The sequence below is a fragment of the Trachypithecus francoisi genome, unplaced genomic scaffold (genome assembly GCF_009764315.1).
Source record: "Trachypithecus francoisi isolate TF-2019V2 unplaced genomic scaffold, Tfra_2.0 Lachesis_group8, whole genome shotgun sequence".
NCBI classification, from domain to species: domain Eukaryota; kingdom Metazoa; phylum Chordata; class Mammalia; order Primates; family Cercopithecidae; genus Trachypithecus; species Trachypithecus francoisi.
This window is the reverse complement of record NW_022681473.1, coordinates 31,652,977-31,797,155: the sequence shown is the minus strand read 5'-3', so window position 1 is coordinate 31,797,155 and position 144,179 is coordinate 31,652,977. Positions and strand designations below refer to the sequence as shown.

The following is a 144,179-nucleotide window of genomic DNA, read 5'->3' as shown; positions in this document are numbered from 1 at the left end:
TCTCAGCTCACTGCAACCTCTGTCTCCCAGCTTCAAGCAATTCTCTGTCTCAGCCTCCTGAGTAGCTGGAATTACAGGTGCCTGACACCATGCCTGGCCAATTTTTGTATTTTTAGTAGAGAGGACGTTTCACTATCCTCGGCAGGCTGTAAAGGAGTTTTAATAATGTCCTTCAGGAGCTTATCTTATGCTTTCATCATCTTACACATTCTATTTTGCCTAAAAAAGTAGGAAGATAATTTCAAGTAGCAATTTCTTTAATTATAATTTCTTTTCCTTACCATTGTACTCATGCATATGCTTTTCCTTTTTAGAGTATCTTAAAGGAAGTAATAACTTCAACCTCTCCACCAAAATATCGTAAAAATAAAGGAAGTAACATACTTAACATAAATGGGGCTTAAATTAGGACTGCTGAGTTTTCAGAGAATCACTAAAAAGTGTAACACGTTAAAGGGGAGGGAGAGAAGAACTCTTTATGAAAGGAAAAAAGGGAGAGAGCCAGCCAGCCACCAAGTGGGTGATTTGCTACAATCCATTCCATCAGTTTTCTTTTTTTTTTTTTTTTTTTTTTTTTGAGGCGGAGTCTCGCTCTGTCACCCAGGCTCGAGTGCAGTGGCCGGATCTCAGCTCACTGCAAGCTCCGCCTCCCGGGTTCACGCCATTCTCCTGCCTCAGCCTCCCGAGTAGCTGGGACTACAGGCGCCCGCCATCTCGCCCGGCTAGTTTTTTGTATTTTTAGTAGAGACGGGGTTTCACTGTGTTAGCCAGGATGGTCTCGATCTCCTGACCTCGTGATCCGCCCGTCTCGGCCTCCCAAAGTGCTGGGATTACAGGCTTGAGCCACCGCGCCCGGCCTCCATCAGTTTTCAAAAGCCCAAGACCTGATTTCTTTCCTATTGATTTCCAAATATCTGCTAATTACAATGAGGAAAAAGATAGGATATTTTTGAAAGTTTGTTTTTCTCCTTTTGTGTTTGGCAAAAATCTTGCTTTACTTCTGTGCATACTGTCTTTGTAATAGGTCATAAGCTCCTATAGGGTAGGAACCAAATTGTTATTTTACCCTGCATACAAAGTGTTTAACTCATAAGCCTGCATCATAGGAGGCTTTAAAAATATTAGTTTATTCCTGCAATGATTTTGTGTGTGTGTGTGTGTGTGTGTGTGTGTACACAGTCATGCATAGTGTAATGATGGGGATATGTACTGAGAAATGTATTGTCAGGTGATTTCATTGTTGTGCAAACATCATAGAGTGTAGTTCCACAAACCTTGATGGTATAGCCTGCTACACACCTAGGCTATGTGGGATAGCCTGTTGCTCCTAGGCCACAAACATGCAGAGCTGTACTGAATGCTGTAAGCAATTGTAACACAATGATAAGTACTTGTGTATCTAAACATAGAAAAGGTACAGCAAGAGCTAGGAATAGGGATTTTTAAGTTCCATTGTAATTGTATAGGACTACTGTTATATGTGGTCCATTGTTGACAGAAATGTTGTTTTGTGGTGCATGACTGTGTGTGTGTGTGTGTGTGTGTGTATGACTCCTAAGTACTTTAAAGTCATATAAAACATGAGCCAAGTCCCAGTACTACCTCTTTCAATATAATATCTGGAAGTGCTACGTAACCTCTGTGACTCTGTTTTCCATCTCTCAAATGGAAACGATACCTACCTCATAGGTTGCTATTGAAGATTAGATAATTTACATAAGGCATGTAATAGAATTCTTATACATAACTGGTAACTGCCACAAGGTCCTACTTGATGTGTCCTCCTAACTCCCAGTCTCAAATGCCAGCCCCTCTCCCTCCTTGATCTAACTTCCTGTTCTTCTCTCCCTCCCCACACCACCCTGGATGTGCTGACCTCCCTCCTATCCTCCCAGAGCACACTCCCACCTCAGGTATGTGCTCTTTCCCCAGATGTCTGCACAGCTTGCTTCTTGGTTTTACTTGAGTTTCCGCTCAGGTATAACCTTATCACACAGGTCTTTCCTGACATCCCATTTAAAGTAGCATTCCTTATCTTATCCAGCTTTATTTTTCTTCTCAGCACTGATCTAACACATATGGATTGTCTTCCTACAAAGTCTTAAGTTCCTGGGAACAGGGATCTTATTTTGCTTACTGTTGTATCTTAGCATATAGAACAGTATTTGGCATATAATAAGTACCATATTTTTTAATGAATTGCTATTAAAGCAGTATTTCAATAAGCTACCCTCATAGTTGCTCCTTATCAATAACTTTGGAAATTACCACATTTTTGCCTAAGGATTGCTTAGACCTTATTACAAATGAACAAGGTACCAAATCCCAGTTTCTCTATGATTTTTCTCCTAGGTTTCAGTGTAGCTCAGAAGCCATTTGGAGCCACGTATGTATGGAGCAGCATCATAAACACTCTTCAAACACAAGTGGAAGTGAAAAAACGAAGGCACCGTTTAAAACGGCACAACGACTGCTTTGTTGGTTCAGAAGCTGTGGATGTCATTTTTTCTCACCTAATTCAGAATAAGTATTTTGGTGATGTAGATATTCCTCGGGCCAAAGTGGTGAGAGTGTGTCAAGCACTTATGGACTACAAAGTATTTGAAGCAATTCCAACCAAAGTCTTTGGAAAAGACAAAAAACCTACATTTGAAGATAGTAGTTGCAGCCTTTATAGATTCACCACAATACCTAACCAAGACAGTCAGTTAGGCAAAGAGAACAAACTATGTTCACCTTCCAGGTTGGTATACAATATTAGATTATCACGGGGATATTCACAGGATTTTGTCTACCTTTTTATGAGATGCCAACTGGCTTTATGTTACCTTTTTGGCAGTAAATGTGGCTAAAATATGGGTCTGTGGGTAAATTTGATAAAGTGCGATGAAGTTTTGTTAACTTTATTGGGTATCTCCTAGTCATATTTTATATTTAGCAGAAGCAGTCAACAACACTTTGATTTTCCTGCTTCAGGTTATAGTTACAGTGTAAAAAATGTTTTCATACCACTTGGTATGAGAACATAGCGAAGGCAGGCAGAGAGAAACCCAGATTGAGGTGGGAGAGAAGAAGGAATCATTTAAAGGGAAACTGGGGAGACAGAATTGTGGAATCCAGTGATTGAAATGGATGTGGGTGATAATGCATAATAAACTTATAGCTATTTGTCATGAAGTAAGCCAACTTTACCTTTTCCACTTTGTTACCCTCAGCTAAACTGTGCAGTGGTGACACAGAGGTATAATTGAAGCTCTTATAATTCAGATCTGACGAGGCAGGGTCTTACTCTGTCACCCAGACTGGAGTGCAGTGGTGTGATCTCAGCTCACTGCATCGTCTGCCTCTTGGGCTCAAGCAACCCTCCCACCCTGGCCTCCCAGTAGCTGGGACTACAGGCATACACCACCATGCCCAGCTAATTCTTTTTCTTTTCTTTTTCTGTGGAGACAGAATCCCATTATGGTTCGAGACCAGGCTAGTCTGAAACTCCTGGGCTCAAGTGATCCTCCCATCTTGGCCTCCTAAAGTGTTGGAATAATTAGAAGCATAAGCCACTGCGCCTGGCCCATTTTTACATGTTTTAACCCAATCTAAAACATGATAAAATGTACCTCTTTGTGTAGAAAGGAAATATGAGGATAAAGTAAGGCACAGTCAGCACTTTCAGATGCAGGTCCACACACTTTATCTGAAATCTTTGGGACTGGATTTATTTAGGAATTTGGAACTTTGGAGCATTCAGAAAAGTTATGTTGTACATATATATGGTTCAACATCCCTAGAGGCATCTGGAACAGCATCTGGTAATCAAGCATTATGATATTTCTGTGGTAAACAAAAGAATATACTACCGGGAGAAATTAAAGCTATTATAGTCTCGGGACAGGTTTTGTCACTATATGAGCTCTAAATAAACCTTTGATTTTCAAAGCTTTTTGGGTTTTAGAATTGCAGGTAAAGGGCTGTGGATCTGTATTTAGAAATTCTTTGGTAGAGAGAGTAAGCACTCTCTCTACCAAAGAATGCCCCACAAAGAGATAACTGATAAAACCAGTACGCATAATGAAGTTCAGTTATGTGTGATTGCATTATTAAACTGGCGACTAAGATTTTAGTCATTGAATCACTTAAATCTAAGAAAATGTTCAAAGGAGAACAGAATATGCTTGAGAAAGAAGGTGGGTGTTGTTATAATTTATTCTACTCTTAGAATTTGGAGTTGTGTTTTTGCTCTGAAATGCATAACTCTGTAGAAAACTCTTAGCTCTCAAATACTAAAATATTTCTGTGGGCTTAGTAAATGTTCATTTCTGAAATAAATTCATTTTAGGTATGCAGATGCATTATTTAAGTCATCCGATATCAAATCAGCCAGTTTAGAGGACCTGTGGGAAAATCTGAGTTTAAAGCCTGCCAACTCCCCTCATGTAAATATCTCTGCAACCTTGTCTCCACAAGGTAAGCTAAAGATGAAGCAAAGTAAGAAGTAGAAGACTAACTTCAAAGTTATTTAAAATTTTTAGATCTTAACCTTTATTAGATTTTACATATTCAAAGTACAGAGAAAGAGTGCACTATGTATTAAAGCTGTTTATGTTAAATTTTAACAGAAGTCTATTATCTTTAACAAATAGATCAGTGTTAGAACTCTTGAACACTGACTTTTGTCCGATCAGCTGGCAAAGGTTCAGTTCTGAGATGTTTTGCATGCAGATTTGTATTGAAAATATGCTCTCAGATATTTCTTTTCCTAAGATTTTATTAGGCCAAATAAAATTTGAAAACTACATTAAAACATTAACAGAATTCTTCGGTTCTTCCGTGTCTGTGGCAATGGAATATAGTTTAATGACTTTAATTTCCACCTTTCCCCCATTCCAGTCGTGGAAACCCTGAGTGGAATAATCTGCAGCCAATAGTTTCAAACAAGTTTTTAGCTTGAATGAATCATTCTTTCTTCTAAAGTCCTTATTAACATGTTACATGACTTGATCTCTTATCTCTGACAGATTGCTTTTTACAGTACAAAGAATGAAAAGAATTTCTGTTGTCCAAAGCCTATTCTCCTACACTCTAAACAAATCTTGGATTGTTTTACTTTGTTATAAGAAAGCACTTCGTAAGGTTGACTTTTTCTTTCTTTTTGGCCACAAATTTACTAGCTTAGACCTGCTTAGAAAAATATTATGGTGAGCATATAGTAACTGTTAATTGTTACTTTTCACCTTGTCGTTTTTCCTGTGTAGTTATTAATGAAGTGTGGCAAGAAGAAACAATTGGGCGTCTACTACAACTTGTAGATCTTCCACTTCTTGACTCCTTATTGAAACAGCAAGAGGCTACTGTACCTAAAGTTCCTCAATCTAAGAGGCAGTCCGACATGATCAACAGCAGTAACTATCTGGATCGAGGGATTCTCAAGGCTTATAGTGACTCTCAGTATGTGGAAATACATATAATAATTTGAGTGTGTTTGTAGGTAGATTGAGATAATGGTTTTAAGATAATCTGTTCTATTCTTTTTTCTATAGGATTAGATATGCACTGTTAGTTAATATTATCAGTATTTGAGAATGTGAAGAACAAAATGACATTAGTCAAAATTAGAAAAAGATTGGTTTTATTTTTCATATTCATTTTTGTTTCACATGTAACTTGTACATTAAGTGAAAAAAATGATTATGCTTTAGCTTCTTATCTTTGTTAAAATGTAGAGCTGTCTGAACTCTATCAAAGGGACCTGGTAAAAACAGATTTGACAGATTCTTGAGATCCTTTGATCACGTATCTAGAATGTCTGTTACATATGTATTTAGTTAACTAGTTGTATTAAAGAAATACAATAAGGTGGGGTGCGGTGGCCCACGCCTGTAATCCCAGCACTTTGGGAGGCCGAGGTGGTTGAATCACTTGAGGTCAGGAGTTCGAGACCAGCCTGGCCAACATGGTAAAACCCCGACTCTACTAAAAATACAAAAATTAGCCAGGCATGGTGGCACATAATCCCAGCTACTTGGGAGGCTGAGGCAGGAAAATAACTTGAACTTGGGAGGTGAAGGTTGCAGTGAGCCGAGATCATGCTGCTGCATTCCAGCCTGGGTGACACAGTGAGACTCTGTCTCAGAAAAAACAAAACAATGAAAGTAACTCTCTCATTCCGGCCGGGCGCGGTGGCTCAAGCCTGTAATCCCAGCACTTTGGGAGGCCGAGACGGGCGGATCACGAGGTCAGGAGATCGAGACCATCCTGGCTAATACGGTGAAACCCCGTTTCTACTAAAAAATACAAAAAACTAGCCGGGCGACGAGGCGGGCGCCTGTAGTCCCAGCTACTCGGGAGGCTGAGACAGGAGAATGGCGTGAACCCGGGAGGCGGAGCTTGCAGTGAGCTGAGAGCCGGCTACTGCACTCCAGCCTGGGCGGCAGAGCAAGACTCCGTCTCAAAAAAAAAACAAAAAACAAAAAAAAACAATAGATAGATAGATAGATAGATAGATATAAAAAATGGAATATTAAAAGTTTGCTACTTTATTTCTTCAAATTAACATTTTTCTGAAGTTACCCAGCAGGATTTTACTGTAGATGATAATTGATATTTAATTACTTGTTGGTTTGTTTTTTGAGATGAGGTCTCGCTCTGTTGCCCAGGCTGGAGTGCAGTGGCACAATCTTGGCTCACTGCAGCCTCTGCCTTCTGGGTTCAAACAATTCTCCCACCTCAGCCTCCCGAGTGTCTTGGAATGACAGGGGCACACCACCACACCCAGCTAATTTTTGCATTTTTAGTAGAGACGGGATTTCATCATGTTGGCCCAGCTCGTCTCGAACTCCTGACTTCATGTGATCCACCTGGCTCGGCCTCCCAGAGTGCTGGGATTACAGGCGTGAGCCACCGTGCCAGGCCTGATGTGTAATCATTTTGAAACGTTTCTTCCTCTTTTCTGTCCTAGCTAAAGGGAGAGCTAATAGATCATAGACAGAGCTCTGAAGTAAGCAACACTGTGTTGGAGAAATACTGGCCCAGAACTCAGATCTGGGATCTAGTCCTGCCTGAGGCCTGAGCAAGTAACATGGAGTTTCTGGGTCTCCATTGTAAATGTGAAGAGCAAGAGCAGAGTTTGAATTTGTATGCTCTTTTCACCTCTGTATTGTGGTGGAGAGTTTGTCTTCGTGAAAAAGGAAAAAATAAAGGGAAAACATTAAACTGAACTTGTAAATGTGATACATGATCTAGCTATATATTAAAAAGAGCTATACATATCTTTTAAGCTCATGTAGAAATTTATCCTGATGGCATGAAATAGATAGTGAGTTAGGTACCATGTGTATATTTGTTATTCTTTGCCTTTTAAATAATCTTCCCCTCTCCCATATAGGGAAGATGAGTGGCTCTCTGCAGCAATTGACTGTTTGGAATACCTTCCAGACCAGATGGTGGTGGAAATAAGCAGAAGCTTTCCTGAGCAACCAGACCGAACAGACTTAGTGAAAGAACTTCTGTTTGATGCCATTGGCAGATATTACAGTAGTAGGGAACCTCTGTTAAATCATTTATCTGACGTTCATAATGGAATTGCAGAACTCTTAGGTAAGTAAGATCTAATTGGATACTAGCATTTATCTTTTGGAGGAAACAAGAAAAAGTTAGTTCTCAAACTGAACCAAAATAGTACTACTACAAGCTGGGAGTGGATCTGGATTAATTCATGGAAAGTATGTTTGTTCAAAAACTTCTAGGGGTCATTTGGAAAGAGGCTTTAACAAGCTCTAAAGTTATGCAGAAACTTCTGGCTACCCAGGAGCATAATGCTGCTCTCATTCACCGGAAGCTTAAGCATAAAGCAGCAATTCTCTTCTTTTAGAAGAGTTACCAGCACCACCATTACTCCCCGTTCAGTCTCTTCAAAATGGCAGACTCTCTGCTTTGTCTCTCTACCAATGAGCCGCATAATTTGTTGGAAACAAATTGGAGGTTTCAGAAAATTCCCCCTATTTTTCTCAAGTAAAGTTGGATACATGAGTTTTGTACACATGGTATACTCCCAAATGTACTGAATTAATGAAAATCAGAATGGGATTTTATCCACAAAGCTAAGAGTTAGATTTAATGCCCGAAGATATTATATGACAGGGACTTAGGGTGTGTGTTGCCAATTTGAGAACAAGCTGCCTTTATGGTATCCACCATTCATTGTTAATTCCTACTCTTGCTTTTGCTTTTGGAAATAATTTTGAATAAGTGCACTTTTTAACTCAAACTATAACTTGAGTTTTGTTCCCTTTAATATACTCATATTTGGTCAATTAAAAGCAGTTTTTTCTTTTGGCTAAAGTGAATGGGAAGACGGAAATAGCTTTAGAAGCTACCCAGCTCCTTCTAAAGCTTTTAGATTTCCAAAATAGAGAAGAATTTAGAAGACTGCTGTATTTCATGGCTGTTGCAGCAAATCCTTCTGAGTTTAAATTACAGAAAGAAGTAAGTCTTTCGTTTAACTGTTAGTTGTATTTAATATCCTTAATACTTATAGATTAAGTATTAGATTATTCCATCATCAGCATCAAGTATGCTGAAATGGATAATAGCTATTAATATTTGATATTCCCTTTTATATTAAACTTGTCTCTTAAATATATACATTTGGATATATTTGTTTTATTTTTATAGAGTGACAACCGAATGGTTGTGAAAAGGATATTCTCGAAAGCTATTGTTGACAATAAAAATTTATCCAAAGGCAAAACAGATCTTCTGGTACTCTTTTTAATGGATCATCAGAAAGATGTTTTTAAGGTAAAATTGTGAAAGTAGTTAAATTGAGCTTATGTAATAGATTACTAGATTAAAATGCATTTGGATAATGTCCCATGCCCCTTCTTTTTCTTAAGATTCCTGGAACTCTACATAAAATTGTAAGTGTTAAGCTTATGGCCATACAGAACGGAAGAGATCCAAATAGAGATGCAGGTAATCTGAGAAATATTGTTTTCATGATCTTCCAAAGACAAATTTCAGGTGTTTTTTGAAAATGTTTTGCTATAAGTAGTTGGACTTTAATTTCAACCAAATTTAAAACATTCTCCTCAGAGTAATTCAGACTAAGCAACTTGACAAGGGTTAGAAAGTCAGCAGTGCTTACCATCTTCAGTGCATATTACAAAATGGGGAAGAAAAACATAAAGACAAGAATATCTTGATTTTTTTGGTTAAATACGAGGAATTGAGTCATTAACTGAACTTTTTACTTTTAAACTTTAAGGATATATTTACTGCCAGAGAATTGATCAACGTGACTATTCCAACAATACGCAGAAGACAACCAGAGATGAGCTGTTGAATTTACTAAAAACTATTGATGAAGATTCAAAACTTTCTGCCAAAGAGAAGAAAAAATTGCTAGGTCAGTTCTATAAGTGTCACCCAGACATCTTTATTGAGCATTTTGGAGACTGAGTTTTTAATGTCTGTATATAAGTTGTGTATTTTAAGAATAAATTATGTATCCTAAATATCCAATCACATTTGTAATCTTGGAAGCTCTAAATATGAACCTGTACTTAATAAAATTTTTTTTGTATAACTTTGTGTGTCAGAAGCTGAGTATTAATCATATGGTGTATCACTGTTAAGTACTTAAGTGAGTTGATTTATAATTACTGTGCTCAGTGCTTTATAGAACATAATATTTAGATGTTATGACATTGCAGTGTTTGTATAAGAAAGCATTAAACGGTAAAGAAAACGATAATTACATGTTGATAGGAATGGGGTTTGTGTTTTGTTTTGAAAGGTACTCCCTAAAGATGCAAGATAGAAACTTAGACTATGATAAAAAGAATTTGCTAATTACCTTAAGTTGTAGACAAATCAGAAATCAGACTATCCTAATGCTTCAAAAACAAAATTTTTAAAGCTTATTGTGGAAAATTTCAAACATATAAAAGTGGAGAAAATAGAGTAACGAACTCTTGCTTGTACCCATTAACTAATAGTGACAACTGCCAACTCATGGACAGTCTGGTTTAATCTATACCCTGACTCATTCCTCACTCACCCCAGCAAATTTCAGATATCATATTTCAGCTATAAAATGTTAGTGTGTATGACAAAAAGGACATTAAAAAAACAACCATGATACCATTGTCATTCACATAAACCTACAACTCCTTAATATCAGGTTTGCAGTTAGTGTTGAAATCTTATGATGATCTCAAATGATTTTGACAGTTTATTCAAATGGAGATTCAAATGTCCATAAATTGCACCTGGTTGATGTGTTTAAGTTTCTCTTTAAAAATCTGTAAGTTCTGGGCCGGGCGCAGTGGCTTAAGCCTGTAATCCCAGCACGTTGGGAGTCCGAGGCAGGCGAGTCACGAGGTCAGGAGATCGAGACCATCCTGGCTAACATGGTGAAACCCCGTCTCTACTAAAAAAGAAAAATACAAAAAATTAGCCAAGCATGGTGGCGGGCGCCTGTAGTCCCAGCTACCTGGAAACCTGAGACAGGAGAGTGGCATGAACCCGGGAGGCAGAGCTTGTAGTGAGCCGAGATCATGCCACTGCACTCCAGCCTGGGCGATAGAGCGAGACTCTGTTTCAAAAAACAAAAAATCTGTAAATTCTGTAATCCCAGCACTTTGGGAGGCTGAGGCGGGTGGATCACGAGGTCAGGAGATCGAGACCATCCTGGCTAACATGGTGAAACCCTGTCTTTACTAAAAAAAAAAAAATACAAAAAAAATTAGCTGGGTATGGTGGCAGGCACCTGTAGTCCCAGCTACTTGGGAGGCTGAGGCAGGAGAATGTTGTAAACCTGGGAAGCGGAGCTTGCAGTGAGCTGAGATGCAGCACTGCACTCCATCCTGGATGATAGAGTCAGACTCCGTCTCAAAAAAAAAAAAAAAAAAAAACCTGTAAGTTCGGCCACTCGCAGTGGCTCACGCCTGTAATCCTAGCACTTTGGGAGGCTGAGATGGATGGATCACGAGGTCAAGAGATGGAAACCATCCTCGCCAACATGGTGAAAGGCCGTCTCTCCTAAAAATACAAAAATTAGTCGGGCATGGGGGCACGCACCTGTAGTCCCAGCTACTCGGGAGGCTGAGGCAAGAGAATCCCTTGAACCCAGGAGACAGAGGTTGCAGTGAGCCGATATTGCACCACTGCACTCCAGCCTGGTGACAGAGCAAGACTCTGTCTCAAAAAAAAAAGTAAGTTCTCCTTTCTCCTTCCACCCTTCTCATCTCTTTGTCTTTTTGTCTGTCTGTGTGTCTGTCTCTGTTGTTAAATAAACTTGGTCAGTTGTTCTTGTGTTTTCCTCAGTCTGAATTTTTCTGATGACAAGTCTGGGCTGTCCTTTATCATGTTCCTTTGTATCCTATAGTTCTCGTAAATTGGGCATTAGAGCTAAAGTTTTTAATACCTTTTTAACCAAGTTAATGATTATGTGGCATGAGTGCACTGTGAAGATATGCAGGTGACCTTTCAACACCAGAAGTTTGAACTGTGCAGGTCCACTTATACTTGGAATTTTTTTTTTTTTTTTTTTTTTTTTTTTTTTTTGAGGCGTAGTGTCTCTCTGTCGCCCAGGCTGGAGTGCAGTGGCGCGATCTCGGCTCACTGCAAGCTCCGCCTCCCGGGTTCACGCCATTCTCCTGCCTCAGCCTCCCGAGTAGCTGGGACTACAGGCGCCTGCCACCACGCCCGGCTAATTTTTTGTATTTTTAGTAGAGATGGGATTTCACCGTGTTAGCCAGGATGGTCTCAATCTCCTGACCTCGTGATCTGCCCGCCTCGGCCTCCCAAAGTGCTGGGATTACAAGCGTGAGCCACCGCGACCGGCCTAACTTGGATTTTTAAAAACAAAAGTTATACAAAGTGTGCCTGCCTCTCCTGCTTCCCCTTCCACCTCCTCCACCTCTGTGATCCCTCAGACAGCAAGACCAGCCTTCCTCCTCCTCTACCTATTCCATGCGAAGATGACAAGGATGAAGACCTTTAGGGTGATACACTTTCACTTTGAATAGTATATATTCTCTTCTTTGTGATTTTCTTACTAACATTTTCTTTTCTCTAGCTTACTTTACGGTAGGAATACAGTATTTAGAATGGACACGGTGGCTCATGACTGTAATCCCAGCACTTTGAGAAGCCGAGAGGATTGCTTGAGACCAGCCTGGGCAATGTAGAGAGAACCTGTCTCTTAACACCCCACCCAAAAAAAGAAATTAGCCAGGCATGGTAGCATGCACCTGTGGTACAGCTACTTGGGAGGTTGAGGTGGGAGGATCCATTTGAGTCCAGGAAGTTGAGACTGTATTGAACCATGATTACGCCATTGCACTTCAGCCTGGGTGAAAGAGCGAGACCCTGTCTCAAAAACCAGAAAACAAAAACAAAAAAACCACGCTATATAATGTAACATACAAAATGTATGTTAATTTACTGTTATTGGTAAGACTTTTGGCTAAGAGTAGGCTAATAAGTTTTAGGGGAGTCAAAACTTTTTTTTTTTTTTTTTTTTTTTTTTTTTTTGAGGCGGAGTCTCGCTCTGTCGCCCGGACTGGAGTGCAGTGGCCGGATCTCAGCTCACTGCAAGCTCCGTCTCCCAGGTTTACGCCATTCTCCTGCCTCAGCCTCCTGAGTAGCTGGGACTACAGGCGCCCGCCACCTCGCCCGGCTAGTTTTTGTATTTTTAGTAGAGACGGGGTTTCACCGTGTTAGCCAGGATGGTCTCGATCTCCTGACCTCGTGATCCGCCCGTCTCGGCCTCCCAAAGTGCTGGGATTACAGGCTTGAGCCACCACGCCCGGCCAAGTCAAAACTTATACGTAGAATTTTGATTGTGCAGGGGTATTGATGCCCATAACCCCCACATTGTTCAAGGGTCAACTGTATTTGATAAATAGACAAGTAATATACAGTTTGAAATTGTTCATCCTTACAATAATAAAACCAAAAGATTAAATACTGAATTTTGTCTATTTTAACTGACTTTTAATGAGAGGTGGGGAGAACTTAAATGATGCACCAATAGCTTAGCGTGTCAGTAATGGTTTTTCCCCCCCTTAGGTATAACTGATAGTGGCTAGTCGAAGTGGATAAAGGTTGAGGACTAACATCTATAAAGTACCTATGATACCAGTTCTAATAACGCAGGGAATAACTCAGTTTTTTTGGATAGGTAAGAAGGGAAGGGCTGGGCATGGTGGCTCATGCCTGTAATCCCAGCACTTTCGGAGGCCGAGGCGGGTGGATCATCTGAGGTCAGGAGTTTGAGACCAGCCTGACCAATGTGGTGAAACCCCATCTCTACTAAAAATACAAAAATTAGCTGGGTGTGGTAGCAGGTGCCTGTAATGCCAGCTGCTTGGGAGGCTGAGGCAGGAGAATAGCTTGAACCTAGGCGGCGGAGGTTGCAGTGAGCTGAGATCATGCCATTGCACTCCAGCCTGAGTGTCAGAGCAAGACTCCCTCTCAAAAAAAAAAAAAAAAAAAAAAAAAAGAAGGCAGCTCTCTTTACAGTGAGGGGAAAGAGAAGTTAAGTTTATGATTTAAATGTGAGAGGAAGTTTTCAGAAACAAGCTACTGGAACTGTGGTAAGATCAGCATGGTGGGCAGAGCAACTGTGTGCTATCTGATTTGCAACCTTTATTTTGCACATAATTGAATAGCATATTTATTTGACAACCAAAAGTAACCTTCAGGGGAAGGCAGAACTGCTTAGTTACATTCATGCTTCTAGAAGAAGCAACATTCTAGTAGAATGATAATTTCAGGGAAAATATACTAGTAAAATAAATTTACTTTAGGCCTTATAAGCAGAAAAAAAGAAGAATCGATCATGGTTACTGCAACCATTGTCAAGGTTTTAAACTACAGGTCCAGTGCTACCTTGAAAGCCTTGGGCAACCCTCCTCAGTCACTAGAATTGTTGATTATCTTTTGCTGTGTGCTCTCATTCATTCACCCATGACGCCTTCTTGGGGACCCATCCCCACATAGACATCTAATGCCTAATTGACCATAAGTCTTGCCATCATCCTAGCAGAGTAGACCAAGGTTGAGCACCTGATCCAAGGGCAGCTTCCCTGGAGGCTAATGAGACTAACTTGGCACAAAAATCAGTTTGGCCAATCAAATTCTATATATGTAAATTTAAATTATGAGGAGCATCAATTAAGAAAGTACAGAGACCATCCTGTAGCATAAAGAGTGGAATGGACTACAGTAAGCAGAGATGTCACAAGAGGGATCCGGTGTGTCCAGGAGCAGTAGCTGACCTCTAGAGTGGCTACCACCTTTCTCCCTCCAAGTCCTATGTCCTTGCAGTGAACTCCCTTTACCTTAAGGTAATTTGAATTTCCAGTCCTTGCAGCCAAAGATCAAAATGTAATGTGTCTATATATATTTTTTGAATATTGAAACAGTACATAACATTACAAGATTATAAGTGAAATATCCCAAATTAAATCAGTGATTTTGGTACTGTTGCAGTATCCTCTCCAGGTGAAACTTGAGTGTATTCATTCACTTGCTCCTAACCAAGTGAAAATTGGTTATATTAATTTTTTTTTTTTTTTGAGATGTAGTCTCACTCTGTCACCCAGGCTGGAGTGTAGGGGTGCAATCTCTGCTCATTGCAACCTCCACTTCCCGGGTTCAAGTGATTCTCCTGCCTCAGCCTCCCCAGGAGCTGGGATTACAGGTGCTTGCCACCATGCCCAGCTAATTTTTGTATTTTTAGTAGAGACGGGGTTTTGCCATGTTGGCCAGGCTGGTCTTGAACCCCTGACCTCAGGTGATCCGCCCACCTCGACATCCCTAAGTGTCAGGATTACAGGTGTGAGCCATTAAGCCCGGCCGTATTAATCTTTTAAGGAAGGTAAGGGAGGTGGTTCTAGCCTGCTTTCCCAGAGAAGCTTTTAAAACTTGTCTGGCATCACCCCCCAGAGTTTTGGATAATAGTTTTCCAACCCCTGCCCCTGAGATTGCAAATTGTAGTCACGGCTGAAAAACACTGGAGACTTTGTTATGAGTCTAGACTCAGAAGAAATGCATGTTTTCTTTGCAGGTCTTAACAGTTCCATTTAGTTGAGTATCTTAAGGGTTTTTGGTGTTTTTTCCTCCAAAAAAGAGTCTTCACCCGAGAACTGTTTTTGTCTTTTTCTTTTTTAAAGCAAAAAGACTTTAATATGCAAGTCAGTAAATGGTTTGAGGGTCTGGTATTGCACTCGGCCCTCAATACGTTAGCAATAACTACCCACATGTGATCTATTTATCAGTGTTTGAAAACAGCAATTTCACTCCATCTGCTTTGCTGTTTTTTTTTTTTTTGAGACGGAGTCTTGGTCTGTCTCCAGGATGGAGTGCAGTGGCGCGATCTCAGCTCACTGTATCCTCCGTCTCCTGGATTCAAGCGACTCTCCTGCCTCAGCCTCCCGACTAGCTGGGACTACAAGCGCGCGCCACTACGTCCAGCTAATTTTCGTATTTTTGGTAGAGACAGGGTTTCACCATGTTGGCCAGGATGGTCTCGATTTCTTAACCTCATGATCCGCCCGCTTCGGCCTCTCAAAGTGCTGGGATTACAGGCGTGAGCCGCTGCGCCCGGACCAACTTTTTTAAAAACAGCCAAAATGAGAGAAGGGGAATAAACTTTGTGTAGCTACAAAGAGGATGGCATAATTAAATTTCAAAGAACGGGCGGGGAAGGTTTCCGATGCGGTTGCTTCTTATTCCTTCTTTTGACTGACGCGCGCCTTCTCCGCCCCCCTTTCTCCTCACGTCACCCACCCCAGAGACTGGGATATGGCCGCGCCCTCCGCCTTTCCGTATGGAAACATGGCGCCTCCCTGCGTGGACCGGGCTATCCCCAGTTTCGAGCCACAGCCCGCTGAGACTCATCGACCGGCACTCGGCCGCTCCTCTTACGTTTCCGTACGGAAAAATGGCGCCTCGCTGCGTTGGGCGGGCCACTCTTGGCTCGGAGCCACTGCCCACGGAGCCCCCTCAGCGGTCATCGGCCACGCTTTCCACCGCTCCCTGAGGAAACATGGCGCCGCCCAGCTGCGAGTCACCGCTTACTAAACCCCTTCGGCAAGCAGGGGAAAGAACCGCCTGCCTTTCCGTACGAAGACATGGCGCTGCCCTATATTGGCGCCTCCCGGCCAAGAGCAGTCTCCTCCTTCCTGATGCTGAGAAGCGGCCGCTCTGACCGCTGCCCACCCGAGTCGGGCTGGGAGGACCGCCCGCCGCGTGGCGAGGGATGCGGCCTCGGAGGGGCAGAGGCTGAACCGTCCCAGCCTGCCGCGCATCCCTCCGGCTTCCGCCGCGGCGCCAGCCCGCGCCTGATTCGCGCGGCGGGAGCGGCAGGAGGAAGAACGCCGACTCCGCGGCAGGTGAGGAGAGCGGGAGCTGGGGCGGAGGCTGGCGAGGCCCGCCCGGGAGGCGCGCGGTCCAAGTCGCAGGCATCTCTTCGCCTCTTCCCGTCGGATCCCGTCTCGGGATGTCGGGGGCAGGCGAGGAAGAGGCGGGGTCCGCGGGCGGGTGGGGCTCACCCCTCAAGGCCGCCCTCTCGGCGCGCCCGCGTCCTCCCTGCTCCCGGCCCTGCCACTCCCTCGCTGGCCGGAACAGCTGTTTACAACGGAATCCGGACGCCGGGCGCGAGTGGAGCTCAGTGCCAGAGGAGGTGATTCCCGGCGCCGGGGACAGAGTCCCTTTCTTTTGCTGAAAGACCCTTTCTGCTGGGGAGCCTCTTGTGTCCAGCCTAGGCCCGCGTGCAGCCCCGACGGATGACCGTCTTCTTGGCAAGTGCGAGGATCCTCCTCCCCTCGGCTCTCTTTTTAGACACAGTGGGGGTTGAATGGATGCGCGCGATATAAGCAAATTAAATGGTTCCTGGCCACATCCTAGAGCCCTTTAATTAGAGTTACCATTTGTAGAAGGCCTGCCGTGTGCCAGCCTCTGCCGTGCACGATCCCTCGTTTCATCTCCCCCCAAAACCAAGCAGCTAGGTAGCTGTATTTTACAGAGGAGGAAACTGAAGGTACACAGCTAGTAAAGAGCCAGAATTGGGGCCCAGGTATGTCTGAAACCAACGCCCACCCCTCCCACATACAGTGACATCACAGAGATGACATAGGGATTCATCTCTATCAACAGATACTTGTGGGTGTCTATTTGGGGGATATACGGATGGAGCATAAGTGGGGAATATGACTTTTCTTGGCTCGTAAGAAGTTCGAAATCTAGGTGGAGAATTTTAAAATAAAAACTAGTACTTTTACCATCTGGTCCCAACGCATCTTTCCATTATCACTAGCCACTTCCTTTTCTGATTTTCTTGTGCCTTGGCTTCTGTCCTCTGAGTGAAATGCCCTTCTTTTCACCTCCTCTCCCCCTCCAGACATGTTTTAACTAGGTGAAATCCTACTCTTAAAGATCAGTGTAAATGTCATCTTTTCTGGGAAGGTTTTCTCAATCTCCTTCCAGGCGGAGTTAGTTTCTTCCTCTGCTATATTCCCTGGGCAATTTCATAATGCCACTAAGGCTTAAGTTTCATTATGTCTCCTTGTAAGCCTGTCTGCCTCCCCCTCTAGACTATGTATTTGCATCTTTCTATTTAAATAAGCACACTTTGAATTGAATTTAAGGCAGTTGACAAATGCTAAATGTCGATTAGCCAGCCCTGCAGGAGTTGAGAAAGGTGCAATCACTGGTGCAGTCCGGGAAGTGTCCTGGGAAGAGATAGGACCTGAACTCAATCATAAAAGGATGGGGTTAGTTTACTAAGCTGATTAGAGACCTAGAAATCCTGCCTTTCCTCCTCACCGCACAGAATGAATTACTTCATCCCTCCTGGGCTCCTTCTCAGCATGTGAAGAGGATAAAATTAGAAGCGTTTTGTTTGTCCTTTCTCATAGAATATGCTGGTGATGTTATCCTTTGGATCTTGAAGCATTTCCTGACTCTAATAGGATTTAGGATACAGAGGAGATGGGTGTCTCCAGTGGGGTGTTGGAAGCTAAAATGAGACTAGAAAGGGGAAATACATGAAAACAACCTTCATATTAATACAGGCCTGGGTCAGGCACAATGGCTCACACCTATAATCCCAGCATTTTGGGAGGCTGAGTCAGGCGGATCACTAGAGGTCGGGAGTTAGACACGAGCCTGGCCAACATAGTGAAACCCCATCTCTACTAAAAATACAAAAATTAGCAAGACGTATGGCGGGTTCCTGTAATCCCAGCTACTGGGGAGGCTGAGGCAGAAGAATCCCTTGAACCCAGGAGGCAGAGGTTGCAGTGAGCTGAGTGGAGATGGCGCCACTGCACTTCAATCTGGGCAGCAGTGCAAGATTCTGTCTCAAAAAAAAAAAATGCAGGCCTGAATATTTCAATTCCAGTAACTTCATTCTGTTTAATGGAGTTCTCTGAAATTTCACATAATTCTATCAGGTGATTCTTCACCTCTCTGATATGCAGAACACAGTCTGCCAAACTCCCTAAATCAGTTGACATTTCTTTTGATCACTTGATTATGTTCCCTGTGTGTAAGAAAGTCTAATTAGTGCTTATGAAAATGTTTTGTGATCTTCAAGTGCTGATGTTACAAATGTTGATTATTTTCAGCAAATGCAGAAACATTGTGTCTTTCTTCTCTCCCAGAAACACCCTAGGAAAAGGGAGAGGAGAGGAATTGACTAAAACTTTTACTGTAATTAAAACAGGCCTTTTTTTTGTTTTTTGTTTTTTTGGAGACAGAGTCTTGCTCTGTCGCCCAGGCTGGAGTGCAAAACAAAACAAAACAAAAAATTAGCTGGGCGTGGTGACACACACCAGTAATCTCAGCTACTTGGGAGGCTGAGGCAGGAGAATTGCTTAAACCCAACAGGCGGAGGTTGCAGTGAGCCGAGATTGCTCAGTTGCACTCCAGCCTGGGCAACGAGAGCAAAACTCCATCTCAAAAAAAATAAAATAAAATAAAATAAAATTCTAGTTTCTATCATCTCTAGGTATCTTATTCACATGATAATATCAAGGAATCAACCCTTTAGCCCAGTGTATTCACTTGTACGCCCGATTAAAAGCATTATTTCCAAAGAGTTTACCAATCTGCTCTTAGGAATGAAAGTAAAGAATTTAAGATTGAATCACTGATTAAAATAGTAGCAGCAGGCAGTTTAGAGTTTGTCTTCTAATAGTTTAAGGCCCTGTATTCCTGTAACATGCTACTCAGGAGTAGGACGAAAATATTCCAACTAACTGCTACCTGAGATCCAGAAATCTGATAAATTACAAATGTCATTTTACAAGTATCTGTTTAGTCATTGAAGTGGAGTATTATAGCTGGATAAGATCTTAGCAAGCTCATTTATTCTACAAACAAAACTGAAACCCAAAGAGATTAAATGATTTGCCCTGAGTCACATTGCTAGTTGGTGACAGAGCTAGAATACTTTTAGTTCTTTTTTTTGTGTTTTTTTTTCCTTAGGAAAGTGGATAAACTTAATTGAGAATGTCTGAAAACCTTGACAAGTCCAATGTAAATGAAGCAGGAAAATCAAAATCCAATGATTCAGAGCAAGGCCTCGAAGATGCTGTGGAAGGTGCCGATGAAGCCTTACAGAAAGCAATAAAGTCAGACTCCTCCAGCCCCCAAAGAGTGCAAAGACCTCACTGTAAGCAAATTTGACTTTGATTAGATGCAATATTGTCATTGTTTTCAGGTGACAGTTTCATGAGGCCCCCTTGTGCATGTGGCCATGAGCTAGGCTCTAATAATATAACGTTGCCAGTGTAGCATTTAGGAATAATAGCAATTCCTCAGCTGGCAGCCTAGCTACGTGTGGATTTTCAATTGCATGGGAAATTAACATTTTAGAATAATGTCCAGAATCTGCCTGTGTTTCTCCAGCCTCAGTGACACTCCAGTCTCTGAAGTGCTCTAAGAAATAGGAGGGTGGAGTACAAATTGCAGCTTTTATTGAAAGGGTGTTTGAAAAGTCTGAGGCTAATTCCTGCCAGGACTGTGCTTGTGCAGGTTAAAAAAAAATGTAAGTTCACCGCACCCTAATTCTCTGCCTGAAGGCTTAGTTCCCACAAGCTTGAGGGAATTCAGTTTGCTGAATGTGTGTGGTGAAGTCACTTCAGATCCCTGGCAAGGAGCAAGCCTCTTAAATGAAAGGGTGGTAGTATTTTCAGGCATTCCCAGTGGTTGCCTCAACTCACGTCTTTTATGAAGAGTACCTTAAGCATTTTGAAGTGAGTCCAAAAATGCAAGTTTTTAAGAGGGAACGTCATAGTCTAGCAATGTCGGTATTGATGTTATCCCTTTAAATTGTAGATGATCAGTAGTTGTACATATTTGGAAAAAGTACAGACATTTTTGGGTTTTGGGGTGTGTTTCTTCTAAAATGATCAAAGCCCTTCCCAGGCAATTTATTAGTCAACATGGTATTCTTCTGGCAAACATTAATGGACCTTATTTTATTCTGATTTATTATCACATAGATTTTAATAAATCAACTATTAGGTCAAATTGTGTCCAAGGAAACATGTTGTTACTAGCACAGTCTATCGTGCATTTGGTAGGCCTGTCTCCAATATGTGTAGTCAGAAAACTTCTGTTTTCCTGTCTTTAAAATGAGGAAAATACAATATTTCTTAGGGTAGCGGTAAAGATTAAATGAATTCCTGTAAAGCAGTTAGAACAGTGCTTTGCAGGTAATAAATGCTTAATAAACATTAGTTATTGTTACTATTATTGCTACTAACATGTCATCTATTGCATTTAAAGATGCCAGGATTAGCCAGGCATAGTGGCTCATACCTGTAATACCAGCACTTTGGGAGGCTGAGGCAGGAGGATCACTTGAGTCCAGGAGTTCAAGACCAGCCTGGGCAACGTAGTGAGACCTCATCTCTACAAAAAATAAAAATTAGCTAGGCATGGTGGCACATGCCTATAGTCCCAGCTACTTGTGGGGCTGAGGCAGGAGGATCCCTTGAACCTGAGAGGTGGAGGCTGCAGTGAGCTGAGATTGTGCCACTGCACTCCAGTCTGGGTGACAAAGTGAGACCTTGTCTTAAAAAAAAAAAAAAAATTAGCTGAGCATGGTGGTACATGGCTGTAGTCGCAGCTACTTGGGAAACTGGGACAGGAGGATCACTTGAGCTGGGGAGGTCAAGGCTGCAGTGAGCCGTGATCATGTCACCACACTCCAGCCTGGATGAGAGAGTAAGACAAACCTCTCTCAAAAAAATAAAAATAAAAAAAATAAAGAGACCAGGATTGATTGCTGTAGTGTAGATGTATATGGCTAACATGATAGCTTTACAACCTATAGTTTCTGCTAAAGAACTTTTGGTTTAGGTCTTCAGTCACTCTTTATTGGTTTGTTGGTTGTTGGGACGGCCAGACCTAATGTAGCGGTGACGAAGTCCAGTGGAGTCAAAGGAATGAGAAAAGACAAGTTTAAGAGTGCATAAAGTGGGTCTAGGGGGCTGATGCTAGTATGGAGGCTGCTAAGGCCCCAAGCTCTAGAAGCCCACACTATTTATTGGTAATCAAACGAAGAAGCGGGTGGTGAGGATGTGGGGGTTGAAAGAAAGCAGTGTATCAAGCGTATGATCTACAGCTGTGACAGTTTGGCATTTTCTTTGAAGCATATGGAACATGTTCCGCTACTTGAGATAATGGGAAACATGTTCTTCTAGTTTAAGATACAATCGCTATATGAGCCTAGGAGTGCTAGAAGCAAGAAGCCAGCAAGTCTAGACGCATTTCAGAGGCCACGAGGGATTTTGTGCCCTGAGCCCTGGATTCCATTCAAGCCACGAGGGTTTTTATGCCCTGGGCTTAGATTATGGTGCGGCAGGGCAGCCTTCCACCCTTTAGCACAGAGCTTGGTGTTCCCAAGGCCACGAGGGGTTTTAGACCCTGGACCTCGGACATGTTCCAAGACTCTTTTACATTATGTCAGACATGCAAGCCCTGCCTCAGTTTCTCCCAACAGTTGGTTGATTGGTTTTAATTTTTTTAAACAATTTTAACTTTTATAGGTTCAGCCATTCTTTGGTTGATGGCTTCACCTTTGGCATCCTGTCAGTCTGATGGCATGATTCCAAATTAATGTCAAACCAGTACTAAGCTACATTATCTGAAATTGTGTGTAGTTATGCCCTTAAGGCAAGAATACTCATCCTGGGACCTATGATCAAGATTTAGGGGATCTAGTAATAGCTAAAAAAGTACATCAACATTTGTTTTTATATGCGTGTTTTTAGAAATAAGGTCATGGAAGCTTTCACTAACTTCTCTTAGTGGTCTGTACCAAAATAAGGTTAAAATCAATGCCCTAAGATATTCCTTTTGTCTGACTTCCTATTTCTCCTGTAGTACTAGGTAGGTACAGGGCTATAAACCCAAAAGATAAAGCTAAGGCCCCATTATTTGGGGATCAGGTAAGGAAGCATTATTGAACACATGGAGCATAAATAAGGATTTACAAACTGTGGAATTAATAGTTTGCAGACATTTCCCCCAAACTCTGTAAATGTGTAGCTACTGAGTTTAACTCTAAAATCACATTTGGAATTCTACAAATTAAAATGTAAGTAGCAAAAAGAGAACATTTATTATTTTAAATTATAACACAGAGTAGTACTTTAAGAGTGGAATTGCTAGGCCAGGCACGGTGGCTCACGTCTATAAGCACTTTGGGAGGCTGAGACGGGTGAGTCACCTGAGGTCAGGAGTTCAAGACCAGCCTGGCCAACATGGCGAAACCCTGTTTCTACTAAAAATACAAAAATTAGCCAGGAGTGGTGGTGCGTGCCTGTAATCCCAGCTACTTGGTAGGCTGAGGCAGGAGAATTACTTGAACCTGGGAAGCAGAGGTTGCTGTGAACTGAGATTGTGCCATTGCATTCCAGCCTGGGTGACAAGAGGGAAACTTTATCTCAAGAAAAAAAAAAAAAAAAAAGTGGAATTGCTGATGTAACTGATGCAGAACATTGAAAAAGGAAAAATGGCTGGCTTGTAAAAAATTGATTGGTACTGATTTGAGGTGGTGATTTGATGGTAAAAGATTATCTGTTCTTTATTTATTATTTTGTTTTATTTTTTTTGAGACAGAGTCTCACTCTGTCCCTGGGGCTGGAGTGCAGTGGCCAGATCACAGCTCACTGCAAGCTCCGCCTCCCAGGTTCACGCCATTCTCCTGCCTCAGCCTCCCGAGTAGCTGGGACTACAGGCGCCCGCCACCTCGCCCGGCTAGTTTTTTGTATTTTTTAGTAGAGACGGGGTTTCACCGTGTTAGCCAGGATGGTCTCGATCTCCTGACCTCGTGATCCGCCCGTGTCGGCCTCCCAAAGTGCTGGGATTACAGGCTTGAGCCACTGCGCCCGGCCAGATTATCTGTTCTTTAAACAGAGATCCTTTAAACAGAGTAAGGATCAGTCAACTGTAACTTAATAATGTTTTCTCTAAGATCTTCTACTATTTATACTTTAACGCTCTTCTCACAAAATACCCTCTGTTCTAACGTTTAATCACCTAGTTGACCAGTAAAAGATGCTATATTCAGATGACAAACATCAATTGTTATTCCAGTTAATATCTCACTTAGGACCTTCGTTTATGAAATCGGGTCCTTGTGAATTTAATTAGTGGATCCCAGTCATCTTTAGATGAATAGGTGACATGAGAACTTACATTTCTAAAGCTCATGACTAGCCTTTGAATTATGGTGTCTCCATATTCAATCAGGCAAATATTTGTTGAGTGCATACTGTATGTCAGGGATCCAGCAGTGAACCAGGCACATATTATCTCTGTCCTCATGGAGCTTGCAGGCTAGCGAGGAAGACAAATTAACAAGCAGTTTCCATCAACATAATAAGTACTATGGGTAACCTTTACCCTGGCTTTACTGTACTCATTATATAGTAGCTGTTTGAGTGACAGTTGCCATCTTGCCCTCCATAAATATCCATCCACTTATGTGACTAACAGCATCTTTTCAGAGTGTAGAGACATCTCAGGATACCTTTGTAAAGAAAGAGAGTTACAACCATTCTAAATTAGAACTTCATTTTATTTTGGAATCTGTCTGCTAGCCTCTCAAAAGTCATGTTTAAACTAACATGGTTTTCAGTTTCTCTAAAGGGGCATCAGTGGGCAAATGCTGTAACAAAATAACAGAATTTAGCAACAACTTTAGCTTTGTGTCATATAAAATAAACTCCCAGGTAAGTTACATGTAACCTTACTTTTTTTTTAGACCAGATTGCTCTATGTTGTCCGGGCTGGCCTTGAACTCCTGGGCTCAAGTGATTCACCCACCTCAGCCTCCCTAGTAGCTGAGACTACAAGTGTGCACCACCGTGTCTGAGTTGACCTTACCATTTTTTCATGGCTCTTACTGCAACTCAGGTTCTCTTCACAAATTGAGGTGAAGACGTGTTGTCCACCAAATTGCATCTTTATGCAATTTTATGCAATCTTTACCAAGTTTTCATTTATGAAATTGGTAAATTTGAGAACTCTCACAAAACAGAATCCCCACAACCCTATAATTTGTATGCAATGAATAATTCTTATATATGTACATGGGTAATATGTCCTGATCATATCTTAGAACTGTAGCTTTTATCTTTCATGGTCAGATACCTGTCACTGATAAGTTTGATTTTAAGTAGTCTCTAACCTGGACAGTTCCTGAAAATTTTCTTCTTCCTGGATGGTGAGGTTCTTAGTACTTGGTGCAAGCTGTTTTGTTCCAAGTATGCCCAAAACACTGAGAACGCACTTGTTTAAAATTTGGAGGATTCTTATATTTTATAGCACACCCTTAAGTCTCTTCTTTTCGCATATGGAGAAACACAGACCCTGCAAGATTTAAGTGACTTGTTCAAGGTCATACTCAACAGAGTCTAGAGGAAGAGAAATTTCTTACTGATTTGCCCCAACCACTGTGTTTCATGACTAGGCAGCAAAGTAATGGTGCCTATTATTACCCAGATGACTAAAATTATTGGGAAATAACAAATCTGGCCAGGCATGGTGGCTCATGCCTGTAATCCCAGCACTTTGGGAGGCCAAGGCAGGTGGATCACAAGGTCAAGAGATTGAGACCATACTGGCCAACGTGGTGAAACCCTGTCTCTACTAGAAATACAAAAATTAGCTGGGTGTGGTGGCACGCACCTGTAGTCCCAGCTACTTGGGAGGCTGAGGCAGGAGAGTCACTTGAACCTGGAAAGTGAAGGTTGCAGTGAGCCGAGATCGTGCCACTGCTCTCCAGCCTGGGTGACAGAGCAAGACTCCGTCTCAAAAAAAAAAAAAAAAAATTGACTGAGAGGACTTGATGTGTTTCTGTTAGTTTCATAAATTTCAGATGATAAGACATTGATTATTTTTTGCAAAAGCAAAGTTAAACAACTTGGAAGTCCTAATAATAATCTGAGTTTCTTCTTAAGGGGTAAGAACTTGGTGGAGTTTAGTAACACTTGATGCTTGATAATAACACCTGATGCTTGATAATAACACCTGATGCTTGATATTGACGTACCCACAGTGGAAGTTTCATTTTCTGATAACTGGTAACAGAAATAATTTTAAAATAAGCATATATTTATACATATGTATACATACAGCAAATCCCTACTGAGCCAGGCGTGCACCTATAGTCCCAGCTATTTGGGAGGTTGAGGCCACAGTGAGCTATGATCACTCTCGAGTTTGGGCAACAGAATAAGACCCTGTTTCAAAAAACAAACACCAAAAAAAACCTTTTTATTTTCTTAATAGAGTCTGTCATGGAGTATACACTTTAAATTTTGATAAAATCCAAATTATCCATTTTTTATTTTATAGGTTGAGCTTTTTGTATCCTATCTAAGAAATCTTTACCTAATCCAAGATCACAAAGATTTTTGTCTGTGATTCTTTTTTTTTTTCTTTTTGAGACAAGGTCTCTATCTGTCACCTAAGCTGGAGTGCTGTGGCGGGATCATGGCTCACTGTAACTTCCGCCTCCTGGGCTTAAGCCGTCTTCCCGCCTCAGCCTCCTGAGTAGCTGAGACTATAGGCGCATGCCACCATACCTGGCTAATTTTTGTATTTTTTGTAGAGATGGGGTTTCGCCACGTTGCCCAGGCTGTTCTCAAACTCCTGGCCTCAAGCAATTTTTGCGCCTTGGCCTCCCAAAGGGCTGGGATTACAGGCGTGAGTCACCTTGCCCGGCTCTGCAATCCATTTTGAGTTCCTTTTTGTTTACCATGTGAGAGAAGGATCTAAAGTAATTAATTTTTTTTTTCTTTTTGAGATGGAGTCTTGCTTGGATATTTATTATACTTAGCAATATCCACAAAGCCAGATGGAGTGCAATGGTGTGATCTCAGCTCGCTGCAAGCTTGGCCTCCTGGGTTCACACCATTCTCCTGCCTCAGCCTCCCGAGTAGCTGGGACTACAGATGCCCGCCACCATGCCTGGCTAATTTTTTGTATTTTTAGTAGAGACAGGGTTTCATCATGTTAGCCAGGATGGTCTCGATCTCCTGACCTCGTGATCTGCCTGCCTCGGCCTCTCAAAGTGCTGGGATTACAGGCGTGATAGAGTAATTCTTTTACATATAGATGCTTAATTGTTGTAGCACCATTTGATTAAAAAAAAAAAAAAAAACTTTGCCTTTTTTTTTTTTCTTTTTTTGAGACAGAGTATTGCTCTGTCACTCAGACTGGAGGGCAATGGCACAATCTTGACTCACTGCAACCTCTGTCTCCTGGGCTTAAATGATTTTTAGTAGAAACAGGGTTTCACCATGTTGTTCAGGCTGGTCTTGAACTCCTGGCCTCAAGCAATCAACCTGCTTAAGCCTCCCAAAGTGCATGAGCCACCATGCCCAGCCTATCTTTGTCTGTTGAACACATATATACATGTGTGTGTGTATATATCAGTCTATTTCTGGATATTCTGCCCTGAATTTCTATATATCCTTATGCTAAAAATACACTGTCTTGATTATTATAGTTTTATAGTAAGTCTTGAAATCAGTGTCAGTCTTCTAACTTTATTTTTCTTTTTCAAAATAGTTTTGGCTTTTCGAGGTCTTTTGTGTTTCCATATAAATTTTAGAATTAGTTTGTCAGTTTCAACAAAAAAGCCTTCTGATTGGGATTGCATTTAACCAATAGATTGATTTGGGGAAAATTGACATCTTAATAATATACACATAGAGGGGAACAACAGACACTGGTGTCTACTGGAGAGTGGGGGAAGGGAGAGGATCTAGAAAAATAATGAGGACTAGACTTAATAACTGGGTGACAAAATAATCTCCATAACAAGCCCCTGTGACACGAGATTACCTGTATAACAAATTTGCACATGTACCCCTGAACTTAAAAGTTAAAAAAAATATTTTTTAATTGAAAAGATATATTGGGCTTTGATTTTGAATATTTATTATGTTTTAGCAATATCCACAAAACCAGATTTATTTATTCTGTATTCTTATTCATATTCTCTGGAAATGCTGAGCATGTTGTGAGGAAGAATTTTGAGTTTTCCCAACTTCTCCTTGTGACCAAATAAAGATTTTTACCAGACAGGGTATGACCAGCTCTTTCATTTGGTTCCTTTTTTTTTTTTTTTTCCCTTTCTTTGGTGAGCAAAATAAAAAAGAAGGAAAATAACTTTTCACCAGCCTAAGAAGATCTTTTATAACAAACCTGGGCAAACCAGTGACATTACTTATCTAATTTTAAGGCCAGATGTTATCACTATCACATAAAATTAATATATTCATCTTCTAGGCAAGTACTTCTCAAAACTGTGGTGTCTCAAAACTGTGGTGTTTGGAGCCATCAGCATCAACTGGAGACTTGTTGGAAACACAGATTCTAGGCCGGGTGCTGTGGCTCATGCCTGTAATCCCAGCACTTTGGGAGGCCGAGGCAGGTGGATCACTTACTTAAGCTCAGGAGTTTGAGACCAGCCTGGGCAACATGGCGAAACTTGTCTCTAAAAAAATACAAAAAATAACCAGACGTGCCTGTAGTCCCACCTACTCGGGAGGATGAGGTGGGAAGATGGCTTGAGCATGAGAGGTTGAGGCTGGGGTGAGCCATGATTGTGTGACTGCATTCCTGCTGGTGACACAGTAAGACCCTGTATCTCAAAAAAAATAGAAAGATAAAAAAATGCAGATTCTTTGGCCCTGCTCCAGACCTGCTAAATCAGAAACCCTGAGAGGTGGGCCCAGCATTCTGTTTTCACAGGTCCTCCCTCTGACTCCATTATAGGCTAAAGGTTGAGAATTGCTATCAGAGACTTTTTTTATTTTTATTTATTTTATTTTTTTGAAACAGAGTCTTGCTCTGTCACCTAAGCTGGAGTGCAGTGGTGTAATCTCCACCCACTGCAACCTCTACCTTCCAGGTTCAAGCAATCCTTTCGCCTCAGCCTCCCAAAGAGCTGGGATTACAGGTGCGCACCACCATGCCCCGCTAATTTTTGTATTTTTAGTAGAGATGATGTTTCACCGTGTTGGCCAGTTGGGTCTCGAACTCCAGACCTCAGGTGGTCCACCTGCCTTGACCTCCCAACGTGCTGGGATTATAGGCATGAGCCTGGCCTTATCATAGGCTTTTAAGAGTAAGAATTCCGCTTTGTTCCTTGGTTTAGAACCTTCTTTCTGAACGATCAGTCTCAAGCTTTATCAAAAGACAGAAGATGGACACAAATTTTGAGGCCGTTGCAGCAGTCAATACAGAAGTAAAATCTACAGGACTTGGATAAAAGAGCAGGGGAAAGAGAGAAATCAGAGATGGCTCTTTTTCAAAGTTTTTGATTCACTGGATCAGCATTCTAGAAAATTATTGTGTCACACCTCTTTTGATCTGTCCATTGACCACTGCAGAGCTGTCATATTCTGTCACAGTATCCTGTACAAGATAGTGGTTTTAGCATTGTTTAAACAGCACCATCGGCACCCTAAAGGACTTGATGCTATTTTAATTTTTTACAACTTTTTATTTTTATTTTTTTTTGAGACAGAGTCTTGCTCTGTTGCCCAGGCTTGAGTGCAGTGACATGTTCATAGCTCACTGCAGGTTCAAGTGATCCTCCAGCCTCAGCTTCCTGAGTAGCTGGGACTACAGGCATGCACCACCATGCCTGGTTAGTTTTACATTTTTTTTGTAGAGACAAGGTCTCACTATGGTGCCCAGGCTGGTCTCCAACTCCTGGCCTCAATTGATCCTCTTGCCTCAGCCTCCCAAAGTGCTAGCATTACAGGTGTGAACCACTGTGCCTAGCCTTGATGCTATGTTAATTTGGGGAGATTCATTTGTGGCAGTGTTAGTGGTAGTGTGCAAAAGTAAACTGCTAATGGGAGCAAAAGAGAAGATCTTAAATCTGGTGTCTTTTTTTTTTTTTCTTTTAGGGTAGACAGGAGGCAGAAAGATTAGAAAATAAATCCTCAGCTTATGGGACAGATGATCATCTGTAACTTAAGTTTTCCTAAGTTTCAATTTACTGTAATTATTCTCATTTGACCAGTCTTAGTGAAAAACAGATGTTTTGAGTATTAATAGATGATCTCTGCTTTTAGAATTCAAGGGTTAAAAAATGAATATGAAGTAGCATTCTGTTGCTGTTTGAAAATGCCAGAACAACAAACGTTTTAATAGAGGCAATAACTGAAATTATTGTTCAGTACCAGAACCACTGTCTTCTTATTTTAATAGAAATTCAAATCTAGAGAAGCAAATCTCTTACAGTGAGTTTCTGTTACAGCTAGTCCTCCTCGCTTTGTGACAGTAGAAGAACTTCTAGAGACAGCGAGAGGCGTCACCAACATGGCTCTAGCCCATGAAATTGTAGTAAATGGAGACTTTCAGATTAAGCCAGTTGAATTACCGGAAAACAGGTAAGGTGGTTGCTAAATTAGTTGCTTAGTAGAGCACTGCCATTTCCCAGTTTTGGAAATGTTTCCTTCAGTTGATACCGGTATATTCAGACATATTTTTCCTTTTGTACATTCCTAACAAGGAACAAAAAGTATTCCTAAACAAGGAACACCAGTTCTTCAAAACTCAAATACGAGGTCTAAAAATCTTTTGTGAAAGTCGGCCTACTCAGTAGGATCTAGCTGCCTCATCTTGTGTTTTCACTGCCTTGTTTCATTCACTCTTCTTTGAAACTGTCACACTGCACTAGAGTCGTTGGTTTTGTTGCAAAGGCGAAGACTGTGGGTTATTCTCTGTGTCCCTAGTGCCTGGCACTTAACTATTTTTTTATTGAATCAAAAACTCTATTGATTATAAGGTGCCCCTTTTAAAAATGTGCTGTCATGAGAAAGAGGAAACACTGCCCATTATAATTATAAAAATGCCATTGATTTAAAGAAAGATCCAAGTTTCTGAGAGATTAAAATATTGGGGGAGGGGAGTTTGTTTTAGAATCAAGGAAATATGCGTGCAAGTGCCCTTCTGTCAGCAGCTCCCTGAAGTCAGGGTTCTGGATGGTGCCTGAGAGTCTCTTGGCCTGTCCTCCTGGTTGCAGGATGAATGCTGCAGCTCCAAGCATCCCATCATACATCAGCCTTCTGGGCAAGAGGGAAAAGGCTGGGAGGACTAGGGCTCTCCTTTTGTTAGGAACATCTTCCCCTGGAGTCGTGAAAGGAACATCTGCTGATACTTTGTTAATCAGAATTTAGTAACATGCTACCCTTGCTATAAGTGAACCTGGAAAGCTTAAGTCGGGTAAAAGGGAATGAACTGCTGTGATAGGCTTGTTAGATCAGTCATGATTTATTGTCACAGGCAGAGTATATTGTTGCCCTGAAAAACAGTGGGATTCTGTTAACAAAAGAAGGAGGAATGGCTGCTGTGCTGGCAAATGTCTTCCGTAGGAAGCTTCTAAATTTGACTTCACAGATATTTCTTATATCTGCAAAGATAGTACTTTTTTGCATTTAATAATGAAGAATTCCTTGTTTTGTGCTCAAGACAGAAAGACATTTTTTGTTGTTGTTGTTTTTGTTTTTTGAGATGGAGTCTCACTCTGTTGCCCAGGCTGGAGTGCAGTGGCATGATCTTGGCTCACTGCAACCTCCGCCTCCCAGGTTCAAGCGATTCTCCTACCTTAGCCTCCTGAGTAGCTGGCATTACAGGCATGTACCACCATGCCCAGCTAATTTTTGTATTTTTAGTAGAGACGGGGTTTCACCGTGTTGATCAGGTTGGTCTCAAACTCCTGACCTCGTGATCCACCTGCCTCAGCCTCCCAAAGTGCTGGGACTACAGGCATGAGCCACTGCACTGGCCATTGTTGTTGTTTTTTGAGACGGAGTCTTGCTCTGTTGCCCAGGCTGGAGTGCAGTGGTGCAGTCTCAGCTCACTGCAGCCTCCACCTCCCGGGTTCAAACAATTCTCCTGCCTCAGCCTCCTGAGTAGTTGGGACTATAAAGCACACACCACCACGCCTGGCTAATTTTTGTATTTTTAGTAGAGGTAGTATTTCACCATGTTGGCCAGGCTGGTCTTGAACTCCTGACCTCAGGTGATCCTCCTGCCTTGGCCTCCCAAAATGCTGGGATTACAGGCGTGGGCCACCATGCCTGGCCAATACTGGTTTTAATGAAATGTTATGATGTATATATAAGTTGTTACAGTTTGGTACCTAGTTAAGCAATTGTCCCATATATCACATGGGAATATGATATTTTTAGGAAATAAAGTCCTTCAACCTACTACATACTGAATTGTTATTATTATTATTTTATTTTTTTGAGACAGAGTCTCGCTCTGTTGTCCAGGCTGGAGTGTAGTGGCACTATCTCGGCTCACTGCAACCTCTGGCCAGGCTGATCTCGAACTCCTCACCTCAGGTGATCTGCCTGCCTCGGCCTCCCAAAGTGCTGGGATTACAGGCGTAAGTCACAACGCCCAGCCTAAATTGTTATCTTAGACTACCTAATTATAAACATCTTAAGAAACTTGCTAGTAACAGGGAACTAAAATTAACAGCTTTGGACTTCTCAATATTCTTATTATATGGCACTGTCATATGCTGTTACTTGGATTAGTGTTGGCTGTCCAGTTAGTTGAGAGCGATTCTTCCCATTAGATGCTTATTGCCAAAAATCACTAACTTTTAAAATAAAGTATGCCATCGGTTGAAGTATGCCTGGGAAATCTTTCCTTGATCCAAATCACTGGGATTGATCTTACCCTAAACCCATATTATTTGTGCTTTTGAAAATGATTTGAAACTCAAATATTTTGGTTTTTGCCCTTTGTTTGTTTGTTTTTTTCACTGCCCCAGCTTGAAGAAGAGAGTAAAGGAGATTGTACATAAAGCGTTTTGGGATTGCTTGAGTGCGCAGCTAAGTGAAGACCCCCCAGCATATGACCATGCTATCAAACTTGTAGGAGAAATCAAAGAGGTGAGGCAAAGAGTGAATTGTGATGCTTTTTGGTGTGTTAGGAGTGTGTATTCAACTTCTTGTGTCACCACCAGAAGTCTTTAAATAAATTGAAGGATCAAGAAGTTAAATTACTTGCCAGAAGCTGGATCAAGAGTGTTTTTGGTTTATTGCCCTTTTTAAAAAAAGTTTTAAGCAAACCATGATAACCTGAAGGCATTAAAGACAACAAAGTTATTTCACAAAATCTAGATTATTTATAAGTTTTAATAGATGTGGACACATTCCATTTATAATGGCCAAAAAGTGACTCAGCCTTTGGGATCGAGAAAGCTTTAGGTGGAGGGACTGTTTTTGCAGTGCCTTTAGCAATAGCATCAAAGAAGAAATGTATGCATGGAAATTGTCATCTATGGTTGGCTCATAGGCTCACATTAATAAACATGCTTTTCTTTTTTCACCATTAACAGTTTTTTTCTCTTCATTTAATTGCTACCTAGAGCTTAAATGAAAGCTTGAGTAGCTATTGTAAATGATTTGTAAACATGTTTTTCTGTAGGTTTGTTGAATAAGAAGTAAAATATGTGCAATATTACATAGCAATTGGTGAGCCCTTATTTGGATAGTTATAAATTACATATAATTAGAAATGATGTCTAAGGAATTTTGATTAAATGTAGCTGTGTTCTCTTGTAGACTCTCTTATCTTTCTTGCTGCCTGGTCATACTAGACTGAGAAACCAGATAACAGAAGTCTTGGATCTGGATCTGATAAAGCAGGAAGCAGAGAATGGGGCACTAGACATTTCCAAACTGGCAGAATTCATTATTGGCATGATGGGGACACTGTGTGCACCTGCTCGAGATGAGGAAGTTAAGAAACTAAAGGACATTAAGGAAATAGTGCCCCTTTTCAGGTATGGGAATATGTTAATCATTCTCCGGCAACTACAATTCAGAGACATTTTCTTTTTTCTTTTTTTTTTTTTTTTTTTTTGGAGATAGAGTCTTACTCTGTTGCCTAGGCTGGAGTGCAATGGCATGATCTTGGCTCACTGCAACCTCCACCTTCCGGGTTCAAGCAATTCTCACGCCTCAGCCTCCTGAGTAGCTGGGATCACAGGCACGCACCACCATGCCCGGCTAATTTTTGGTAGAGATGGTGTTTCACTATGTTGGCCAGGCTGGTCTCGAACTCCTGACCTCAAGTGATTGGCCACCTTGGCCTCCCAAAGTGCTGGGATTATAGGCGTGAGCCACTGCGTCCAGACCAGAGCTATTTTCAACTTAAACTTCCTGAAGTCTTGGTACTCAGGGATTAAAAAAAAAAAAAAAAAAAAAACATTTTCTTTTGAAAAATTCCAAACCTACAGAAAAGTTACAAAAACAGTACAATCAACACTCACAGACCCTTCATGTGGATCCATCAGTTTTTATCATGTTGTCACATTTGCTGTGCTGCCCAGGCTGGTCTGGAACTCCTGGGCTCAAGCAGTCCCACCGCCTTGGACTCCCAAAGTGTTGGGGTTACAAGCGTGAGCCATGCGTCTGGTCCTCTTCTCCTTTAATACTATGTTTACTTTACAAGTGTTTGGTTCTAAATCCTTTTTTCTTTCAGAGAAATTTTTTCTGTGTTGGACCTAATGAAAGTGGACATGGCCAACTTTGCTATCAGTAGCATCAGGCCTCATCTCATGCAGCAGTCAGTTGAATACGAAAGGAAGAAGTTTCAAGAGATTTTGGAGAGGCAACCAAGTATGTTTAATATTTTGTGGTACTTTTTTTGTTGTTGGTGGTGGTTTTTCATTTTAGCTGCCATAGCTTGTTGCATAATATTATTTTCAGAACAAAACTAAAATTTAGTATGAGAATAGTCTAATTTGAAGAAGGAAAAGCACAAAATGTTAGGACTACATCTAGAGTTGTTAAGCATTGAAAAGAAAACATGACAAGCAAAAGGAATGTGAGTAGGCTATGAGAATAGAAATTAAAAGCAATGAAGTCCTAAATTATAAATTTTTTTTAATGAAAACACCAGTTTGAAATAAAATACATTCTTGGTCTTGATTTTTGAAAACATGACAGAGGTCCTGTGAATGTTAATTTACTTTTCTTCTCCCTGTGTGGCATAGCGGGAAATTTAACTTTGCTTTTGTTCTGGATGCATAAATCTTCTTGTTTCATACCCAGGAAGAGTCTCATTTTTATGAACCTCTCCAATGACTGCAGAAAACAGACGACTATCAGAATGTAAAACTGTATTGTATTTCTAGGGTGCTTTTTATGGTCTCTGCATTGCTAGCTGACATTCTGGGTAAATTTCAGTCTTCAGATTCAATGTATGATGAATTCCGTTTGGCTTCTAATTTTGCTGACGAGGAGATGAAAACAGCAGTCTCTGGGTTGGTTCAGTTGCCGGACCAGATTGGTTAAGTGAATGCCCCACGCAGTTGATTCATCCAGCCCCAGGCAGAGAAGTCTGAGGTGGTGCTGGGGCTAGGGGAAGTTGGGAAAGGGCAGGGTAGAGGTAGAAGTAGAAGAGGTTTGGTAATGTTTACTGAGTGCCAGGCTTGTGCCAAGGGCTGGATGTGCATGATCATATGTAATCCTCACACAGTAAGCTGATGAGCCAGGCACCTTTTTTTTAAACCCCATTTTACAGATGTTGGAAACAGGTTTTGAGAGATTTTTGACCAGAATGGATTGACCACAAGCTCACACTCTCACCAGTGTTGTGAGAGTATTGGGAAGATATATATGTATATATTTTTTGAGATGGAGTCTCCTCGCTCTGTCACCCGGGCTGGAGTGCAGTGGTGTGATCTCTGCTCACTGCAACCTCCGCTGGGCAGAGTTTTGTAGACTGAAGAGCCTTAATATTAAGGCCTGGCCTTGGAAGCTGGGGTGCAGTGGAGGACTCACTGGTAGGGTGGAAGCAGCTACAGTGCCTGCGTCTAGCACTTAACTCACAACTTTCATGAAAGCCCAGGTTTCCCAAAGCTTGCGGGTTATAGAGAATGCTGTCTGCAGAAGAGAGGGTGAAGCCAGATGGCCCAGCAGTCAGGACCAAGAGCTCAGGGCAAACTGGAGCTACATCCCCCTGCCCCAGTGAAGAGCAGACCACCGCTGTGACCTCGGCCGTCCACTTGGTTTTAAGGAAGCAGGAAGCCTCCACTGACAGAGCTGCCGCACCTCCTGGGACCTGACAGGCAGTTTTTATTAGATGATGTGCAAGATCCTCCAGCTCTCTCTGTCCCTCAGAGTGCCCGCTGCATTACTTAGCTTAGAAAAGCAGGGGTGCACTAGGGCTGCTGAAAGCCAGAAGGGGCTTCCCTGACAGAGACAGAGTTCACTTTCCCCCAGGTGGAAGGGAAGCCAGACTGATACGAGGTTAAGATAAACAAGGAAAAGCCTCATCGTCAGTGTAGAGGATACTTTACACAGCGAAACTCTAGCCGGTGTCTCATCCCATCTGTCTCTAGAGCTGGAGTCGCCAGGGCTTTGGGGCCTATCTTATGCAGTGGTCAGGACGGGAGAGAAAGGAAGGAAGGTTTGTTAAATACCGGGTGAGTGGCAAGGCCTGGCTAGGTGTCATATATTCGTTATTATTATTATTATTATTATTATTATTATTACTTTAGACAGGGTCTAGCTCTGTCACCCAGGCTGGAGTGTAGTGGTGTAATCTTACCACTCACTGCAACTTCAACCTCCGGGGTTCAAGTGATTCTCCTGCCTCAGCCTTCCAACTAGCTGGGGCTACAGGCACGTGCCACCATGCCCGGCTAACTTTGGTATTTTTTGTAGAGACAGGGCCTTGCCACATTGCCTAGGCTGGTCTTGAACTCCTGGGCTCGAGCAGTCTAACTACCTCAGCCCCCCAAAGTGCTGGGATTACAGGCATGAGCCACCATACATGGCTCATTCATTATCTTGTTTAATCCTCACAACAGCCTGTGAGGTGGGTGTTGTGAATTTCCCTATATCAGGCATCTGAAACTCAAGACACATGGTAACTTGCCTGAGATCCCTCAGTTAGTCATTGGCACTACTATGATTTGGTCCAAGTTTTATTTGATTCTGAAGTTCATACTTTCTACTTGATCACTCTGCCAGGACTTCGATTGTCCCTTAAGTAATTCCGGGAAGCATGCCTTCTCAGTGTCAAGGTAATGTATGCAGCTTTGTTTTTCACAGATTCCCTGGACTTTGTCACCCAGTGGCTGGAAGAAGCCTCAGAGGACCTTATGACTCAGAAGTATAAACACGCCCTGCCAGCTGGGGGAGCAGCTGCTGGCTCTGGGGACATGCCCAGGCTGAGCCCTGTTGCTGTCCAGAATTACGCTTATCTGAAGCTTCTGAAGTGGGACCACCTCCAGAGGCCGTTCCCCGAAGTAGGTCTCCTGAGCCATCTCACTACTCATATTTGTTTTTGTGCTGCTGAACTTTTTAAAAAGAATAGCTTTGGCCGGGCACGGTGGCTCACTCCTGTAATCCCAGCACTTTGGGAGGCAGAGGCAGGCAGATTGCTTGAGGTCAGGAGTTTGAGACCTGCCTGGGCAACATGGTGACACCCTCTCTGTACTAAAAATACAAAAAATTAGCTGGGCGTGGTGGCAGGGCCTATAGCCCCAGCTACTTGGGAGGCTGAGGCAGAGAATTCCTTAAACCTGGGAGGTGGAGGTTGTGGTGAGCCGAGATTGTGCCCCTGCACTCCAGCCTGGGCGACAGAGTGAGACTGTCTCAAAAAATAAAAATAAATAAATAAGTAAATAAATAAAATAAAAGATAAAGCTTTATTCTGGTATAATTCATGTACCAGAAAATTCTCCCTTTTAAAGTGTACAACTCAGTGTTTTTTAGTATAGTCATGGAGTTATGCATCCATTACGACTGTTTAATTAAGAACATTTTCATCACCTCCAATAGAAACACTGTACCCATTAGCAGTCACTGCCCTTTCTCCCTCCCTCCAACCCCTGAAGCCACAAATCTGCTTTCTGTCTCTATGGATTTGCCTATCCTGGACATTTTATTTAAATGAAATCATACACTATCAGCCTTTTGTGCCTGGCTTCTTTCCCCAATGTTTTTTCATGTTGTAGCATATGTAACAGTACTTTAGTCCTCTTTTCCACTGTGTTTTTTCTTTGTTGTGGTAAAATACACATAACATAAAATTTACCATTTTAACCATTTCTAGTTTTCCAGTTCAGTGGCATTAAGTGCATTCACATTGTTGTGCAACCATTGCCACCAGCCGTCTCCAGAACATTTTCATTTTTCCTTCTGTGAAACTGTCTTCCCACCAAACACACCAAACAGTAATTCCCATTGCCCCCGCCCTCTGGCCCCTGGCAGCCACCATTCTATTTTGAGTCTCTATGAATTGGACTAATCCGGATACCTCATATGAGTGGAATTATACAATCTTTGCCCTTTTGGGTCTGGCTTATTTTACTTAGCATAATGTCTTCAAGGTTCATTTATGTTGTAGTATATGTCAGTGTTCCCTTTCTGAGTTTTACATTTTTTAAACATTTTAGAGACAGGGTCTCATTGTATTGCTCAGGCTAGGTAGTACAATAGCTCACTGTAACTTTGAATTTCGGGGCTCAGGTGATCCTCCTGCCTCAGCCTCCTGGGTAGCTAGGACTATAAGAGTGTACCACCACACCCAGCTAATTTTTAAATGTGTTTTTTGTAGAGACAGGGGTCTCGCTATGTTACTCAGGCAGATCTTAAACTCCTGGCCTCAAGTGATCCTCCCTCCTTGGCCTCCCAGTGTTGGGATTACAGGCATGAGCTACCACACCCAGCCCTCCTTTCTTTTTTAGGCTGAATAATATATTTTTCTGTATGGATGTACCACATTTTGTTTATTCATTCATCAGTTGACAAACATTTGGGTTGTTATTATAAATTATGCTTCTGTGAATATTCCAGTACAAGTTTTTGCATGGACATATGTTTTTACCTCTCTTGGTTACGTACCTAGGATTAGAATTGCTGGGTTACGTGGTGACTCTTAAGTTTAACATTTTGAGGAACTGCCAAACTGATTTCCAAAGCGGCTGCATCATTTTACAATCCCACCAGCAATGTACAAGACTCCAATCTGTGCTGCTGCACTTTTCTCCTGTTTTTGCTCATCTTGATAGAAACCACAACAGAGGTGTGGTTGTTCACAGCTTTATCTAAAGAAACTTCTTCCCCTTCCATGCTGAACAGTATTTTTTCTTTTTATGTTTTTCACAATACATACTTCTAACTGCAGGACTTCTTTAAGAAGATGACTAAGAAGGGATTCCCCCAGTGTTTCTCTAAATAGCTGTTCTGTTATGTAGACTCCCCCCTCTTTTTGAGGGGTACGTGAGTTTCTTATCACTAGCCTCAGATTCAGCTACTTCTCTAATATCTTTCTTGTAAGTTCCTTATTTTTCCTTTCAAGAAGTTGTGAGCTTAAGATTTCGCCTCTTGCCTCTGAGTTCCCTGTTTTGTGCTGGAGGAAGCTCTAAAGAGAATGTTAAATTGGAGATGGGAAAATGTTCCCTTTGAACTGTGGCATGTTCTCTTCTGGAGGGAAGTTCTTAGCCTGACATTTCTGTTTAAAAATAGCTATGGGAGACCATCCAATACCTCCCTTTTCCCTACCGCTGATCATCTTCCCCAGGCCTTAGATACCCCTGCTTCTTCATCCCATAAATATCCCTAAGCTCTCTCTATGGAAAGGAGGATGTGAGACCTGTTCTCCAGACTCCTCACTTGGCAGTCTTATGAATAAACCCTCTCTTGTTAAAAAAAATAAAAATAAAAAAAAGAAAGAAAGAAAAGAAACGCTGTGGGGAAGATGGTGATGGTCCCTGGGGACAGCTGTCTACTCCAGGAATTGATCCTTGGCAATCTGCATCCTAAACTCACATCCTGCGGACTGTTGGGAAGCCACAAAGCCATGTGAACTCAGAAAACAGACTGACGATGAGTCCTTGGGATTGTATTTGTATCAGCAGAAGATTCTCAATCCTCAGAGTTTTTACTTCTTGGCTGTGACCCCACATTGTTCATGTCTTGATTTGGCACATCTCAGTTTCTGACAGCGAGAAAGGTCCTTAGAGTCCATTCGATGAGCCTGTAAACTCTCTCAGATCAGACACCCATCTGCTCAGCCTTTCCCTTCTCCTTCCATCACCCACACGGGTGGAGTCGCTGGCATGGTAGGACCCAGGGCTCCCTTTAACATGAGGGAGGCAGTCGTGGGAATGCGCTTGCTTTCCGGGAGGCTTTAGGTTGTTCTCTGTCACTTCTACTCTCTGTGCTTCCTGTTTTTTTCTCTTCCTCTCTATTTGCCAGTTTTTACAAGCTTCCTTTGTGCTGGGTGCTGAGTGGGTACCAAGGTGAATAAGTGTAGGCTCTGCCCGCAAGACACTCTTCTCTTCCATTGCTCTGGGATTTTTGTTGTTGTTGTTTTAAGATGGAGTCTCACTATGTTGTCCAAGCTGCAGTGTAGTGGCTATTCACAGGCATAATCATAGCACACTGCAGCATCGAACTTCTGGCCTCAGTGATCCTCCTGCCTGAGCCTCCCAGTAGTTGGGACTGCAGGCACTCACCACTGCACCTGGCCTTCCATTGCTCTGTACAGGATGACTGGCTGTCCTAGTTTGCGAGTGGGGGTTCACAGGACTCGGGAATTTCCATTTGAAAACCGGGACAGTCCCAGACAAACTGGGAGGAGTTGGTGGCCCTAGGTCTGTACCTCATTATACTTTTCTTCCCAACAATAGGTATAACTTTTATTTATCGAGCACTGGCTCTGCCAGCCACTTTATATGTAGCATCTTTCTTCAGCTTTAAAACAGCCCTGTGATTTGGGAGTCCCCATTCTGCAGAGGCCTGACAAAGTTGGCGATGCTTGCATGAGGTCATGCTTTTTTTTTTTTTTTTTTTTTTTTGAGACGGAGTTTCACTTTTGTTGCCCAGGCTGAAGTACAATGGTGCAATCTCAGCTCACTGCAACCTCTGCTTCCTGGATTCAAGAGATTCTCCTGCTTCATTCTCCCAAGTAGCTGGGATTACAGACATGCGCCACCACACCCGGCTAGTTTTGTATTTTTAGTATAGATGGGGTTTCACCATGTTGGTCAGGCTGGTCTTGAACTCCTGACCTCAGGTGATCTGCCCACCTAGTCCTCCCAAAGTGTTGGGATTACAGGCGTGAGCCACCGTGGCCAGCCAGGGAGGTCATGCTATTAAGCATGGAGCCTGGCTTTACACCCAGGCCTGTCTGTTCTTAGTGAGGATGCTATACTGCGTCCTTGCTCAGGTGGAATGACTCTGAGATGGAGGGGTTATTTCACACCAGACTCCCTCAAAGCTCTGACACACTAGCGCAAACCCTGAGGGAAGCTGCAGAGGCAGGTGTGGGGGCTGTGGCGCTCCCGCCCTCTGCTTGCTAGCCTGGACCTGCAGATCAGCGATGGCCTCTTCTGTTCATTACAGACAGTTTTAATGGACCAGTCTCGCTTCCACGAGCTCCAGTTGCAGCTGGAACAACTGACCGTCCTGGGGGCTGTGTTGCTGGTCACCTTCAGCATGGCAGCCCCAGGAATTTCCAGCCAGGCCGACTTTGCTGAGAAACTCAAGATGATTGTGAAGATTTTGCTAACAGATATGCACCTACCGTAAGTGGAACTTTCATGCATGGATGGGAGGCAGTGGATGGCAGAGAGCCGACTAGAGTCTCCCAGAGGGGTCTCCCACTGTAAGGCAGAACCCAGGGCCACTCTCTAGGAACTGAGAAGAAACCTTGCTGTCTCAGTTGGTTCACTTGGCGAAGACCCCAGCAGAGTTTATTCAGGGTCATAGGGTCAAAGTTAGAATCTGCTGCAGAATTAGCAAAGCTCTAGGATAGTGCCTTTAAAATGTGTGTGACTAACCGAGTAGCCTATAGGGCCTTAGAGGCCACACCGAGGAGTTGGGTTATTATCCTAAGAGCTGTAGGGAGCCATTGAAGTGTTTGAAGCAAGAGGGGCAACGTAATTAGATTTATGCTCTTAAGTTTAAATTTTGGCGTGGGGCGCATGGTAGATGTGAGGGAGCATTTAGGGGGTGAGAGAAGAAGTGGCTCGGGCAGGGAGGTGGGCCATGGGCAGGGTGAGGAGTGCTGATATCGATGGTTGCTTGCCTTGAGGAGTTGGAGATCCTGGGCTTAGGGGTCCTGTGGCCCTCCATTGCCTGTTAGCATGCTCCTCCCGGGGCCTGGCTCGGTGCTGAGTGCCATCAACTCGTTTATTCTCCCTACGCAGGGAACAGAATGCTGGCTGACCCCTTCCTTCTTTAATGGGGTTGTCTTTGTCTCCTGACCTCCAGGGTTCTTGTGTTTGATGTTTGTTGAGTGCTTTATTCCTCTCCCAAAGCCATTCAAATGTTTTAAACTCCTACTGGAGCTTATGAGGAAACTGAAACCCAGAGACATTAATTGGGACAAAAATGTTTGTGACTAGGAGCCGCAGTAAGAAATTCATTTTCCGTTGTGACCTAGTACACACTTAACACACATGTAACAGAAACGAAAACCTCTCAAAATGGAACTGACCCTAACCGTGTTTAATGCAGCCTGATATTTTCTACTCTATTCTTATTCCATTAAAAAAAATATTGGTTGCTACCCACTGAATTGCTTTCATAACCAACTAACAGTGAAAAGTAGAGCTCTATGGGACGGTCATGAGAGAAACCAGCTATATTCCTGCAGAGCTGTATGTATGTGGTTGAAGTGTTCTGCACTTGCATGTTCCCCACAGGCGTTCTGTGCTCAGTGTAATGCATCATTTTCTTACCCAGCACGAGTCCACATTGCACACGTGCAGGCTTCATGACCGTTCCTACCAGGGAGTCATATTGGGTGACTTCTTTGGTTTCCAGCCTATAGAATATCTTTGAGTGGTTCTAAGTAAATGCTCTATCTGACAAGGTCCAATTCAGAGACTTCTTCAAGGGAAGTACCCCCTAAACATTCTCATCTTTACAAAATGTAGAAATTTTACTGCTGAATTTGCACAAAGCATGGGTATGTTCAGTGCAGTGTGGGGCGTGTCCACATGTTGTGACTAGGGGTTCAACAGTTTTGACAGTCAAACTAGTTTGCTGAGAGGCCAGGAAACTGTTTGCTCGGCTGAGGGCCTAGCCTGAGGCCTTTGCACAGGCACAGCTCTGGGCTGTCACCTAGGTCCCTGCCTGGAGAACTGCTCTGTCAAAGCTCCTGCTGAGGGAGGGACCCAGGTCAGTGCTTTCTTGGGAGCCCAGCCTTGCACTCCCATATCCACCCTGGCCCTCCAGGGGTGGGCACAGAACTGGTGCCAATGGTGAGTGCTGGGGCTTGCTCCCACGCCCCCCAGTAATTCTACATACAAAGGATCTAGACCCAGAACAGAGGCAGTTACCTTCTCACAGCATGCCTGCCAGCAGGGGCAGGCACCCTGGGAAAACCCGGGGGACCCAGGGAATCCAGATACTCTTTTTTTTTTTAACTTTAGGATTTGACTTTTCTTTTTTCTTTTCTTTTTTTTTTTTACATTTTTTAATTAAGAAAAAAATTTTTTTGAGATGGAGTTTCACTCTTGTTGCTGAGGCTGGAGTGCAATGACGTGATCTCAACTCACTGCAACCTCCACCTCCTGGGTTCAAGTGATTCTCCTACCACAGTCTCCCTTGTAGCTGGGATTACAGGCACCTGCCACCATGCCAGCTAATCTTTTTTTATTTTTAGTAGAGATGGGGTTTCACCATGTTGGCCAGGCTGGTCTTGAACTCCTGACCTTGAACTCCTGATCCATCTGCCTTGGCCTTCCAAAGTTCTGGGATTGTAGGCGTGAGCCACCGAGCCCGGACTCTTTATTCTTTTAAAAGTAGTTAATACGTGTGCATGTTTCAAAAATCAAAAGGTACAAAAGGACATCCAATGAAAAGTTTCTCTCTCCCTCTTGTCCCACAGCTACCAAATGCTTGCTTTCTTGTGTATTCTCCAGAGGTATATCGAGATATTCTGAGGTCATTCCAGGCTGATTTTATCACAGAGAGGCTAGCAGGAAGTTGTGCTTTGGGTCGTTGGTCCTGGTATACTCTGAGAGCCCCTGCCCTTCCCACTGTCTTTTCTAGCAGAGGGAGAGAAAGAAGTCCCCCTGGTCAGGTATGCACAGCCTGAGAGGTAAGGTGGCAGGGAAAAGAGTCACAAATTGTCCCTTGAACACATAAATCCAGTTATTGGTGCTGTCTTTCTCACCCAGTTGTGGGCGGTTGGAGCCGGTTAGAGGTGTATTTTACTTATAGGCCCTTTCTCCCCTCCTCTGCCCCAGCTCCTTCCATCTGAAGGACGTCCTCACTACCATCGGGGAGAAGGTGTGCCTGGAGGTGAGCAGCTGCCTCTCCCTGTGTGGGTCCTCCCCCTTCACCACGGACAAGGAGACCGTGCTCAAGGGCCAGATCCAGGCCGTGGCCAGCCCCGATGACCCCATTCGCAGGATCATGGGTACGTTTGGGGAAGGCAGGCAGCAGGGATATGCCCTCCGAGGGGCTGGAGGACAGGCCCCTCTGAAGAAACCTGAGGGCTTAGTTGGGGTTAAAGTGCTGATGGGTGAGAAGATGGTGTAATGAAGCACCACAGAGAGACCAGGGCCACCCAACAGACGGGCACAGGACAAGGCAGCCATCATTGTTCGAAGGACTGCGACCTTGGAATCACTCTCCTGGATTCACAAGCAGTGTCCCAGGGCTTGCTGTGCAGCTTGGGCGTGTAACTTGACACACGAGTTTCCTCATCTCTAAAGCGGGAATAAGAGCAGCAACCTTACAAGGTTGCTGCAGGGACTGCCTGTGATGAAAAGGTAAAGTGCTTGCCATAGTGCCTGGCAGCACATAGTAAGCGCTCAGTAAATAGGAGCTGTTACAAAAAGAGCTGAATAGTAAAATGAAGATGTTATTTAAAAACACAATTAAAATATTATTAAATATTAGTATATAATACTGTTAACATATCAAATGTAATAAAACTGTTATAATGGTAATATTAAGATATTGCTGTTTAAAATTTACAATAAACTTGGAGTATTAAAATATTTTAATGCATATTCTATAAAACGTTTAAAATATTCTATAATATTAGCTATTAGTTAGCACAGCAATGGCTTTGTGAAAAATTCTGTTAATTAGCTTGACAATCATTTCATAGTATATACATATATTTAAAACATCATGTTGTATACTGTAAATACGTAGTTTTGTTTGTTTGTTTTTGAGACAAGGTCTCACTCTGTCTTCCAGACTGGAATGCAGTGGTGTGATCTCGGCTCACTGCACCGTACCTCCGCACTCCACCTCCCAGGCTCAAGCAGTCCTCCCACGTCAGACTCCCCAGTAGCTGGGACTACAAGCATGCACCACCACACCCAGCTAATTTTTTGTATATTTTGCAAAGACGGGGTTTTGCCATGTTGGCCAGGCTGGTGTCAAATTCCTGGACTCAAGTGATCCGCCTGCCTCAGCCTCCCAAAGTGCTGGGGTTAACAGGCATGAAGCACTGCACCCAGTCAAGATTTATACTCACAGCCTTGGTAGGGAGGCAGGAAAGTGCCTGTAAGTAGACCTGTGGCCAGCAGGTTGCTTCTCATCCTGCTGCCTGGGTTGTTTTGTAACAGCCAGTTATCAATAGATTGAAAACCAGCCCTTACTGGGAGGATCACTGAAAACCAGGAGTTCGAGACTACCTGGGCAGCTTAGTGAGACCCCATCTCTACAAAAGAATTTTTTAAAATATATATAATTAGCCAGGATAGTGACATGCATCTGTAGTCCTTGCTACTCGGGAGGCTGAGGCAGGAGAATCACTTGAGCCCAGGAGATTGAGGCTGCAGTGAGCTGTGATTTCACCACTGCACTCCAGCCTGGGTGACAGAGAAAGACCTTATTTCTAAAAGAAAGAAAGAAAGAAAAGAAAAACCAGTCTTTGGGTAGGAACAATACAAAGATTTCTACTTTGGTGAGGCTGCCAGCCCTGGGAAGCTTAGAGAACCAAACTAACTTAAGAATAAGGGTGCTGAGCATGGTGGCTCATGCCTGTAATCCTAGCACTTTGGGAGGCCGAGCCGGGCAGATCACCTGAAGTTGGGAGTTCGAGACCAGTCTGACCAACATGGAGAAACTCTGCCTTTACCAAAAATACAAAATTAACTGGGCATGGTGGTGCATTCCTGTAATCCTAGCTACTTGGGAGGCTGAGGCAGGAGAATCGCTTGAACCTGGGAGGTGGAGGTTGCGGTGAGCCGAGATTGCGCCATTGCACTCCAGCCTGGGCAACAAGAGTGAAATTCTGTCTCAAAAAAAAAAAAAAAAAAAAAGGAATAAGGGTGATAGGGCCAGGCGTGATGACTCACGCCTGTAATCCCAGCATTTGGGAGGCCAAGGTGGGCAGATTACCTGAGGTCAGGAGTTCGAGACCAGCCTGGCCAACATGGTGAAACCCCATCTCTACGAAAAATATAAAACTTTGCTGGGCATGGTGGCGTGTGCCTGTAGTCCCAGCTACTTGCAAGGCTGAGGCAGGAGAATCACTTGAACCCGGGAGGCGGAGGTTGCAGTGAGCCGAGATTACGCCATTGCACTCCAGCCTGGGAGACAAGAGGGAAACTCCATCTTAAAAAAAAAAGGAGAAGGAGAAGAAAGAAGAAGAAGGGTGATAGGGCCCGGTGCAGCAGCTCATGCCTGTAATTCCAGCACTTTGGGAGGCTGAGGCAGACGGATCACTTGAGGTCAGGAGTTTGAGAGCAGCCTGGGCAACATGGTGAAACCCCCCCCTCTACTAATAAGACAAAAATTAGCTGGGCATGGTGGCATGCGCCTGTAATCGCAGCTACTCAGATGACTGAGGGAGGAGAATCACTTGAACTCGGGAGGCCGAGGTTGCAGTGAGCTGAGATTGTGCCACTGCACTGCAGCCTGGGTGACAGAGTGAAACCGTGTCTTGAAAAAAAAAAAATAATAAGGGTGATAGGCCCTGTCTTGTCCTGTCAGCAGTTTCTGTCTGTGTTGTGAGGCTCAGGAGGGTGTAAGTTATTTGCACCTGAGAGGATTCCCCAGGCAGGAGGCAAGGCATATAGTTTGAAAAAGTCCATTCCATATAAATGTCTGTATTGTTTTTGTGATAAAATCTGCAAGTATGACTGGATCAAATCTTTTTTCATGAGGATACACAAGGGTGCAAAAGCACTGTGAAGGGGAATGGACTAGAAAAGCATCAACATAAATTATTCTTCCAAATAGGACAAGTTTACAAATGCCCTTGACTTCCATGCAGGCATCAGAGAAGGAAGCACGAGCTGCTTTCATGGAGGCTTAGTAGGAAAAAGGTCTTTTTTGAACCTGTAATTCCTGCTTGATTTTTCCACCTTTTTATGTGATTGTCAATGATGGCTAACCCTGGTCTCAGGATGTGTTGCTCCTCTGAGAGCAGAGCATGTCTCCAGTCTTCCTTTACTCACTCATGCGTTCATTTTTTTTTTTTTGAAACGGAGTCTTGCTCTGTCACCAGGCTGGAGTGCAGTGGCGTGATCTCAGCTCACTACAACCTCCACCTCCTGGGTTCAAGTGATTCTCGTGCCTCAGGCTCCCGAGTAACTAGGACTACAGGTGTGGACCACCACACCTGGCTAATTTTTGTATTTTTAGTAGAGATGGGGCTTCACCACATTGGCCAGGCTGGTCTTGAACTCTTACCTCAGGTGACCCACCCACCTCAACCTCCCAAAGTGCTCAAAGTGCTGGAATTACAGGCGTGAGCCACTGCGCCCAGCCACTCATGCATTCATTCTTGCATTCCAAGTGTGTTTGAGCTTCTCCTGGGAGCTGGGTCTCATGCTGGGCACTGTGCTGAGTGCTGAGGAGACATGGTGAACAAGATGAGCATGGCTCCTACCTTCATGAAACTAACCATCTAGAGTGGAGAGAAAACATTATAAATGGGATGAATATGCAGACGTGCAAGGTGTTGTGGGTATCTGGTCTAGGAGTATTGATCGGGGACAACTTCCCCTAAGAGGTGATGGTTAAGCTGAGAACTGAGGCATGGTCGGGTTTGTAAGGGGAAGGACAAGAAACAACTGACCACTTTCTTTTTTGTCACAGAATCTCGAATCCTGACCTTCTTAGAAACCTACCTTGCCTCGGGTCATCAGAAGCCATTGCCCACAGTCCCTGGGGGACTCAGTCCAGTTCAGAGAGAGCTGGAGGAAGTTGCTATTAAATTTGCTCGTCTGGTCAACTATAACAAGATGGTCTTCTGTCCCTACTATGATGCAATTCTCAGTAAGATCCTCGTCCGATCCTAACGTGTATGCACCCTACAGCAGCAGTATTACTCACTAGCCGCAGAATACCTGTTCTCAACTCTAATGTTGCATTGGAAAATGGCTATATAGTACACGTCTGTTTAACAGCACCGATTCCAAAGGGAAGAATATTGTGTATCACTGTTGAAAAGACTTGTTGAAAAATCCAGTGAATTCTATTTTGAGAGATTGTATTTATGAGTGCAAGTTTACAAATCAAAGAAGCTTTTTGTTCTCGAGTTTTATAGGTAACACTCAGCTGTGTCTCCACTCCTCCCCCATCATGTCCTTCTAAGGAGGCTCTTCTGCAATCTGGGTAGTTCTTTCAGATGCCCCATGCTGAGCTGACAGCCATCCAAGCGCAAAAGAAACCAAGCCATGGCCTCACCTCCTGCCCTTCCTCAGACAGCCTTGTCCCTCACCCCTCCCTCCGGGTATTTTTGTTAGAAGGGCTACATAACGTCTTATTGCCATTTTCTCCCCCTATTTATTGCTTCCTCCCTGCCTGGCCTAGCCAGGGCTCCCAAGCCCTTTTTTCTAGAGGAGAGTTATTTGTCTCTCTCTCTCTTTTTTCTTTTTTACTTTTTTTTTTTTTTTTTAGTATTTAAACATTCTTTCTTTTAACCTTCCCCCAAAGATACAGAGTTACTGGACTTTAAAAAGCTTGTTCTTTTATACAAAATTACTCCTGCGTCTAGGTGAGAGCAGTTATGACTTATGAGATCTAGTGAAAGGAAATTATTTGACTTTCAAGCCTTGAAAATCAAGGAGGAAATGTTTTCAAAAATAGTTTACTGTAATGTAAAGGAAGAGAAATGTCTGGAATTCTTACTGAAAAATTGACTCTGAGACAATACGCAGATGTGTTGATTGAATTAAATTCTGGAATTAGATGTAACTGTTTTCAGATAAAATAGCTTGAGTTCCCGAATCTCCTCGATAAGGAAGTCATACATAGAAAATCCCTTGAGCATTATTTTTCGAGAAACTTCAGTGACCGGAATTCCTGACATGTTCTCTGAGTGTCAGTGATTTGGGTCTCATAGATGATCTGTTCTGTTTTGTTTTTTTTTTTTTAAAGTGTACACATGCATGTGTGCATTTTAGACAGGGACATTATATTAGAAGCAGAGCCATGAAACTGGAATGACCTCCAACTGCCAGAAAAGCAAGTAATATCGGCACCTAAAGCCTTCTGGACAGGAAGCTAAGAGAAACTTAGAAGCTGGCCGGGCGCGGTGGCTCATGCCTGTAATCCCAGCACTTTGGGAGGCCGAGATAGGCAGATCGCCTGAGGTCAGGAGTTTGAGACCAGCCTGGGCAACATGGTGAAGCCCCATCTCTACTAAAAATACAAAAATTAGCTGGGTGTGGTGGCATGCACCTGTAATCCCAGCTACTTGGGAGGCTGAGGCAGGAAAATCGCTTGAACCCGGGAGGCAGAGGCTGCAGTGAGCTGAGATGGCACCACTGCATTCCAGCCTGGGCAACAGAGTGAGACTCTGTCTTAAAAAAAAAAAAAAAGAAAAGAAACTTGGAAGCCGTTTCAGAAAGACTCCAGGAAGGCTAGCAGTCATTCCTACACAACCAGGGGGAAGGACTACGTTTTACTGCAAGCAGCTGTTCTCTCTGATTCTTCTTTGTAAGGAAATGCAGTGATTTTGTGTTTTCAAGGAAGACTTGAAGAAGCAGTTGGGTAGGTATTCCAGTAGAACTGATGGGGAGGAAAGCAGATACTCCATGAGAAGGGTATCAGACCCAGTAGAGTCAGAATATATTCTGCTTTCAGGATTTTTGAGATTGCTGATGGTCCCAGGGTTTATACAAGGACTTAGATCTGGCTGTAGAAACTCAGGTAGAAATTACATGTATGCAGATCAGAGCTGATGTTGGTTCTAATCTATAATGATGTGATAAATTAAAACAAAAAACAGAGCTGGGCATGGTGGCTTACACTATAATCCCAGTACTTTGGGATGCCACAGCAGGAGGATCACCTGAACCCAGGATTTCCAAGTCCAGCCTGGGCAACATAGTGAGATCACATCTCTACAAAAAATACAAAAAAAATTAGCCTGGCATGGTGGCACACATTTGTACTCCCAGCTACAAGCTGAGGCTGAGGCAAAAGGATCGCCTGCACCCAGGAGTTCGAGGATGCAGTGAACTATGATCGTGCCACGGTGCTCCAGCCTGGGTGACAGAGCCAGACCCTGTCTCTCCTCAACAATAAACATAGAGCCAGATGTATCTTTTTGAGTCCCAGGCAGGAGACTGGAGAATCTGGGTCTCTGTAATCTGGCAGACTGGCCGCATTTTATGAGGGTACTTTTATTCATATTTATTATTTTTTGTTTGTTTGAATGTGTGTTTTTTTTTAATAGAAACCATATCACTTCATTTGTTACAGCAAATGATTCAAGAGGGCCCTAGAAAGCTTTTTCATCCACAGAATTGCGGAAAGGATAAGTACCCTCACCACCCAAGCCTTTGGTTCATTTTGTTTTGTTTTAATCTCTGTTCTCTTACCACAATGACATGCTGCATCCAGAATGGAACTCTATCTTCAAGTTTTTTTTTTTTTTTCCGAGATGGAGTCTTGCTCTGTCACCTAGGCTGGAGTGCAGTGGTGCGATCTCAGCTTACTGCAGACTCCGACTCCTGGGTTAAAGCGATTCTCCTACCTCAGACTCCTAAGTAGTTGGGATTACAGGCACGTACCACCACGCCTGGCTAATTTTTGGATTCTTAGTAGAGACGGGGTTTCACCATGTTGGCCAGGCTGGTCTCAAACTCTTGACCTCGTGATCCATCTGCCTCGGGCCTCCCAGAGTGTTGGGATTACAGGCGTGAGCCACCGCACTTGGCCTGTCTTTAAGTTTTATACTAGTTACGAGGCTAGTCTATCAGAATGTCCCTAATTTAGCTGAGGAACCTGGACAAGTCTTCCTTGATTTCAGCTTCATCCCAAGGCCCGTGAATGTTTTCTTTAAAAAGCTGCAGGCGAATGAGGTAAAATGAACAGAGACATGAGACAGAAATCAACAGAAGGGCAAAGAGTATGGCTCCCACAGCTCTTCCAAGGCCAAAAAGGCAAAACGCAGTGTGACCACTACATAGCCCTTGGGAGTCCATGCCTTTAGTTTCTCCTGTAACATGAGCCACAGGACAAAAATCTGGATGGCAAGTGTTACCATGATGGAGACATGCAGGGACTGGGGAAGGCGTGAAGCCAAGCCTCCAGAAGCCAAGATGGCCGTGTTCAAGGATAGTTGCTGGATACAATGGATACAAAGGCATCATTGGCACCATAGCTAAAAAAGATGAGGTGGCCTAGCAGCCTGAAGAGCAACATGGCCTAGATGGTGTCAGTGCTGACAGACTCTGGCAGGGTCTTAGCACTGGTGAAAAGCCGTAAGTGAAAGTAATGAAGACTAGGGCACTTTTCAGGTCAGCCCACCGGATCCACCCACTCTTCCGCCCTTCACTTCCATCAGTGAGATCAAACAAAATATACCCCATCAGTGAAGAAGCCAGGACAGTCCCAACAAGCCAGTGGGAGGCCAGAAGACCCTCATCCATATACCACCAGATAACCAGAAACACACAAATACTGCACAGCTGCGGGATCAACACACTGGACTCAAATACCACAGCCCAGTGTTGGTATTTCCAAGCATGGATGTTTTTCCAGAGCTCTTCCAGGAACTGCTCTTCCTGGAACCGCCAGTCCACACAGTTATCAGGAAATGGCTGTTGCTCATACAAGACCCTCTGCCACTTTACCTCCTTTGTGTTAGTTACAGGTTGGGCACACATTATCCTTTCATTCAAACTCAGGCCAGTTTAATCATCCCTCTCATAGAGGTCCATGTGGTTCTTGTTGGTGACATTTTGAAATGAGACCTCCCTGGAAATTCCATGTCTTGGTTGATATTCTACCGACCTTTCCTGGTTTTCAAAGGCAGCAATCCAGGCCAGGCCTACAATAGATGAGTTTGTCTCTGAGGCAGGATAATACAGCCGAGTTCCTGGGGACGCATGGCTGGGGGATGGCAGTTGCCTGCCTTTTTCCTTGTAAGGGTACTTTTTTTTTTTTTTTTGAGATGGAGTCTGGCTCTGTCACCCAGGCAGGAGTGCAGTGGCACGATCTTGGCTCACTGCAACCTCCGCCTCCTGGATTCACGCCAGTCTCCTGCCTCAGACTCCTGAGTAGCTGGGACTACAGGCGCCCGCCACCATGCCTGGCTGATTTTTTTGTATTTTTAGTAGAGACGGGGTTTCACTGTGTTAGTCAGGATGGTCTCCATCTCCTGACCTTGTGATCCGCCCGCCTTGACCTCCCAAAGTGCTGGGTTTACAGGCGTGAGCCACCGTGCCTGGCTGTGAGGGTACTTTTAAAGAAGATAATATCTTCCATGGTGTATTCAATGAGGTCATATCTGGAATTGTTCCCTTGAGGTGGAGGCTGCTTTGTGGCCACTGTGCCTGGTGGTTGTATGATCCTGGGTTCCTGGGCTGAGAAGCCTCAGCCTCAGAGTGTTTGGGGCCTTTTCGTCCCGCTCCAAGACTGAAGGAGAGGAGTTTACCCCCAACTGCACAGCGCTGATCACCAGTTCCTGCAGTCATTCTTCCTAAATCTCAAAAACTCTTCTTTTTTAAGAGTAGATTCTTGCAAGGTATTTTTCCCCTCCTGAGTTCTTACATTGCCAGAGTTCCATTTGCACAGTTTGAAATCTTGAGGCATGAATAACTGACTTCACAGACTCTCTTGGCCCCCCACTACCTCGGTGTCCACTGGTGGAATTGTGCAACTGGCAAAAGTCAAGAATGAAGGAAACAAACTTCAGAACCACAATATTCGTATTGAATCATTTTGTTGTTGCTCTATGAAGATAAGTAAGCTAATTTTCTTCCTGGAATCTCATAGGATTATTACTAAGGGCCAGGGAGATCCACTTCGTTCATTTAGTCACTCAGGAAGCATTGCTAAGCATCCCTTCTACCGTCCCCTACAGCTTTCCTTCCAAAACGAAGCATCCTTTGGAGTGTGTTGTCCTTCAGAATCAAATGGATTCTATATGCTGCATTCAGTAACAGGTTGTGGAGACAAGTGTCTCTTCCTGAAATTGCTAAGCGTATTTGGCAGTAGTACTTCCCTACTTGTGGATAGAACTGAGAGTGAGGTCAGTATCACCAAGCCTCTTGGATTTCTTCAATAGTCTCATGGATGAGAGAATGTTTAGAGCAGTAACTGCTACTTTGTTGGCTCTTGGTTGGGTGGATGGATTCTCAGTCCTGGTGTTTTTAAAAATCTCATTCCGGCCGGGCACGGTGGCTCACGCCTGTAATCCCAGCACTTTGGGAGGCTGAAGCGGGTGGATCACCTGAGGTCAGGAGTTCGAAACCAGCCTGACCAACATGGCAAAACCCTTCTCTATTAAAAATACAAGAATTAGCCGGGTGTGGTGGCACGTGCCTGTAATCCCAGCTACTTGGGAGGCTGAGGCAGGAGAATCACTTGAACCCTGGAGGTGGAGCTTGCAATGAGCCGAGATTGCACCATTGCACTCCAGCCTGGGTAACAGAGTGAGACTCCGTCTCAAAAAAAAAAAAAAAAAAAATCTCATTCCGTCTAAAGCAAGCTACAAAATGTGACTATTTATGTCACAATATGACTCAGCCATAAATGTACTTCAGGTAAGAAGCACACTAACATGATATCTTACTGATCAAATGCAGTCGGTAGGTATATATGAATTTTTTTCTCTGTGAAGAAAAGCTATTAAAAGTTTGACTTAATAGGCCTATAGTATGCACATACTGGCCAAGATTCTAAATGGATTATTCAGCAGTTGTGTTTTTGTGGAGGTGCTTATTGTCATTTCTCCAAAGCCTTAAGAATAGAGGAAATGTTGCTGCCACCAACTTTGCTGGTGAATTTCAAAGAGAATAGGTGTTTGCTGTTTGATTTCCGGTGACCTTTTGGCGAGCTCTGATGTATATGTAGAACATTTGTGTTTCTTTCCATTTTGAGGCCAGGTGGTAGAGTGGAAAGACTGGGAGCTGTCAGGAAACCAGGGCTCGGATCTCCACTCTGTTATGTACCAGCTGGGGCAAATCAGGGCCCATTCCCAACTCCTTTAAAATGAAAGGACTAGACTTGGTCTTTAACCTCCCTTCTGATTCTAACATTTTGTGGTAGCAGGATTGTGCACAAAGAATTAGAGAAATATCTGGTTTTAGTCTTTTTTCCTCTATCGCCGCCTTACCGGTTGTACAACATTGAGCCAGTCATTCTCCCCAGGGCCTCAGTATTTTCATTGTTAATTGGGAACATTCCTAATTCACACTGTTGCTGTGAGGATTACATTTGGTAATGAATGTTAGAATGCTTTGTACATGGAAAAGGACTATACCTTTCTTTTTTAACTACAAAAGCGAACATGTAACCCTGTACCTGTAGGCGCACATCTGCTGTGGTGTTACGTTCCACTGTTAGCGCCCAACCTCGCTTCTGTCAGGCACATTTTACAGGCCTGTCGGGAAGGTTTTCTTCCTGTCCTCTCCCAAGACTTGTTTATGTTCATCATCTCTTCTGTACTAGAGCTGCAGTCTTAACGTTTGCTTACTTCCTGACATCCACCTCCACCCCAGTGATTTCTCCCCATCTCCAGCTCTATATTATTTGAACTAAATGAATCCATGAATGAACCAATGAGTGGATGAATGAATGGTAATGGATAATGGGCTATGAAGTCATATTTAAAGGCACTGTCTCATTTATAAACAATCTAAATAAATAACTACAATGATATTTGCAAGTGTGTATTTATATTGGATTTTGCATTATGTAATTATTTTAATGGAAAGCCTTTTTAGTCATAGTATTCAAAGCAACTTCAATGGCTGGAGAAGGGGATAACCTTTAAGCCCAGGTAAGCTCTGTTTATTAAACCATCAAATGTTCACTGGTACTTTCAGAAATAGCCAGAGTTCTACAAAATATATGTTAAAAGTCTAAATAGATTTAATTCTACTTAAAACTGTCCCTCATGTGGGTTTCTGTCACACCTGACTTACATTTATTACCTACCGAACTTAAGAACCAGAACTAAACTATAGGCCTGGTTCCATGGAGTGTCACTTTTCTTGACTTAAAAGTTAGCTTAAAACAAGAGGGGCTGGGCGAGGTGGCTCACACCTGTAATCTCAGCACTTTGGGAGGCTAAGGCAGGCAGATGATTTGAGGCCAGGAGCTCTAGACCAGCCTGGGCAACATGGCAAAACCTTGTCTCTATTAAAAGTACAAAAATTAGCCAGGCATGGTGGCATACACCTGTGCTCACATCTCAGTAGGCTGAGGTGGGAGGATTGCTCGAGCGCAGGAGGCAGAGGTTGCATTCAGCCAAGATCACACCACTGCATTCCAGCCTGGGTGACAAAGTGAGACCCTATCTCAAAAAAAGAAAAATGAAGAAGGGCTGCACATGGTGGCTAATCCCGGCACTTTGGGAGGCTGGCGTGGGAGGACTGCTTAAGCCCAGGAGTTCAAGACCAGCCTGGACAATACAGGGATATCCTGTTTCTACATAAAATTTTAAAAATTAGCTGGGCACGATGGATGGTGGTGCATGCCTGTGGTCCCAGCTACTTGGGAGGCTGAGGTGGGAGGATTATGCTGTGATCATGTCTCAAAACAAAAAGACTTCCGAAAATTTGTGTTTTGTTTTGATTGTTTTTGAGATGGAGTCTCACTCTGTTGTCCAGGCTGGAGGGCAGTGGCACAATCTCGGCTCCCAAGCTCAAGTAATTCTCCTGCCTCAGCCTCCCTGAGTGGCTGGGATCGCAGGCGTGTGCCACCACGCCCGGCTAATTTTTGTATTTTTAGTAGAGAGAGGATTTCACCATGCTGCCCAGGCTGGTCTTGAACTCCTGACCTCAGGCAATCTGCTTGCCTTCTGTGCCTGGCTGAAATTTTTATTAAGTAAAACAAAAGTTCTCTTGCTCATTGTCATAGTCAAAGAACCACTATGTTAAAAAAAAAAAAAAAAGCAGAATTTATGAACATGATGACTATGGTTTAATAAAATTGAACTCAACATTTATTAACTATAGACTAATACTGGGTTATAATATCAAATAAATTCATAATTATTGACCAAGGTCAATATACTAACAAAAATGGTGGGTTTTACATTCTTTTTCATTGGTACAATTTGATTGTTCAGAAAGTTTACTAGTAGTTTCTATTAACCTTTTACTGTACTAAGTGTGGCCACATAGGTGCAACCTCTTGTTTGAAGTTTAGTGGTAAAGGCCAGAGTTTGACTCATTTTTGTTTAGGAAGGACATACATACAGTCCTTGAAACTTCTGTCTAGTTCTAGAATCTTGAGGAGATGCTGTCATTGCCTTTATAAACAGGAAAAAGAAGGATATCTTTTGGCAAATGCTTTGGGTCCAGCAATACTGATATGAGTCCTTGGAACTGTAGGACTGACTATCCCATGAGTCTGCACATTAGATTTCCAAAGGTAAGTTCAGATGTCTAACATGCTGCTTGTTGAACTGTTTAACAAAAGGAGTGATCAAATATCAGGCAGAATCACCTTAAAAACTAAAAATTCATATCTGTAGCAGTTAGAACATTCGAAAATGTTTTCTTCTAATGAGAATCCTTTTTATGCTCAAAGAGCTGATCATTTCTAGGGTAAAAAATCTTATAAATGAATGCGATAGGAACAGTTATAATATACATAGTAGCCGTAACAATAATTGATACGGTTTGAATCTGTGTCCCCACCAAATCTCATGTCAAATTGTAATCCCCAGTGTTGGTGGTGGGGCTTGGTGGGAGGTGATTGGTCGGGGGTAGGGGCGAAGTTCCCATGAATGGGTTAGCACCATCCCCTCGGTGCTATTCTGCTGACAGTGAGTTCTCGTGAAATCTGATTGTTTAAAAGTGTGTGACACTTCCCTCCCTCCTTTCTTCATCCTGCTCTGGCCACATAAAACGTCCTTCTTCCCCTTCATCTTCTGCCATGATTATACATTTTCTGAGGCTTCCCCAGAAGCAAATGCCACTATTCTATCTGTACAGTCTACAGAACCATGAGCCAGTTAAGCCTCTTTTCTTTAAAAATTACCCAGTCACAGGTATTTCTTTATAGCATTGTGGGAATGGACTAATAAGGTGATTAAAGACACTTTTCACCAAGCGTGTGTGTGTGTGTGCACACGCGCTAAAAAACATTTTTTCACGCATGTTTGCATGGCTTTGTTTTATTGTCTGTGGGAACACTTTTGCAGATCACTTACAAGTATTTGAAACTGTTTTGTCTTTTTTTTTTTTGACGCGGAGTCTCGCTCTGTTGCCCAGGCTGGAGTGCAGTGGCCGGATCTCAGCTCACTGCAAGCTCCGCCTCCCGGGTTTATGCCATTCTCCTGCCTCAGCCTCCGAGTAGCTGGGACTACAGGCGCCCGCCACCGCGCCCGGCTAGTTTTTTGTATTTTTTAGTAGAGACGAGGTTTCACCATGTTAGCCAGGATGGTCTCGATCTCCTGACCTCGTGATCCGCCCGTCTCAGCCTCCCAAAGTGCTGGGATTACAGGCTTTTTTTTTTTTTTGAGACGGAGTTTGAGTTTTGCTGTTGATGCCCAGGCTAGAGTGCAATGGTGTGATCTCAGCTCACTGCAACATCTGCTTCCCAGGTTCAAGCAAGTCTCCTGCCTCAGTCTCCCAAGTAGCTGGGATTGTAGGCATGTGCCACCACGCCCGGCTAATTTTGTATTTTTAGTAGAGACGGTTTCACCATGTTGGTCAGGCTGGTCTCGAACTCCTGACCTCAGGTGATCCTCCTACCTTGGCCTCCCAAAGAGCTGTGATTATAGGTGTGAGCCACCTCGCCCGGCCTGTTTGTCTTCTTCAAAACATTAACTGTGGAGTCCTAATTAGGGAAAGGGAGTCAGGCTGCTGGGAGCTGGGAGAAGCAGATAAATTATGAGTCTGCCTTTCTTCATGGTCCAGGACATGTAGCCATACTGCACCCAACTTATCCCCAGACACCTTCAAGTTAGCTCACTGCAACCTTGGCATTCTCAGTAGTACATAAAACCCTCTTCAGCACATAGCACCATCCTATAAAATCCCCAGCAAGCCTTTGTCTCTTTGCAGACAAGACCCATGTCTGCCTGTTCCAACCTTGCAGTGCATCTTCATACCTTCTCTAATCTACTTTTCTCTACCTACAATCGTCTTGGTAAATTCTTCTTACCCCCATACCATCAGCCCCAGATAGTTGCTGCTCACCCATGACACTAACCACCAAAAATGGCACTTCAGGAACAAGTCTACACCTCTATATTTTATTTTTGAAACAGGGTCTCACTCTGTCACCCAGGCTGGAGTACAGTGGTGCGATCATGGTTCACTGCAGCCTTGGCCTTCTGGGCTCAGGTGATCCTCCCACCACAGCCTCCAGAGTAGCTGGGGCTACAGGCTTGTGCTACCGTGTCCAGCTAACTTTTTTTTTTTTTTTTTGGTTTTTTTAGTAGAGACGGGGTTTCACTATGTTGGCCAGCTGGCCTCGAACTCCTGGCCTCAAGTAATCTTCAGCCTCCCAAAGTGCTAGGATTACAGGCAGAAGCCACCGTGCCCAGCCTACACCTCTGTATTTTAAAGTCTATGCCATATAGTACTACTTGTGTCTTTTTTTTTTTTTTTTGAGAGTCTCGTTTTGTCACCCAGACTGGAGTGCAGTGGTGCTCTCTCGGCTCACTGCAACCTCTGCCTTACAGGTTCAAGCAATTCTTAAATGCCTTCACCTCCCAAGTAGCTGGATTTACAGGCTTGTGCTACCATGCCCAGCTAATTTTTTTGGTATTTTTAGTAGAGACGGGGTTTCACTATGTTGGCCAGGCTGATCTTGAACTCCTGGCCTCAAATAATCTGCCCGCCTCGGCCTTCCAAAGTGCTGGGATTTACAGGTGTGAGCCACCGCACCCGGCCTACTTGTGTCTTAAGTTTTGATGGTAATTGTGATATTTAAAAAAAAACTCACAACTTGAAAGTGATACTTGAAAGGGTAAGAAAGTCTGAATTAGAGGCAGTTAACTTTGTTTTGAGAGGCGATTTTAGCTTTAATGGGAAAATACTGGAAACTAAACACACTTTTGACCAATTTATATAACCTTGCTACATACAAATTTATACGAGAAAATGATTCAGGATAACTTTTTTTTACAAGTAAGACTTTTGTGGGCCATTTGAAGCTGATTTTAAATGTCAGATTATTTAATCACATCTGAATTCAAATTCTAAACTGTCTAAATTGTTTCTAATATGTAAGATCATTTCTTTATAACCATAATACTTGTCCTCCCCTCCTTTTTGTTTCCTTCCTGCTTTTTAGTTTTTAACTTGTAATGAGAAGAGGAGGTAATGTTACCAAAGAGCACAGTCTATTTCTTTGGACTTAATTTGCATGACAAGTTTTTGCTCACTGTAATTAGAATTTAGTTAAATAGATGTCATTTTCCTTAATGTTATCTATGTTTAGCTCATGGGAAAAAAATGTTCTTGAGAACTGGCCATGTGTGAAAATATTCAAGTTGAGTATCCCTAATCTGAAATCCAAAGTGTTCCAACATCCAGAACCTTTTGGGTGTCAACATGATGCACAAAGAAAATGTTTAGTGGAGTTTTTTGGAATTTGGACTTTTGGATTAGGGATGGTGAACTAGTAAGCATGATGCAAATATTCTGAAATCTAAACAAATCCAAAATCCTGAACACTTCTGGTCCCAAGTATATTCAGATAAGGGACACTCTATGTGAGAACAAGACAGCAGGTGGTTAAAGGAATTTCCACACTTAGGTTGCTTTCAAGAGAGACAAAAGTATTAACAGGATCTTAATCTGCCTCAGATTTACTGGGGAGCAAATGCATTCATATTTGAGGATTTCTAAAATGTTGGAGGCTGAGATGGGCAGATCACAAGGTCAGGAGATCGAGACTATCCTGGCTAACAAGGTGAAACCCCGTCTCTACTAAAAAAATACAAAAAAACTAGCCGGGCGAGGTGGCGGGCGCCTGTAGTCCCAGCTACTCAGGAGGCTGAGGCAGGAGAATGGCGTAAACCTGGGAGGCGGAACTTGCAGTGAGCCGAGAACCGGCCACTGCACTCCAGCCTGGGCGGCAGAGCAAGACTCCGTCTCAAAAAAACAAAAAAAAAATGTTTTTAGTTAGCACCAAAAAAGACCAGGAAAGAGTGTGTGATTAATACATTTAGTAAATACAAGATGACTTTTCCTTGTACTGACGTTTATTTTTAAATGGTATTGGAAAAATAAAATAAGTAGTTACTGTAAAAATCTGAAAGGAGCAGAGGAAGCATGATGTTTCTGAATCCTTTTATTTTTTAAAGGACTTTTAAAATTTCAAACTACAAAACGGATTTCATACATTCTGCCATAAATAAAAACAAACAATAAGGCAGGACTCTACATAAGCAAACCAAGAACAATTGTTTTCAGAAAATGTGATAAAATGCTTTACAATCATAAGCCATCCAGTTTTTAAAATAAAACTGTTGAAAAACTCACAAATCTTCAAGCGGCACATACAAGACACCCTTGAAGAGGGAACAAAATGTGGTTCTGCCATTTTGTATTGTTCTCACATTTTTGAAAACCTAATTTTGCTTAGAGCATAGGTCTGTTCCATATTCTAAAATTCACACAGGTTGGTTGGTTTTTTCTCAAGAACCATATGATAGAGGCACCAATGACAATACAACTTTGTTTCCAAGAACCTTGTAACAAAGCGTTGTCTCTTTTAAACATACGACTTGAGGCAAAAGGAATCCTGGACAGGAGTTTTCTGCAGAGGCGTTTAAGCCCTACCGAATCCGCTTCTGCTGCCTTGCTCTGTAAATGTCATGAACAGGGGGGACAACGGCTCCCTTTTCTTCATCTTCATCTGAATCCTCGTTGGGCCTTTTGACGGCCTTGGTGAGTACTGCATTACTTTCCACAGGGCCATTGCCTTCTACAGCTAGCTCTGGGGCCCCACCAGTAATGATCCTCACAGCTTCCTCAACAGCTGTTAAAACAACAAAACGTAAAAACATATTCCACTATGAAAGGGTATGTATGTTCAACTGTGGACACTTTATAGTTCATTTCATAGCCTACTAATTTAGCAAAACATGGGATAGTACTACTGATACTAAATAATGAAAGAAAAAGACAAAAGCTGCTGTTAAAACTAGTAATTTTCATAAGCCAAAGTACATGTTCACATGAATAGAAAAGATAAACTTTTATGACATTTTACTTAGTGGAATTCAATATGAATAAGCCTCTCTCTGCCAAAGAGGGTTTGGGTAACTCCTGGGTTTCACTGTACTTCAAATTGGCTGGCTGGTTTCAAAAACTTCAGTGGCAGAGAATAATAATCTCTACTGCTTATGAGACAACAATGTGGAATGACACTCTGAAATGGAGCTTCTGTTACTTACTATTTGGTATCTTGCATCTTCGGAAAATTTCCATCAGTTCATCTACTTGTACGAAAGGACCCTATTTTGACATGAATAAATTTTAATCCCAGTAATCTGACAAGTTAAAATAGCAGTAACTTTATACACAATTACTGTAACCCACAGAGCCAGTATCTACCGTGAAAATAAGTGAACAAACCTGGAAACAGATAGGAGGAGGGAGAAGTTTCATTAAAACAACAGCTGCAGGAGGGACTGGAAACACTCCACCAGGTACAGGGTGTAAGCCTGGAGCTGTGAGAAAAAGAAAAGTATGAATCAAGTGGGATGGAAGAATTTCTACACAGAGCTAAAATCAAGTGACTTGCACATAAAGATCTTCCATGTCTATGCTGCTTTGTTCTGGACACTGAAAATACTTTTAGGGCTTCACCAAACCAAAGTGGGTGAGACAGAGCTGTCTCAATGCCATGGCCACTGCAAGGCAGAGAAGTAGACAAGTGACTTTGTATAAGACAATCGGGGACTGAACTAAAGTCAGTTTTTGTCAAAGACTGTTTCTGAGTTACACAAGTCATTTGTTTAGCAATCCTTTTTCAAGTCAATTATTCAACAGCATATTTAATCAGAAGGGCTTTGTTCAAAAAGAATCTAGAGAGGCTACTAACCATTAGTAAGTAAAGAAACCAAATTGTATCAGTGAAGAAAGTTTCCAGCTGTTCAGGTAAAAAGCTGTTTAGCTTTTTTTTTTTTTTTGATACAGTGATTGGCTCTTGTTACCCAGGCTGGAGTGCAATAGCAAGATCTGGGCTCACTGCAACCTCCACCTCCTGGGTTCAAGTGATTCTCCTGCCTCAGCCTCCCAAGTAGCTGGGATTACATGCATGTGCCACCATGCCCAGAAAATTTTTGTATTTTTAGTAAAGACAGGGTTTCACCATGTTGGTCAGGCTGGTCTTGAACTCCTGACCTCAGGTGATCCACCTGCCTTGGCCTCCCAAAGTGCTGGGATTACAGGCATAAACCACTGCACCTGGGCATAGCAGCATTTCTGAAAACCAAGTATTACTGCCAAAATGGGTTCCTGGAATCTAGATCATTGAAGTTTTCTTTTTAGGACATTCTTAGTTAATCTATTTCAAAGATTAAAGCTAAATCACTTGTCATAGTGACCCTAAGTCTAATAATTAACCCACAATTGAGAGGCCATGTCACTTTACCCCCACACTTTGGATTTAAATCAACAAACAAACCGAGGTCTCAGTACTGGATCTAAAGTCATGGCTTACGTGCTAAATGTCGTGGCTGAAATGGAATCATCTGCTGAGTGTCTGGTTTAGGGTATTCTGGTTTTCTATCCACTTCATCTTTCAGAACAGGCACTATAGAAGGAGCTACAACTGGGTCTGGAATTATAGCTGCTAGCTTAGCACGGGAGACATCCTGAAAATGCAGAACAGAAGAATCCTAAACCTGAAAAAGGGACTACTAGAGAATAATCGTGCAATTCATAACCTTGAGGATACAGTGTGAATATCTGGGTTAAAACCACAGGAAGAAAATGGAGACGGATAAGCAAGGACTCTAATGATGGTAAAGATTGTTCCTCAACAAGGAAAGCTATTTGGTTCTAAGACTCAGTGTATTATAACTTTACCCCAACACAAGTCAAAAGTCATTAAACTCATTGTTGCCAGGTAGGACATTTGTAGGACAGATACAAGTTTTTTTGGGTAGTCATAAGACTGGGAACTAAGTAGAGGTCAGGATCATTTGGAGGAAAATTCAAGATTTTAGATCTGACACCTCATTAGAATTGAACATCAGTTTCATTAAACAAAGCTGGATTAAGTGACGTCCTGTTTTGTGAAGGCATCACACAGGTTAAGATTTTGCTAATGCAATGAAAAGTTATTTCCAATGTACTATTTATTACAGGGGACAAGGAATATTTATTGAGCAGACACTATTCATCAGCCAATTTTAGCCATTTATTCTCTCTTTGATGAGGCAAATAGTAACATCTCCATGTTATAGAAGGGACTGAAGCTCACAAAGGTTTTGCTGTTTTCCAGGTCACACAGCTAATAAGTAGAGAGAGGAGGATTGGGAGGGCAGGCCTCTCTGACCTCAAATCCATCCACAGTCTTCCTTTCAGTACACTAGCATTGCCCTGCCAGGGCTGAGACAAGATATGCCAAAGGGAGCAATACAGTCACCTATGAACAGAGGCCCTATCTCAGAGGAGCTCCTCTGCTCCAGGCAACCCAGTGTCACTCTGTCTAGAAACAAAATAACCCCTTTTTGCCACCACCGAGGGATATAAAAGCATTCCACTTTCTCAAAATTTGTTGAAATGCAGTTGGTGACATCTGGTATTAATTATATAAGCAAATCTAAATGGTAGGCACATTAGGTATCACTTTTTAAAAATCTTTCTCACACAGATACATATATACCATACCACTCACCATAACACATAGAAGCACATTAATCCTTCCCCCAAAAAACAAGAGTAGAAACAGAAATATAAGATGGAAAACATCATATTCAGGAAGTAGTTCTACTCCTGAATACTCGCTATTTTCTTTTTTTTTTTGAAACAGAGTCTCACTCTGTCACCCAGGCTGGAGTACAGTGGCACTATCTCAGCTCACTACAACCTCCCGGGTTCAAACAATTCTCCTGCCTCAGCCTCCTGAGTAGCTAGGATTACAGATGCCCGCCACCAAGCCCAGCTAATTTTTGCAGTTTAGTAGAGACGGGGTTTCACCATGTTGGCCAGGCTGGTCTCAAACTCCTGACCTCAGATGATCCAGCCGCCTCGGCCTCCCAAAGTGCTGGGATTACAGGTGTGAGTCACCACATCTGGCCACTATAAGATCTTTATTATCTGTTTATTTGTATTTTTTAATTTTTTTTTGTTTTTTGTTTTTTTGAGAAGGAGTCTCGCTCTGTCGCCCAGGCTGGAGTGCAGTGGCCGGATCTCAGCTCACTGCAAGCTCCGCCTCCCGGGTTCACACCATTCTCCTGCCTCAGCCTCCCAAGTGGCTGGGATTACAGGTGCCCGCCACCTCGCCCGGCTAGTTTTTTTGTATCTTTTAGTAGAGATGGGGTTTCACCGTGTTCACCAGGATGGTCTCGATCTCCTGACCTCGTGATCCGCCCGTCTCGGCCTCCCAAAGTGCTGGGATTACAGGCTTGAGCCACCGCGCCCGGCCCAATTTTTTTTTTTTTTAAGACAAGGTTGGCCGGGCGCGGTGGCTCAAGCCTGTAATCCCAGTACTTTGGGAGGCCGAGGCAGGCGGATCACGAGGTCAGGAGATCGAGACCATCCTGGCTAACCCGGTGAAACCCCGTCTCTACTAAAAAAATACAAAAAGCTAGCCGGGCGAGGTGGCGGGCGCCTGTAGTCCCAGCTACTCCGGAGGCTGAGGCAGGAGAATGGCGTAAACCCGGGAGGCGGAGCTTGCAGTGAGCTGAGATCGGGCCACTGCACTCCAGCCCGGGCGACAGAGCGAGACTCCGTCTCAAAAAAAAAAAAAGACAAGGTCTCGCTCTGTCACCCAGTCAGGAGTGCAGTGGCTTGATCATGGCTCACTAAAGTAGCCTCAGCTTCCCTCTTGGGCTCACCTTGGCCTCCCGAATAGCTGGGACCATCGGCAAGTGCCACTACACCTGGCTAATTGTTGTATTTTTCCCCCTTTTGTTGGTAGAGATGGGATTTCATCATGTTTCTCAGGCTGGTCTTGAACTCCTGGGCTCAAGTGATCCACCCGTCTCAGCCTCCCAAAGTGCTGGAATTATAGGCGTGAGCCACCATGCCTGGCAGATCTTTATTTTAATTAACTGCCTTAATTTTCATTTTCATCTTGGAAAAGTTGAAATAGCCTTTTCTAGCAATGGCACAAAGTACAGTAAGTCCCTCACTTAACATTGTTAATAGGTTCTAGGAAACTGCAACTTTTAGAGAAATGATGGGCTAGGCGTGATGGCTGCTGCCTGTAATCCCAGCACTTTGGGAGGCCAAGATAAGTGGATCCTTTGAGCCTAGGAGTTAGAGGCCAGCCTGGGCAACATGGTGAAACCCCATCTCCACAAAAAAATACAAAAATTAGCCAGGTGTGGTGGCATTTGCCTGTAATCCCAACTACTTGGGAGGCTGAAACAGGAGATCACCTGAGCCCAGGGAAGTCAAGGCTGCAGTAAGCCATGATCTCACCATTGCACTCCAGCCTGGACAACAGAGTGAGACCATCTCAAAAAAAATAAAAATAAAAAGAGAGAGAGAGAAACGATGCAAAACCAATTTTTTTCTTATCAAGGTTATAACAAAACTATGTTAAAACTATGTTAAAAACGTTATTTGAGGACCCGCTGCGTATCATTTAGCTTAAAGTCAAAGTTTCTAAGAACCTATCAATAATGTTAAATAAGGACTTACTGTAGTCTTAAAATATCTTTGACTGTTCATTGAGAAGCAGTTAAAACTAGAAGAAGAAACTAACTTATCCCTGAGCAGTAATCCTATGGTTCATACTAGGAATCTTCATCTGGCACAGAAATAGGGCTTCCATTAACAAAAATGTCTGAATATCAATTATGGGTAGTTTTTTCTCAAAATATTTTATCTGGATCAGACAGAGCAAGACCCAGGCTAAAAGAGGGCTATGAGAAAAAGGAGAATGATGGTCAGGAACATCCTAAAGGTGGTTGGCTTAAAGAGATCAACCAAGGACTTCTCTGTGAATTTCCATCTTAGTCTTTGTTCACATGTCACAGAAAGATTAAGAGATGATGTAACGGTTTTCTTAGCAAGGGATGTTTCTGGGGCTTTGTAAATATTAATCTCTCCCTGTGGCCCGAACAGGTTCAGGTGCCAGATTTGTTTTCTTATGACTCAGTAGTCTCTATAGAAGAGTTCCATTCATAGATGAGTTAATTCCCCCAAAGGTCACTGAAGGAGTGCTGTTTTAAGAATACAAATCCCTCAAGGAACTTTATGGATTTAATAAGCTGTAATATTTCTTCATTATATCTTACAAAATATGCAACAGGAACTATATTTGGTTTAAGAAATCGGTCAAAATATATTTATCAATTTGATGAGAACTATTAGAAAAAAAGTAATAACTAAGGTACCATTCAGATTTTCTTTTGTTTTTCTTCCCTCCACACCCCCTCCATCTTGCCCACCAGATATAAGATATAAGGCACTGACAATTTCAGGGACAGAATGAAACTATTAAATCCCATTTCAATTCTCATTTTGTACAGCTACTCTGACACTCAGTATTTCCTAAACCCAAGGAAAATCTCTGAACTTTTTTCTTGCTTCCTGCAAATCTATTCTAAAACTAGATTAATTCACATCTCAGAATTTAGAGTGCAGATTATCAATGAACTCCTCTAAAACACTGGAAAAGTGAGGACATTCCACATCTTGATCCTAAGTACATACCTTATAACCAAGTGCTTTTAATTCACTTGCAGAGCAAGGATATAAATCCATGAACTTGTATCTATCTACTAGTAAAGCCGTTTCTTTCCCTTCATACTCTTCTTTGAATGCTGTAAACCGTCTTTTCTCCACCTTGAGTATACTAGCTAGATCACCAATATTACTTTCAAATGCTAGAAATCGGGCCCAGATTTCTCTGCAAGAAAAGAAATACAATTAATACTTTAATTATTCTGGGTTTAGGGGCAGGCAGTTCATTTACAAAAACGCCTTAAGCTCTCTCTTTTTCCCGTAAGTTATTAAGAGTGACTTTTTATTATAAAGATTTTTAAACTATAGAAAAATAGAATAGTATAATGAATACCTATATACCACTACCTATATTGCTAATATTTTGCCATATTTGCTTCATCTTATTTTTGCTTAAGTATTTCTTTTTTTTTTTTTTTGAGATGGAGTCTCACTCTTGCCCCCCAGGTAGGAGTGCAGTGGCACGATCTCAACTCACAATGTCTGCCTCCCGGGTTCAAGCAATTCTCGTTACTCAGCCTCCAAGTAGCTGGGATTACAGGCACCTGCGACCACGCCCGGCTGATATTCGTACTTTTAGTAGAGATGGGGTTTCCCCAGGTTGGCCAGGCTGGTCTCAAACACCCTACCTCAGGTGATCCACCCACCTTGGCCTCCCAAAGTGCTGGGATTACAGGCACGAGCCACCGCGCCCGGCCTGCTTAAGTATTTCAAAGTAAATAATAAACCTATCACTTCAGTATTTAAGCCTATTTTTGAGTTTTTACTTATTTAGTATATAGCCTCTTCTTTGTGGTCAACATGAAAGACTTACCTTAGAGAGGGTAAACTCTAGGTGGAAGAGTTGGAAAAGGAACCTAGACAGATTTCTAATTTCTCCTGAATAATGCGGCTTCATTATTTTGTTTAAGTGGCAGGAATTATAATGTAGAATACATTCTTCATCTAATATATGAATAAAAATATACTCCAAAATCTAGTATGATTACTCTATTGTTTCCCATTAATGTGGATCACTGGGGACAAACTGGTGCCTCATCATTGTTCTAACAGCTAAAATTAATGCTCTGAGACTGCTTAAATGTCACTATGCACCTTTGTACTAAAGTAATATATTAAGTACCTCTTATATACCAGATGTGTGGCTATCACAAAAAATCCTACACTGGTAGACATTATTGTTAATAAGAAAATGAGGATTGGTATAGCTATGAAATTTGCCATCTAGTTGGCTGAGCTGGATATTGAACAAGACTGCAAAGCCTTACTATATTTCCACTGTACCAATCCACAATGTTGTTCCTCTGTATGGTAAAACTAACAGAGACAAAACCATAAGTCAGAGACATAATATGTAAAACAAACTTTCAATATACAAGAAGAGTCTTTGCTTTTGAGTAAGGGAGGTGAAAATTTCAGAATGCCTAACATGTTAATATCAATTTCTAGGGAGATATATATGTGTGTGTGTGTGTGTGTGTGTATGTATATATACATATATATTGTATTGTATATTATATATGTGTATACATACACACACATACATACATATACACATATATACACACATCTCTCTCTCTGGGTTTTTGGTGTTTTTTTTCTTCAGACAGAGTCTCACTCTGTCACCCAGGCTGGAGTGCAGAGGTATGACCATAGCTCACTGGAGCCTCAACTTCCTGGGCTCAAGCAATCCTCCTGCTCCCACCTCTGCCTCCTAGTATCTGGGACTACAGACATGCACCACCACACCCAGCTAATTTTTAAAGTTTTTTTTGTATAGACGGGGTCTCACTATGTTGCCCAGGCTGGTCTCAAACTCCTGGGCTCAAGTCATCTTTCCACCTTGGCCTCCCAAAATGCTGGGATTACAGGCATGAGCCTGTAATCTGGTTAGAGATATATAGTAAACAAGAAAGATGATAATAAATTGCTATGGCATCTCTTAAAAACAATTCTAATCACTGTGCAGAAATTTAAAAATAATCTTAAACAGGTATAAAAGTATAGCTGATAGGTAAAATAAGTCTTGAGAAGGAAAGGAAATTTCTCTTGAAACTCATACTCAAGCAAACATTCACCCCATAGACACAATTCAGGTAAGAAAGCTGTCTTTAGAACCCGACCAACAACTTTTCACAATGGCTTACCCAGACTTCTCAGGAGGAAGGCTTCCAGATGTTAAAACTCGTTCAAACAAAACTCGGGTATTATTGTCCTCTAGGATATTGAAAAATATTTTAAATGTTTTTTTTTAAATTCACTTTTACAATGCAACAATATTTTCATATGCATTATCTCACTTCATCCTTACAAAAATCCTATGCAGAAACGTTAACTATTATCACACTTGGTTTTTATAGATGAGGAAACTTGAGCTTCAGAAGATTAAGAGATTTGATCTGGCTCTTGGTGATTGAGTAGCAGAGCAGTAACTGGAAGCCATGTTTTTTTCCCTTCTAGTTCAGCCCTCCTCTACTATACTGCAGTTCTAATGCAAAACCATTTATAACAGTGCTGTCTGAACCAGGTATCCCATTTGCCTTTTAAAAATAATGACAAGTACATATCTGCTGACATTAGTCAGACTACTGCTATTTTTAAACACATTGAACGTGGAAGGATGGCAAACTCAAACTTAGAAATAATTGAGTTTTTTATTTTGAGGCACCAGGACTGTGCTATATTTAGCTACTTTAACTCTTGCAGAGGTACAATATCTAGGTTGGCAGGTAAATATGGAAATGTAAATGAATTAAGAATTGTTGACAGAGATGTATTAAATTTTAAGAGTCTTAGGAGGTCCTCTGTAGCTGGAAGTGGGAAAGTGACACTTTTTGCCTTCTTGCTAAACTCTAAGTTATCTTTTAAAACTTAAGAATCTAACAGTAACAACAACCATTGAATCTACTACTAACAACCACTGAATTGTACACCTAATGGATGGACTTACAGTATACAAATTATACTTCAATGAAGCTGTTCAAAAGAAAAATTAACCCAGCAGAGGAGTTGTTTTTTATTGCCTGAGGGCAGTTATTCAGTTTATTACATGTCCATATGCAAAATAAAACCAAGAAATTAAATATATTCAACCAAAGAAGATGGCACTATTTTTGTGGCTTCTATCTTCAATTTAACATATTATACTTTAAAAAATGTTAAACAAATCTACATTTTATCTTTTTCTGTTTTATCCCAAGCTTTGCTCCAGACACACTTTTTACCATTCCACAGAACTTTCTTTTTTTTTTTTTTTTTTTTTTTTTTGAGACGGAGTCTCGGTCTGTCGCCCAGGCTGGAGTGCAGTGGCCGGATCTCAGCTCACTGCAAGCTCCGCCTCCCGGGTTTACGCCATTCTCTCGCCTCAGCCTCCCGCGTAGCTGGGACTACAGGCGCCCGCCACCTCGCCCGGCTAGTTTTTTGTATTTTTTTAGTAGAGACGGGGTTTCACCGTGTTAGCCAGGATGGTCTCGATCTCCTGACCTCGTGATCCGCCCGTCTCGGCCTCCCAAAGTGCTGGGATTACAGGCTTGAGCCACCGCGCCCGGCCTCCACAGAACTTTCACACTGCCTGCCTGCATGTTGTGCTCTCTGCCCGGAATAATGCATTTATCTTTCTTTACCTGGGTAACTACCACTCATGTCTCAAAATCCAACTCATGTGCCCTTGTCTATGACACCCTCTAGAACACTGCTGTCCATCAGCAATATAATACAAGCCACATGTGGAATTTAATAAAAATGGGTAAAAATAGGTGAAATTAATATATTTAATCAACCAAATATATCCAAATCTTATCATTTCCACATGTAATCAATATGAAAAATTGTTAAGATAGTTCATTTTTTTTTTTTTTGTCCTAAGTCTTTGAATTCTGGTATGTAGTTACACATTTACACCACAACTCATTTTGGCCTAGCCACATTTCTTTTTTCTTTTTTGAGATGGAGTCTCGCTCTGTCACCCAGGCTGGAGTGCAGTGGTGCAATACTGGCTCACTGCAACATCTGTCTTCCAGGTTCAAGCGATTCTCTGCCTCAGCCTCCCGAGTAACTGGGACTACAGGTGCACGCCACCATGCCTGGCTAGTTTTTATATTTTTCAGTACAGACGGGGTTTCACCATATTGGTCAGGCTGGTCTGGAACTCCTCACCTTGTGATCTGCCTGCCTCGGCCTCCCAAAGTGCTGGGATTACAGGCGTGAGCCACCGCACCCAGCCCAGGCTAGTCACATTTCAAGTTCTCAATACCTAATAGTGTAGTGACTACCATAATTGTGCAGCATAGCTCTATAACTTAAATTATACTCTCTTCTCTGTGCTTCCACAGTACTTCATTCAGGATCTATTACAGTATTTAGCACATTTTTAATGATCACCACCCTCATCATAAATAGTTAACATTTATGGAATAACCACAACATTCTATATGTAAGTGAAACACATGCAAAAACTCATTTACCCTCTCAACGATCCTATGAAAGGTATTCTTATTATAACCATTCTACAGGTGAGAAAACTGAAATTTAAGATTATACACCTAACCTCAGAACTATGCTACAATCAGCCATCAAATGATGATGCAATTATATTTACACATTGGATTCCCCCACAAAAATGTTCTGGTGAATCCTATTCATCTTTGTATTCCCAGACCCTAGTAACCAGAAGGTAATGAATACATGTTTCATGGATGGATAGATGAATGAAAGAATCATCTAAGATACTGATTTTGGAAGACAATAATCCTAACACCAGATATCCTCATTTTAAAAAAATAAAAATATACATACTAGTAACTATTCTAAAAAAAAATCAGGCAAAGCAATTTAAGATTGATGAGGAATATTAAATGCCCCACTATCTCATTTTTTGGAGTTAAGTCTTTTTCCCAAAATGTAGAATCATTAAGCTGAAATACAAAATCATATTTCAGTTTTATTCTTTTATATTATTTAGATAAATAGAATGCTCTTTTTCTGAAATATTAAAATTACTGATTTATACCTATATCTAATTCTATAATCATTTACATGACACATAATTGCATATTTCTTTAAGTCAACTTTTAGTGATGTATTTCTTTTTATTAATTTATTAATTTATTATTTATTATTATTATTTTTTTGAGGCAGAGTTTTGCTCTTGTTGCCCAGGCTGGAGTACAATGGCACGATCTCGGCTCACTGCAGCCTCTGTTTCCAGGGTTCAAGCGATTCTCCTGCCTCAGCCTCCCCAGTAGCTAGGATTACAGGCGCCTGCCACCATGCCCAGCTAATTTTTTGTATTTTTAGTAGAGATGGGATTTCGCCATGTTGGCCAGGTTGGTCTCGAACTCCTGGCCTCAGATGATCTGCCTGCCTCGGCTTCCCAAAGTGCTGGGATTACAGGCATGAGCCACCATGCCTGGTCTATTTGTTTATTTTAAATGTGTTTTAGAGACAAGGTCTTGCTCTGTCATCCAGGCTAGATGGAGTACAGTGGCATGATCACAGCTCACTGCGATCTCCAATTCCTGGGCTCAAGTGATCCTTCCAAGTATCTGAGACTAAAAAACCAACTTTTATACTACATCTTTTTTTGTTAAGAAATTACATATTGTGGACTGCAGTTAACTAGACTAAATGATATACATATACGAATTACCTAGCACAGTGCCTGGTACACGGTAGGAACTCCGTAAAGGATGGCCAGTGTTATTCATACAACAGAATAGGGAAATAAACACTAAAAACCAAAATGTTTCTTTTTGAATCTTTTCCCCAGTACCCTCAAAGTGTTTTACTTCACTATTTGGGCACCTTTTGAGTTTGAGTTTTGTTGGCTAGAGGGTTTTTTGTTTGTTTTCCTTCCAGGAAACAGGAGATGATTTGCCCAGAGTCATCAGAGATGAATATAAACAACTCTATGTCTCCTGACTCTGACTTTGAAGCTTTATCCCACTACTGATGCTACTTTACTGTAAAGACAGTTCTGCAAAGTCAAAAAGCATCTACCATTGCTCAGTAAATATATTCATGGTTATACTCAAGTATTTCTTGAGTGCCTAACAAGTGCCTGTCTGCTATGTCAAAATTATAATACATTCAAGAAGGAAGAAATCTAGCAACATAATTTCAGATGGTTTAATATTAAGTAACCATTATAGATTCTAGAATCAACCTACCATTGAGGTGAGAAAGATAGTCAATATAGGCCAGGACATACTCTGGAATGTCTCCATACTTTTTTAGCCCCAGCTCAAAAATCTTAAAGGCAACAGATTTGTCCTACAAGTAAAGAAAATAAAGTACAGATTTCCATGAAATGTCAGATAAAATACTTAAAAGAATATTAAAATTACACCTAAATATGACAAAATACATAAGAATTAAAACAAAATCATGTTAAGTAAAAATTGCTGAGCTAGAAACTATTCAAAGGAGTTTAGTGATTAGAAATCACTAGTCATTAATATAATGATTAGTAAAGCATGAATTAGAAATATAGTGACTAATAAAGCATAAATTAGCAGGTAGTTGGGGATTTGGATGATGCTCCATATAATTTTACACAGATACACTTAGACTGCCTTTACAAAATGGAGCAATAAAAGCTTAATGACAGAAGCTAAAACCACCTTTTACGAACCTCAGATGAAGGAAGTTGTTTTACCTTTACACTGCTATTTCAGTATTTACCTTACTACAGTAATATTCCATGAGTGCTGCAGTAACATAGACATGGTGGCGGGTTCTGGTATCTTCTCTTGCTTTTTTAAATATCATTCTTCCAGATTTGATGCCTTCTGCTCTCCGTGCAAATTTCATATATTGGATATATACCTATGCAAAAGAAAGTATTTGTGTTCTATAAGTTAGGCAGTATGTTTCCTATATAAGAAAGCAATCCTCAATACCCAATGAATTAGAAAGTAGGAATTTAGATAATATTCTATTTAAATCCACAAGCGAATTTTTTTCTGGTATTAAGAGATGCATGCAAATTAATTTGTTTTTTATTGAGATATAATTCACATACCACAAAATTCACCCTTTACAATTCAGTGGTTTTAAATATATTTACAAGGTTGTGCAATCATTACCATTATCTAATTCTAGAATATGTAAAGTTTAAGAGTGAAAAGTGTGACACTACTAGAACATACTCCATTAATCAATGACAATATCTAAAAAACTCAAGAGTTGGTTTAATACAAGCATGTTTTACAATACATGTTTTTTGTTGAGACAGAGTCTCGCTCTGTTGCCCAGGCTGGAGTGCAGTGGTACGATCTTGGCTCACTGCAACCTCCACCTCCCGAGTTCAAGCCATTCTCCTGCCTCAGGTTCCCGAGTAGCTGGGACTACAGGCGCTCGCCACCAGGCCCGGCTAATTTTTGTATTTTTAGTAGAGACGGGGTTTCACCATTTTGGCCAGGCTGGTCTCGATCTCCTGACCTCATGATCCACCTGCCTCAGCCTCCCAAAGTGCTGGCATTACAGGTGTGAGCTACCGCGCCCAGCCTGCAATACACGTTTAACTTCATATTTTCTTGGTTTCTTTTTAAAAGCCCACTACTCTATTTTCCAAACAACATATAATAGAACTTCATGGATAAACGGTGAGCCATTTTATACCCAGCACCTACAGAATGTCCAGCACATCATGAATATGCAGTTTTGTTTAGTGAACAAATGACTAATTAGTAGGGTCCTGGTTTGCTCAGTTTTGATAATGTCTAGCTATGTTATCCAGTTTTGATGGATGGATGGATGGATGAACTATGAGTTCCTTAAGAAAAGGAATTTTATCTAGTTTGTCATTATGTTGCTGGAGTCTAGCACAATGCATAGACTTCAGCAATATATTTGCTAGATATGTTTGTGGAATGAATTATATGATGATGAATATGTAGGAATTATAGCAGTGGAATCCCAATATAAATCATTAACAAGAAAAAGTAGTGTAGCTATAATTGACTTGAGGCAGACGGTCTAAAGACACACCCACAAGCCTGTCCCCTTCCTCTTCCAATGGGAGAGCACAACTGCACTTTTGCACTTGGGGCTTTGAAAACCACTATGATAGAGCAGGATTTAGAATAAAGTGAGTTTTAGTCTAATTTCTTCCCAGGATGTTGCTTTCTCCTGCCTCATTTAAAAAGAAATATTTATTAAGCAACAATTCTGTGGCATAGTGGCTTCAAACCATGATCACAAAGAAAGTGTTAGAGAAAGTGCCTCTGTATCTATTTTATACTGCTGCATTAAAAAGAAAAATTCTAGCAGAAAACAGATCAGTAATTGTCAGAGGTAAGGGCAGAGGGAAGGGTTATATCTACAAAAGGGTCACAAGGGGGAATTTTTGGAGGATGGTGGAGGTGTTTTCTATCTTAATTGTGGTGGTAATCCCATGACTCAATGTTATTTGTCAAGATTCATAGAACTATACAACAAAAACAGTGAATTTTACTGTATATAAATTTAAATTATTTTTTGTTAGATAAGACTGTAAAGGTAGGAAAAAAGAGATCTGTAAAGTTACTCACCAAGGTGGGGTCAATATCCTCAATTGCCAGAAGTCTGTTATATATACTGTGAACCTTTTCATACTTCATGCGACTCTAAGATGTTAGAGAAGAAGAGAGTATCAACATATGGTCATAAATACGCAAGATTTGAGCTCTAAGGAGTCCAAAGGCTATAACCTCCCACCCCCAATGGCATCTCCATTGAGCATAAATATAGTATAAGCTGACAACTAATAACTGTTCATTTGGCATCATCTCTGTCTACCAAAAGCAATATGCCTGGCAAACAACCAGCCAGAAAAAAAGTTCAGTCTTGCAGTAAAAAATTGAATTATAAGAAGGCTCTAAACATTTTTACTTACCTCTTCATAATCTGCATATGCAAAATAAAGAAGCATATTCTTCTTCAATAAAGTGCTTATGGCTCTTTCATATATATTAGCAGCTTCATCACTAAATAATTTGGCATTATTCATATCCTAGGAGAAAAAAAGAAAGCTCATCTTCAATAATTCTAATATAGTTGTGAGAGAATAAAATTAATAGTTACATCTATTTTATTTACTTATATGTGTCTAAGAAAGCATACATGTATGTACACACACATATGTGTATTCACACACACACATACATAAACACATATGCATTTCTGGATTCTAAAAAAATTCCAAAAACTCCCTTCAGTAGTTTAACTTACAAAATAACCATGCAAGTACTCTAAATGATTCATCACTTTAATATGTTAAAAAACTGCCAGTTTATTTTAATTCTAAGGAGGTTTAATTATATGAGTGTCACTAAGATTCATATGAATGTAAGCTTAAATTTTCAATACTTATGCTTTACTACCAAAATTCAGTTATATTTTTCAGTAAATCATTGCTATATCAAAACCACAAAAATATCAAAGTGGGGATAGGGAAGGAACACTTACTCCCTTTTCTGCAAGCAGTTTACTTGACTGCTCAAGATACTGGGCAGCTTCATACCAAATATCAGGGTGATGGCCCAGCACAAGCAGGCACTGTTCATAAGCAAACATAACTAAGGGAAGAAATTAACAAACAACATTCAATTAAAATTATTATTATTTGTAAAACTATCAATATAAGTATCATAACCAAATTAGGATCCTCAAAAATCAATGATAATTAGAAATAAAAACCATCATCCATCTAAGGTCCCTCCATCTATCCATCACTTATTAATTTTTTTTATTTTTGGAAGCAGGGTCTCTGTCACGTAGGCTGGAGTGCAGTGGCACAAATATGGTTCGCTGCAGCCTCTACCTCCTGGGCTCAAGTGATTTTCCTGCCTCAACCTCCCAAGTAGCTGGGACCAGATGTGTGCCACCACATCTGGCTTATTTTTTAAAATCTTGTGGCCGGGTGCGGTGGCTCACACCTGTAATCCCAGCACTTTGGGAGGCCAAGACGGGCAGAGCACGAGGTCAGGAGATCGAGACATCCTGGCTAACATGGTGAAACGCTGTCTCTACTGAAAAGCAAAAAATTAGCTGGGTGTGGTGGCGGGCGCCTGTAGTCCCAGCTACTCGGGAGGCTGAGGCAGGAGAATGGCGTGAACCCAGGAGGCGAGCTTGCAGTGAGCGGAGATCGCGCCACTGCACTGCAGCCTGGGTGATAGAGCGAGACTCCATCTCAAAAAAAAAACAAAAAAAAAAAATCTTGTAGTATAGAGACGGAGTTTCACCATGTTGCCCAGGCTTGTCTTGAACTCCTGGGCTCAAGCAATCCTCCCACCTCAGCCTCCCAAAGTGCTGGGATTACAGATGTAAGCCACTGCACCCAGCTTAAGTTAATATTTATCAAGCACCAACTATATGACAGGGAATGTGGAAGGCACTGTGAATATACAAGTGAATAAGACTTCCTATATTCAAGAAGTCTGCAGTATATGGGGAGGATAGACAGAAAGCAAAGACCAAAAGTATTATAATGATGAAAGTATAGAGTGTACTCTGAAAACTTACAGCAGGAGGACTTAACATAGTTTAGGGACTCAAGAAAGGCTTTGCTAAGGAACTGACATGTAACACAACACCTGAAGAAGGGATGAAGCTGGTCAGAGGCAAATAAATGAAGTGGTGTAAGGATGGAATAGATACAAAAATGGAGTAGGCAAAGGAAACAATATTTGCAAAGACCTACAAGTAAGACAGCAAGCCAAGATTGAGGAATTCATAAAGCTCCAAATTAAGAGTCTGGCACTGGCATAGTAGTTTGTATCAGACCAACCCTCAGCAAGTAAAAGTTATAAACAAACACAAATACAAAAGCAACTATCTAAAGGTACTGGAAATGACCAAAAGAAGCAGAAATCAGGAGATTGAGCCCTTAAAAAGGTAGAACAACACTAGGTGAAATCCACATTTAATATGGCTTTTCCCTTCAAGCGCATGCCCATGTCGTGCACTTCTGGGATAGCTAGAACTCAAGTCAAATGCTGCAGTTGTACTGTCCTGAAGTAACATGGAGTTCTGGCCTATGAGAGCAGCTAGAAATTGAGGGGAGATATCCCCAAAAGGAGAAAGCCAGAGCCTGAAAATCTGGGCATAAATGTTCTCAAATCCTCACCTGATCCCTAAAATGTACATACACAGGAAAGGATACAACCAGACCAGCAGAAAACAAAGCTGGAAGGTGGAAAGAGTTGAATAGATACCTCAGCAACTAAGGGAGATGAAGTTTAGAATCTGAGTCCCATCCGATTAGATGGTTGGGGCAAATACTTTAGACTTTTCATTGTCTTAGGAGTAAAGACTATGTCCCAAGAATAAAGTATTTAATCTGAGATTAAGGGTAAAACTAAAACAGATCTGTCTTCATAGTATAAACCCAAGCCTCCACAAAGTCCAAGTAATCTGACAGTAATACTTAACTTCCTGCTAAAATAAAAAAACATTCTTCAGAGGAAGATGACAGAATCTAGTCTTTACAATATTTCATTTGTACATTCGTACAATATCTAAAAGAAAAAATTTAAACAGGAAATAGGAAAATGTAAACCACAGTCAAGAGAAAAAACAATCAAAGAAAATAAACTCCATGGTGGTTGAAGGCCCAGATGTTGGAATTGGCAGATGAAGACTTTATAACTACTGTTATAAATATGTTCAAAGATATAAAGAAAAAGATGGTAAAGAACACACAAGGAATCTCAACTAAGAAATGGACACCATAAAACAGAACTATAAAAAATAAAAAATTTCTAACATGGAAATTTATAGAACTGAAAAATATTGTATCTGAAATAAAGAATTCACTGGATGCGCTTAATTGCAGACTGCATATGATGAAAACAAAGGTTCAGTGAATATGGAGATACATCTATAGGAATTATTGAATCTGAAGAACAAAAGAAAAAAAGACTATGGGTAAAAAAGTTTTAGTAACCTATGGGGATACCAAGTGGCCTAACATACATGTAACTGAAGTCATGAGGGTTAATCTTGTTACCTCTTTTTGTTATAAGGGTCTGATCCTCTGTACGAAGAGGGTTGCTCTTTTCCCACTGTATATATTTCTTCCACATATCTACTTGTTGAGCTTCTTGAGGAGTATTCTGAGGAGGCACCGAGGGAGCATTACGGTCCAAGCCTTTCATTACTGTCTCATATTCCTAGACAACAAGCATTTAGAATTCTTTGGTGAGCCAGGAACAACTCAGATGTATGGGGGATGGGGTAGATCAGTTTGGAAGACTGTTCAAAATGCCTACTTTTTCCAAATACCACTTTGTTAATATAATCTGAAAACTAAGAGTAGAGAGAAAGATAAGAGTATTACCACTCAAGAACAGATTCCCAGGAGCCCTCTCTATAAGTGATCTAGGAGGTTACCTTACAGGATATAAGAGTTGACAGATCAATAGAATTGAAGATCTGGTGGCATTTATTATTGCCATCTTTGGAGAAACTGTCTTCTAAAATTTCAGTAGTTTATATTAATAGGCTATTTTTCCTAACTTCTAAGAGTGTCAATGAATAGAAAGCTATGCACGCAATCAAAATGTGTCACTGAGAGCTATGTTATTAGATCACAGAATAATACAATATTCAGACAAACCCAAATAAGAGAGGGAAAAGAATTACTTCATCAATTCTAAGTAGAGTCTTGTCTCTATGTCCTGTTTCCATATTTTAAAAAATAATTTCGGCCGGGCGCGGTGGCTCAAGTCTGTAATCCCAGCACTTTAGGAGGCCGAGACGGGCGGATCACGAGGTCAGGAGATCGAGACCATCCTGGCTAACACAGTGAAACCCCATCTCTACTAAAAAAAAGAAACTAGCAGGGCGAGGTGGTGGGCGCCTGTAGTCCCAGCTACTCAGGAGGCTGAAGCAGGAGAATGGCGTAAACCCGGGAGACGGAGCTTGCAGTGAGCCGAGATCTGGCCACTGCACTCCAGCCTGGGCGACAGAGCGAGACTCCGTCTCAACAAAAAAAATAATAATAATAAATAATTTCTTCTAAACCCAATTTATTATATTTTGTTCGTACAAATTTCATTTCAAATATGTCATCTCCTCAGACTTTGCAATTAATTGCTGTTAAGATTGCTAATGATTGAAAGTATCAAGAGTAATACCAGACAGGGAAAGCTCTGCTGTAAACAACAGATTAATAATAATCATTAAAATAGATGGATGGAATTCCATACCTTTGCTACACGTCTAGCATTCATATAATCTCTACTCCGATCTTCAATCATTTTTTTAGCTAAATGAATATTGATACCCTAGAAAAAACAAAAATATTTTAAAATTAAGTATAGTTTCTTAAAAATTAGCACAATACAGTTAATTTATTCATTTACTAAATAACTTTAAATTCTTTATTTTAAAAGATTTCTTGTTTAATAAAGGTTCATACAGCTCATGAAAAACAGGAAAAAAAAGGTTTAATCACATTATGCATTTCAAAGATTAAGGAGGATGTGCTAACGTCTTATGAGCTGGCAGTAAGTTTCCATTTATCAGGAACTTTTAAAGATAGAATCATTTGAAAAGGGTCAATTATTTCATGTAAGATTCTACTAAAAAAAAAATGACATGGCTGATGCCTGTAATCTTAGCACTTTGGGAGGCCGAGTTGGGTGGATCACTTGAGGTCAGGAGTTCGTGACCAGCCTGGCCAAGATGGTGAAACCCCGTTTCTACTAAAAATACAAAAAAATTAGCTGGGTGTGGTGGCGTGCGCCTGTAATCCCAACCACTTGGGAGCCAGAGGCAGGAGAATTGCTTGAACTGGTGCGGCAGAGGTTGCAGTGAGCCGAGATCGTGCTATTGCACTCCAGCCTGAGCGACAGAGTGAGACTCCATCTCAAAAAAAAAAAAAAAAAAAAAAAAAAAAGATGTACAGATTCATCTGGGTGAATAGCCATGGTTTGACTTTGATAGCCCTTTTTCTTTTTTATAGACAGAGTCTTCCTCTGTCACCCAGGCTAAAGTGCAGTGGCGCCATCCTAACTCACTGGAACCTTGAACTCCTGGGCTCAAGTAATCCTCCTGCCTCAGCCTCCTGACATAGGACTACAGGTGTGTCCTGCCAGGTCTGGCTCATTAAAAAAATTTTTTTTTGTTAAGACGTAGTCTTGCTATGTTGCCTGGGCTGGCCTCAAACTCCTGGTCTTAGGCAGTGCTCCCACTTCAGCCTCCCAAAGTGCTGGGATTACAGGCATGAGCCATCACACCTGGCTAATAGCCCTTTTCTAACTAGTTCTGTTGTATAACACTTTTCAAAGAGACAAACAGAAGTAGCAAGGAAAGATAAACATTACCACTCAGTGAGTACTCCAAGGATTCTAAGACCCTTTCAGGGAGTCCATGAGATCAAAATAGTTGTCGTTATAATACTAAGACATTATTTGCGTCTCTCATAAAAATACAGGAGTTTTACAGAGGCTACGTGACATTTAGTATATAACACAGTGAATGGAAGCAGATATGAAAATCCAGCTGTTTTCTATTAAACTAGACATGAAAGAGATTTGTGAAAATATAAAATAATGCCACTCTTCTAACTACATTTTTTGTTTTGGAAAATACAGTTTTTGGTCAGGCATGGTGGCTTGTGCCTGTAATCTCAACATTTTGGGAGGCCAAGGCGGGCGAATTGCTTGAGCTCAGGAGTTCAAGGCCAGCCTGAGAAACATGGAGAAACTCCATCTCTACAAAAAATTAGCTTGAGAGTGGTGGCGCATGCCTGTAGTCTTAGCTACTTGGGAGGCTGAGGTAGGAGAATCACCTGAGCCCAGGAAGTTGAGACTGCAACGAGCTGCGACTGTGCCACTGCACTCCAGCCTGGGTGACAGAGTAAGACCCTGTCTCAAAAAAATAAAAATAAAAAATTCTTGTGATCGTCAATAATTTTTAAAATCCAAAAACCATAAAGTTTGAAAACCACGGCTGATGCCTGTGAGGGAACAATTTCACTAGCCTATATAGTTCTTCGAAATCACAATATACATACGAAGAACTTCCTTTTTTTCTCTTTAGAGATGGGGTCTCACTATCTTGCCCAGGCTGGTCTCAAACTACTGGGCTCAGGCAATCCTTCTATCTCGGCCTCCCAAAGTACTGGGATTACAAGTGTAAGCCACCATGCCCAGCTAAGGAACTTCCTTTTAATGCTAGAGCTTACCTGGCATGTGTATTTATGTATTCAGATTGATTAGCTCAGTTATTAAAAGCAGATACCAATAACACAAAGATCTTGGATTGTAGCCACACACCTCACAAATTCAAACCAATAATCACATCACTGTAATCAGGTGATAGAGATGCACAGCAACTAAAAAATAATTCCCAAAAGGTACTATTGGAAACATAATTCCCAAAAGGTACTGTTTTATAGGTCAATGGCAATATGTATGTGTGTGTATGAATGTGTGGATATGGCTTAGTGCAGAATAAAAATAGTTTTATAAGAACTATTGTTATTCAGAGTATCCTCTAAAAAATAAACTAATATGGAGACTCTCAAAACCTTGCAAAAACATTATAGTGCTTTCATTACAATCAATAAAGAAATGTATAACACTGATATAGAAAGACTATAATCTACAAATCCACAATGCATAAAAATTAAAATGGCTTGGTTTATAATAAACAACTACTCTGACCTAATTTACCTCTTCATACTTGTTATAGTCTCTCCAGAGTTGTTCAATGTTGATCATCGGATTAACACAACCTCGTTGATAAACTCTTCGGACCGCTGTTATTCTTTGATTTTCTGCATACGATCCTACAGCTTCCCTGAGATTGTATAAGAAATGCCATCAATTATATTATAGCTAAATCTCATTCAACCCAGCAATCTCACTACTGGCTATCTACCCAAAGAACAACTCTATGGAAAATAGTATGGAGATTTCTCAAAGAACTAAAAATTATATTTTAGCTAAATCAACTGTATATATATATATATATATGTATATATACACACAAATACTTACACGCCTTTTAGGAAATTGATGTAATCCACCCAAATCTAAGAAATAAAAATAAAATGTTAACTATCTTTCTTGGTATTTTCACATTGAAGTGCATATATTAAAAAGTTTTAACTCTACCTGATAGGACATAATTTCCATTCCAATTTTATCCAGTGCAAAGTCATATGCTTGAGCCATTTTTTCTCTGAAATGAACATGAAAGACGTGGTTTTAAAATTCTTTTGTTATTAAAATTTATCTACAATTAGGCCAGACATGGTGGCTCATGCCTGTAATCCCATTGCTTTGGGAAGCCGGGGCAGAAGGATCACTTGAGACCTGGAGTTCAAGACCTGCCTGTGCAACATAGCAAAACCCAGTCTCTAAAAACATAAAAATTTAAAAAATTAGCTGGGCGTGGTAGTGTGCACCTGTAATCCTAGCTACTCGGAAGGCTGAGGTGGGAGGATTGCTTCAGCCCAGGATTTCAAGGTTACAGTGAGTTATGAATGTACCATTACACATCAGCCTGGGTGACAGAGCAAGATGCTGTCTCTAAAAAAAATGAAACATAAATTATTATTTGAAGATAGGTGTAGTGGTTCACTCCTGTAATCTCAATGCTTTGGGAGGCTAAGGCAAGAGGATCATCTGAGGCCAGGAGTTGGAGACAAGCCTGGGCAACACAGTGAGACCTCATCTCTATAAATAAATAAATAAATAAGTAAATAAATAAATAAATAAAGTCTCTATAAATAAATAAATAAATAATGTACTTATAAGTAAAACGTAGCTTCTGATCACAGGATCAGAACAACATTTGAACATTTTCTATAAACAAAAATTAAAGACATCTTTGTAAGTATATAAAGTCATTATTTGATGTTAAGCTTGTCAATATCATAAATTGTTTCCTTTATCTACTGCTTGTGAGTTTATCAAAAATAAGGCTCATGTCTTACTTATCTTTATATCCTTTAAGTTGCATAATTCTATACATAGCAGATTCAAATGTGGAAATCTGAGGTTCTCTCATTAATGATACATTAAGTCTGAAGATCTATTAGCTCTAAAGTAAAATGTAGAAATCTGGAAAGTATAGTTTTATTAAAATGCTACTTATGTTAAAATGTAAAGGGTACATTAGGGAAAAAGAACTTCCACTTCAATATAACACAATAAAGTATAAACAGACCAGATGTTGTGGTTTATGCCTATAATTCCAGCATTTTGGGAGGCTGAGGCAGGAGAACTGCTTGAGCCCAGTAGTTTGAGACCAGCCTAGGAACATTAGCCTACACTTGAGACCCCGCTATGTTTGGAGTCTCAAACATAAGGAGACCCCATCTCTACAAAAAAATAGAAAAAAAATCAGCCAAGTGTGGCCGCTCGTGCCTGTAGTCCCATCTACTTGGAAGGCTGAGGTGGGAGGATCGCATGAGCCCAAAAGGTTGAGGTTACAGTGAACCCGTGATTGTGCCACTGCACTCCAGCCTGTACGACAGAGCTGAAACTGTCTCAAAACACAAAAATCATAGCAAGAAATATAATCAGGAAAAGACAATAAAGACAGAATTTTAGTAATAGACATAACTTGCCTGTTAGTTACATAGAAAAATGGCACCTCAGAAGAAGGTCTATTATTTAGATTTGGCAAAGATGGGGAGGTGGGTATAATTTGCAGTGGGGACGGTAACTTCACAATACAACTGTCAGAGACCCCTTAGATCACTATAATTGTCAGAGACCCCTTAGATCACTTAAGTAGCACATTGCATTGTGACCTGACCTGCCAAAAGTGGTACTAGCAGAAGTATGAAGATAGTTTCTGAAAAAATTTGACAACAAGCCTGCCAACAAAGTGGTTTGGTGTTGCAAATATACAGTGTTTCAGTATAGAAAGGGCTTGGGCGATTCAATTCTCCAGAGTAAGACTCATGGCCAGTGACTTTCTTTGAAGCACTATTTTCAAGGTTACTAATTTCTTAGAAAATCCTGACTTTTCAAATCCTGGTATTTCTTCCCACCTGGAGCTAACAGAAGGTGTGAGTTTATGTGGGATTAACTGTGTGCCTGGAGATGACTTGCATTCTTAAGATCCTGGTTTCACTTACTTGTAACTTGGTAGTTTACCCTTGGTTTCTCGGACATATGAAAGATAACACTTCCATAAATCAATGTGCAAAACCTTCATAAGGCATCTCTGAAATAGCTTTAAATACAAGAATATATTATCAGAATCCAGTTAAATAAATTTCATATGGACATAGATGAAATGGAACATTAAAAACACAAATTCAGCTCCCTTTATGAATTTATCTTCTTATAAATAAAAAGCAAATAATTTCCCCATTTTCAGTTTAGATAATTAAAATGCTTCTCATGATTTGTCAGGGGAGTATAATTTTCTTTTCCTTTTCCAAAATTTTTATGATGAACATTTTTAAGCATATAAAAAAGTTGAGTAACTACAATTAACTTGTAAAAAATCACTATCTAGATTCAATTATTGTTAATATTTGTCTTATACATACTAGGTTTTAAGTTAAACTTCAATATAAAATTTAAAGTATTTGAGGACTCACCTTTTCAACCTTGTCATAATTTTTAGCTTTAATCTGAAGAGAAACAGAAAAATACAGAATTAATACTATTTTTTAGAGCATCAATCTGAATTTTTGACCAATTTTTAACCAACTTTGGAAATGCATCCTTATACTTTCTTATTAATTTTGCTCTTCAAAAATAACAGAAGTGTGAAGCAAACATGGGTAAAATGCATTGCAAATATACCTGTGTAAATGGAATCTATGTGGATTTTCATACATTCATTTGCATAGAAATTTTGTGAATTTAATAAAATTCTGTAAAATAGTCATGAGATGAATACAGAAACATATACATACCTGATAGGTCTATCTGAATAGGACTTTATGTATCCACTGAAGAAAAACTTAAGGCTTTCCTTTCCCTGAATAGCTACCAGAACAATCTGAGTGGCAAAAAAGATTTGCAAATTTGGACTACATATAAACATTCAGTCACACCATCAGCCTACTATATTGCAGATATTGTGCTAGGTGTGGGTGCTACCACTGTCAACAAGACAGGTCTGCCCCTGCCCTCATAGAGCTTACAGTCTTATGGGGAAAATAAGACAAGGAAATAGAAGGTCATTGTAAGATATTATGATTAAGTGCTAAAATGAAGAAAGTACTGGGTGCTACAGGAGCATTTTAGAAGAGCAAAAGACTTAAACTCAGGGAACTGCAAAAGATTTCCTGGAAAAAGATAACTTTTTCTAAGAGAATCTGAGGTATTTGGTGAAGAAAGGGAAGAGTTATTCCAGGCAGGAGAAATAGCATGTGAAAAGACCAAGATTAAATACTATTAGATTTCTCTTTTCTTTGAGTATTTTCATCACATAGTGGGTGGGATTAGGTGCTCAACTGTGTTAATCAGCAAATCTGTTTCACCCAGATAGGTAAATACAAATTTTGGCTGATTAGAGAAGTTTTGGTCCTTTTATCTCAAGTAGTACAGTAATAAAGTATTCCCAGTTTTATGGCTTAAGCTGCTGCAGATGAGGATGCTGATGACAGTCTCTTTTGCTTTTGCTGATAACTTGTTCTCTTCTGGACTTTTTAATCTTGATCTTCAGAGTTCATAAATTTTAGCACACACTTAAACACAGGTCTTTGTACTCTGAAGCACTTCAATCAAGGCTCTGGAGTCAGACCTCTTAGGTTCACAATCTGGCTATCTACTTAACCTCTTTTTCCCTCAGCTGATTAAGGGGGATAATAATACCTACTTTGTTAGGGCTATTCTGAGGACTCGATGAGTTAATAAATGTGAAGCCTTTAGAATATTGCCTAGCAGGTTGAGCACTAACTATCATTTATTACCACAAACCTACTTAGAACTCAGCATGCCCTTTGAACCCATATACTCAGGGCTTTTAGCTCAAGAATAAGTATCTCTCTTCTATTTGTTCCTTTTTCTCCTTCTAGAACTATATATGTTAGATCTCCTGGTTCCATCCTTGAAATCTGTTATCTTTACCCTTCCTTTGAATTTTTGCTCAAGGTGTTAAAATAGTTTCTCCAGTAGATCCTACAGGCAATTCATTTAGGGCTCCATGTGACTACTCTCTTCCACTTAGCCTATTACTATATTTGGTTCATACATAATGGTTTTTGACTCCAGAGTTTTTAATACAGCACTTTGAATCCTGTGTTCACATTACTTTGTTCCAGTTGTATTTCTCCTCTAGCAGCTCTATTTTATCAGGGATCTGATACTTTTAGTTTATATTCCTTTCTGGTTGCTGGATCCTTCAGATGTGCTGTTATTTTTTCCTGTCTATTCATTGAAGCTGTGTTGGCAGTCCTAAAGTAGCAGAAATTGACCCTTCTCTACCATGACAGCTGTGTAGCAGGTGTAGGCAGCAAACAAGCTGCTGCTAGTCCTCTGCCAAGAAACCAGAAAGAAATCTCTGCTCAAGAGTAGGGAGGACTCAGCCTGCCTGTTTTGATCCTTTTTGGTTTCCAAGAGGCCAGGCTGATGTCTACATTTGTCTGGGGTAGAGACATTTGAGGGGTTCCAAATTTTCTATGGGTTAGCTTCTTAGTCCTTTCCCTAGGCTCTCTACTGGGCCTCTTCTGTGAGATTCCCATAGAACCTGAGGCTTCCTTGCATTCGGCTGCTTGGCTTATTAGAGGTAAATAGGCTGAGTTGAGAATGGGAATAAAGTAGGATGAGTTTAAGTCACCAGCTTCCCCGGTGCAGGTGAGATTATATATAGTTCACACAACTGGTCAGGAAAACCAAAGCTACCCATTGGGAAAACAGTCATAGAATATTAATAGTTAATTCCCAGAAGAGAAAATGTAAATGGTTAAAAGCTGTATGACAATGTGTAAACCTCCAATGTGGGAAAGACAAATTAAAATAATAGATATTACCTAACAACCATTAGAATGGTAAAAACTTACAAAGTTATTAACGCTACTGAAGCCATGTAATGAAAAGGCACTTCACACACAGCTGGAGGAAATATGAATTGTTACAGCCTTTATGGAAAGCCATTAGTAACAGCTATTCCAATAAAAAAAAAAAAAATGTATCTTTTGACCCAGGAATTCCACTCCTGGGATCTATATTATAAAAATAAAAAGCAGGCCGGGCACGGTGGCTCACACCTATAATCCCAGCACTTTGGGAGGCCGAGGCAGGCAAAGCACAAGATCAGGAGTTCAAGACCGGCCTGGCCAACATGGTGAAACCCTGTGTCTACTAAAAATACAAAAAATTAGCTGGACATAGTGGTGGGTGCCTGTAATCCCAGCTACTCAGGAGGTTGAGGCAGGAGAATCACTTGAACCTGGGAGGTGGAGGTTGCAGTGAGCTGATAATGCGCCACTGCACTCCAGCCCAGACGAGAGTGAGACTCCGTCTAAAAAAAAAAAAAAAATAATAATAATAATAAAAGCAACAGAATAGAGAGGTAGTTGTACAAGGTTATTTACTGTAAACTTTATGTAGTAGCAAAAACAGTTTAAAAATCAAATGTCCACCAGTGGGGAAATAGTTTAATAAATTACAATGCATCCACATCATGGAATATTATGTATTCAGCTTTAACAAGTAATTGGGAGGGATTGCCACAAGATCTTATTGAATGAAAAGATAGTAAAATTTATATAATCTATCTCTATAAAATAACTAAAAATAAATCCTATATGTTTATGTATATTAGCATAGAGAAAAATAAGGAATATCCACAAGGTTGTTAAACATAATTACGGTTGGCAGGGTGATATGGGTGGATGCAAAAATAGGGACAAGGAAAAAGACTTTACTATCATCTCTGCATTTCAGTCAAAATTATGTCTATTATGTATACCTGTGAAATAACCAGATTTTACATACCCCTCCCCAACAAAGTGGTCCTGTATCTTGGATTCATCGATTATTTCTTTAATTGGTAAATTGGTATTAGCCCAATAAATGTATGCAGAAAGACACTTTTGACTAATACAGAAAAAATCTCTGATCTCTAGTATGTGGCCACTGATTGTCATTCATTAATGGAACCAGTAAATATTATCTGAGAGGCCTTCTACAGAACTGGTACTGGTGGCCTTACCACAATAGCTATAATCTCATTATTTTTTTAAACATCATTCATTTAAAAAATACTTTTAAAAATCATAGGCCAGGCACAGTGGCTCACGCCTATAATCCTAGCACTTTGGGAGGCCGAGGCAGGCAGATCACGTGAGGTCAGGAATTCGAGACCAGCCTGGCCTACGTGATGAAACCCCGTCTCTACTAAAAATACAAAAATTAGCTGGGCATGGTGGCGCATGCTTGTAATCCCAGCTACTCGGGAGGCTGACGCAAGAGAATCACTTGAACCCAGAAGGTGGAGGTTGCAGTGAGCTGAAATTGTGCCATTTCACTGCAGCCTGGGCAACAAGAGCAAAACTCTGTGTGAAAAAAAAATCATCAATGTGCTTTGGAGATTAAATCTGCAATGTGGTAAAATGAAAAGAATTGATCACATTGCATCAGTTACTTACTCTCTTACAGTATCAGCTTTTCCACGTATAAAATGGGAATGATAACATCCATTTCAAAGGGTTATCAAGAATTAAAAAGAATATAAAGCATCTAGATGTTCCAGGTGCCCATAAATCATACTAGTCAACAAAGCTATGAACTAAAGGAGTATAAACTTTTCATTACATCTTCTCTAAACAGAGCTATGTAAACCAAATAGCCAGAAAGAGCAATGGTGTTACGATAATTGGCCCATTTGATGCAGAGGAAAAGTGCAGGCCATATTCAAATGCCATTATTGGTGAGACTAGCACACCAATACCCTGTCTTCAGCCATCCCACCATTAGTCCATTTTCCTTCTTTAAAAGATTATCCTATGTATTACTTACTTCTATACGAAAAATCTTACCTATGAGTTAAGTATTCTTAAATGTATTTTTCATAGTTATGTGTATTTGTACAGGAATCCGTTCTGATAATCAAAGCTTGGTTTAAATTCTAAAAATAAAAAATTCTTGATACTTAAGATTACTTTGTTTTGACATTTGGGATTCTCAGAACTTCCTGTCATTAATCAATAGAAAATGTCTCCATTTAAAGACCATTATAGGCCTGGTGCGGTGGCTCACACCTGTAATCCCAGCACTTTGGGAGGCTGAGGCGGGTGGAATGCTTGAGGCCAGGAGTTCAAGACCAGCCTGGCCAACATAGTGAAACCCTTTCTCTACTAAAAATAGAAAAATTAGCCGGGCATGGTGGTGCATGCCTGTAGTCCCGGCTATTCAGGAGGCTGAAGCAGGAGAATCACTTGAACCTGGGAAGTGGAGGTTGCAGTGAGCAGAGATCGTGCCACTGCACTCCAGCTTGGGCAACAGAGTGAGACTTTGTCTCAAAATAAATAAATACATACATACATACCATTATATGCATACAAATAATTTTGCAAAACTTACTAAGACTTGATTATATTTAATCTAGTAAAAGTAGTGTATAATTTTCAATGACAGAGGCTCTTAATAAAAATTAACTTCAAGCCAGGTGTGGTGGCATATGCCATAGTCCCAATTGCTTGGAAGGCTGAGGTAGGAGGATTGCTTGAGCCCAGAAGTTTGAGGCTGTAGCGTGCTATGATCACACCATTAGATTTTCAGTCTCGGTGACAGAGCAAGACCCTGTCTAAAACAAACAAACAAACAAACAAAAAACAAATACTGATCCTTCTAGTACACCTACTGTTTATTATAAAAATTTGTCGGCCGGGCGCGGTGGCTCAAGCCTGTAATCCCAGCACTTTGGGAGGCCGAGACGGGCGGATCACAAGGTCAGGAGATCGAGACCATCCTGGCTAACACGGTGAAACCCCGTCTCTACTGAAAATACAAAAACTAGCCGGGCGAGGTGGCGGGCGCCTCTAGTCCCAGCTACTCGGGAGGCTGAGGCAGGAGAATGGCGTAAACCCGGGAGGCGGAGCTTGCAGTGAGCTGAGATCCAGCCACTGCACTCCAGTCCGGGCGACAGAGCGAGACTCTGCCTCAAAAAAAAAAAAAAAAAAAATTTGTCAATTGCATTACCTTTTTAATGAATTATCCAAATTTTACAAAGATATGAAGTGTCTATAGAGAAAAAAAATACATTTTTAAAATTGTCAACTTCCTATTTTTTTAATAGAAGAGTATGATAATTAGAATAGCAATATCAAGATCAATTAACCTTTAAGTTTAATTACATTCAAATCAGTGGTTATCGGCCAGGCGCAGTGGCTCACACCTATAATCCCAGCACTTTGGAAGGCTGACGTGAGGTGAGTGGATCTCTTGAACCCAGGAGTTTGAGACCAGCCTGGGCAACATAGCAAGACCCCATCTCTATTTCAAAAAAAAAAAGCAGTGGTTATCTTAGGGAGAGTAAAACAAATATAACATAATTGAGTAAACACAGATCTTTTCCCGATACTTTTGAATACTTCGTATTTCCAGGCCTTTGTTTAACTTCCACAATTATTTCCCAAGCATTAATTGGTCATCACTTATCTTTTGGAACTAAAACTATCCTCAGATAAATTATTGGAACTAATGATCACCAATTACTTAATAGGTTAAAACAAAATTAATTATTTAATTTTGTAAAGTGTTAACTTTGCCAGAAAAGGTCTAATGAACTTTTGACTAACATCTATTTTTAACAGTTTAGATTAGCCATGTCCTTTCCCTGGAATATATTTATATTGAGATCTAAAGAAAGCATGATATTTAGTTGTTCATAAATAAATGAGTTTTTCCTGATCTTAGGAACATATTTCATGCTTCATTGGATGTTTTATGAAATGCTGATGTAAATGCCGAAAAAAATTCACATTTTTCTGACCAGAGAAATAAGACTCTATGTCAATTGCATTTTGACAGGTTTCTTCAAATTCAATTTTTTCCCTTATCCCTCGGAGAAAAAAAATCCCATAACATCAAAAGTTTTTAAAAGTATGCTGTTCTTAAAATCACCAGTTATAAGAATCATTATACAATTAACTTGAAATGGTTTAAAAACATATTTGAGGCTGGGTGCCGTGGCTTACACCTGTAATCACAGCACTCTGGGAGGCCGAGGCGGGCGGATCACCTGAGGTCAGGAGTTCAAGACCAGCCTGGACAACATGGTGAAACCCCCATATCTACTAAAAATACAAAAATTAGCTGGGCATGATGACAGGCGCCTGTAATCCCAGCTACTTGGGAGGCTGAGGTAGTAGAACTGCTTGAACCCAGGAGGTGGAGGTTGCAGTGTACCAAGACTGTGCCATTGCACTCCAGCCTGGACAAGAGCACGACTCCATATAAAAAAAAAAATTGATAAATAAATGAACCTGACATAACTCTATAGAGGAACACCAAGAAGCTATATAATCTAAAGGAAAAAGTAAGTCTCTATATACTTCGTGTAGGTTTTCACACAATAACCATTTGGGACAAGTCAACACTTAGGTTTTCAGACAGTACTGGGCACATAGCAGAGGCAGGGCTAGGATCCATCAAAAGTGAGTTCTTATGGTAGTTGTTCACAATGTGATGAATAAACAAATAAATGAATTGCAGAGTCACATTCCTAATTTGTTCCCTGCATCTTTTCTACTCTGAAGTATAGCACATAAACTTTTCTGGGACTTAAGATAATCATCTTAAACTGAATGTGAGATGCAGAGAAGCTGTCTGATTCTACTTGTATTAATTATCCAAAAAGCTTAGTCCAAATCCTGAAATCTGAAAGCATATGGAATCCTAAATATAAATTCATCTTCTGTTAATTTACTTTTTCACTACTCTTCAGCTATTCTCTAATCCCCTACAGCCTGAAAAAATGTCTTGAAAGATGACAGAATACAACTAGTTTTAAGGAATTTGGAAATATTGAAGAGTGACATTTTAAGATCTCCAAACAAGCCTTTAAGTTAGATGCTGGAGTGGTTGCAGAATATTCTCCTTTTCCACCACCCACTCCCAATTTTAAGGTAAAGAAATCAGGAAAGCAGTGTCTGCAAATAAATTCATTTTTATTTGACAAATAATTATGTGCCTACCATGTGACACATAGCTGGAGATAAAGTGGTGCATTAAACTAAGTCATAACTCATGGAATTATATTTTGGTTATATTTTGGGAGGCAGCCACTACCTAAAGAATAATTTTCTTTATCTGTACTTCTTAATTTTCCTGTGATAAATTGTACTGTTTCTGCAATTTGTAGTTTCATATTAAATATATATATAAATGCCAGGTATCGTAGTTCATGCCTATAATCTCAACATTTTGGGAGGCCAAAGGGTGAGGGTCACTTGAGGCCAGGAATTTGAGACCAGGCTGGGCAACATGTTGAGATTCTGTCTATAGAATTAAAAGTATAAATAAATATGTAGATACAAATGTATACCTATAATATATACTGATTTAGATATAACAGGTTGGCCACAACCTCTTCATGTCCTATAAACTTTCAATTATCCAGGCCCTTAAATATATCGCAGAACTACTTGTCAAAAATGAGTGTAAATTATAGACCACAGTGAAGTATATAGTCAATTATAATTAAAATTGAAATGTGCTAAACAAAACTATGATTATCTTTCAGTGTAGATTAAATTTACTTTCATTTTAATTCCTTGTACTAACCATTAGGTATAATTAGTCTTCCACTTTCCAAAGCCAACTAAAAACTATTTGTCATGTGTCCTTAGGATTTACCAAGTGGAAGTGGGGATGTGGACCTGAACTATTAAAGAGTTTACGATCCAGTTGAAAACATAAAACTAATGATGGAAACAATAAACGACTAAATTTAAATTCAAATTATTTTGTGTATGCTCTATGTCCTATAAGATTCAGAGGAAAAGGTGTTCCATGCAAACTAGAATTATCAAGGAAAGCTTCACTGAGCAGATGGTATCCAGGCCATTAATGAAAAAAAGGAGTCTGTACAAGTCAATGAAACAACATGAGTTTCTTTAGTTTTCGGTGGAATAGTGAGGACATCCACGCAAGAAAAAAAGAATATGCATTGGAAAAATAAGTTGGCTGATTATGGTGAAAGTCCATTACCAAGGGCATAAAAAGGCACAGTTAAATCTGACACACAGAAAACCTTACTGAATGCCACTGAGGTTTTCCTGGCAGGTAAACGATGAGGAAAGTTGAAAAAAGATGGCTCATAAGTAGGTTAGGGAACACAGGTTGTGGAGAATACAGAGGCGACTTCTAGTGCTGTGGGATGAGACAAGCAGGTACTAGCTACAATAGGTAAGATGCTATTGCTGTTATCCTAAAGTGGGGTAATACTGGCTTTGGCTCAGAGAAGGCAGAACAGGGAAAGAAAACTAGTAATGTAGAGGGAAGAACAACAGATTTTTTTTTTAAATGGAAACAAGAATGAAAAGTGTTATGAGAGTTGCTGTAAAGTTTACTTTTTATTAGGTTTATTCTGAGGTGACATAACTCAGGTATAAATTGTCTGATTGAAGTTAGCAGATAGGGGGTTGGTTTCATCAATAAGACAGTGAAATTAAAGATGCATATTTGAGTCATTTGTAAAAAAAAATTTCTTATCAATATCTAGGGCATACAATACCTAAGGCATTAAGTATATTCTCTGAAGTAGAGAATATTCAGACAAGCAAAGACTCATTTCTCCAAACTATCCATTCCCAGGCAGCAAAAAGAAAGAGAACCCCAGAGTACCTGATACAAGAAAAACAGGATAAAATAATATCTATGAAGTCAAAGATAAATATTACAAGAAAAAGGGATCTGGTGGAATATGCCACAGGTCAAAAATAAGGGTATACGAAAGGTAAGTGGATCTGGCAATAAGAAACTCATTGCATATTACACACTTAAAAGTTGAAGCAATTCAGCTTCTTATAATTTAAAGTGACTAATACTGCTAATACTAGCAGCATTTATTAACTATTTAATGTTTGTAAGCACTGCTCCAAGATTTTATATGTATTAACTCATTTAATCCATAAACAGCACTCAGGTAAAGTACTACTATTCCCTACTTAAAGATGAGAAAACTGAGGCACAAGGAGGAGATTTAATAACTTCCCCCAGATCACACAACTGAGCTCTTAACCACTATACTATACTGCTCTCAGCACTATATATATATATATATATGGATGTTCACTGAAAGAGTACACAGAAGATTTGAGAATCTATTATTACTAAAAGGTAGAATGATTAAACTGTGCTTTGTCTGAATAATTATTTTGTCCAAACAATGGGATGAGATATATATACACACAAACACACAGGAACTTAAAAATAATGATGTATATTTATAATATTGAATGGAAATATATCCATAGTACATTTAAAAAGTGAAATCTAAAAAATATATACTGAGTAGGAAGAAATGCACACAGTAACTGTTGACCAAAACTATTTTCACTGGAAGAGTTGAGATAATTTTTCTGTCTCAGTTACATTTTATTTCTATAACAATTTCACAAAGGAGAGTTGGGATTTTTTAAAAAGAATTGAACATTTTCTTTTTTAACTCTAATGACAGATTAGGGATTTTTTTTTTTTTTAATAAGAGAAAGAAAATTACAGCTGATTTTGAACAGTAAGTTTCTCTTTGGAGTAATTCATTAGTATTTTTCTCTGAACATAAACATCCCCACACTAAAATCTACTTTTAAATGCTCTCAAATTCTCAGCCAGACCTATGAGGATTTAAAATGTTAAATAAATGCTAGATAAATTATGCAATACTAATTTCAGTCAAGAATCTCAAAGGTAAAACCTTGGCTCAAATTTGATTTTGTCCCAATATATAGAACATCTATCAACAACCACCACTTAACATTTATAGACTCAGCCTATTTTACTTAATAAACATCTAAACTCTGTAAATAACTTCTCAACAGCATGCCAAACATTATCTTTCAAAGAATAATCTGTAATTTTTGAGAAAGAAAAATATAGCAGGGTATTTGCTTTTTGAGAAAAGTAATTTGGTCAGAAGTATCAAAATCACTAGTTAACATTCATGGTTCAATTGGTTTTGCTACTCTACCTCCCATTAGGTCATCTCCCCTGTCACTCCTCAAAATTGCTGGGTGGCAGAGATCTTCTTTCTAAAGGTTAATTAAAATGGAGATTAAGAAATGTGTACAATCATTTGAGATGCTCCAGCTATCAGGAAAGTCAAGAAATCAAGTTCATAAGCCTCTGATCTAAAAAAACAAAACAAAAAACTACATTAATTCCATACTGCACAGCCAGAATGGTAATCAAGTAGATTGCTAATTTGCTTCCTTCAAATGTCTAATATTAGTTTACTGCACATCAACTTATAGTCTTTTCTACCTTAATTTACAGCTTTTATGAACTGTCATCTTAATAGAAGTCCTTCCAGGCAAACTTAAAATATTAAACAATATAACTTCTCTAATATTATTACAGGAACTTTATATATTGTTTTAGAAAACATTATATCTCACCTCACTTTTGTTTGCTGAGTTAATTTTCCATTAGTCACATAACTATTTCTTAATGTGCAGAGGGGAAATTGTTCAGAAAACCATTTACTTAAAACTCTGTTTATAATTCATTCATCTCTTACTACATACAAATTGAAAACTGCTGTTCAACAATATTAGCAATTGTATTATCATTGGACAAAAGCCTTTAGTCATTTCCTCTACTTTAGATATTCTAGTTCACTAATCAATACAATCCCATTTTGATACAGATTCCTATCAGAATACTATTTCTCTTACTTAATTTTCAATGGCATCCAATGAGTTCACATATTTTTTCTATGTAACTTTCTTGTTGGCAATTTAATTCTAACTATACTTTTATTTATGCTATGAAATCAAGTATAACATTTATACTAGATATCCAGTATCATGAGTAATGCTTCATTTAACCTTTCTTAAAAATCCCGTTTCAAAAACAGGATTAAGCTTCCACAATGAAGTAGATACAAATTCAATGGATTGCTTTTCTGTATTTTTTTAAGCAACTTGCCCACTCCTCTAGTTTTTACCTATCAGTAGAGAAGCGTAACTCTAGAAATAGCCCATTTCCTCATTCTATAAAACTCACAGTATATTCCTCAAACTACTTTAGTTTTTATCAATACTGCTACTCTAATACTTTTAACTTTACATCAGAAATTATATTCTAATTATATTCTGCAACTGTTTTTGATACCCTATCACTTTTTCCAAGAACATACAATCAACATTTGTATTATGACCCAATTCTAGACTTCTCAATCCTATATGCATAGTTTATTTCTATTTTGTTGTTGAAGTGACCTAATTCCAAGTTCCTCTTTAGAAAATGCTTATCAAATAATCATCTTTTTCACCAAAATTGTATATTTATTCAACACTGTTTCCCTATTCTTGAACAAACTATACATTGGTCATATTTACTTAAATTCTGAAAGATTAAAAAATCATTACTCAGCTCAATTCAAAAGATGACACCAGCAACAGCAACCTTCAATAGTAAAATATGAATTCTAAAAGGTCTAAAGAAACAATTATGACTGTGTAAAAATATTGAAATAAAATTGTATTCATGCAAGAGATTCTTATAAAACAAAAACTGGAAACACTATAAATGATAATTAGGACTGGTTAAACAGCATATATATAGGATGTACTACAGTGCCACCATTAAAAGCGATTTTATAGACTAAGCAACACAAAAATATGCTACCATGTGGAAAAAACAAGCTACAAAAAGTTAAGGTTTTATAGACAGATCTGGAAAAGTTAACTGTGATTAAGTTATAGTTCAAAAGTAGTGGGAATATGGTTTTTTTCTCCATTCTTAGACTTTTTTCTTATAAAAAACACATATATTACCCTTTTAAGAAAAATGTTTTCCTTTTTGTAACAATCTTGACAAACTCCATTTTCCCTCCCATCTCTCAAGCTTCAATCACTTGATATTACTTCATTATGCTTGCCTTTTAAAATTCAACCATTTAAGTCCAAAAATATTATTTGTGCATGTATTTAGGTTCTGTATAAGTGTATTTTCTCAGTAGTCCATCTAGGTATTATTCTGCTTACTCAGAAAACAAGTGAGTCAGCATAATTTAAAAAATTCCACAAAGGCATAACGTTTTTTATTTCACAGCACCTAGAACAAAGCCTGATAGCACTCAACAATAATTGCTAAATAAATGTGGATAAAAGTCTACCAGTTACTGTTTGCATATTCATTCAAAAACAGATTTTAGATTATACTGTCTTAAATATCAAGGGAAATGAAAAATGTAAATGTATAACTTTTACAGAAAGGTCTTTATGAGTCCTATAATCCTTGTTAAAATATTAACTTAAAACCTCACTTCAATAAAAAGGTTTAGAAAGGGTGCTAAGTATAATACTATCAGTAAATTCAGATTAAAATGGAGGAATAATTAAAGTTCTAATATGGATTTTGAAAGTTAGATTTTTCACAGGATTTATATCTTTCCATGAGCATACCCAAATCAATTCTATTTTCCATTGCTTTTCTTGAATAAAAACATGATTTCTATTTGAAGCAAAAATGCTGCTTCAAATAGCCATGTAAAAGATGGAAATTAGGAATTTTGGAGGTTTGAAAAATAGACATAGCTAACAAATTAAGAAAAACAAAGAAAAAATTCAGGTAAATAGTAAGTTCCAGGAGAATCAAGATGATTTAGAGATGAATTTCTTTTTTCTAATGGGCATGTTTCAAAATTGAAATTTTGGCTCTATTCTAATGGCTTCAAGCTATATACTTATATCCAGAACATTTATAAAATTATTTTATAAAATAACCTATTAGATTTTAAAACTTTTTCCTAACTTTATGAATTGCTGAGTGCACTTCTCCAAACATGGCCACATTTAAAGCCTTAATGAAAACATACCCTATTTTCTCTGGCATTTTATTTATATAGTTTGAAATGTTTGTATTTCATTTTACTTCCTCTAAATATATTTGTGATATTTTCCAAAGTGATGCCACCAAAGGTAAAGAATTAAGTTCAAATACTATATGGAAAGCTGCCATGAAGGCTTTAGTAGACAAGAATGAAATGAAAATTATATTGATATTCCTGCTGTAAGAACAGGCCCTTATGGTGCTGTCATTAAAATGGAAAGAAAGTTGAAGGGAAAAAAACCTGAACCGCAAGCTGTGGGTTAAGGTGGTGATACTTTCACCAGCAAATGAAGTGTGCAGTGCAAGGCTCCCCAAATCTAATAAACACATATGGCCATTCTTTCTAGTTGATTCTACTATACAGGTCTAATTTTGTCCATGACTACTATAACAGGTCAGTAGAGATATCAGATTATTGAAAGCTGTGACATGTAAGAAATAAAGAAATAAAATTAAAACAACAACAAAAAAGTATCCTAATGCTGTTTCTCAAAGAAACTGAGCTCCTGGCAGCCCTTTCCCAATCAATACGTAAACCTGAGAAAGGAAAGAACAGGCACAAAAGACTTTCTGTTCTCCCCATATCCCATCATCCTACCGCAAAATGCACAGAAACAAGATATAAAATAATCTATGGGTTAGCTTTCAAATTACAATTGAGATACATTGTTGGATGGCAAAGTGTGCATGTTGAAAACCAAATTCTATAAAGTATTTAATTAGTTCACCAATGGGAAAGAAAACTGGTTTTGAAATGTTTACTGTTAATAGAATATAATCCTTATATATAAACTAACTTCAAAAGGATCTCTGATTGTTGAAAGAAGCCTTCATGATTTTGATGTCTCTATATACATGACTTTATTGAATAGCTCAAGAAAATCTGTAATGTGAATCAAGATTTTTCTTCACAACTACTGCACAGGCAAATCAGTTTCAGGAAAAAAAAAAAAAATATATATATATATATATATACACACAAAACTATTTTCATTATATAAGAGTATGTGAGTCTCATGTCTAATGTTGAGATGCAATATAAAAAGCTTAAAAAGATGAAAAAATAATTTGCAAACATTAAGACTTAATTTAAATGGGAAATAAGGTTTAGCCAACAAAAGAAATACTTAAGCACAAAACACACATTTGAAAGAAAAATATAGGCCGAGTATGGTGGCTCAAGCCTGTAATCCTAGCACTTTGGGAGGCCAAGGCTGGTGGTTAGATTGAATCCAGGAGTTCAAGACTAGCCTAGGCACAAAGCAAGACCCTGTCTCTACAAAAAAACACAAAAATTAGTTGGGCATGGTGGTGTGCACCTGTAGTCCCAGCTACTTGAGGGGCTGAGGTGGGAGGATTGCTGGAGCCTAGGAGGTGGAGGCTGCACTAAGCCATGATCACACCACTGCACTCCAGCCTGAACAACATAGTGAGATCCTGTCTCAAAAAAAAAAAAAAAAGTATGTAAAAACAGGTCAGTAAGAACATCAAAACAACAAAGTATGTTCTTTTATCTCAGAACTTATTTTATCATTCCTTCCATTCTGACAATGAGAAAAACAGGTAAAGCAATAAATGTAACATTATTTAAATGTTTTATCAAAATTATTTCAACTTCTAAATAGGAAATTGTGCTAACATTAAAAGTTTCCTTAACTTCCCTAATGTGCTCTCATAAAGACAAAAAAAAAAAACAGAAAAAGAGACTAGAGAGATTAGTTCTCAGAAAAAGAAATCCAAAGGGCTCTTAAAAATGAAAATATGCTCAATCTCATTCATAAGGGAAATGCAAATGAAAATCACATCGAGATGACCATTTTCCACCTATAAGTACTGGCAAAAATTAAGAGTATAAAATATTGCATAAAAAGGATTTGGGAAAATGGGCCCTTTACAGGATTATCAATGGGATTTAAAACTATGACAACCTCTGTGGAAGAACATTAGGAAATAGAAAATTTGAATAAACCCCATATACTCTTTGATCCAGCAATTCAATTTCTAGGAATTTAATCTACAATAATATTTACACAAATGGAAATGATATGTATACAATTACTGGAGAACTGTCTGTAATAATATAAGACGAGGAAAAAACTTAAATGTCCTTCAGTAGGGGACAAGTTAAAAGAAATATAGAATATCATGTACTTGTAGAAAAAAAGATTTCCAAAACTTACTTTCTTAAGCAATAAAAACAGGTGTAAAACAAAATGCAATATATATTTATTAATGTAAAAGGACAGAACACGTGAATGTATGTGCATTAAACATCTCTAGATTATGAACATTGTCTCTGCAGGGAACTGGTGCCTCAAGAACAGGGGTAGGTGACTTTTCACTGTAGGTTCCTTTTATCTTCTCATATTTGAACCTTATTTTAATATATATATACACACACACATATGTGTATACATATATGAACACACATATATGGAATGTCTAGGTGACATGTAACTTTTGAGTTTTTACACTTAAACATATATCTGTATTTTTATCAATTTCTCAAAACATTCCAAAAACCCCCAAAATGTTAAAATTTGCAAAAAATGTACAAATAAAACATAAAATGCATTATGCATACAGAAATTAGATGTATAATATTGTTTAAACTATTTAACATTTTTTAAGGTAAAGGATTACCTTTGCAGTCTCTAACCACATAGTATAATTTAAGCATTAAAAAAAAAAGGAACTATCAACCTTAACACAAACTGATAAAGTCCAGAGGCACTACCATAAAAATTTAGTTCATTTAGTTAATTTTCAAACCTAAAAAATGAATACTAATTAATGGAATCTGACACTGGCGTAACTCAAGATTATTAAAAATACTCATTTCCAACCAAGTCAAGGGTTTTATAAACATTTAACAATAAAATTGAAATTGAAGTGATATATTTGGATAAAAATTTAACTGAAATTCAGCATTCAAGAAACTACTTGTTTAATGCCCGAACTATAAACTTGTGCCACTAAACCAATCAAGTGAGATTTATAGTTCTGCTTATAATAAACATAAAAATAAAACTCATATAATCATTTTTGACCTGAAAAAAGTGAAGCTAAAAACATACCAATTCCAATTCCAGTGAGTCCTTTCACTTAATGAAAACTTGCATTGGAACAGAGTGACTTTAGGCTAGGAAGCAAATATGAAGAGAAACCTGGATACTTAATAAATGAGCTTTGAATTTAATATATGTTATTCCTACAATTGGACATGTTCAAAAATGCATGTGTAACTTTCACAATGTTATTTTGTTAACATGACCTTGGGAACAGAACTTTCAAGTTGACAGCTATTTTCTTTCAGCAACCTGAAGAGTCAATTCCAGTCTTCTGGTTTCCCTTGTTGCTGTGAAGTTACCAACCTTACTGCCATTCTTTGAAGGTCACTTATCTTTTTGTTTCCAACCATTTATGTGATTTAAGAAAAAAAATTTAGTTTTCTGTAGTTTCATCCTCATGTGTCTAGTTGTGGATTTTTAAAATTACTGCTTGGGATTCAATGAGCATCTTGAATCTGTTGAAGCCTTCAATCAGTCTGGAAAATTCTCAGTATTTCTCTCTTTAAATCATGCTTCTGCCCCATGTCCTTCCTCTACTTCTAGAACTTCAAGCAGACACATTTTCACGCTATCCTTTGTGTCTCAGACATCTTTCATATTTTCCATCTAATTGGCTCTTTAAGCTCCATTCTGGATTCCTTCAGTTCTCCAATTCTCTTCACCTATTATTAAACTAATCTTATCTAAATTCTAGTTTCTAAAGCCTTTGCAGGTCTGTTTCTGATATATGTGGTTTCCTTATATGCTTATTTTTAACAACTGATCTGCTCCTTTCCCTTCAAAGATTATTTGTGGAACCTCTTTGAGGCCTAGGAAGAAGGTGCATTCCTCCAGAAAGGGTATGAATAAACTATTACCACCTATTAGGGACATTAATTCAGGCTGAGTCTACTTTACATACATGGCTTCAGTTTTTCTGAATCATTCTCAGGTGATGTTTATTTACACAAATCCACATAAGGAACATCTCAGGATCCCCCCATTCTGCTCTACTCAGACGGAAGCAACTTTTCTCAGTCCCTTACAGGTAGGAAGGTGGCATGGATTTACTTCTAGATCACTGTCATCCTGAGCGTAGCTTTTGGAGCACACAGTTTAAGGGGAAAGTATATCCCATTGGACACTGTACCCTGGGCAGGCCTTGGGTTTTGACTTTTGCTGCCTGAGGTCCTGGAAGTGTTCAAAACTGAAGCTCAAGTCTTCCCAGTTTGGCAGTTGCTTTCAGGACCAAAACAGTTTAGGCATTCTGCTTATCTCCTCATGTTCCTTTTTTCTCCCTCCCCACTCCATTAGGCTTTCACCTGGTAATTCCTTACAGGGCTGTAAGTCCAATGTTAGTTAAGATGTTCTTAAAATTCCATCTAGCAGCCTTAGCTGTTTTCAGTGAGAGAGCTAATCTGAGTAACCTAACTCACCATATTACTGGCTAGTCTCCTTCATAAAATTTTATTAATATCAAGCTTTCAAAAAGATTAGAAAAAAATTGTGTGCAAACTACCTTGAAAAGTAACTATAAACTCTAAAATCCAATGTTCACTGAAGCACTAAATGCCAAAAGTAGTCTATTAAAGAAGCCAGATCTGGTAAAAATCTGGTCAGGCACAGTGGCTCATGCCTGTAATCCCAACACTTTGGGAGGCTGAGGTGAGAGGATTGCTTGAGCCCAAGAGTTCAATACTAGGCTGGGCAACATGAGACTTTGTCTCTACAATTAATCAGGCGTGGTGGCCTGCAATCGTGGTCTCGGCTACTCGGGAGGCTGAAGTGGGAGGAACACTTGAGCCCAGGGAGTGGAGGTTACAAGTTACAGTGAGCTGACTTCAAGCCACCGCACTCCAGCCTGGGTGACAGAGTAAGACCCTGACTCTAAAAAAAAAAAAAAAGTATAAATCTTTCTCTTATGTTATACATCAACATAATTCTAAATAATGTGAACGCAGCTTACTCTGAAATACTTAAATATTTAGGGGTATTAGACAATTCAAAAGGATAGTTTCTTTTTAGTGTTCTAAAAATAAAGACATATTTTTCTAACCTGTCACGGTAAAGGTATCAGCCGATCACAATTTTATACTCATGAAACTACATCGTTATAAACTGAAATCATAACTCTAATTTTTAGAAATTCAACTTGTAAAATACAATTATTTCCCACTGTGGATTTTTAATTCAACAAGTATTCATAGTGCCACTGTATGCCAAGCATTATTGTAGCTTCCTGGAATATAGCAACATACAAAAGAGACGAACTATAAGTAAATTATTCAGTACCTTAGGTGATGAGTGTTATAGGGGAAAAGGAGAACTCGGTAAAGGATAAGGAATTCTGTAGAGGGTAGGAGTGGCAATTTTAAACAGAGTGGTCGCAGGAGAAAACATTTTTGTAGATTTGAAGAAAGCAAAGCAGCTAGCAAAGCAGCCATCTGGAAAAATATATTTAGAACAGATAAAAGAGCTAATATAGACAAAACCCCTAAGGGAGGAATATGTCTGAAATAAATTTAAGGAACATCAAGGAGGCCAGTGTGACTAGAGACTTTACTATTAATATGTGGATTATCTATCATGCAGATATTATGCACAAAATTTTATACTTGTGGGTATCCTAGCATTCAATAATTTTCTACTAATTATTAAATCAGCCTACCTGAAGGTACTAAAAAAAAACCAGATTCTTAAACATACAAATGTTAGGCTTTTCGCATAATTACTAAGAATACAGATATAAATTCATTTAAAATTCATCAATTTAAAAAAATTCTATCAGAACTCTAATTCAGTTGATCAAAGTTCCATTATAATCCTCATTTAGTCTTAACAGCTATAAAAACATTTTATTTCATGTAATACCACCGTCTTTTAAAAAATGTTACTACTATTACATAAACATTCTTATTACGTATCACCTAGGTATGCAATTCTCCCTAATTCTTGGATTTTACAAATCAATAAAATTAAGAAAGAAAATTTAGAAACTGACATGATCTGCCAACGTTGTTGAGTTTTGTTTTCTTTTTCTGAGACAGAGTCTTGCTCTGTCGCCCAGGTTGGAGTGCAATGGCACGATGTTTTTGGGTTTTGAGAGATGTTTGGAAACTACTGTTCTTGTGCTTTTGCTTTTCTCAATTTTAACCAGTCTTTAGGTATTCCAAAAGTATCCAGAAGACATCAAAACATTTTACAGGATTCTGTTTAAAACTAAGTTTCAAACCTTGATACTAGAATCAGTAAAATAAGTAGTATCTCTTAATCTTGGTTATTAAATATTTGTCTCTTTGGTAAAATTATCCCTTTTAGTAAACACATGCAAATTAACTTAAATATTTATCCAAAAGGGGGGGAACTTTCCTACGTTTTTTTATTTTAAAAATTCATATAAAATAAGCAATCTTTTTTCTGTACAAAATAAGTCAATTTAGAAACTGTGTGTCATTGGATAAGCTAGACGCTGACAATGTGGATTCCCATTTAGTAAAAACGAATTTTACTCATGGTAAAAACATTTCTAGGAATCAAACTCATGCAACTTCTCAGGGTTTTACCTAGTATAGAAAATAACCAGTTTTTTATCTTAGGAAATGTTTTTCCCCCTCTCAAAAAGTGAAAACTCTGGCCAATTACTGTCATATTTTCCTCAATCGCTATGAAGACTATTAAAGGGAAAATGTTATGGCTTCTTAATTGTATTAGTTTCTCAATACTCAATTAGAAACTAAAAATAAAGAAAAAGAAACAAAAGAGAATTTATAAATCAACATATAATTTTTTTTTTTGAGAATTGAACAGGAAGTTTCCAGTCATTTAACTTACAAATTTATGTAGGCATTTGAGTAAAATAAGGGCCCAGAATTATAAATATCTCAACTTAAGTTCTTCCTAGAGCAAAATTACAGCCAACTTATTAATCTAGCAATTGTTTCAGATGTTCATGCTTATTCTCCAATTATTCTCCCTTATTGCTTAGCTGCAATTCTAGATGAGCTAATGACCATTAAGCTCATATATAACAAAGAAAACATGCATGTAAGCCACAAGTCATCTGCTTTAATATACTGGGAATGACTAGAAGCAAAATTCAGCTTAAAAATTTAAAAAAAAATGAGCATTCATCTATTTCTAAAATGTAAAAAATTAAAAATCATCAAGCTAAAATTGTTTCAACTCGTCAAATAAAGTATGTTTTCTCTTTCCTTTGTGGATGGAAGAACCTGAAAAAAGACATTTTCATTACTTCTTTTTTTTTTTTTTCAGACAGAGTCTAACTCTGTTGCCCAGGCTAGAGTGCAGTGGCATGATCTTGGCTCACTGAACCTCCGCCTCCAGGGCTCAAGTGATTCTCCTGCCTCAGCCTCCCAAGTAGCTGGGATTACAGGTGCATGCCACCACACCTGGCTAATTTTTGTATTTTCAGTACAGACGGGGTGTCACCAGGATGGGCAGGCTGGTCTTGAACTCCTGACCTTGAGTGATCCACCCGCCTCAGCCTCCCAAAGTGCTGGGATTACAGGCATGAGCCACCAAGCCCGGCCTACTTTTTTTTTACCTATATCCATATAAAAACTTATAAATAATATACAGATGGTGGGGGGTCAGCAAAATTACTACCAGATTACTTTTTTTGAGAATCTCTAAATTCAACAGCCAACTGTACTACTGAAAAAAAGGTGTTAATACTTTGGACAATTTTACGTGACTATGACCCAGGCAAATACGTCAGTAGGCATCAGTCAATTTCATTCTACTAAAAGGCCACAATTTTAGGGAACTTTTAAGGACTAGTCCTCCACATAAAAAATTACTTTCCAAGAAGGTTTGCTAACAACGCAATTCTGCATTTTTAGTTTGCAGTCTCCTAAAAATGTCAAACTGCAGCCTGTAAACTTTTCATTTTACACATAAAAGTATCTTATAATTGAATACACTAAAGTAAAATTCCAAAACACTTCAATTGTGGGATGCTTAGAATTGCAAACTGTTTTATTTATAGGTAAATAATACAAATTCTGATGCAACATCATAGTGGTTTACTTACAATCAACTGAGAAGTATCAGGTAGCTACATGAGGATACTTGAGTTTTCAATGACATAGCCTGGAGATGTGCTCAAAAAGTTTATCTTGAATCCCTAAGCCTGATGCACCACAAATTACAAATCACTGGAAATAAAGATTTAGTTTCAATAAATCAGATTTTTCCCATTAACTAGAAAAGTCAAGTTCCTTTTAGTATTTTTAAATAGAGAGCTAGATATGCCCCTCTGACTTTAATTTTTCATTTTTATTTTTCATAAAACTTCATAATCTCAATTAGTAAAAATCTCCTTTCAGATCAGGCTGGGCATGGTGGCTCATGCTTGTAATCCCAGCATTTTGGGAGGCCTAGGCGGGTGGATCATCTGAGGTCAAGAGTTCGAGACCAGCCTGTCCAACATGGTTAAAGCCTGTCTCTACTAAAGATACAAAAATTAGCCAGGTGTGGTGATGGGTGCCTGTAATACCAGCTACTCGGGAGGCTGAGCCAGGAGAATCACTTGAACACAGGCGGCAGAGGTTGTGGTGAGCCAAGATTGCGCCACTGCACTCCAGCCTGGGCAAGAGTGAGACTTTGTCTCAAAAAATAGATAAACAACAGATCATAGGGAATATAGTTTATCCTATCAGAAAACTTAATTTACAAAGCTTCTACACATCTTTGAAAAGTATGAAAACAACTGTTCAATCAACAATATACTCTACCTAAATCCTTAGTTTTGGCCTTGATTTAAGTAAATGCCATTTTAATAACACTCCTAATTGCTAACCCAGAAACAGATGTAAAAGTTACTGCTCTCTCTATAATGTGGAATGTAAAAAAAATATTCAAAGTGGTAAAGAATATATGTTCTTTGTTTGAGTCCAGGAGTTCAAGACCAGCCTGGGCAACATGGCAAAACAAAAAAATACAAAATTTTGTATTTTTGTCTCTACCCAAAACAACAACAACAACAAAAAAACAGCCACAAAACACCATGCAAATTAGCCACGTGTGTGGTGGTGTGCACCTGTATTCCCAGCTACTCTGGAGGCTGAGGTGGGAGGATCATCTGAGCCTGTGCAGGTCAAGGCTGCAGTATGCCATGATTACATTACTGCACTCCAGCCTGGGCAACAGAGTGAGACCCTGTCTCAAAGAGGAAAGAAAATACTTGCTCTTATAAATTTCTTAGAAGTCCAAAATAACAAAGATTTGCCCCTTTTGTGTACAGGATTCCTTTGTACTCTCTGAAATTAAACCCAAGTATCTACAGCTAAAAATTAAAAAACTATGGAAGTATGGAGAACAATAGCAACTAGAATTTTAGAGACAAAATTTTATACAAAGGATAACCTGGCTACACAGAAGTTATTGTACCATAAAATCTTCCAAAAGGTTTGTTGAAATTCTACTAAAGCAATTATATGTGGTTGTGAGTAGCTATACATGATCCATTTTTTCAAATACCCACCAAAATACTGTTAGACCTAATGCTGAGACAAATAATGAAGAAAGCAAAAAACTCCTGAGCAAAGAAAAACAAGTCAGTTATAAACCTACTATGTATTAATAGCTATTTCCACAACTATACTGTATTTTAGATTTCTTAGGTCAGTTAGTATAATGACTAGAAGCCCATATGGAGGAAAAATCTAAGCATGAACTGAGTATCAAAATAGATTTGAACATTACTGTTCCTTTTAAGTGTAATAATGATATTGTGGTTTTATACGGTACTATTCTCTTTATATAAGCAGAGAAATATAAAGCATTCATTAAGCCTATGCAGAGGTGTACAGGTATTGACTATATATTATTCTTTCAAATTTGTTTGAAAATTTTTATAATAAAAAGTTGGAAAGAAAAAAGATTACATTGCTTGGCTAAGGTTCTAGTAATAAGGAAGCTGCAAGCAGAATATCCTAGGGTCCCCAGACTTCAAGTTCTTTCATTCCTATTCCTACATATATCCCTTATAGTTACCTGCAAATTCCTTGCACTGCATTGCATTTCTTTAAATAAAGACATTTTTAAACATACCTTTCCCATACTACTAAATATGATCAGACCACTGTTACAGTAACACAGAAAAATTCTGACCCTGCAGTTGAGGCACAGGGCAGAGTAGTTCCCTACCCCCATAATAAAAAACTGAACTTAAATAATAATTTTTTGTGTTTTTGAAGAAAAAAAAAAAGTATTTTAGAGACAAGGTGTTACTATGTTGCCCAGGCTGGTCTCAAACTCCTGGGGCTCAAGCAATCCATGCCCACCTTGGCCTCCCAAATGCTAGGATTACAGGCATGAACAACTGCGCCCAAACAGATTAAACTTCTTTTTTTCAAAGTTATTTTGACTTGGAATGCCTGTTATTTAAATGCTAATCTCCTAACTATTCTGCGAACTCAGGAAATTCAAATTTACAAAGGAACAAGTTACCTTTTTAGCAAATATTCCCATGGATAAGCAATCTGACATTTTAAATTGCTAATAGAAACTATTTCCTTTAAAGTGCTGAGAATTTCATCATTTGTGTTGCTCACAACTGAAAACTTTTAACATGTTAAATAATGTAGCATTTGCAAACATAATCAAGTATTTGTCTAGATGATCTTTTTGACTCACTAATTTGTTTACAAAGTGAAAGATGGCATTATTTTTAAAATATCTAAATTCTTATTTGAAATAATTTGCCATTTGGTCAAGTAAATCAATATAGATATTAATTTCCTATATCATACAGTTTATATATAGATAATAGATATATAATATATATAACCTAATGCTTGAAGTAGCAATTTTTAAGTTTTCTTCCCCATATGATTTATGACAGAATTGACAGGCATCATTTACAGTAAATGATTTATATTTGACAAAATCCTAAACATTATCTTTACTAACTATACTCACTAGTAAGCTTCTTATTTATTTATTTATTTATTTATTTTTTTTTTGAGACGGAGTCTCGCTCTGTCGCCCAGGCTGGAGTGCAGTGGCCGGATCTCAGCTCACTGCAAGCTCCGCCTCCCGGGTTTACGCCATTCTCTCGCCTCAGCCTCCCGAGTAGCTGGGACTACAGGCGCCTGCCATCTCGCCCGGCTAATTTTTTGTATTTTTTTAGTAGAGACGGGGTTTCACCGTGTTAGCCAGGATGGTCTCGATCTCCTGACCTCGTGATCCGCCCGTCTCGGCCTCCCAAAGTGCTGGGATTACAGGCTTGAGCCACCGCGCCCGGCCTAAGCTTCTTAAATGAAAAAAATCATGGTGGGGAGGGGAAAGCTAGGACTTTCCAATAGTTTTCAAACGCAATATAGAATATCTGTTTCCACTCAATAAACATATTGAAAAACACCAGATAATTCCATGGAAAAATATCACTGATTCAACCAAGAATCAATCGAGTTTAAATGGAGTGGACAGTTGTTAGATGAGAATACAATATTTAGTCTCAAATTATCTCCCCATTATTTTTTCTATTAATTATCAAAGGAATAATATTAACTACATAGTGGACAAGCTGGTCAACACCTGAGCCACATCATGAAAACTGACATCACCAATATGGGACAAATGAACATTACTACGCCTCTGGATGAGATACACTAAAGACACATGGCCATTTTGGTGGCTTTTCAGCTAAAACGTATAACCTAAATCTAATGATGAAGCATCAAACAAATTCAAATTAAGGCCGAGGGCTGGGTGCAGTGGCTTACGCCTGTAATCCAGCACTTCGGAAGGCCTGAGGTCAGGAATGAGACCAGCCTGGCCAAAGTGGTGAAACCCCATTAGTTGGGTGTGGAGCACACTTGTCCCAGCTACTTGGGAGGCTGAGGTTGTAGTGAGCTGAGATCACGCCACTGCACTCAAGCCTGGGTGACAGAGCAAGACTCCATCTCAAAAACAAGACCAAAAAACAAACTAAGGCTGAGAGGCTGTTCCACACTGAAGGAGACTAAGAGGAATGACAATTACATAATGGCCTTGGATTAGATAATGAATCAGAAGAAATTTAAGAGTATTACCATAACAAAAGTAGAACACAGACTGCAGATTATTCTGCTAATGTTAAATTTCCTGAATTTCATCACTCAACTGTGTGTATGTGTAAGAATCTTTGTTATTAGGAAATACATCAAAGTATTAAAGTTCATAATATATGCAATGCAATCTTCTATAGTTCGGAAAAGAATAAAGATTCAGTAAAGCACTTATGTCAAGATGTTAAAAAGCAGTGTAAAATATATATGGGAGTTCTCTGCATTGTTCTTGCAACTTTTTTGTAAGTTCAAAGTAGTTTCAAAATAAAGTTACAAATGGATTACAAAAATTGCTTAAATGACTGTCAGTTTGTAACCACTAAAAGCAATGCTCTTGTTATTCAACCAATACAAAGCAGATTAAACCATGTGATCTCTCGTGATTGGATTTTCAACTCTGATAACCTAAATAATGAATGTTTTAAGCATTTTTTCACCTAATACCCAATACCATACCCTGAATACAGGAAGCACAAAAATTCAAACATTATCTTCATACACGATAGCCAAAACCAAAGGAAATGGTGGATGAGGGAACTAAAAGAAATGTACAAACACAGGAATCAAAGTTATTTTGCTGACAATCTTCCCTCCAATGACACTGCACTTCCATAATACTGAGTAGTGTTGCCATTTTGGACATTTAAGTTTTATAAAATTTAGTCTAATGTAATTCTAAATTTCATTAGTACTTAAATTCTTAATTACAGCTGAAAAGACCATTCTAAAATTACCACTGGTGTACTTTTTAGTCATCAAATTTGATTTTAAAACTGTCAAAAGCCATTAAGGAAGCATTTGAGTTTTCATTTTTTATAAGGATATGAGTTTAAAATGGTTGAGAAACACTACAAATCTTTCTAGTGAAAAACTCAGAAATGGACTGAACCTGACTATAGTAAGTTAGAAATAACTGGTTATTTGTGAGATAACATCCCATTCCCCACCACCTAGAAGAATGAGAAGTACAACACTCAAGTTGCACTGAAAGAAAAGGATGTTAGCTAAACAAACCAAAAATAAATACCAATATGTGGCATTCTTGTTCAAACTCCACAGAGGGTACAAGTTAGCTGCAGTTAATTCTTTTAAGCCACATTCTTCAGCTCAGATGTGTCCTTAAAGGTTATGATTCTTAGTCTGACATTCATGTGACTGTCTTTTTAAAAAAAGTTTATGCAACCAGAAAATCGGTTTTCAAACCCAGGAATAAATTCAGTTAGTAAAAAAAACGGTTACAGTTAAAACAGCATAACCCTAACCCTGACTGTGAATCTAACAGTCACAGTATACTAAGCACATAGTAGATGTTTCAAAGATCACTTGATTGATAATATACAAAAAGCAAGCCAGGAGACTAATCATTTTATTGTCCAGGCAAGTATAGGGAATATTCTGCAAACTACAAAATTTACTAACAGCAATAAGTTTCAATTACTGCCCTGCAAAGCCTCAATTGCCAAAACCAGCTGCCAGAAACACAGATACTGTATGTCCATCCTCTAGAGATTGAGTCAGCACTGCTGGTATACTAACTGGGAAGCTTGTATGCTTTAAAAGCTTTCCAAGTGATTCTAAAGCAGTGAAGTTTGTAAACTTTGGCTCCAGGGATAACAATGTCTTATTTTACTCACATATAAAATGAGGGAGCTAAACTAATTCATGTTCCAGCTTTAAAAATTTATGACTTAAAACATTATGCCCACTTCAAGTATGTAATATATGCAGTAGTCATAGTCTGGTGAATGAAAAAATTTCCAAGAAAACCATCATAACAAAATGGCCAACCTTCTTTTTTCTTCAAATCCAGTATGAAAAGTTGCAGAATATGAATCTTGGGACAAAGGAAGACTTAAAATGTCAACAGTACATGCTAGAGCTGAAGTGCTGTATTTAAATAAAAGGCTGTAATTGAACATGTTCTGTTACATGAATAGAAGTATTTAGATTTAGTTTTAGAAAGATTAAAAACAGCTTTGGGATCTTGTTATCTTTGACCCTTACTACAGTTCAATGTACTATTTCAAAACTACATTTGAATCTTATCAATGATGTCAACTTGTCTTTAGAACTATTGCTTAATTAACACTTGCAAATAGAAAATTTTTCTTTGGAGGTCTAGCATACAAAATGGTAAAACTTACCCACATTATGCTTTCCTGAGTCTTAGAAAAGCAGCTGAGTTTCTCAAGAGTTTCTCAAGAAGTTGTATTCAAAGCAAATATTCACAATTTTTGTTCAAACTGCTGTGGATTCTGATATGTGAGGGAAAAAATCTAGATACAGATTTCAACCTATTATGCCATTATACAAACCAACTACTTGTTTTCTGCTACCAAGTTGCTAGGAGCAAACCAGTTTAATAATAAAATTAAAAGTTTAAACATTCAGTAAAATTAAAGTAATAAAATTAAAAGTTTAATAAATTAGTTACAACTAATAAATGCATTGTCCACATTTATTTAGAGGTGCAGCTTTTTACAGATGTCACTGGTAATATTTTAGACATCTTCATTTCCTGGAACTGCCTTGAACCAGACTCATTTTAAAGGAATAGCTGTTTCAAAGCTGATGCATTAAAGAAAATACAAACAATCCATTAGAAAATATTTGAGCTTTTGACTTAAACTGGTCCTTTTGTTTTATAAAGGAAAGTCGGCTGCCACCTGATTCCTCTGAGCTCAAGTTATAACCAAAACTGCTCAACACTGTAAAAAGTCTCATGTGTTAGAATTAGTTTATTTCCAAATATGGAGGTTCCTAGCTCTGTGATATTATGAAGGGCTTACATGTTTGTGTTGATTCATGGATGCTATGTTGCAGTGTATCTTTAATACCTTCTGGGATAGGGATAGTTTTGATCCAAAATTATCCCCTATGATCCTAACGACTATAATACCCAATAATTTTAACAACTAAGTATTAGGTATTATATGTTATTATGTTATTCCACAAATATCCAGGAAATTTAGGTAAAACATTACTACCTCCCCCAAAAACTTCAAATTGTATGATCCAATAGTCCTTTTTGTTTCACCAATTTTAGAATGTATATGCACTTTTTATCGTAAATCTTTTTCCACAATTTCTGAATATATCATGACTCATTACACCAAAGAATAGAATATAAAAAAGCTGGGTTTAAAACATAAGAGTATTTGCAGGGTGAAGAAAATGATCATATATTTTCAATATGTTTACTAATGACTGTAGAGATTAGTTTTGCTTTATAAAGCTGAGAAATATATAGACAATCAGGTTGATTACAACAAGATTTTGCTTGAAAATAAACGGCTACATTTCACATAAAAGAATAAATTATCTAGAAATTATAAAGATTAGAAAATATAAGGTTTCATTTAAAGAAATGTCGTTATCTAAGTGACTACATCCTTTTGCAAATAGTTGCTTTGGCTGAGAAAAAAGTCCCAAGGGAAAATGTATAGACCATGTTAGTAGAAGTGACAGCACCTAAACAGCTCTGTTATAATAATGGATAGGGAAAAGGTATAGAATCAGATAATCCAATAAAACCTAAAATAGTTTACTACTTATTATAGTCAACATGCAAATATTTCCTTTGCTTATCAAACAGTACTTTATTCAAAGCACTTTCAGATTATTATCACTCAGTTCTGGGTTTACAAGTACTTTTTTCTTTTACATCTCTATTCTACATTTATATATGCATCTAAGAAACTAGATAAAAAAGCATATGGAGTTTTTAAAGTAAAAATCTGAATAATCACACAGACATGGACCAACATTTATTACAAACAGGAAAAGTGTAGATCTATAAGAAAAGAGTACAGATTTTTTTTTTTGTAAAAAGGCTGCAAGCTGAAGTATAGAAATCACCATAATCTACATAATGCAGTAACTGTATCTGCATTTTAAAATCACATTGCTCAACAGAAAGAAAACATTATAATACAGTAATTTGAACTGCTATGTAAAGGTATTAAAAACAGTATCAACAATGGAAAAGTTTATTTCAATTTAGGTCACTCATGTTGCATCCTGAGTTCACTTCCATTTTCCAAGAAGAAAGGTCATTTTGAAAAACTGAAATGTATGCTACACAACCCATTATTTATAAGGAAGGAAAAACCAAGTATAGAGAAAAGAATTCATCTTTTGTAAAAATTTTAAATAAAAAAACAATCAATTCTCTATATGCTTTTATTAAAGAAATACAGCTTTCACAGACAGCAAGATACATTGTTGCTATTACCAGCAGCATTACCTTCTTCATTTCTCCTTCAGCCACCAAAAAACATCCTTCAGTAAAAAAATTCCTTATGAATGTGGCCCAATTCAAAACAAATTACTTCTCTAACAATAAGATATTGTAGCTTACATGTTGTCACTCATCACCTAATTACATGAAAAGCTACAGAAACCACAGGCTGGGTAGGGGAGAACAATTTAAAAGAGTATGTCAAAATTCTGTAGATTTTCTCAATTTTGTGATTATTTAGTGACCTTTTTGATCATTGTAAAAAGTAGTTCTTTAAAGAGCACTGAGGCTCTGACTGGGGCATTCCACTTGAGTGTTTAAAACCTCTCATTTATTAAATCCAAAAATATACTAAACTGCATTTAAGATATCCTTATCCAATCAAATAGCTGGAGACATATTTAAATGTTTCCTTTATTTAAAACTAAGAAGTCACAAAAGTAGTTTCATATCATACTGATATTTAAACTTTATACTTGATAACTATCTTTTTTTTTTTTTTTTTTGAGACGGAGTCTGGCTCTGTCGCCCAGGCTGGAGTGCAGTGGCACGATCTCGGCTCACTGCAAGCTCCGCCTCCCGGGTTTACGCCATTCTCCTGCCTCAGCCTCCCGAGTAGCTGGGACTACAGGCGCCCGCCACCTCGCCCGGCTAGTTTTTTGTATTTTTTAGTAGAGACGGGGTTTCACCGTGTAGACCAGGATGGTCTCAATCTCCTGACCTCGTGATCCACCCGTCTCGGCCTCCCAAAGTGCTGGGATTACAGGCTTGAGCCACCGTGCCCGGCCAATAACTATCATTTTAAGAACAGTCATACAATTAATGACTTGCTCATCTTATAATAAATAATATTGTAAAATCGTGACGTAACAGTTTTGGAGTAAAGAGTAGAACAATACATTTCAGGGAGTGGAGGCAAAATGTTATCTCCTATGTATTATATATAACACCAAAGTAATTTGGCCTAGTTTTTGAAATTATATATTAAGAATACACAGAAGTTTGTCCTAAATGCCGTTCACTAGAGCAAGAGAATTTTACCTGCAACAATTTCCATGTTACAGCAAAAAAAAAATGAAAGCATGTGACAAATTAAGGATAACATTTTAAATCCAAATTTTACATAGCTAAATAGATACTGCTCAACTCTCAGTTATGAGTAAATCTGATACACTGGCTCATATAGTAGCATCATCAAATTTTTTTCTAAGTAATTAATATGCTCTCATTTCCAACTGATGTTTCAAATTTTTTAAAAAAGTTTAATACTTTTTTCCTTTGACATTTTGTACTTTAATAGGATTTGCAAGGAGTTTCTCTGGGGAAGCAAATCATCTTCTGTTACTAAAGATGTATGCATTTTCTATTAAAAAAATGTATTTGGAGTCACACAAGTTGGTTTAGCTGAATATAAAGAAATGAACATTACAATTTTCCCACCATGAAGTACTGAGTTACAACAAATGTATTAACAAAACTTTATTTTCTTGAGTGCATACAGAATGTTATGTAAACACTTAAGTATTACTTTCAACGTAAAAACATTCTTATTATCACTTTGGATTTTTAAAAAGTATTATAAATAAGTTATGTGTCTTCTCCAGAAATATTAATGGCCACACTGAGTGATATGATCAAAAGAAAACTTTAGCCTCTCATAGGCTAAACAAAAATATAAAATGTGAATATAAAAAATAAAGAGCAAACCAGGAAAGAGAAAAACACAGCTCAGAATATGCATTTCTAAAACCAGTATTCAATTGAAAACCTTAATTTCTAAACCAAAAATATAAATTTTTAAAAATATACATAAATATTATTTACCATGTTTTTAATACATTATATATACCTATTTGTGCGTGTGTGTATGTTTGTGCGTGTGTGAAGTAACTGCAAATAGTACCAACTACATAAATCAGGCAACTTGCTAGCAGCTCTTCATTTCATTGTATGAATTAAGCCTGTTACGTAGACAACTTTCAGCCCCTTGGAATAACATCTGGTCTTCCTGAAACTTTTTTAAGGATGCCGTTTGTAACTTACAGCTAGGAAATTGCAGAAACAAACCCATTGTGTTCAGAGTTAAAGAATGGAGTATCTAACTGCCTATTTCAGTTTAACTTATGCTATAATAAAACGCATGAATAACGCCTGAATAATTGAGAAACAAGGAAATTTCAAAAACTCAAAGTTCTACTTCATTATACAAAAACAATTATATATCAATTATGTTCATTTCTGGTGTGTTTGAATTTAAGTCTAATGTGTTTGTAAAGCCAGACTAGAATGCAGACCAGGTGCAGGTGTTCCAGGTTCCTTGTTTTAATGAGTTAATACAAAGCAGCACAGGCTTCAGCATATTTCAGACAGGCCTCACCTGTTTTGTGCCAACCTACTTTGGTGATTTAAATATATTAAGGAAAGAAATGGTCCCAGAGGATAGGTGAGGAAACTTTAAGGATATGGTCATGGGCCAAAACTACCAGACTCCACATAAGGCACAATCTCTCTCATACATACAAACACACAAACACACAAACCACATACACAACCACACACACAAAAATAAAACACACACAATGTTCCTGCTATTACCCAGTAATTTCCCTCCCAACCAAGTAATGCAATCTAAACTATAGCACAAATACAATGAGTACACTGTAGCCTCTATTTAAACCTGCTATTGGCTGGGTCCATTCTGAGGACACATCACAGATGACACTGTGTTGTGCTGAAGTATATTCAGTACTGCTGATGACCAAAGCCCTTTGAATAGGTCCAAAACAGACCTAAATATTATCAAATTTCAGGTACAGCAGAAAATGTTATGTTGAGGCTGCAGTGTACTTGATTATGCTGAGAATCTGTATCACAAAATTAATATTAAGAGTACTGCGTATTATAAGTTACAAAAAGAAATGCATATAATTTTCAGCTTAATGTGAATATCAGTTATTTACATCTTACCCCTTCCATCCCATTAATTTATATTAATAACCTGAAAATGATTACTTGGTGCCAACTGTTATTGACACATTAAAACTTTTATTATCATTTTTACTACTAATTCCAGTCTTCAAAAGTTAACATTTTCCTCCTAACCATAATCATGAATGGGGTCCTGACTCTTTAAAATATACATGCCTGGGTTCAAATTTCAAGATATAAAAAGCAAGAAAAAAAAAGCAAAGCATCATTGGGTAAAATTAAGATTAAATAGGATTATTAAATAGGTTTGAATCACATTAGCTTATTCTTGCATAATATAAACTATCTTACAGAAAAATTGTAAAATTATTGAAGTGCTTACATTGATAAACCATGCATTTTCACAAAATTAAAATGTGAAGTAATTATTCTCTTAAAATGTTTCATTTCACCAGACACTCAAAATACTCTATGAAAAACTAAGTTAACATTTCTGTATTTTCATATACTCTCATCCATATTAGTTTGTAAGTAGGAATAAAAAGAAAAATGAGTTCTAAATAAATGACACAGGAGGCAATAAATTGACACATGACAAGTAAATAAAAGGCTAAAGCACTCCAATACCATTGAAACTGTTTTAATGTTGTTGCAACTCCAAAATGCAACAATCATCAGCTTGTAAAAGACCCAAATTTCAAAAATTCATTTTAATTACTCCTTTATACCTATTTTACAAAATAAAAGTAAGACACATTTAAATCCTCCTTGTCCTAATTAGCTATGTTCCTAATTTGTTTTCTATCACTACAGTGTATGCTGCAATTCCCATCAGATGCTGATATTAAGAAAAAATAAAATAAAATAGTAACCTCTGCTTCAATGTACAGTTTCCAGAATCTGCCAGAACTGGGGAACTGGGCAACAAGGCGTTCATAAGTCTTCCGTGCTTTGTCTATAGGTTGATTCTAAAATTGAAAACCAATAAACAGCATTTACAATGTTAGGATTATGAAAATATTATTCACTGCAGAACCAAGTAGTGTGATTGGACCCATAGAGAAGGAAATGTAATCCTATATCACTAAACCTGTGCCTCTCGAATGAGAATGCTCCAAGCATCAAGGTCATATGGATTCTCTTCTAATTTCTTTTCCGCTTTCTTCACCTTCTCTGGGACATACTCAGCTGCCTGGGGGAAAAAAACAACAGTGAACTAAAGTTACTGTTTTAAAAATCTCATGCCTAACTTAATTCATGAACAATATAGTCCTCAGATGCAATGTCACATTACAAAGCATAAAAAATCCTCTTATAAAAGAAAAGTGTGTTTTCTAGAACCTCTGTGTACAATCGTCCTTCCTTATCTGTGGGTTCCGCATCCTTAGATTCAACCAAGGGTGGACTGAAAATACTCAGAGGGGGAAAAAAAAAAAAGACAGCAGTGTCTATACTAAACATGTACAGCCTTTTTATTTATCATTATTTCCTAAACAACACAGTATAACAACTATTTAAATGGTATTTGTATTATATGATGTTATTATAAATAATCTAGAGATGATTTAAGTATTTGGGAGGACATATGTAAGCTATATGAAAATACATTATTTTATATAAGAGACACGAGCATATACGGACTCTGGTATCTAAGTGGTTGTCCTGGCAACAATCCCCTACAGATACTGAGGGACGATTGTATTTGTAATCAGAAGTAACTTGCATGAAGATAATAAAACCTAGTGATCAAATTTTTTTATTCAAATAAACTTATTTTTGTATTAAATACTATAAAACAGCAGTTCTCAAACTTTATGGTCTCAGGACCCCTCTACACTCTTAAAAATTAAGAACCACAAAGAGCTTTTATGTGGGTTTTATCAATATTTACTATATTAGAAATTAAAACAAATTTAAATATCGATTGATTTACAAAGAAAACTTTTGATGTTATTTTTTCTTTATAAAAAATAACTTAAAATTCAGTAATAAGAATGTCACTTTTTACATATTTACAAATCCATTCAATGTTCAACTTTTTAAAAGGCAGCTGGATTTTCACATCTGCTTCTGCATTCAATCTGCTGCCCTGTCAGATCATAAAGATACTGAAAAATTCCACTGTATCCCCGTGAGAGATTAGGAATGAAAAAGGGCAAATAATGTCTTAGACTTATTATGAGACAGGTTGAACTCACAGATCCTCTGAGAGTCCTTAGGAACCCTTGGGGTTCCTGGACCAACTTTGAGAAACACTGCTGTCAAAGCATTCATCCTGCACCACAAAGAAAATGCGTGAAATAACATGGAAATCTTATTTTGATGTAAAGAAATTTTAAAAACACAATTCACAACTGTATATACAACACAATGAAAACTATAAAAGAAATCTGCAATTAAAGAGATTTTTTAAATATATTCAAATGCTTAGACTGGTCATCCTTGGAAGATTAGTAGAATTAGAGGCTGATTTTTTTCTCCCTTTTCTTTCAGTATTCCCCAAATCCTTTGGTAAAATAGTTTCACTTTTATTATAGAAATTTAATTTTTTTTAAAAAATGCCTAAAATAGTAGCCAGCACTTGAAGCAAAAATAAAAGTATTAATTCTCAAATTGCTGTTCAGAATACTACTGTGTACCACAAAAAGGGATGCTCAAATAAGCCAGATAAATGTTAATTTATACAGGCCAGGTGTGGTGGCTCACGTCTACAATCCCAGCACTTTGGGAGGCCGAGGCAGGCAGATCACCTGAGGCCAGGAGTTCAAGAACAGCCTGGCCGATACGGTGAAACCCTGTCTCTACTAAAAACAGAAAAATTAGCTGGGCGTGGTGGTGTGTGCCTATAATCCCTGCTAACTGGAAGGCTGAGGCACAAGAATTGCTTGAATCCAGGAGGCAGAGTGAGACAGTGCCATGAGTGAGACAGTGCCACTGCACTCCAGTCTGGGTGACAGAGCCACACAGCACTTTGGGAGGCCAAGGCGGGAAGATCACAAGGTCAGGAGATCGAGACCGTCCTGGCTAACATAGTGAAACCCCATCACTACTAAAAACACAAAAAATTAGTCAGCCATGGTGGCGGGCGCCTGTAGTCCCAGCCACTCAGGAGGCTGAGGCAGGAGAACAGCGTGAACTCAAGAGGCGGAGCTTGCAGTTAGCTGAGATCGCGCCACTGCACTCCAGCCTGGGTGACAGCCAGACTATGTCTCAAAAAAAAAAGTTAATTTATATAACGTTTTGTTTTGCCTTTTTTCTAGAACATCCTGACATCTATAAATGGCAATACATATTGATAATATCCAAGCATAAAGAAGGAAGCACTGCCCCTATCACTTTTCTCCATCACCCCCCGCCCCATTTTTTTTAGTGGAATTAGTATTTCATGGAACAATTCAGTCAAAACACCAGTTTGGAAAAGTTTTTAAAAAGTCATCTGTTCAGATTTTTTAATTACCTAGGAGAAATAAACTCTTTTCTTTGGAATAAATTAGCTTGCACCACTGGTAAGCATTCACTTATTTAGAAAAAAGACATGTTGACTACTGTAATTCGAAATTAAAATAAAGATGCTTTCCTAACATATAAGAACTTTATGAATAGCTTGCTCAAGGAACTAAAGCTGGAAAAGTTTATAAGGGACTACTGGCTCTACCCATACATGAAACTACAGGCTCAGAAAGAACAGCAAATGGAAAATCAGCAAATAATAAAGGTGGCATTTTCAAATCAGAACGGTGAATTATTCAATAAATGGTTTCAAAATAACTGTACAGTCATCTGTTAGAATAACTGTGAAATCAATTTTATCAAAATAAAGTTGAATTTCTACTTTACTCTTTCTGCCAAAATAAACTTGAGAGATCAAAGACTTAAATGTTAAAAACAGAAACATAAGAGAGAACTAGAGCAGAATATGGTGAAATGTATTTTTGCATAGGAAAGGCTCTTCAGAAGCTTTTTGGGAGGCCAAGGCGGGAGGATTCCTTGAGCTCAGGAGTTCTTCTGGACCAGCCTGGGCAACACAGCAGAACCCCGTCTCTACCCAAATACAAAAAAATAGCCAGGCGTGTGCCACACACCTGTAGTCCCACGTACTTGGGAAGCTGAGGTGGGAGGATCGCTTGAGCCCGGGAGGGAGAAGTTGCAGTGAACTGAGATTGCCGCCACTGCACTCTGGCCTGGGCGACAGAGCCAGACCCTGTCTTTAAAAAAAAAAAAAAAAAAAAAGTCTTTAAAGAGTAAATTTACATGGTAAGTTAAAATTTGCACATGAGAAAAGTACCAAAATAAAAAAGACAAACATAAAAAAACCTCCAACATATGACAAAAATACTAAATTAAAAGCACAATCAATAAACCACCAGTGGTTCAAAAAGAAAATGCAGCCGGATGCAGAGGCTCACACCTGAAATCTCAGCACTTTGGGGTTGGGAGTGGGTAGGAGGATTGCTTGAGCCGAGGAGTTTGAGACTAACCTCGGCAATATGGCGAAACCTCATCTCTACAAAAAATACAAAGAATTAGTGGGGCATGGTGACATGCACCTATGGTCCCACCTACTTGGGAGGCTGAAGTGGGAGGATCACCTGAGCCCTGGAGGGTGAGCCATGATCACACCACTACACTCCAACCTAGGTGATAGGGCGAGACTCTGTGTCAAAAAAAATTTTTTTAATAAAAACTTAAAACAAAAAATGGGCAAAGCATACGAATAGTTTATAATTAACTTTTTAAAGACTCAAAAGAAATGCAAATATTGGGCGGGCACGGTGGCTCATGCCTGTAATCCCAGCACTGAGGGAGGCTTAGGCAGGCGGATCACTAGGTCAGGAAAGCGAGACTATCCTGGCTAACACGGTGACACCCTGTCTCCACTAAAAAATACAAAAAATTAGCCGGGTGTGGTGGCGGGCGCCTGTAGTCCCATGCTACTTAGGAGGTTGAGGCAAGAGAATGGCGAGGCAAGAGAATGGCGTGAACCTGGGAGGCGGAGTTTACAGTGAGCCGAGATGGCGCCACTGCACTCCAGCCTGGTCGACAGAGCGAGACTCTGTCTCAAAAAAAAAAAAAAAAAAAAAAGGAAAAAAGAAAAAAAGAAATGCAAATATAAACCAGAAAATAGAGATCTAACATCTTATAATTAAATTGCACTGGTGAGGGTAAGCAGCAAAAAATATTCTCATATTGTTAGCAAGGGCAAGTAGAAACTTATCAATGTGGCCAGGCGCGGTGGCTCATGCCTGAAATCCCAGCACTTTGGGAGGCTGAGGCAGGTGGATCACCTGAGGTCGGGAGTTAGAGATCAGCCCAACCAATATGGTGAAATCCTGCCTCTACTAAAAATACAAAAATTAGCCGGGAGTGGTGGCACACACCTGTAGTCCCAGCTACTCGGGAGGCTGAGACAGGAGAATTGCTTGAAGCCGGACGGCAGAGATTGCAGTGAGCCAAGATCACGCCACTGCATCCCACTCCAGCCTGGGTAACAGAGCAAGACTCTGTCTCAAAAAAAAAAAAAAAAAAAAGAAAGAAAGAAACTGATTAATGTTTAATATAAATGTCTAATTCTGAATTCCACTTCTAGTAACACCCTACTGCACATGTACACAAAGATATATAATGAGAGTCAGCTACTAGATTGTAGTTACATAAGACTGAAAATAAATTAAATAACTACATATAGCCAGATAGGTGGTGCATGCCTGTAGTCCCAGCTACTCAAGAGGCTAAGGTGGAAAGATCACTTGACCCCAGGAGTTCAAGGCTGCAGTGAGCTATAATCACCCCACTGCACTCTACCCTGGGTAACAGAACAAAACCCCGTCTCTATTTGTTAAAATTAAATAAATATATATATACACAAAAGGACCAGTTAAATAAATTATGGAATTTGTAGTCGCTTAAAAAAAAAAAAACAAGGCATGGCAGGTAGCCACACGGAAAACAAAAAGTGATGCTGAGCAGGGAGACATGCAAACAACACATACACTTACTCTTCCATATACCCTTCTGGTTTGTTTGACTTTTTCTTAAATTCACCTGTGAAATATTCACTCAGGGCCTAGTATGTGTCACACATTGTAGTGGCCCTTGGGATACACAATAAAATAAAGAATTCTTTCAAACGGTTTACTTCTTGAAAATAAAAAAAATTAAAAGAAAGTTTAGGCCAGGCATGGTAGCTCATGCCTGTAATCCCAGCACTTTGAGAGGCCAAGGCATGAGGACCACTTGAGGCCAGAAGTTCAAGAGCAGCTGAGCAACACAGTGAGACCCTTGTCTCTACAAAAAATTTAAAAATTAGCCAGGCGTGGTGTTGTGTGCCTGCAGCCCTAGCTACTACAGAGGCTGAAGCAGGAGGACTGTTTGAGGCCAGAAGTTCAAGACCAGCCTGGGCAACACAGTGAGACTCTGTCTCTACCAAAACAAAACAAAACAAAACAAAAATAACTTAGCCAGGCATGGTGGCAGGCACCTGTAGTCCTAGCTACTCGGGAAGCTGAAGCAGGAAGATCTCTTGAGCCCAGGAGTTCAAGGTTGCAGTGAGTTAAGACTGCGCCATTGCACTCCAGCCTGGGTGAGGGCAAGACACTGTAAAAGAAAAGAAAGAGGCCAGGCTTGGTGGCTCATGCCTGTAATCCCAGCACTTTGGGAGCCCGAGGGGGGCGGATCACGAGGTCAGGAGTTCGAGACCAGCCTGGCTAACATAGCAAAACCCCATCTCTAAAATACAAAAATTAGCCAGGCATGGTGGTGCGTGCCTATAGTCCCAGATACTCGGGAGGCTGAGGCAAGAGAATCGCTTGAAACCGGGAGGCAGAGGTTGCAGTGAGCCGAGATCACACCACTGCACTCCAGCCTGGGCAATAGAGCAAGACGTAATCTCAAAAAAAAAAAAAAGAAAGAAAGAAAGAAATTTTACGTAAACTAGAATTTCAGTCCTGAGATACCGACTATAAAATGATAACAATTAACTAAGAAGTAAAACTGATATGGGAACCAAAAAACAGTTCATCTATACTTGAACTGTTTTAGGTAATCAGTGATAACAAACACCCAAAATCACTCTGAATCATGGATTTGCTTTGGAAAAATGCCAGGGGATGGGGTAGACAAAGAATCCTACAAGGTATGAGTTGTCAATTTCTTTTAGCCTTTCAGTATCACTGAAGAATAAACCTGATATAATCTCAAATGTGTATACTAAAATATATGGTCATTTTTTCTCTTGGTATTAAGATTTGTGATTTTTGCCCTCTGAAAGAGGGAAAGGATTGTAGACAAGCAGAATCACTGCCAAGGTTTATTGCTATAATTGTTTTTACTCTTGGTAGTAAGGTCAATTTTACATTTAGAGAGCTATTTAAATTACTTTAGTGTTCACAGGTATTCTGGAGCTCAAGACCCACTTGCTGAAATTAACCTACCAAATCAGGTAAGCTATACCATATAATCTGTAAAAGAGAGAAACTCACAAGATAGAATCTGATATCCGACCAAGCATATCACAGTAAGACATATACGTGTCTCCTCAATACATCAAATGAGCCACCCCTTTAGTGATTCTCAATCCTGGCTCTGCATTAGAATTATCTAAGGGAAGGAGATTTTAAAATGTTTAAGATGTTCAAGCCTCACCCTCACTCAACTAAACCTGAATCTCTAGGAATGTACATACTATCAAAAAATTTTTAGGCCGGGCACAGTGGCTCAAGCCTGTAATCCCAGCACTTTGGGAGGCCGAGACGGGCGGATCACAAGGTCAGGAGATTGAGACCATCCTGGCTAATACGGTGAAACCCCGTCTCTACTAAAGAATACAAAAAACTAGCTGGGCGACGAGGCGGGCGCCTGTAGTCCCAGCTACTTGGGAGGCGGAGGCAGGAGAATGGCGTGAACCTGGGAGGCGGAGCTTGCAGTGAGCTGAGATCCGGCCACCGCACTCCAGCCTGGGCGACAGAGCCAGACTCCGTCTCAAAAAAAAAAAAAAAAAAAAAAAATTTTTTAAAACTTTTCAAGTAATTCTAACGTGTAGCAGTCGTAGTTGAAAATCATGGCTCATCCGGCACAGTGGCTCACACCTGTAATCCCAGCATTATGGGAGGCTAAGGTAGGTGGATCAGTTCAGGTCAGGAATTCAAGACCAGCCTGATCAACATGCTGACACCCTGTCTCTACTAAAAATACAAAAATTAACAGGGTGTGGTGGTACGCGCCTGTAGTCTCAGATACTCAGAAGGCTGAAGTGTGAGAATCGCTTGAACCTGGGAGGCAGAGGTTGCAGTGAGGAGAGATGGCACCACAGCACTCCAGCCTGGGTGACAGAGTGAGACTCCGTCTCCAAACAAAACAAACAAACAACCCCCCCAACCCACCCAAAAAAACACTATGGCTCTCTAGTTGCTCCTTTGGTGCCACAAAACCCTTCTGCAGTCTAGTGAAACCTACGAGCCTTTTCTCAGAATAATATTCGTAAATACATAAATTCTGAGGGATTTCCAAGGAAAAAGTTTGTGTGTATATGTGTATCGTTGCAGTTTTTGTGTGTGTGTGTGTGTGTGTGTGTGTGTGTGTTTTAAGAGACAGGCTCTCTCTACATTGCTGATCTACAGCTCCTGGGCTCCAGTGATCCTCCTGCCTCAGCCTCCCATGTAGCTGGGACTACAGGCATGCACCACAGCTCCTTGCTCCAAAGTTTTTTTTATAGTAATATATACTTAATACATCAAATAACAAGCTCTAGAGGCCAACTCACTACATGAGTGATGAGTGCTGCTGGTAACACTATTACCTCTGTAAATTCTGGCCTACATTTATAATAAAAGGGAATGTTCAATTTCAGTTAACGATTAGTGAGTCTTTCCCCCCATCTAATTTCATAGAACCCCTAAAATGCTATCCACAAACCTGGGGAATTTGCAGAAGTATCAGTTACATCACTACATGTTTTTTTCTGGCCTAGCTCCTCAGTAGTTAAATGTTCATAACACAATCTATACACGCAATTCTCAATCAACTGCATTAATTAACAGCGGAAGCTAACCAGAATGCTCAAGGGTATATCCAGCTAGTTTTGGTCACATTTGATTCTCACAATAAAAACCCTTTTAACATAACAGCTATGAACCAGTTGGGTAGCCAACGCTGAGAGTGTAGCATTTTTGTTCTCTGGCCTGGTTACCCTAACACTATTGGGCAAAGAAAAACTGAACAGTTTCGTAGTACCCAAAAGAAGAGAGACTGGGCCTCCATAAGGAATGAAGTTGTATTATTTCCTAAATCTGTTGCCAGAGCAGATCACTTTAAGAAAACAGGCTGGGCACAGTGGCTCCCAGCACTTTAGAAGGCCGAGGTGGGCGGATCACTCAAGGTCACAAGTTCAAGACCAGCCTGGCCAAAATGGTGAAGCCCCACCTCTACCAAAAATACAAAAATTGGCCAGGTATGGTGGCTCACGCCTGTAACCCCAGCACTTTAGGAGGCTGAGGCAGGTGGACCACCTGAGGTAAGGAGTTCAAGACCAGCCTGGCCAACATGGTGAAACCCTGTCTCTACTAAAAATACAAAATTAGCTGGGCATGGTGGTGCGTGCCTGTAGTCCCAGCTACTTGGGAGGCTGAGGCAAGAGAATTGCTTGAACCCAGGAGGCAAAGGTTGCAGTGAGCCGAGATCATGCCATCGCACTGCAGCCTGGGTGACAGAGCCAGACTCCATCTTGAAAACAAAACAAACAACAACAACAACAAAATTAACCAGGCGTGGTGGCAGGCCCCTGTAATCCCAGCTACTTGGGAAGCTGAGGGAGGAGAATCGCTTGAACTCGGGAGGCGGAGGTTGCAGTGAGCCAAGATCATATCACTGCACTCCAGCCTGGGCAACAGAGACTCTGTCTCAAACCAAAAAAAAAAAAAAGAGAAAACAGGGCAAGTTTCCAGTGCCCTTCTGTAACAAACTGCTTAGTGTAGCAAGAACAGCTGTCCCACGCTTATGCACCCCAACAACTTATTACTATAAAAAACTATCAAAATCCAGTTTTGCTTTTGAAATAATAACCTACAATCCCAATATCATTCTTCAGGCGACGTTAACAGGGAAGAGGCAGGGGACCCCAAATCAAAGGAGTAGAGCAAAAACTGGACTAGTTATCAAGGCTCACATATTACTAAATGACTTAATTTTATTTTCTCTGTGAATAACACAACCATGTAAAACTGGTTAAAAGAAGGTAGGGGGGCCAGGCACAGTGGCTCACCCCTATAATCCCAGCACTTTGGGAGGCCGAGGCAGGTGGATCACTTGAGCTCAGGAGTTGGAGACCAGCCTGGCAATATTGCAAAACTCCATCTCTACCAAAAAACACAAAAATTAGCTGGGTGTGGTGGCAGGTATCTGTAATCCCAGCTACTTGGGAGGATGAGGTGAGAGGATGGCTTGAGCCCAGGAGGTATTGGTTGCAGTGAACCAAGATCACACCACTGCACTCCAGCCTGGGCAACAGAGCCAGATCCTGTCTCCAAAAAAAAAAAAAAAAAAGTTTGAAAGTAGGGTAAGCATATCATGTATTTAACCTTTTATAATTTCTTTTTTAGCACTGGCTTGAGATGTGATTCATATGCATACAATTCACCCATCTGAAGTGTATTAACTCAATGGTTTTTATTTATGAATACATTCCAGTTTATAGAACCATCACGAATTTAAAACATTTTATCACCCCAAAGAGAAATCTGTACCTGTTAGCAATCCCTTCCATTTCCCTCCAATCCCTGAGCCCTAGGCAATTACTAATCTACTTTGTCTCTAGGGATGTGTTTTTTTTGTTTCTAATTTTCTTTTTTCTTTGCGACAGGATCTCACTGTCACCCAGGCACAAATACAATCACGGCCCACTGCAAACTCAACCTCCCGGGCTCAATCAATCCTCCCATCTAGACCTCCCAATAATGAACTACAGGCATGTGCCACCATGCCCAGCTAAATTTTATATTTATAGAGATGGGGTTTTGCCATATTGTCCAGGCTGGTCTCAAACTCCTGGGCTCAAGCAATCCACCTGCCTCGGCCTCTCAAAGTGTTGGGATTTCTGCCATGAGCTACCATGACTGGCCTTATTTTTAGCTTTCAGTTAGCATGTTTTCAAAGTTCATGTTTTTGCATATATTAAGTACTTTTCTTTCGACAATATTCCATTATGTGCATATCCTACATTTATTTATGGACCTTGGATTGTTTCCAGTTTTGGCTATTACGAATAATGTTACCATGAACATTAGTGTATAAGATTTCTTTGTGGAGCTCAGTTTGTGTGTTTTCCATTTTCTTGGATATATACCTAGAAATGGAATTGCTAAGTAATGTGGTAACTCTATGTTTTACCTACTTAAGAACTAACAGACAGGCCGGGCTCGGTGGCTCAAGCCTGTAATCCCAGCACTTTGGGAGGCCGAGACGGGCGGATCACAAGGTCAGGAGATCGAGACCATCCTGGCTAATACGGTGAAACCCCGTCTCTACTAAAGAACACAAAAAACTAGCCGGCGACGAGGCGGGCGCCTGTAGTCCCAGCTGCTTGGGAGGCAGAGGCAGGAGAATGGCGTGAACCCGGGAGGCGGAGCTTGCAGTGAGCTGAGATCCGGCCACCGCACTCCAGCCTGGGCGACAGAGCCAGACTCCGTCTCAAAAAAAAAAAAAAAAAAAAAAAAAAAAAAAGAACTAACAGACTTTAAAGGGGCATTTACATTTACATTTCCAGTGTATAAGGGGTTCCAATTTCTCCATATCCTTACCAACATTTGATATTTTTTTTTATTATAGCCATCCTTATGGGTCTGAAATATCTCATTGTGGTTTTGATTTACATTTCTCTGATGGCTATCAAAGTAGAGCATCGTTTTATTTTCTTATTGGCCATTTGTACATCTTTGGAGAAATGTCTGTTCAAATATTTTCTCCATTTAAAAACTGGACTTATCAGGAGTTTGAGACCAGCCTGGCCAACATGGTGAAACCGCATCTCTACTAAAAATACAAAAAAAAAATTAGCCAGGGACAGTGGCAGGCACCTGTAATCCCACCTACTCAGGAGGCTAAGGTGGGAGGATCCCTTGAGCCCGGGGGGCAGAGGTTCCATTGACCCAAGATTGTGCCACTACACTCCAGCCTGGGCAACAGAGGGAGACTACGTCTTGAAAAAATAAGAATAAATAAAACAAAAACTGGACTTATTATTACTTTTTAGAAGCATAGTTTAGCTATGTTGCTCAGGTTGGACTTGAACTCCTGGGATCAATCAATGATCCTGCCTCAGCCTCCCAAATACCTGGGAATACAGGCGTGCACCACCGCACCTGGCTGGGTTTCTTCATTAATGAATTTTTACACGTTAGGGTTACAAATCCCTTATCAGACATGATTTACAAAAATTTTATCCTACTCTGTGGGTTGCCTTGCCACTTTCTATGTTTAACCTTCTGTTATGTGAAGCTAACTAACTCAGAGAAATAGAACTTACGATCTTGGCTTCACAGGCACCATGTACTATTCCAACTATTCTCAAACACTTTGCAAAGGATTGCTTTACACTCTTAAAAATTGAGGAGCCCGGGCCGGGCACATTGACTCACACCTGTAATCTCAGCACTTTGGGAGGCCAAGGTGGGCGGATCACAAGGTCAGAAGTTTGAGACCGGCCTAGCCAATTTGGTGAAACCCCGTCTCTACTAAAAATACAAAAAATTAGCCGGGTGTGGTGGCACGTGCCTGTAGTCCTAGCTACTTGGGAGGCTGAGGCAGGAGAATTACTTGAACCCGAGAGGCGGAGGTTGCAGTGAGCTGAGATGGCGAAACTGCACTCCAGCCTGGGCGACAGAGACTCCATCGCCAAAAAATAAAAAGAAAAATAAATACTAATAATAGAGGAGTCCAAAAGGATTATATTGCTATTTACATTAGAAATTAAAACAGGCCGGGCATGGTGGCTCACGCCTGTAATCCCAGCACTTTGAGAGGCCGAGGCGGGCAGATCACAAGGTCAGGAGATCGAGACCATCCTGGCTAACACGGTGAAATCCCGTCTCTACTAAAAATACAAAAAATTAGCTAGGCGTGGTGGCAGGCGCCTGTAGTCCCAGCTACTTGGGAGGCTGAGGCAGGAAAATGGGGTGAACCCAGGAGGCAGAGCTTGCAGTGAGCCGAGATTGTGCCACGGCTACAGCCTGGGCTTCCGAGCGAGACTCTGCCTCAAAAAAAAAGAAAAAGAAATTAAAACAAAAAATTAAAGTATTTAATTCATTTAAAAATAATAAATTCCTTAAATACCAATATAAATATTTTTTCAAAGGAAATTTTCCAAAATAAAAAAAAGTCAAAAGAATGGCACCATTTTACATTTTCATGATCTTTTAAATGTCTGGCTGAATAGAAGACATTATCTGCTTTTTTCAATCAAACAAAACAATGGATCTGTTACAATATATTGTTTTAGATGAAAAACATGAAGAAATTTCAGCCTCACAGTTACGTAGTTGGAAAAGGGAGGAAAGACCATTTTTAATAGCCTTTACGTATAACTGCGGATAGGTGATGTAGCCTCTGGAAAGCCCTATGAGTTATGCTTTACTGAAGCTCCTAACCACTTTCTTTCTATATGAGCTCGTAACTTTTATTAGGAGGTTGTTAATGGAAGGGTGGGATGTGAAGAAGTGACAGACGCTATCATGTTAATGACTGAAATAATAATATAATTTAAGGCTGGGCACGGTGGGTCACACCTGTAATCCCAGCACTTTGGGAGACTGTGGTGGGAGGAGTCCTTGAGGCCAGGAGGTTGAGGCTGTGGTGAGCTATGATCACGCCAGTGCACTCCAGTCAGTGCACAACAGAACGAGACTTGGTCTCCAAAAATAATAATAATAATAATAATAGTAATAATAATAATCTAATTTCTTCCATTTATACTATGCAGGTAAAACGGACCAAAAAAAAAAAAAGATAATTCTCTTTCTTCAAATAGCTACTTTCATGATAAACTAGAAGGGTGTTATACTAGCGGTCATGTTGAAATTAAGTTAAAGTAGGGATCATTAAAGTGATAACACAAAAGTATGAATAGAGGGGGAGAAAAATGGTAGACTGAAAGATTTTATATGTAAGCTTTTTACTATGACCAACAGAAAAAGCACAGCTGAGTCTCAACCCGGGTTTTATAATGAATATTTCTCACTAGGTTAATAACTAAATATATGGGGGTGGGGAGCAGGTGGGCAGCAAAAATCAGTAAAATACCATCCTCAAATATCTGCCATTTTTTCATCCACTTATTTATCAAGAATGTATTTTAAAACAACCAGGTATCATCTAACTCTGTGGTCTGCAAGCTTTTATTCACATAAAAACCACTGTGGCACCTGTTTCAAATGAAGAGTCTCAGCCCCACTTAACAGTTAGGTTTGAAATGAGAGTCTACGTATCTATATTTTTATAAAGCACCTAATCATGACACAAATGGGCCATGGGCTTCACTTTAAGAAATATGTACCACCTCATCTACCTGTTCCACAGATGTTTTCCAAATGTCATGTTTCATTAAAAATAAGGTGGCAACAAACTTGTCATTCCAAGTGAATTTTTTGCTAAACTATTAAGAAAACTAAATATACTATATATTTGAAGTCTTAAGTCTCTCTCTGTGGTTAACTTTTTTTCAAAATTAAAAGTAGACCTGAGGCCGGGTGCGGTGGCTCAAGCCTGTAATCCCAGCACTTTGGGAGGCCGAGGCGGGCGGATCACGAGGGCAGGAGATCGAGACCATCCTGGCTAACACGGTGAAACCCCGTCTCTACTAAAAATACAAAAAATTAGCCGGGCGTGGTGGCGGGCGCCTGTAGTCCCAGCTGCTCCGGAGGCTGAGGCAGGAGAATGGCGTAAACCCGGGAGGCGGAGGTTGCAGTGAGCTGAGCTCCGGCCACTGCACTCCAGCCCGGGTGACAGAGAGAGACTCCGTCTCAAAAAAAAAAAAAAAAAAAAAAGTAGACCTGAGTAGTACTCTGTAAGACTTTTTTTTGAGATGGAGTCTCGCTCTGTCACCTAGGCTGGAGTGCAGGGGCTCTACCTTAGCTCACCACAACCTCTGACTCCCAGGTTCAAGGGATTCTCCTGCCTCAGCCTCCCAAGTAGCTGGGATTACAGGTATGCACCACTACACTCAGCTAATTTTGTATTTTTAGTAGAGTTGGAGTTTCACCGGGCTGGCCAGGCTGGTCTTGAACTCCTGACCTCAAGTGATCTGCCAGCCTCAGCCTCCCAGTGCTGGGATTACAGACAGGTGTGAGCCACTGTGCCCTGCTGAGACTTGCATAGAGGAGTTAACTTAACTGATTCCATTCATATGCCTAGATAATAAAGTACTGTATGTGACAGGTGTCACACTGGGACCGGATATTAGGACCAGATGTCAGCTTAGCTCTGTGTTCCTTTACCAATGCAATCAAATCCTACTTCATGTTTGCTGTGAATGAAACTGAACATGTATCCTACAATACAAAACAAAAATAATCCCTCCAAATCGTCCATAGATTAAAAATCTAAACGCGAAAACTTAAAAAAAGAGATCTTGGGCTGGGTGTGGTGACTCACGCCTGTAATCCCAGCGCTTTGGAAGGCTGAGGTGGGCGGATCATGAGGTCAGAAGATCAAGACCATCCCGGCTGACATGGGGAAACCCTGTCTCTACTAAAGATACAAAAAATTAGCCGGACGTGAGGGCGTGAGGGCGTGGTGGCGGGCGCCTGCAGTCCCCACTACTCGGGAGGCTGAGGTAGGAGAATGGCGTGAACCCGGGAGGCGGAGCTTGCAGTGAGCAGAGATCGCGCCACTGCACTCCAGCCTGGCAAAAGTGCGAGACTCGTCTCAAAAAAAATAAATACATAAAAATAAAATAAAATAAAGATCTTGGCTTAACATACTGCTTCAAATAATTATTACCATTATCTGCTTAGTAAACTTGCATATTCATCCCCTAGGAAACAAATAGCTACAAAATATAAATTAAAATTTTAACCGTTTGGAACTTAAAAGACGAGACTTCTATCAAATATGAGTAATCCAGATTTAATACACTAAATAAATTAAGTCAAACATTAGAAAAACATTAATTAGGACACACAGAAGCTTTGCCCTTCTGATTTTATCCAATATTTACTATGTATCCTAAGTTGTCCATTAATCTAAAAATAGTTTAAACAACTGCCAACTCAAATCCCCTTTTTAGCCCAATTCTCACACCATTACCAACTGTCCAACAAAACAAACAAAAAGACTCAAATTCACAAGTAGGTCCTATCTAAAGAGAAAGATTCAGAGACATGGTAGAAAAGCTTAAAATCACTGTCACCAAATCGAAGGTTTATTTTTTTAAAAAAAGCTTAAAATCATGAATTTGTATGGGCAATTGTCCAATTAATAGGTAAAAACACCCAAATACAGATTTTGCCCTTCTGAAGGTCTATCTGGGATGTAAACGCCTACATTCCCTGAAATAATGTCGAAGGAATGCAATATCACCTAACACAGTACCTTTCTGCTGTATCTCTAAGAAAAACCCAATTTTCATTCTTTAAGCACAGAGGAATTTCTCTTAGGAACAATTGTCCCCAAACAGAATATTTGATATGCGCTAGTTTCCTAAGAAATATCAATAATAAAGATCAAATCAATTTGCCTAACCAAAACTGTTACACCAAACAAGTATCACTAAAAATAGGAGGAAGAAAACTAGGAAAGGTTGTTACAGAAAGATTTTGGAAAAAATAAGTCCAAAAACATACATTGTCCAACACACATAGTTGGCTCTTTCTCTGCCTCTTCAAACCCCTACACATATGCACCTTGACTAAAATTGGCAACTCTGTTACTTCTAAACAGCTTAAGAACTAATGGTTACCTAATGAAATAACCAGGTTTCAGGTTTCAACACTGTGGATGTTTCAACTTTTTCTTTCCTTATTAATAAGTATATAATAGGACAAATACTCTTCATATTTTCTAAATCTTCCCAAAATTATTTTTTACTAAAAACATGTATTTATGAGCCTAAATGCTCCTTTGTTAAGAACTACTGGCAATTAATTTGTACTTCTTAGAGTCATGTAGTTTTTCCAAGATGAGGATCATTTGGCTTGTAATTTAGGCATTCCAAATTCTAGGACAGGTTATATATTGTTTAAAAGGTGAAATACGGCTGGACTCACACCTGTAATCCCAACAGTTTGGGAGGCTGAGGCAGAAGGATCACTTAAGTCCAGGAGCTCAAGACCAGCCTGGGAAACATAGTGAGACTTCCTCTCTACCTAAATAGTAAATAAATAAAAATTTGTAAAGTAAACTATTATTTCTAAGAGTAGAGAAACAAAATTTTAGGGCCTTAAGGGTTCATATGAATTGATGAGGCCAAACACATACCTCTTCCTCCTCTTATCCAACAAAACTTTAAGAATCAACCACACACTGGAAACTGAGAGAGAGCCATCCACTCTTATGCCCCAAATATTACGATGCACCTGTCTTCCCAATAGTTTAAATTATTGGAGAAATTAGTAATGTACTGCATATATATAGCCTAAATGCAAACTTAATCCATTCATTTACTGAACACCTTTAAGCATCAAAATATTATTTCTTAGGTCTTTAAGACATAAAGATAAATAACGCCATCTCTTTAACTCAAGAAGCTCAAAACCCAATGGAAGAACTCTAAATAACAGCATATTAAATGCTGTAAGAGTAGTGCACAAGGTTAAATGGACCTAAGAAAGAGATCAAAAGGTGAATCAGGAATGAAAAAAAAAAAAAAACCACCACGGGCCGGGCACAGTGGCTCACGCCTGCAATCCCAGCACTTTGGGAGGCCAAGGCGGGCAGATCACTTGAGGTCAGGCGTTCAAGACCAGCTTGGTCAACATGGTGAAACCCCATCTCTACTAAAAATACAAAAAAATTAGCTGGGCATTGTGGCGTGTGCTTGTAATCCCAGCTACCCAGGAGGCTGAGGCAGAATTGCTTGAACCTGGGAGGCGGAGGTTGCAGTGAGCTGAGATCGCACCACTGCACTTTAGCCTGGGCAACAGAGCAAGACTCCGTCTCAAAAAAACAAAAAATAAACACAAAAAAAACAAAACCATGAAATAAATAATACAGCCATAATTCCACACAGAAATCCTATGTTTGGCAAGGGGATCAACCTATATGCAAATAGTTTTATCACCATTAAACTGGCAAAAACAACAAGCAAGGGGCTTCACAAGAGTATCCTTGAACACTATAAGGTAATTCCAACAGCTCTCTACATGCAAAATTGAACTTCCTTACTAGAGTTAAAAAACAAACAAACAAAAAAATCACAGCAATAAACCTTGCAGTGATTTTGCTTGTCTGCAATAATTTCCCTCTGTTAGAGGGCACGAATCACAAATCTTAGCACCAAGAGAAAAATGACTATCCGTATATTTCAGTAACAAAGTTAAGAATCAGGTTTATTCTACAAACTTGAACTTCCCTACACCTGCATCTTGTAGGACTCTTTATCCACCCCATCCCTTGGCATTTTTCCAAAGCAAATCCATGATTCAGAGTCGTTTTAATTTTTTTCTTATTATTCTTTAGTTTCATTGAGTTTATTTTTCTCATCCATGATTTCAGGTCATTTTGGATACTCTCTTTTCCTCCAGATTTTCAATATTGTCTTAAACATCAAACAAGGTGCAGCTCATTCCTATTTTCCATCAGTCACTCCTTAAGGCGTTATTTAATGGCTATTTTAGTTGAAGCTGAATACAGTATCTAGGATTTGCTTTGAAGTAATGGGGGTGGGAGAAGCAAATGAAGTCACAGAGGAAACAAGATTAGCCGTAAATTGAAGCTCTATGACAGGTACTTCATATATTATACTATTTTTCTTATATGTTTGCAATGTATTATTAAAAAGTTAAAGAAAAGGCTATAGGAAGATGACTTTCTTGTTGATAATCAGATGTCTAAATTGCCTTTCAGACTGAAGGAAAAGATATAGGAGCCACCAAAAAGGTTTGGACAAGTTGAGCGTGCAAAATAAAAACGGCTATCACTGATATTAACACACTAAGAGAAATCCATGAATCCATAGCGATACTTAATCTTCAGGGAGAAAAAAGGGTCTTTTTTGCAGAAAGTATGAGCCAGTAAACAGACACAGACCAACAGAATTGTGGATTTTAAAAACAAAACAAAAAAACCACCATTGCTACTTCCAATGTAATAGCTGATTTAGTCATGATTTATCAATTGATAACTAGGTATAAGGTGATTAAAGAACATGGTATCAACTCACGGATTATTAACTGCAAAGGGGAACATGACCCTTTTAACAATGAGAAGATCACCCTAAACCAAGTGATCAAACAGAACCATCCAACAGAACCCAGCAGAAGCGCCTGCTGATGTTAAGTATGCTATACAAAAATACTTAACCCAAATATCAAGGTTGAGTATAGACCTAACTGTAAAGTTTTCAGGAAATACAGAAGATGAAGGGACAAGTTAAATGACATCATCAACCCCAAACCAAAAGCAAGCAAATAAACAACAAAAAACAAATACACCCAGAAAAGCAGTGTAAGTGTCCTTGACTCCTCAAATAGACAACAGCCCCAGGGGAGAATAGTTGGACTACTTAAAGAGACAAAAACAAATGATTCAATATGTAAATCTAGATTGATTCTGGTTAAAAAAAAAAAAAAAACATATTCTTGGGACAAGGGGGGAAATTTGAAGAAGGACTAGATTTTAGAAATATTATTATTTTCTCGGGTGGGGAAATGGTATGGAGGTTATGTAACAACATTTTGCTCTTATTTATATGAGAATGCTGAAATATTTGGGCTGCAAAGTGTCAACATGCTTTCAAACAAAAATGCATGGACCAGGCATGGTGGCTCGTGCCTGTCTGTAATCCCAACACAGGGAGACACTGAGATGGGCGAATCGCTTGAGCCCAGGAGTTCCAAGACCAGGCTGGGCAACATGGCGAATTCCTGTCTCTACAAAAAAAACTACAAAAATTAGGCCGGGTGCAGTGGCTCACACCTGTAATTCCAGCACTTTGGGAGGCAGAGGCAGGCGGATCACTTGAGGTCATAAGTTCAAGACCAGCCTGGGCAACGTGGCGAAACCCGTCTCTACTTAAAATACAGAAATCAGCGGGGCATGGTGGCGGGCGCCTGTGATCCCAGCTACTCGGGAGGCTGAGGCAGGAGAATCGCTTGAACCCAGGAGGCAGAGGCTGCAGTAAGGCGAGATCGCGCCACTGCACTCCAGTCTGGGCGACAGGGCTTGAGGTTCCCTTTCAAAAAAAAAAAATTAGCTGGGCATGGTGGCGCACGCCTGTACTCCCAGCTACTCAGGAGACTGAGGTGGGAGGCTGACAAAGCGCAAGGAGGTCGAAGCTACGGTAAGCTGTGAAGGCATCACAGCACTCTAGCTTGAGTGACAGAGACCCTGTTCTCAATTAATCAGCATGGGGAGATAAAGCAAGTGTGGCAAGGCTTTCAACTGTTGATTCCAGGTGAAGAGTTGCCCTACAGGTGTTCACTGCACTTTTCTTTCAGCTTTTCTCTATGTTCTAAACTTTGCACAACAAAACCCTCGGGGGAAATAATTTTTCTACAAATTTTCACCACCATCTGTCTGCCCCATGGAAACACCACAGTTCTAAAACATTCAAGAGGTCATGGTAACATTTCTGTGTCTTTGTAATTTTAGATAAATTCTAAGAATTAACAATGAATTTCGGAAACTTTCAATGAAACCTCAGTTAATAATCCTTCACTTTCAGATGACAAATACTAGATCAAAAAAGAAGTAAACAGTTTTGATACAGTAATTTTAAGACTTTGCATGCTCGGGCATGCTAACAGTATGTAAAATGTAAATAGTGCGAAGATTTCTGGACTGAAACCAGTCCTCGAGCAAACACAAAACAATTTAGTCAAACTGCCGACAAAATGAAAACTACAGTCTTACAGACTATGCAATAGAACGCTTCTATTTTGCCTCATCTCTGTCAACCTTCAATAATATCTTCCACGTTATAAGCTAGGGAACCTGAAAAATGAAAATCTAAGTGCATGTCGTTGCTATGGCAATGGGAAATTTCAGGAAATTGAGACTGCAGGCTACCTAGCCTCCATTTTAGAAACTGTATTTATCTAAACACACCAGGACTTAGATCGAAAAACAAATTTAATGGCATATTTCAAAACTATTTAGCTTCCTCTCTCACACTAAAAGGTACTCTCCTACAAAATTCTGAATACAAAGGGCAAAAGAAACAAACCACACTAATCTAACCTAAAAGTCTGAATTTTTAAATATTTAGTTGTCACTCATATTTACTACCAAAACATGCTTTTATTTACAGTGGCCAAAACAGACTTCTCATTTTCAACTTATCATATACCTGCAATGTTTATGTAGCTGGAAAAACGAAAATGAAATGTGACTAAAAGGGAGAAAAGGAAGAAAACGAAAGAAAGCCACAATATTCCCAAAACCACAGCATAACTTGCTTCTTTCTTCACTCGCTCTTTTAAATCTTAATTCTCCAGATTAGCTTTGTCTCAAATATTTCTCAAACTAGTAACCTATTTCTGGGTACACTACATTTGGCTGGGTGAAAGAAACACTGTCAAGTTTTTCTAAAACGGCGGGTGCGCGTTAAAATAATTCCTATCCACTCTAATACCAAAGCGATATCAAAAGGAAAGCATCCCATCTGGAGTAGTCCCATGAATCTAAATAGGACGAAGCAGCCTACCGGCTATTGTCTAAATCAAGTATTTACTCGTGTTCGTGCCTAAGACAGGGAAGTAAAAAAAAATTAAATTTTAATCAGATCTTGCTCCCCATTCCCACCACTCTTGTATATACCCTGTCCCCGGGGTTCACTAGACCCAATTCCTTCCTCAGGCGAACATGTCTGGAGCAGTCGGAGGAACAGACGTGGAGAAGAGGTCGCCACGAGGCCCCACCACTCTCCTTCCTCACCTGCTCCGTGGCTCCGTCTCCTGACATGGCCTCAGCTGATTACAACGTGCGCACTGACCGTCGATGGGAAGCTAGAAAAGAAAAATTAAACTAAAAACCACCCCCAAATCAGTAAAGTTACCCCCTGCCCAGCTGAGCCAGACCGCCAACACCAATCGCCACCGCCCACTCAGATATGAATTAAAATGGCTGCGCCCCTGCCGGCCGAGGGGGGGGTGTGGCTTCCGCATTAACTTCCGGGGAAATGGGCGGGGCTAATTTCGCGACTCGTTGGTTATTTCGAGCGTGCAGAAGGCAGCGAGAATCCGGGGCGGGCCCAATTCCTGGGCTGACGTCACTACCGGGGCCTGGAGAGGCTGTTGCTGAGCCGGCTCTAACCGCCTGGAAGGCGGGAATCTGTTTCGCCTGGAGGCTCGCGCGCTTTTTGGAATTCAGTTAAAAAGCTTTAGAGCCTGGCTCCTCACAGTTGAAGCCTGATTGCTAGTCAGCAATGCTAAGCGTTAAATGCCTCCTATATTTAGGGGATAAGGAATCCCTGAAGGTTTTCGCTGGTCTCACTTCCTGCTTTTTACTTTTCTTGGGGGTGGGAGGGATAGATCAAGCCCACGTTAATTTTTACTGCCGCCGTCTGCTCTTATGTAGAAAGCTTTGAGATCTGTGAGACCTAGATTTTCAGCTCAATATCTCAGCATGGTTCCTTGACTGCAAAGTGGATATGATTGTTTGGAGCCCAGACTGCTTGGATTTTAACGAAGATAAGTAATTCTGGGCAATTAAACTTCCTACATCAGCTTTCTGGCCTATCGATGGGAATAATAGTACCTGCAACTGAAATAAATTATACATAGAAAGGTGTTAGGAACAGTATCTGGCATTAAGATTAAATGAGATTGACCGGGCGTGGTGACCCACGTCTGTAATCCCAGCACTTTGGGAGGCCAAGACGAATGGATCAGGAGTTCTAGGCCGGGCGTGGTGGCTCACGCCTGTAATCCCAGCACTTTGGGAGGCCGGGGCGGGCGGATCATGAGGTGAGGAGATCGAGACCATCCTGGCTAACACCGTGAAAAAAAATTAAATGAGCTAAGTCTTCTGAAACTGCTCTTCCATTTAAGCGTCATTGTAAGATGTCTGCAAGCATTTCTCGCCTACAGGGGTTCGATGCCCCAAAGTAACCTGTTGAACTATTCCCAGACTCACCTTATTCTTTTAGATCTCCTTTCCTCTGCTCAAACTTACACTTACTCCCTTTCCACAGGCTGAAATCTTACCCTTAAAATAATCAGACACATGGGCAAAAGATGTGTATTAACAGATGTTCATTGCCCCATCCAGCAATGGAGGACTAGTTAAAAATATCACAAGATTTATCTCTGCAATGGAATGTCACGCAGCAAACCGATGCTAATGTACGATGACTGACAAAAGGCAACCACCGTATGATATGAAGAAAAGCAGAATATGAAAGTGTTTTACATATATATACTTACCAATTTAGCATCCCTAATCAAAAAATCCAAAATCTGAAATGCTCCAATGAGCACATCCTTTGAGAGTCATGTCAGTGCTTAAAAAGTTAGATTTAGGAGCATTTTGAGTTTTGGAACATTTAGGATTTTTTTTTTTTCTCTTGAGGCAGACTCTTAACTCTGTCGCCCAGGCCAGAGTGCAGTGGTGCGATCTCAGCTCACTGCACCCTCCGCCTCCCAGGTTCAAACGATTCTCCTGCCTCAGCCCCCTGAGTAGCTGGGATTACAGGCGCGCACCACCACGCCCGGCTAATTTTCTTTCTTTCTTTTTTCTTTTTTCTTTTTTTTTTTTGAGACAGAGTCTCACTCTGTAGCCTGGGCTGGAGTGCAGTGGCCCTATCTTGGCTCACTGCAAGCTCCGCCTCCCGGGTTCAGGCCATTCTCCTGCCTCAGCCTCCCGAGTAGCTGGCACTACAGGCATTTTTAGTAGAGAGGGGGTTTCACTGTGTTAGCCAGGATGGTCTTGATCTCCTGACCTCGTGAGCCGCCCACCCTGGCCTCCCAAAGTGCTGGGATTACAGGCGTGAGCCACGGCGCTCAGCCTAATTTTTGTATTTTTAGTAGAGATGGGGTTTCACCATGTTGGCCAAGCTGGTCTGAACTCCTGACCTCAAGTGATCCACCCAACTTGGCCTCCCCAAGTGCTGGGATTACAGGCGTGAGCCACCGTGCCTGGCCCAAACTTTTGAATTAGGAATACTCAACCTGTATATATCTTTTTTTTTTTTTTTGAGACTGAGTCTTGCTCTTTCACCCAGACTGGAGTGCAGTGACACGATCTCGGCTCAGTGCAACCTCTGCCTCCTGGGTTCAAGCAATTCTCGTGCCTCAGCCTCCTGAGTAGCTGGGATTACAGGCTCCCGCCACCACGCCCGGCTAAGTTTTGTATTTTCAGTAGAGACAGGATTTCACCATGTTGGCCAGCCTGGTCTCCAACTCCTGACCTCAGGTGATCCACCAGCTTTGGCCTCTCAAAGTGCTGGGATTACAGGCATGAGCCACCACGCCCGGCCTCAACCTGTATATAGCTTGAAAAAATTAGAAGTGGTTATATCTACATTGTGTGTCACATAAATTTACTCTTTTTGTCTGTTTTCTGATTTTTCTTTATTGAACTGACATATGAACAACAAAGTCTTAAAACAGTATTCATACTCTATCTTTCAGAGTTTGACTCAAATGCCATTTTTTCCAGTTTTTTGTGTTGTTTTGTTTTGTTTTGACAGGGTCCCCCTCTGTTGCCTAGGCTGGAGTGCAGTGGCGAGATCTTGGCTCACTGCAACCTCTGCCTCTCAGGTTCAAGCGATTCTCCAACTTCAGCCTCCTGAGTAGTTAGGATTATGGGCGCCTGCCCCCATGCCTGGCTAATTTTTGTATTTTTAGTAGAGACAGGGTTTCAGCATGTTCCCCAGGCTGGTCTTGAACTCCTGGACTCAAGCGATCCGCCTGCCTTGGTCTCCCAAAGTGTTGGGATTACAGGCATAAGCTGTGGCGCCTGGCCCCCATGTTTTCCAGTGTTTTTAACGAATATGGAGATAAAAGTTTAAATAATAATACAATGAACACCTGTATACCTACCACCTTGATTAACATTTTGGTGTGTTTGCTTTTTATGTATATATTTACATACATAGTTTTTTTGGCAGGGAGAGCCAGATTGTTTTTTATTTTTATTTTTCTGCCTAGAGTCTTTTAGTATTACAGTTTCAGGTTTTGTTCACAGAATAATATGAAAATAAATTACAGACATTGTGACTATCCCAAAATAGTCAATTTGTGTTTTCTGTGAATAATGACATTCTCCTCCATAGTCACATAACATAAGATATAAAGGGGCTGAGTGTGGTAGCTCATGCTTGTAATCCCAGCACTTTAGGAGGCCAAGGGGAAACTTGAGCACCAAAGTTTGAGGCCAACCTGGGCAACATCACACGACCCCTCTACAAAAATATTTAAAAATTAACTGATTTTGGTGTCACATGCCTGTGGTCCCAGCTACTTGGGAAATGGGAGGATTATTTGAGCCCAGGAGTTAAAAGTTGTAGTGAGCTATGATCACACCACTTCTCTCCAGCCTGGGAAACAGAGAGATCCTGTTTCAAAAAATTTAAATTGATGATTAGAAAAAATTCATAAATAGGCCTGGTGCGGTGGCTCACACCTGTAATCCCAGCACTTTGGGAGGCCGAGGTGGGTGGATCACGAGGTCAGGAGATCGAGACCACCCTGGCTAACACAGTGAAACCCCATCTCTACTAAAAAACACACACACAAAAAATTAGCCGGGTGTGGTGGCGGGTGCCTGTAGTCCCAGTTACTCCAGAGGCTGAGGCTGGAGAATGGCCTGAACCCGGGAGGTGCAGCTTACAGTGAGCCAAGATCTCGCCACTGCACTCCAGCCTGGGCGACAGAGTGAGACTCCATCTCGAAAAGGAAAAGAAAAAATCATAAATAGAAAGATTTGCTCACAATAGCAATAACAACTATAAAACATCCAGTA

General features: G+C 39.9%; 3 protein-coding genes and 1 pseudogene across 8 annotated transcripts in view; 2 read left to right on the top strand and 2 right to left on the bottom strand.

Moving 5' to 3' along the window:
- Positions 1 to 9,580, top strand: part of DEPDC7 (DEP domain containing 7) — a 19,108-nt gene extending 9,528 nt beyond the window's left edge. The window contains exons 2-9 of the mRNA XM_033206087.1: positions 2,353 to 2,743; positions 4,334 to 4,461; positions 5,250 to 5,442; positions 7,379 to 7,590; positions 8,336 to 8,478; positions 8,668 to 8,793; positions 8,889 to 8,967; positions 9,260 to 9,580. Coding sequence (XP_033061978.1) covers positions 2,353 to 2,743; positions 4,334 to 4,461; positions 5,250 to 5,442; positions 7,379 to 7,590; positions 8,336 to 8,478; positions 8,668 to 8,793; positions 8,889 to 8,967; positions 9,260 to 9,453 — 1,466 coding nt within the window. The 3' untranslated portion in view covers positions 9,454 to 9,580. The remainder of the gene's footprint in view (positions 1 to 2,352; positions 2,744 to 4,333; positions 4,462 to 5,249; positions 5,443 to 7,378; positions 7,591 to 8,335; positions 8,479 to 8,667; positions 8,794 to 8,888; positions 8,968 to 9,259) is intronic.
- Positions 9,581 to 16,044: 6,464 nt separating this feature from the next.
- Positions 16,045 to 49,751, top strand: TCP11L1 (t-complex 11 like 1). Of its 4 annotated transcripts, none has more exons than XM_033206870.1 (10): positions 16,045 to 16,400; positions 19,498 to 19,684; positions 29,810 to 29,942; positions 32,342 to 32,462; positions 33,138 to 33,358; positions 34,060 to 34,196; positions 36,639 to 36,835; positions 40,941 to 41,122; positions 43,796 to 43,968; positions 47,616 to 49,751. In XM_033206870.1, the coding sequence occupies exons 2-10, from the start codon at positions 19,522 to 19,524 to the stop codon at positions 47,816 to 47,818; spliced, it is 1,530 nt and encodes a 509-aa protein (XP_033062761.1). In that variant the 5' UTR covers positions 16,045 to 16,400; positions 19,498 to 19,521; the 3' UTR covers positions 47,819 to 49,751. The 4 variants fall into 4 exon arrangements, with proteins under 4 accessions (XP_033062761.1, XP_033062765.1, XP_033062762.1 ...); XM_033206874.1 differs by lacking the exon at positions 16,045 to 16,400 and adding an exon at positions 16,573 to 16,690; XM_033206871.1 differs by lacking the exon at positions 16,045 to 16,400 and adding an exon at positions 16,625 to 16,812.
- A 989-nt stretch (positions 49,752 to 50,740) lies between these two features.
- LOC117081170 lies at positions 50,741 to 54,664 on the bottom strand (annotated as a pseudogene). Its single transcript, XR_004436118.1, has one exon. The product of XR_004436118.1 is annotated as a phosphatidylinositol N-acetylglucosaminyltransferase subunit C-like (transcript).
- A 5,551-nt stretch (positions 54,665 to 60,215) lies between these two features.
- CSTF3 (cleavage stimulation factor subunit 3) lies at positions 60,216 to 140,370 on the bottom strand. 2 transcript variants are annotated; one of them, XM_033206869.1, is made up of 21 exons: positions 140,151 to 140,370; positions 119,164 to 119,265; positions 118,946 to 119,041; positions 85,368 to 85,400; positions 84,897 to 84,994; positions 82,921 to 82,987; positions 82,804 to 82,838; positions 82,477 to 82,603; positions 80,005 to 80,082; positions 78,804 to 78,966; positions 76,262 to 76,371; positions 75,690 to 75,806; positions 75,346 to 75,420; positions 73,496 to 73,639; positions 72,982 to 73,084; positions 68,962 to 69,031; positions 66,785 to 66,980; positions 62,613 to 62,766; positions 61,523 to 61,617; positions 61,342 to 61,402; positions 60,216 to 60,923 (listed from the first exon to the last, which is right to left on the bottom strand). In XM_033206869.1, exons 1-21 carry the CDS (start codon positions 140,175 to 140,177, stop codon positions 60,721 to 60,723), a joined length of 2,154 nt encoding a protein of 717 aa, XP_033062760.1. In that variant the 5' UTR covers positions 140,178 to 140,370; the 3' UTR covers positions 60,216 to 60,720. The 2 variants fall into 2 exon arrangements, 1 of the variants encoding a protein (XP_033062760.1); XR_004436117.1 differs by lacking the exon at positions 62,613 to 62,766.
- Positions 140,371 to 144,179: the final 3,809 nt, after the last annotated feature.

Coding starts and splice junctions, on each gene's coding strand:
- TCP11L1 (XM_033206870.1), top strand. CDS start 19,522: ATGTCTGAAAACCTTGACAAGTCCAATGTAAATGAAGCAGGAAAATCA. Junction 19,685..29,809: donor AAGAGTGCAAAGACCTCACT/GTAAGCAAATTT, acceptor TTTCTGTTACAG/CTAGTCCTCCTCGCTTTGTG. Junction 33,359..34,059: donor GAAATAGTGCCCCTTTTCAG/GTATGGGAATAT, acceptor TTTTTCTTTCAG/AGAAATTTTTTCTGTGTTGG.
- CSTF3 (XM_033206869.1), bottom strand. CDS start 140,177: ATGTCAGGAGACGGAGCCACGGAGCAG. Junction 119,042..119,163: donor TTCTCATTCGAGAGGCACAG/GTTTAGTGATAT, acceptor TTTCAATTTTAG/AATCAACCTATAGACAAAGC. Junction 62,767..66,784: donor TAAAAGCACTTGGTTATAAG/GTATGTACTTAG, acceptor CTGCATTTTCAG/GATGTCTCCCGTGCTAAGCT.